At 45.5% G+C, this 144,179-nt stretch overlaps 1 protein-coding gene across 1 annotated transcript; it reads right to left on the bottom strand.

The window, feature by feature from the left end:
• Positions 1-74,003: 74,003 nt before the first annotated feature.
• Positions 74,004-77,785, bottom strand: LOC144497094 (uncharacterized). The gene is made up of 2 exons (XM_078217867.1): positions 77,753-77,785; positions 74,004-76,624 (listed from the first exon to the last, which is right to left on the bottom strand). Exon 2 carries the CDS (start codon positions 76,174-76,176, stop codon positions 75,331-75,333), a length of 846 nt encoding a protein of 281 aa, XP_078073993.1. The 5' UTR covers positions 76,177-76,624; positions 77,753-77,785; the 3' UTR covers positions 74,004-75,330.
• Between the last annotated feature and the right edge of the window lie 66,394 nt (positions 77,786-144,179).

Below are 144,179 nucleotides of genomic sequence, written 5' to 3'. Positions count from 1 at the left end.
ACACACACACAAATCTCATTCGACACACACACACAAATCTCACTCGACACACACACACACAGAGTCATCTCACTCCACACACACACACACACACACACACACAAATCTCCCTCGACACACACACAAATCTCACTCGACACACACACACACAAATCTCACTCGACACACACACACACACACAGACATCTCACTCCACACACACACACACACACACACACATCTCACTCCACACACACGCACACACACACACACAAATCTCCCTCGACACACACAAATCTCACTCGACACACACACACATACACACAGACATCTCACTCGACACATACACACACACACAAATCTCACCCCACACACACAAATCTCACTCCACACACAACTCTCCCTTGACACACACAAATCTCACTGCACACACACAAATCTCACTCCACACACACAAATCTCACTCCACACACACACACAAATCTCACTCGAGACACACACAAATCTCACTCGACACACACACACACACAGATCTCACTCGACACACACACAGACAGATCTCACTCGACACACACACACACACAAATCTCACTCGACACACACACAAATCTCACTCGACACACACACACACACACACAAATCTCACTCGACACACACACACACACAAATCTCACTCGACACGCACACAAATCTCACTCAACACACACACACAAATCTCACTCGACACACACAGACACACAAATCTCAATCGACACACACACACACAGATCTCGCTCCACACACACACAAATCTCACTCGACACACACACACACAAATCTCACTCGACACACACACAAATCTCACTCGACACAGACACACACAGATCTCACTCGACACACACACACACACACACAAATCTCACTCGACACAGACACACACAGATCTCACTCGACACACACACACACAAATCTCACTCGACACAGACACACACAGATCTCACTCGACACACACACACAAATCTCACTCAACACACACACACACACAAATCTCACTCGACACACACACACACACAAATCTCACTCGACACACACACACACACACACACACACACACACACAAATCTCACTCAACACACACACACACACACAAATCTCACTCGACACACACACACACACACAAATCTCACTCGACACACACACACACACACAAATCTCACTCGACACACACACACACACAAATCTCACTCGACACACACACACACACAAATCTCACTCGACACGCACACAAATCTCACTCAACACACGCACACAATCTCACTGGACACACACACACAAATCTCACTCAACACACACACACACACAAATCTCACTCAACACACACACAAATCTCACTCAACACACACACACACAAATCTCACTCGACACACACAAATCTCCCTCAACACACACAAATCTCACTCGACACACACAAATCTCACTCGACACACACAAATCTCACTCGACACACACACACAAATCTCACTCGACACACACAGACATCTCACTCGACACACACAGACATCTCACTCGACACACACACACGTCTCCCTCGATACACACACACACAAATCTCACTCGACACACACAAATCTCACTCGACACACACAAATCTCACTCGACACACGCACACAAATCCCACTCGACACACTCACACACACAGACATCTCACTCCACACACAGACACACACACAAATCTCCCACAACACACACACACAAATCTCACTCGACGCACACACACAAACCTCACTCGACACACAAATCTCACTCGACACACACACACAGACATCTCACTCCACACACACACACACACAAATCTCCCTCGACACACACACACAAATGTCCCTCGACACACACAAATCTCCCTCGACACACACAAATCTCACTCCACACACACACACACACACAAATCTCACTCAACACACACACACAAATCTCACTCGACACACACGCCAATCTCACTCCACACACACACACACACAAATCTCACTCGACACACACGCAAATCTCACTCCACACACACACACACACAAATCTCACTCAACACACACACACAAATCTCACTCGACACACACGCAAATCTCACTCCACACACACACAAATCTCACTCCACACACACACACACACAAATCTCACTCGACACACACACACAAATCTCACTCGACACACACACAAATCGCACTCGACACACACACAAATCTCACTCCACACACACACACACACACAAATCTCAATCGACACACACACACAAATCTCACTCCACACACACACAAATCTCACTCGACAAACACACACACAAATCTCACTCGACACACACACACACACACAAATCTCACTCGACACACACACACACACACAAATCTCACTCGACGCACACACACACAAATCTCACTCGACACAGACAGATCTCACTCGACACACACGCACACACAAATCTCACTCGACACACACACACACACACATAAATCTCACTCGACACACACACGCACACAAATCTCACTCGACACACACACACACAAATCTCACTCGACACGCACACAAATCTCACTCAACACACACACACACAAATCTCACTCAACACAGGCACACAATCTCACTAGACACACACACACAAATCTCACTCGACACACACACACAAATCTCACTCAACACACACACACAAATCTCACTCGACACACACAAATCTCCCTCAACACACACAAATCTCACTCGACACACACAAATCTCACTCGACACACACACACACAAATCTCCCTCGACACACACACAAATCTCATTCGACACACACACACAAATCTCACTCGACACACACACACACAGAGTCATCTCACTCCACACACACACACACACACACACACACAAATCTCCCTCGACACACACACAAATCTCACTCGACACACACACACACAAATCTCACTCGACACACACACACACACAGACATCTCACTCCACACACACACACACACACACACATCTCACTCCACACACACGCACACACACACACACAAATCTCCCTCGACACACACAAATCTCACTCGACACACACACACATACACACAGACATCTCACTCGACACATACACACACACACAAATCTCACCCCACACACACAAATCTCACTCCACACACAACTCTCCCTTGACACACACAAATCTCACTGCACACACACAAATCTCACTCCACACACACAAATCTCACTCCACACACACACACAAATCTCACTCGAGACACACACAAATCTCACTCGACACACACACACACACAGATCTCACTCGACACACACACAGACAGATCTCACTCGACACACACACAAATCTCACTCGACACACACACACACACACACAAATCTCACTCGACACACACACACACACAAATCTCACTCGACACGCACACAAATCTCACTCAACACACACACACAAATCTCACTCAACACAGGCACACAATCTCACTAGACACACACACACAAATCTAACTCGGCACACACACACACACAAATCTCACTCAACATACACACAAATCTCACTCAACACACACAAATCTCCCTCAATACACACAAATCTCACTCGACACACACAAATCTCCCTCAACACACACAAATCTCACTCGACACACACAAATCTCACTCGACACACACACACACACACACAGACATCTCACTCGACACACACACACACACACAAATCTCCCTCGACACACACAAATCTCACTCGACACACACACACAAATCTCACTCGACACACACACAGACATCTCACTCCACACACACACACACACACACACAAATGTCCCTCGACACACACAAATCTCCCTCGACACACACAAATCTCACTCGACACACACACACACAAATCTCACTCCACACACACACACATACACACAGACACACAGACATCTCACTCGACACACACACACACACAAATCTCCCTCGACTCACACAAATCTCACTCCACACACACACACACACAGACATCTCACTCGACACACACACACACACACACTAATCTCAGTCCACACACACACACAAATCTCACTCCACACACACAACTCTCCCTTGACACACACAAATCTCACTCCACACACACAAATCTCACTCCACACACACAAATCTCACTCCACACACACACAAATCTCACTCGACACACACACAAATCTCACTCGACACACACACACACACAAATCTCAGTCCACACACACACACACACACGCAAATCTCACACAACCCACACAAATCTCACTCAACACACACAGAAAAATCTCACTCGGAGAAAACTCTCACTCGACACACACACACACATCTCACAACACACAGAAATCTCCCTCGACACACACACGCACACACAAATCTCACTCGACACACACAAATCTCACTCAAAACGCACAGAAAAATCTCACTCAGAGAAAACTCTCACTCGACACACACACACACACATCTCACAACATGCACAAATCTCACAACACCCTACAAAAATCTCACTCAACACAGACACAAAAATATCATTCAATGCACGCACACACACACACACAAGTCTCACTCAAAATACACACACACAAATCTCACTCAACACACTCACACATACACACACAAATCTCATTCAAGCCACACAAAAACCTAAATCAACACACAGACAAAAGCCTAACTCAACACGCACACAGACTCAACATTCAACACAGCCAACTCTCTCATCACCGACACGAAAATATCACTCAACACAAACAATCTCACTCAACACACGCACACACACAAGTCTCACTCAATACACACAGAAAACTCTCACTCGACACACACACACACACACACACAAGTCTCACTCGACACACACACACACGTCTCACTCCACACACACACACACACACACACACACACACACACAAATCTCACTCAATACACACGCAAATCTCACTCCACACCCACACACAAATATCTCACTCAGGGCACACAGAGAATCAACACTCAACGCACACACACACAGAAAAACACACACACAAATACACACACACACACACAACTATCACTCAACACACACAAATTCAACTCTCACTCAAAAAATAACAGACAAAAATCTCACTCAACACACGCACACAAGTCTCACTCATTAAACACACACAAATCACACTCAATACACACACAAAAAAATCTCACTCAACACATACACATCACACATAAATCAAACTCAACACACAGAGAAAGGTATGGATGTTAGGGAACTTGGGGAAATAAATTGTTATGTCTTGAGGAGTGTACATATTAGAGAGGAGGTGGTGCTGGAAGTCTTAAAGCACATCAAGGTAGATAAAACCCTGGGACCTGATGTAATGTATCCCAGCATGTTGTGGGAGGCAATTGCGGGTTCTCGAGCAGAGATATTTCAATCATTGACAGCCACAGATGAAGTGCCTGAAGATCGGAGGGTAGCAAATGTTGTGCCTTTGTTTAATAAGGGCCGGAGGGAGAAGCCTGGGAACTACAGATTGGTGAGCCTAACGTCTGTAGTGGGTAAGTTGTTCGAAGGGATTCTGAGAGACAGGATCTGCAGACATTGAGAGAGAAAAGGACTGATTAGGGACAGTCATGGCTTTGAGAGTGGAAAATCATGTCTCATGAATTTGATTGAGTTTATTGAAGGGATAACCAAGAAGGTAGATGAGGGTAGTGCAGTTCATGTTGTCTGCATGGACTTTAGCAAGGCCTTTGACAAGGTACCGCATGGTAGGTTGTTGCATAAGGTTAAATATCATGTGATCCAGGGTGAGCTAGCCAATTGGATACAAAATTGACTGGATGACAGAAGCCAGAGGGCGGTTGTACAGGGTTGTTTTTCAAACTGGAGGCCTGTGACCAGCAGTCTGCCTCAGGGATCAGTGCTGGATCCAGTTATTTGTCATTTATATTAATGATTTGGATGAGAATTTAGGAGGCATGGTTAGTAATATTTTAGGAGGTATGGGGATCAAAACAGTAGGTCAGTAAGTACTGAGGCTGGGGTCGAGCTGGGGGCCAGTGCAAGGCTAGCTAAGAAGAAGAGCATTCTGGAACAGGATGACCTGAGTGGGCCTGGAGGTCCGGAGTGCATCTGCTTCAATGCGAGGAGCGTAACGGGTAAGACAGACGAACTTAGGGCCTTAATGCTTACGCGGAATTTGGATGTGGTTGCGGTGACGGAGACTTGGTTAAAAGGGCAGGACTGGCAGTTGAATATTCTGGGGTATAAGTGTTTTAGGCGAGACAGAGGAGGGGCTAAAAAAGGTGGGGGAGTAGCGGTATTAGTTAGGGAGCATATTACAGCGGTGCAGAGGGTGGACAATTTAGAGGGGTCATGTAATGAGTCGCTGTGGGTGGAGCTCAGAAACAGGAAAGGTGCAAGCACTATGCTGGGGGTATACTACAGGCCACCCAACAGCCCACGGGAAGTGGAGGAACGGATATGTCAGGAGATTCTGGATATGTGCAGAGAAAATTGTTGTTTAAAAAAGGTTCCAAAAGAAATCCGGGAAATTATCGGCCAGTAAGTTTGACGTCGGTGGTGGGCAAGTTATTGGAAGGTGTGATAAGGGATAGGATCTACAAATATTTGGATAGACAGGGACTTATTAGGGAGAGTCAACATGGCTTTGTGCGTGGTAGGTCATGTTTGACCAATCTATTCGGGTTTTTCGAGGAGGTTACCAGGAAAGTGGATGAAGGGAAGGCGATGGATGTTGTCTACCTGGATTTCAGCAAGGCCTTTGACAAGGTCCCTCATGGGAGGTTAGTTAGGAAGGTTCAGTCGCTGGGTATACATGGGGAGGTAGTAAATTGGATAAGACACTGGCTCAATGGAAGAAGCCAGAGAGTGGTTGTGGAGGATTGCTTCTCTGAGTGGAGGCCTGTGACTAGTGGTGTGCCGCAGGGATCGGTGTTGGGTCCATTGTTGTTTGTCATCTATATCAATGATCTGGATGATAATGTGGTAAATTGGATCAGCAAGTTTGCTGATGATACAAAGATTGGAGGTGTAGTGGACAGTGAAGAAGGTTTTCAAAGCTTGCAGAGGGATTTGGACCAACTAGAAAAATGGGCTGAAAAATGGCAAATGGAATTTAACGCAGACAAGTGCGAGATATTGCACTTTGGAAGGACAAACCAAAGAAGAACGTACTCGGTAAATGGTAGGACTCTGAAGAGTGCAGTTGAACAGAGGGATCTGGGAATACAGGTACAGAGTTCCCTAAAAGTGACGTCACAGGTGGATAGGGTCGTAAAGAGTGCCTTTGGTACATTGGCCTTTATAAATCGGAGTATCGAGTATAAAAGTTGGAGTGTTATGGTAAGGTTATATAAGGCATTGGTGAGGCCGAATTTGGAATATTGTGTACAGTTTTGGTCACCTAGTTACAGGAAGGATGTAAATAAGATTGAAAGAGTGCAGAGAAGGTTCACAAGGATGTTGCCGGGACTTGAGAAGCTGAGTTACAGAGAGAGATTGAATAGGTTGGGACTTTATTCCCTGGAGCGTAGAAGATTGAGGGGAGATTTGATAGAGGTGTATAAGATTTTGATGGGTATAGATAGAGTGAATGCAAGCAGGCTTTTTCCACTGAGGCTAGGGGAGAAAAAAACCAGAGGGCACGGGTTAAGGGTGAAAGGAGAAAAGTTTAAAGGGAATATTAGGGGGGCTTCTTCATGCAGAGAGTGGTGGGAGTGTGGAATGAGCTGCCGGATAAAGTGGTAAATGCTTTTAACATTTAAGAAAAACTTGGACGGGTTCATGGATGAGAGGGGTGTGGAGGGACATGGTCCAAGTGCAGGTCAGTGGGACTAGGCATAAAATGGTTCGGCACAGACAAGAAGGGCCAAAAGGCCTGTTTCTGAGCTGTAATTTTCTATGGTTCTAAAATAGGGTTGTTGTAGTGGGAGACTTCAATTTCCCTGGTATAGACTGGAAAGTGCTTAGGGCTGGGGTCTGGACGGGGAGGAATTTGTACAATGTGTACTGGAAGGTTCTTTGGAAAGAACTTGGTCATAGTCTGTGATTGATCGAGCTTCACACTCCAGGATAAAGAGGAAGGATTATGGCCAAAAGGCCAACTACAATGAGTACAGCAACAACTACAATAACAATGGGAAAATTAGCTGCAAGAGCAATTATGACAATGAGAGTTAAGCATGCTGGGAACTTTGGTCAAGTTATAACTAAACGCAGATGCAGGTTAAGTTTGGGGATAAAGAGATGTGTTTCAGCCTTTGTTTTCAGCAACAACTTGAGACTAACCATTGCAATTGTGCCCTGAAGGAACATCTTCAGAGATGAACCACGAGGAAGAATCTACATCAGGCACAGAGTTAACATGAAAGAGTTCAAGTGTTGCAATTGTGGTCAGTTTGAATTTTGGTACCTAAAATGTGTTGAATGATTTAAAGGTTTGTTCAAGGGATTTTGCGTCAGCACCTGTCCTTTGATTTGTTCTACTAAACCAAGTAGTTGGAAAGAGATTTAAGTTAAAAGCCGGAAAACAAGTGGGGGATCTGGGAGCCTAGATTCCAATCCCACCATAGATGGTGACATTTCAGTCCAATTAAAATCTAATGATGACCATGAACTATTGTTGATTGTTGTAAAAAGACCAACCAGTGAACAAGCCATCCTAGACTGGGTGTTGTGTTATGAGAAAGGTGTAATTGGTAATCTAGTTGTGTGAGGCCCCTTGGGGGATAAGCGACCATAACATGGTAAAGTAAACCTGAAACTGTGGCCAAACCATGGCTTACAAGGGAAATTAGAGATAGTATTAGATCCAAGGGAGAGGCATACAAATTGGCCAGAATGGATTGGGAGCAGTTTAGAATTCAGCAAAGGAGAACAAAGGGATTGACTTAGAAATGACTTACTAAATTCATACTTCGGTTCTGTCTTCACAAATAATGCACCAGAAATGTTGGGGAACATAAGGTTTGGAGAGAGGGGGGAACTGAAGGAAATCAGTATTAATAGGAAATGGTGTTGGGGAAACTGATGGGATTGAAGGCCATTATATTTCAAGAGCCACATAACCAACATCCCAGAATAATTAAGGAAGTGACCCTAAAAATAATGGAGGCATTGGTGGTTATCTTTATAGCATCTATAGAGTCCTATGGATTAGAGGGTAGCTGATGTGACCCCATTATTTAAAAAGGGAGGTAGAGAGAAAAGAGGGAATTATAGAGCAATCAGCCTGACATCAGCAGTGGGGGAAAAGCTAGAATCTTGTGGAAATTATACAGAGCATTGGTGAGAGCACACCTGGAATACAGCGTACAGTTTTGTTCTCTTTATCAGAAGAAGGATGTTCTTGCGATGGAGGGAATGCAGCAAAGGTTTGCCAGGCTGATTTCTGGGATGGCGGGATTTACATATGAGGAGGGATTGAGTCAGTTAGGATTATATTCGCTTAAATTTAGAATGCTGGGGGGACATCTCAGAATGATAGAATACCTACAGTGCAGGAGGCCATTCAGCCCATCAAGCTTGCACCAACAAAAATAAACCCACCCATGCCCTATCCCCATAAGCCCACGTATTTACTCTGCTCGTCGCCATCATACAAAGAGCAATTTTGCATGGCTAATCAACCTAACCCACACATCTTTAGAGTGTATGAGGAACCCCATGCAGACACAGAGAGAATGTACAAACTCCACACAGACAATCACCAGAGGCCGGAATTGAGCCTGGGTCCCTGGCGCTGTTAGGCAGCAGTGCTAACCCCTGTGTCACCATGCCGCCCATCTCATAGAAACCTATAAAATTCCACCAGGACTACTCAGGAAGAATGTTCCCAAAGTTGGGGAGCCCAGAATCAGGGGTCAAGTCACAATCTGAGGATACAGGGTAGATCATTTACGACTGAGATTAGGAAAAATGTCTTCACCTGGAGAGTGGTGAGCCTGATTAATTCTCTACCACAGAAAGCAGTTGAGGTGAAAACTACATGTTTTAAAGAAGGAATTAGACAAAGTCTTGGGGCTAAAGAGATCAAAGGATATGGGGGGGGGGGGGGGGGGCGCGGTGGGAAGGTTACTAATTTGGATGATCAGCCATGATAACAAATGGTGGAGCAGGTACGAATGGCCGAATGACCTCCTCCTGCTTCTATTTTCTATGTTTCAATGACATCTGGTTCAGACAGAAGGAAATCTTACCTGGTCAGGCCTACCTACTACTCCAGATTTGCAGCAATGTGGTTGACTCTGAAATGACCTTGCAAGTTGTATCGAACCACAAAAAAAGACCAAAAGGAATGAAACTGGATTGACATCGACCCACGGGCCAGAAACGACACAGCAAACACAGACCTGTCCACCCTAATACATTCACCTTACTAACAGTTGTGGGCTGATGCCAAAATTTGGAGAGCTGTTTCACAGTCTATGCAAACAACAACCTGACACCAGCCTGGGGAATGAGTACACACAAAATCCCAGACATCACCACCAATACAGTATGTCCTACCCATCAGCAGGACTGACCCAGCAGAGGTGGTGGCACAGTTGAGAGAGTTGCCTTGGGAGACCTTAACTCAGACCAGTTAAACATGGGCAACCTCCTGATCATTACAGCTGCCATCCTCTCTGCTGATGAATCAATATGCCACCATGTTGAGCACCACTTGCAGGAAGCACAGATGATGCAGCAAGTACTCTGGGTGGGAGCTTTAATGTCCATCACCAAGAGTGGCCTGGCCCACCACCACAGACGGAACTGGCCAAGCTTTAAAGGGCACAGACTGTCTGTGGCAGGAAAGGGAAAACAACAAGAGGGATAAACATACTTGACTTCATCCTCAGCAACCTGCCTGTCGCAGACCTCTCCTTGAAAGCAGTGGTAGGAGTGACCATTGTACAGTCTTGATGCAGATGAAATCCAGTCTTCTCATTGAGTGTTGTGTGGCACCATATTGCATAGATTTGGAACAGACCTAGCAACTCAAGACTGGGCATCCATGAGCGACGGTGGAACATCAGCAGCAGCAGAATTTCTCAACCACAATCTCTTTACCATTACCAACAAGCCAGGGGACCAATCCTGGTTCAACAAAGAGTCCAGGAGGGCATTCCACGAGTGGTACCAGGTATACCTCAAAAATGAGATGTCAACCTGTCGAAGCTGCAACACAGGACTACAAGCATGCCAACCAGTATAAGCAGCAAGTCATAGGCTGAGCTAAGCCATTCTGCAACCAAGGGACCAGATCTAGGTGCTGCAGTCCTGTCACATCCAATTATGAACAGTATTGAACAACTCACTGGAGGAGGAGGCTTCACAAATATCCCATTCTCAATGATGGAGAAGCCCAGTGCATCAGTGCAAAAGATAGGGCTGAAATATTTGCAGCACTCTTCAACCAGAAGTGCTGAGTGGTGATCCATCTCAGCCTCCTCCAGACACCCACAACGAGGGAAGGGCCGTGGATGTCGTCTATGTGGACTTTAGTAAAGCATTTGACAAAATCCCTCATGGTAGGTTGGTGCAAAAGGTTGGATCTCATGGGGTAACGGGGGAGGTGGCTAGATGGTTGGAGAACTGGCTTGGTCACAGAAGACAGAGGGTGGTAGTGGAAGGGTCTTTTTATCGGCTGGATGCCTGTGATGAGTGGTGTTCCGCAGAGCTCTGTATTGGGACCTCTGCTGTTTGTGATTTATATAAACGATCTGGAAGAAGGTGTAACTGGGGTGATCAGTAAGTTGCGGACAACACGAAAATGGCTGGACTTGCAGATAGTGAGGAACATTGTCAGATGCTACAGAAGGATATAGATAGGCTAGAAATTTGGGCAAAGAAATGGCAGATGGAGTTCAATCCAGATAAATGCGAAGTGATGCATTTTGGTAGAACCATAAAGGGTGTAGATACGCAGAGGGACCTGGGTGTGCAAGTCCACAGATCCTTGAAGGTGACGTCACAGGTGGAGAAGGTAGTGGAGAAGGCATATGGCATGCTTGCCTTTATAGGACGGGGCATAGAGTATAAAAGTTGGGGTCTGATGTTGCAGTTGTATAGAATGTTGGTTCGGCCGCATTTGGAATACTGCGCCCAGTTCTGGTCGCCACACTACCGGAAGGACGTGGAGGCTTTGGAGAGAGTGCAGAGGAGGTTGACCAGGATGTTGCCTGCTATGGAAAGGCTTAGTTATGAGGAGAGATTGGGTAAACTGGGGTTGTTCTCACTGGAAAGACGTAGGATGAGGGGTGACCTAATAGAGGTGTATAAGATTATGAAAGGCATAGATAGGGTGAACGGTGGGAAGCTTTTTCCCAGGTCGGTGGTGACGTTCACGAGGGGTCATAGGTTCAAGGTGAGGGGGGGAGGTTTAACACGGATATCAGAAGGACGTTTTTTACACAGAGGGTGGTGGGGGCCTGGAATGCGCTGCCGGGTAAGGTGGTGGAGGCGGACACACCGGGAACGTTTAAGACTTATCTCGATAGCCACATGAACGGAGTGGGAATGGAGGGATACAAAAGAATGGTCTCGTTTGGACCAGGGAGTGGCGCGGGCTTGGAGGGCCGAAGGGCCTGTTCCTGTGCTGTATTGTTCTTTGTTCTATCACAGATGTCAGTCTTCAGCACTCCAAGTGATATCAAGAAATGGCTGAAACCACTGGATACTGCTAAGGCTATGGACGCTGACAATATTCCTGCAATAGTACTGAATATTTGTGCTCCAGAATTTGCCGCACCACTAGCCAAGCTGTTTCAGTATAGCTCCAACACTGGCATCTACCCGGCATTGTGGAAAATTGCCCAGGCATGTCCTGTTCAAAAATAAGAGCAGGCCAAATCGAATCCAACCAATTACCACCCTGCCAGTCTACTCTCGATCATCAGTAAAGTGATGGAAGGCATCATCAACAGTGCTATCAAGTAGCACTTACTCAGCAATAACCAGCTCACTGATGCTCAGTTTGGGTTTCACTAGGGTCACTCAGCTCCTAACCTCATTGGTTACAACATGGACAAAAGAGCTGAGCTCGAGAGGTGAGGTAACAGTGACTGCCCTTGACATCAAGGATACAGTTGGCCAAGTGTGGCATCAAGGAGCCTTTGCAAAACTGGAGTCAATGTTAATCAAAATCAAAACTCTGTGTTGATTGGAGTCATGCTGAGCACAGAGGTTGACGTTGTTGGAAGTCAGTCATTTCAGCTTCAGAACATCACTGCAGGAGTTCCTCAGCCAACTATATTCAACTGCTTCAGAAATGACCTTTCTTCCATCACATGTTCGCTGGCTATTGCACAATGTTCAGCACCATCTGTGACTCCTCAGATACTGTAGCAATCCATATGCAAATGCAGCAAGACCTGGACAATGTCCAGACTTCCACTAGCAAATGGCAAATAACATTCGCACCACAGAGGTGACAAACAATGATAGTCTCCAACGAGAGAAATAAATCATTGCCCCTTGACATACAACTGCATTACTATCACGGAATACCCCACTCTCAACATCAAGTGGGAGATGTTGCCAGGGAGGGGGTGCGGGTGTGGGGTGGAGATCCCAACTGGACTAGACATATAAGTATTGTGGCTAAAGGAGCAGCTCAGAGGCCAGAAATCCTCTGGTGAGTAGCTCACCTCCTGACTGTGCAAGCCATTTCCATCATCTGCAAGACACAAGTCAGGAATACCTGGATGAGTGGTGCTGCAATAACACTTAAGAAGCTTGACGCCATCCACGAAAAAGCAGACCACTTAATTATCATCCATCCCACAGGCACTCATTCAGTCCGTCCAGCACTAACAGGGTGGCACAGTAGCACAATGGTTCGCACCGCTGCCTCACAGCATCAGGGACCTGGATTCAGTCCTGGCTTGGGTCACTGTCTGTGTGGAGTTTGCACATTCTCCCCGTGTCTGTGTGGGTTTCCTCCGGGTGCTCCGGTTTCCTCCCACAGTCCAAAGATGTGCAGGTTAGGTGGATTGGCCATGCTAAATTGCCCCTTAATCAGGGGGACCAACTCGGGTAAATGCATAGGGTTATCGGGATAGGGCCTGGGTGGGATTATAGTTGGTGCAGACTTGATGGGCCGAATGGCCTCTTCATGCACTGTAGGGATTCTATGATCAATGAACAATGGCAACTGTGTGTACCATGCACAAGATGCTACGCATAAACCCACCAAGGCTTCTTAGACCGCACCCTCCTAATCCACAACCAATATCAAATAGAAGGACAAGGGCTGCATATACATAGGAACAGTGACACTCTGTCATTCACCTCCAAGCCACTCACCATCCTGACTTGGAAACATATTGCTGCCATTGCTTCACTGTTGCTGGATTGAATTCCTGGAGCTCCCTCCTTAGCTACACTGGGCTTGCACCACATGGACTGCAGCATTTAAATAAGGCAGCTCAGCACTGTTACCTTCTCAAGGGCAATTAGATGGGCAATAAATGCTAGACTATACAGTGAAGCCCACATCCCACAAGTGAATAAAAAAATGTTCCTTACTTCTATCCGCTATAATGAAGACTGATGTAATAGAGTTGTGCAATTCATCCATCATATGCTCCATTATTAATTCTGTGGGGTCACTTACCATTGGACCAACACTCACTTTGTCAAATCATTCCTGATTGAAGTATCTCTCAATATCTGTCTTTACATTTCTGGCTAACTTTTTCTTGAATTCTAATTTTCCTGTCCTTATTTTCCTGGCCTTGGGTGACTGTCCATGTGGAATTTGCACATTCTGCCCGTGTCTGCATGGGTTTCCTCCAGGTGCTCCAGTTTCCTCCCACATTCTGAAAGACGTGCTGGTTAGGATGATTGGCCATGCTAAATTGCCCCTTAGTGTCAGGAGGATTAGCGGTGCAAATACGTGGGGTTATGGGGATAGGGCCTGGGTGGGATTGTTGTTGGTGCAGGCTCGATGTGCTGAATGGCCTCCTTCTGCACTGTTGGGATTCTATAATACTATCTTTAACTGTCTTGTCTAACCACAGATGGTGTGCCTGGGAAGTGTTAATTGTTGTTGGAACTTATGTATTCTGTCTATTGTGAAATATTAAACCCATTTGAGTTTCAAATATTAGAGTCAGATGCAATCTTCCCTCCCTCAAACTGCATGTTAAATTCCATCACATTATGATGGCTGCTACCTTGGGGTGCCTCCACTATGGTAATCCCATTTCATTTTAGCCTGATCTCTCATAGGTGGACAAGTATGTTGTTCTATTAAACTATCCCAAAAATGTTCTATGAATTCCTCACTGAGTCCACCTTTGCCCTTCCGATTTTTAGAGTCTATACATATATTAAAATCCCTAATGATAATCACCATATCTTTCTGACAATCTCCCATTAGCCTTTATACCTTGTCCTACCATGTGGTTATTGTTAAGAGCCCTGTCAATCCTACAAGTGACTTCCTTCCTTTATCATTTCTCTTCTCTACCTAAACCATTTCGACATCCGGGTTTCTTAAACTTATTCCATTCCTCTCGATTGTGTTCATGCCATCATTAACTAATAGAGCCAGCCCTTCACCTTTTCCCCACTTCCCGTCCTTCATAAATGTCATGTAGCCTTCAATATTCAGGTCCCAATCTTTGTCACCCTTTAGCATGTCTCTGTAATTGCTATCAGGTCACATTTATTTCTACTTGGTTATCTTTGAACAAAAAAATGAAATAACCCAAAGATAGATACGATTTCACTCCATCAGACATTCACTCCAACACCAACTAGAAAAGATTATGGGGTAAAAGACAGTGCACTGTTACAACTCGTGTAAAATCGGAAATCTTCATAAGTCACTTGCCTGAGGTAATCTGATGATCGAAGTCCTGATGAGAGAACTTCTTTAGTGAAAGATCGGTGGAGGGATTTTGATAGCCGGGGTAGGAGATGTTTGAAAGGATCCTCTTGAAGGGATGAAGTTGGTCTCTCTGGTCATTACTTCAATTGATGAACAGTCAGTTCATGTGTGGGTTGATGTTCATGTGGAGATCTGTCTGCACCTTGGTTTGTCACCAGAATGGACGGTTTCTTCTTGTCGTGTCCTGAGGCTTCAGAGACTGTGGTCAGAACAGCAGTTTAATGGTTTTCTTGGTGTAGTCGGCAGGATGCATGGCTCCTTCTTGTCATGTCCTGACCTCTTTTCTGGCTGTAGTCAGAATGACAGTTTAATTGTTTTGACTGAAGTCAATAACTAACCTCAAGTCAACAGTGGTTGTGCTCAGATTTCTCTAGAATCTGCTGTTTCATTCAGGTTGCTGTCACCGACAGTCACAATCCTTTTTCTTTGTGAGGCAATGAGTCAGTTCCCTGACTGGGTTCTGGAATCCACACAGCAGTGTCACCTGATGGCGGGAGAACATTTTGTGAACACAGTGACGTTCTTTCTAATTCAATATTTCAACAGTTTCTCTGTCCAATGTCCATATTGAATACGATCCATATTTTAAATGATGTGTGCTATGCCTTACATGGCAGTATCCTCTGTACCTGGCATCACGCCAGCACTGAAACCCAACCTCCCAGAGTGACCCCAAACTGATGGGCCGTAACCAGGGGTGAAAACCTGTCTCCAGGTGACATCACAAAGCAGCCAATCACACAGCTGCCAGCAATTATGCCACAAAACAGCTGCAATGGCCAGTTTGAATGGACAGGGAGTTTGTGTCCGTTCCCAGCTCCAGGCACTGGACTATGTCTGTCCTCACCACAATAACTTTAATTCAACTACAGAACAACAGCTTTACAGAGACCCCGACTATGTGGTGTTTCACACCCGCCAGAAAGGAATACAATGACATCATCAGAGAGAAAGATGCAGTCACATGGGAACTGTGCGCGACATTAAATAAAATAGAAACATAGAAGATAGGAGCAGGAGGAGGCAATTTGGCCCTTCGAGCCTGCTCCACCATCCATTATGATCATGACTGATTGTCCAACTCAATAGCCAAATCCTGCTTTCTCTCCATAACCTTTGATCCCGTTCGCCCAAGTGCTATTCCCAGCCACCTCTTGAATACATTCAATGTCTTGGCATCAAGGACTTCCTGTGGTAATGAATTCCACAGGCTCACCACTCTGGGTGAAGTATGCGTCCATCCTAAATGGTCTACCCCGAATCCTCAGACTGTGACCCTTGGTTCTAGACTCCCCCCACCATCGGGAATATCCTCCCTGCATTGACTCTTTCTAGTCCTGTTAGAATTTTATAAGTCTCTATGAAGTCCCCCCTCATTCATCTGAACTCCAGTGAAGACAATCCTAACCTAGTCAATCTCTCCTCACACATCAGTCCCGCCATCCCCAGAATCAGCCTGGTAAACCTTCGCTGCACTCCCTTGAGAGCAAGAACATCCTTCCTCAGAAAAGGAGACCAAAACTGCACACAATATTCCAGGTGTAGCCTCACCAAGGTCCTGTATAATTGCAACAACACATCACTGCTCCTGTATTTCAAACCTCTCACATAGAAGGCCAACATACCACTTGCCTTCTTTACTGCCTGCTGCATCTGCATGCTTACCTTCAGTGACTGATGCACAAGGACACCCAGGTCCCACTGCACATTCCTCTCTCCCAATTTACAGCCATTCAGGTAGTAATCTGCCTTCTTGATTTTGCTTCCAAAGTGAATAACCTCACATTTATCCAAATTATACTGCATTTGCCATTGATTTGCCCACTCACCCAACCCGTCCAAATCATGCTGAAGGACCTCTGCATCCTTGTCACAGTTTACCCTCCCATGGTGTCATCTGCAAAAACTTTGAGATGTTACATTTTATTCCCTCATCCAAATCATTTATATTGTGAATACCTGGGTCCCAGCACCAATCCCTGTGGCACCCCACTAGTTACTCCCTGCCAATTTGAAAATGACCTATTAATTCCTACTCTTTGTTTCCTCTCTGGCAACCAGTTTTCTATTCATCTTAATACACTTCCCCCAATCCCATGCGCTTTAATCTTGCATGCTAATCTCTGATGTGGGACTTTGTCAAATGCTTTCTGAAACTCCAAATATACATATCAACTGGCTCCCCCTTGTCAACGCTACGAGTTACATCTTCAAAGAATTCCAACAGATTTGTCAAGCATGATTTCCCCTTCATAAATCCATGCTGACTCTGTCTGATCCTGCCACTGCTTTCTAAATGCTCTGCTCGAAAGTCCTTGATTATGGATTTGAGAATTTGCCCCATATAAACTAATATTTTAGGTTAAGGGATTAACACAAGTTGGTTGCTTGTTCATTAAACATAATTGGGCCATAAACTAATTATTAAGCATAGTGTTTTACGACAAGGTACCAGATACAAGCTCAGAACAGACAATTTATCTGGAACATTTGTTCCTCTCTTGTGCACACAAAGCTGTAAATTCCCATCCCATAAACTATCCCTTCTCCCTGTGCTGAAATACAAAGGAAGAAGTCTCTCAACACCAGGTTAAAGTCCAACAGGTTTATTTGGTAGCAAAAGCCACAAGCTTTCGGAGCGCTGCTCCTTTGTCAGGTAAGTGGGAGTTCTGTTCACAAACAGAGCACATAAAGTCACAAACTCAATTTACAAAATAATGGTTGGAATGCGAGACTTTACAGGTAATCGAGTCTTAAAGGGACAGACAATGTGAGTGGAGAGAGGGTTAAGCACAGGTTAAAGAGATGAGCATTGTCTCCAGCTGGGACAGTTAGTGAGATTTTGCAAGCCCAGGCAAGTTGTGGGGGTTACAGATAGTGTGACCTGAACCCAAGATCCCGGTTGAGGCCGTCCTCGTGTGCGGAACTTGGCTATCAGTCTCTGCTCACCGACTCTGCATTGTCACGTGTCCTGAAGGCCACCTTGGAGAACGCTTACCTGAAGATCAGAGGCCGAATGCCCGTGACCGCTGAAGTGTTCCCCAACAGGAAGAGAACACTCTTGCCTGATGATTGTCGAGTGGTGTTCATTCATCCATTGTCGTAGCGTCTGCATGGTTTCCCCAATGTACCATGCCTCGGGACATCCTTTCCTGCAGCGTATCAGGTAGACAACGTTGGCCGAGTTGCAAGAGGATGTACCATGTACCTGGTGGATGGTGTTCTCAGGTGAGATGATGGCATCCGTGTCGATGATTCAGCACGTCTTGCAGAGGTTGCTGTGGCAGGGTTGTGTGGTGTCGTGGTCACTGTTCTCCTGAAGGCTGGGTAGATTGCTGTAAGAAGTCTCACAACACCAGGTTAAAGTCCAACAGGTTAATTTGGTAGCAAATTGTATTTGCATGGTATTTGCTACCAAATAAACCTGTTGGACTTTAACCTGGTGTTGTGAGACTTCTTACTGTGTTCACCCCAGTCCAACGCCGGCATCTCCACATCTAGATTGCTGTGGACAATGGTCTGTTTGAGGTTGTGCGGTTGTTTGAAGGCAAGAAGTGGGGGTGTGGGGATGGCATTGGCGAGATGTTCTTCTTCATCAATGACATGTTGAAGACTCCGGAGAAGATGTCGTAGCTTCTCCGCTCCGGGGAAGTACTGGACGATGAAGGGTACTCTGTCCGCCGTGTCCCGTGTTTGTCTTCTGAGGAGGTCAGTGCGGTTTTTCGCTGTGGCGCGTCGGAACTGTCGATCGATGAGTTGAGCGCCATATCCTGTTCTTATGAGGGCATCTTTCAGCGTCTGGAGGTGTCTGTTGCGATCCTCCTCATCCATGCAGATCCTGTGTATACGGAGGGCTTGTCCATCGGGGATAGCTTCTTTAACGCGTTTGGGTGGAAGCTGGAGAAGTGGAGCATCGTGAGGTTGTCTGTGGGCTTGCGGTACAGTGAAGTGCTGAGGTGACCGTCCTTGATGGAGTTGCGTGTGTCCAAGAATGCAATCAATTCCGGAGAGTAGTCCAGGGTGAGTCTGATGGTGGGATGGAACTTGTTGAAGTCATCATATAGTTGTTTCAGTGATTGTTCACCATGAGTCCAAAGGAAGAAAATGTCATTGATGTATCTAGTGTATAGCATTGGTTGAAGGTCGTGTGCGGTGAAGAGGTTTTGTTCGAACCTTCGTTGAGTACTGAGGCAGTTGCAGCAATGCCCTCAACATAGCTGGAGAGGTTCTCAACTCAATATGCCAACATCTTCATGCACAGGTTTGAACAAGACCTCTTCACCGCATGCACAGGTTTGAACAAGACCTCTTCTTCAGTGTTCACCAAGGAGAGGGGCCATGTTTTTGAGGGAGAGAAGGTGTTACAGGCTAATAGGCGGGAGGAAATAGATGTTCGGAGGGAGGATGTATTGGCAGTTTTGAATAAACTGAAATCATAGAAATCATAGAAATCATAGAAATCATAGAAACCCTACAGTGCAGAAGGAGGCCATTCGGCCCATCGAGTCTGCACCGACCACAATCCCACCCAGGCCCTACCCCCACATATTTACCCGCTAATCCCTCTAACTACGCATCTCAGGGACAATTTTTAACCTGGCCAATCAACCTAACCCGCACATCTTTGGACTGTGGGAGGAAACCGGAGCACCCAGAGGAAACCCACGCAGACACAAGGAGAATGTGCAAACTCCACACAGACAGTGACCCGAGCCGGGAATCGAACCCGGGACCCTGGAGCTGTGAAGCAGCAGTGCTAACCACTGTGCTACCGTGCCGCCCTAAAGGTCGATAAGTCCCCTGGGCCTGATGAAATATATCCTAGGATTCTTTGGGAGGCAAGGGATGAGATTGCAGAGTCTTTGGCTTTGATCTTTGGATCCTCACTGTCCATGGGGATGGTGCCAGAGGACTGGAGAGTGGCGAATGTTGTTCCTCTGTTTAAGAAAGGGAATAGAAATGACCCTGGTAATTATAGACTGGTTAGTCTTACTTCGGTGGTTGGTAAATTGATGGTAAAGGTCCTTAGGGATGGGATTTACGACCATTTAGAAAGATGCGGATTAATCCGGGATAGTCAGCACGGATTCGTGAAGGGCCTCACAAATTTGATTGAATTTTTTGAGGAGGTAACTAAGTGTGTTGATGAAGGTAGGGCAGTTGATGTCATATACATGGATTTTAGTAAGGCGTTTGATAAGGTCCCCCATGGTCGGCTTATGATGAAAGTAAGGAGGTGTGGGATAGAGGGAAAGTTGGCCGATTGGATAGGTAACTGGCTATCTGATCGATGTCCCGAGGCATGGTACATTGGGGAAACTATGCAGACGCTGCTACAATGGATGAATGAACACCGCTCGACAATCACCAGGCAAGACTGTTCTCTTCCTGTTGGGGAGCACTTCAGCAGTCACGGGCATTCGGCCTCTGATATTCGGGTAAGCGTTCTCCAAGGCGGCCTTCACGACACACGACGGCGCAGAGTCACTGAGCAGAAACTGATAGCCAAGTTCCGCACACACGAGGACGGCCTCAACCGGGATATTGGGTTCATGTCACACTATTTGTAACCCCCACAGCTTACCTGGGCCTGCAGAGTTTCACTGGCTGTATTGTCTGGAGACAATACACATCTTTTTAGCCTGTCTTGATGCTCTCTCCACTCAGATTGTTTGTATTTTGAAGAATTGATTAGCTGTAAGTATTCGCATTCCAACCATTATTCATGTAAATTGAGTCTGTGTCTTTATATGCCCTGTTTGTGAACAGAATTCCCACTCACCTGAAGAAGGGGCTTGGAGCTCCGAAAGCTTGTGTGGCTTTTGCTACCAAATAAACCTGTTGGACTTTAACCTGGTGTTGTTAAACTTCTTACTGTATCTGATCGAAGACAGAGGGTGGTGGTGGATGGAAAATGTTCGGACTGGAGGCAGATTGCTAGCGGAGTGCCACAGGGATCAGTGCTTGGTCCTCTGCTCTTTGTGATTTTTATTAATGACTTGGAGGAGGGGGCTCAAGGGTGGATCAGTAAATTTGCTGATGACACCAAGATTGGTGGAGTAGTGGATGAGGTGGAGGGTTGTTGTAGGCTGCAAAGAGACATAGATAGGATGCAAAGCTGGGCTGAAAAATGGCAAATGGAGTGTAACCCTGATAAATGTGAGGTGATTCATTTTGGTAGGACTAATTTAAATGTGGATTACAAGGTCAAAGGTAGGTTCTGAAGACTGTGGAGGAACAGAGAGATCTTGGGGTCCATATCCACAGACCTCTAAAGGTTGCCACTCAAGTGGGTAGAGCTGTGAAGAAGGCCTATAGTGTGTTAGCTTTTATTAACAGGGGGTTGGAGTTTAAGAGCCGTGGGTTATGCTGCAACTGTACAGGACCTTGGTGAGACCACATTTGGAATATTGTGTGCAGTTCTGGTCACCACACTATAAGAAGGATGTGGAAGTGCTGGAAAGAGTGCAGAGGAGATTTATCAGGATGCTGCCTGGTTTGGAGGGTAGGTCTTATGAGGAAAGGTTGAGGGAGCTAGGGCTGTTCTTTCTGGAGCAGTGGAGGCTAAGCGGAGACTTAATAGAGGTTTATAAAATGATGAAGGGGATAGATAGAGTGAACGTTCAAAGACTATTTCCTCGGGTGGATGGAGCTATTACAAGGGGGCATAACTATAGGGTTCATGGTGGGAGATATAGGAAGGATATCAGAGGTAGGTTCTTTACGCAGAGAGTGGTTGGGGTGTGGAATGAACTGCCTGCAGTGATAGTGGAGTCAGACACTTTAGGAACATTTAAGCGGTTATTGGATAGGCACATGGAGCACACCAGGATGATAGGGAGTGGGATAGCTTGATCTTGGTTTCAGATAAAGCTCGGCACAACATCGGGGGCCGAAGGGCCTGTTCTGTGCTGTACTGTATTATGTTCTAGCTGTCCCAGCTGGAGACAATACACATCTCTTTAACCTGTGCTTAACCCTCTCTCCACTCACATTGTCTGTACCTTTAAGACTTGACTGCCTGGAAAGACTTGCATTCCAACCATTATTTTGTAAATTGAGTTTGTGTCTTTATATGCTCTGTGTGGTGAACCATAGATGGTTACCACTATGGGTATTTGTACATAGGTTACTCTTGTTACTGTTGGGGTTAGGGTTGTGGTGTTCCACCTGTTAGCATTGTTCTGTGGTACACTCCATTTGGCTCCGCATTCTTATAGGAGTATAAAGGTCACTGCTACTTCCTAGTGGCCCTTAGTCTGGGATAGTATTGTTAAGCAGTATGCTCTATTCTTGTTGCGAATAAAAGCCTTTATTCCCGGGTACGATCTAGCCTCCCGAGTGAATTAATCGCGCATCACCCTGTTTGTGAACAGAACTCCCACTTACCTGATGAAGGAGCAGCGCTCTGAAAGCTCGTGGCTTTTGCTACCAAATAAACCTGTTGGACTTTAACCTGGTGTTGTGAGACTTCTTACTGTGTTTACCCCAGTCCAACGCCAGAATCTCCACACCCTGAAATACAAACCCATTGCAGCATCTCAAAGATGTTTCCTTCAGCCAACTTTTCCCCCCTCACCTAAAGGGTGTTGAATTCTACACTCAGTGTGATGAGTAAAAGGAGAGTAACTCACTAGTTACTGTCCTTTTCCTCCCTAAAAATTCCTGGGATCAGCTTACACTGACCAGTTTTGCTCCAATATGAGGATGTGTCCAATCTACCTGTGTGACTATAGGATCAGGAAAGGGTCCTCCAGGCTATTCCAGCACTTAGATCGTGGCTGATCACTGTTCGAGCTCCTTGCAGCGACCAATTATTGGCTTTCACATCGCTCCTTAATTCGGAAAATATTTCAAGATAGTTGACAAGAGCGTCAACCAGTCAGAAATTGACACCAAGCAGTTTTCCCACTTTCATCATGGAATCGCATCAACATGTGAGAAATTTAACAACGCAGTTTATGAGGAAGGAGTAGCAGTTAATTAGCCAGATATTGAACGCGTCGAATGGTCGGTTTCGAAGTCATTTCAAAATTAAATAACGGAGGACGTTCCTACCCAGACTGCATTGCGCGTGTGAGTACGGCCTGGCTCAATCAGAAATGCGGCATTGCGCAAGCGCTTGTTGACTCCCATCGACCGGTCACGAGCGGGCTCTCAGCACGGAGCATGCGCTCAGCACGGAGCATGCGCACTGGGTGCGGCTCCAGGAAACTGGGCGGGGCCTGCACAGCCTCAGAAACAGCGAGCCCAAAAGAGGAAGTGGTGGAAAATCTCAGCAAGTCTGGCAGCATCTGTAAGGAGAGAAAAGAGCTGACGTTTCGCATCCAGATGACCCTTTGTCAAAGCTAAAAGCTATAGAAAGTGGGAGATATACTGCAGGGTGAGGGAATGAAAGATGAGTCATAGCCACTAAAACAATGGGAAAGGCTGCTCATGGCAGTCCAAAGCGAGAATAAAAGGTGTGAATGGGCAAACGGCAGAGAATCTGAAAGGTTCCATTTCTCAGAAACATCGAGTGTGGAAGCTGAATCAGAGCCGCCTGGGGAGCATGTACACTCTCAGCGCCTGGGGACAATGATAGAGCAGTTTATGGAGTGCGGGGGATTATGAGAACCAGCATCTTTTTGTCGGTAAGTGTTTTGTTGCAGGCTGTCGAAAGGTCAAATACCTTCAATGTTAACTTTATTTTTACCTCGCCACATATGCTGCCTAACTTATTGAATATTCCAGTATTTCCTCTTTTTAGTTCAGATTCCAGCATCAACCGTTTTTCACAGGAGTTGCTGACAGAACCTTATCTAGAAACATAGTTCCATGATGTGTGAATTGCACTGGGGTGGTGGTTGGATGTGGAAGTTCATCCTTGTCCTTCAGCCCATCACACCTTTGATGTAATAATGGTGTGATATGTTTACCCAACATTCTTCCAAGTTGTGGGAAGGATCTTGCATTTGGTGTAACCTTTTGTTGAATCTTATGTGTGGGTTTATAACTCATAATTAACCCTTTTTGCAACAACCAAGCTAACTAATTTGTGTATTGATGTGCTACTCAAACACGAGGCCTGATGCTCGGTAAATGAAAGGCTTTTATTTACTGTAATGAAGCAGCCAGTAATTATATACACTATCCCAGACTGAAGGGGTCCCGGCCAGAGCAGGGACTTTTATACCTCTCCCAGGAGGCGGAGCCCGACTGGGATGTGCCACAACACTACAGTACAAAGGTGTAACAACCCCAACAGCAACAATAGCACAACCCAACAGTAACATATGTACATCCTTGTAGTACTGGCCAGACCCTGGCTCAGTACTATCCAGTGGGAACCAACGATGGTTCACCACATGTATGTATGTATATATGTGTGTGTGTGTGTGTGTGTGTGTGTATATATATATGTATATGTGTGTATATATATATATATATGTGTGTGTATATGCGTGTATGCGTGTATGTGTGTATGCGTGTGTGCGTGTGTGCGTGTGTGCGTGCGTGCGCGTATGCATACGCGTGCACTTGCACGCGCACTTGCACGCGCACACATGCACGCGCATGCACGCACTTGCACGCACGCGCATGCACGCACTTGCACGCACATGTACATACTCTATCAATGGGTTCAAAATTTCTAGTTCACAGGAAGTGTAACATGTCCCATGGTGACAAACATGCAATTATGTATCAATTTTGTGAGCTCGGGCATCGGAAAGCACTTTCCAGCCAGTGAAGTTTTTAACTTGTAGTCTCTGTTGAAAGAGATGTTGCAGCCAAATTGCACACAGAAAGTTTCCACAAACAGCATAACAACAATGACCAGGTAATGTGTTTTTGTGATGTCAATTGCGACATCCATATTCACCAGAGGATCAGGAATAATTCCCATTCTGTTCTATGATGTAGTGTCATGGGATCTTCCACATTTCTCTGACAGGGCAGACAGGTTTAACTCATCTGAAAGATGGTACCTCTGACAATGCAGCACTCCTTCTGTACTTCATTGTTGTGTTGGCCTCAGTGCTCAGGTCTCTGGAGTGAGTCTTGAACCCACAACTTTCTGATGCAGAGATGAGAGTGCTAACTAAGCCATGGCTGAGAAGACTCCCCATATGTTGAAATGCCAACTTATTATATTTATGCTGCAATAGATTCAATTTCTAAGAGGATCTGTGTGCAGAATGGTTTCCATCACCCAAGGAACAACTATACTACTGTCGGAAGTCATCGAGTCCCTTCGCAGCATTGTTCAGCACAGAGAAGGTTGTGCACTGAAATCATCATCTGGAAATTGGTCAGGTCAGAGGAGCTTTGATATATCATCAGACCTGAAACTGGTCAGTGGTGTGTGTTAGCGCGAGTGAACAGATACCACACCACTCGCACCCAGAGCCAAGATCGATAACAGCACAGTTTATTATAGTTTTTTTACGTCGACGGAGGTACAATCAGGACACAGACAAGACAGTCCCGCAAAGTACTCTGCCTGCCTGCCAAAACGGAGTATAGTTATAGTAACGATCTGTTTTGATATGTAAATGGTTTGTGAGTGGTTTCCTGATATAATCATCCTGTTTCAATAGGTTTGTGGGTGTGGAGTTTGATGTGTAAATGGTTTTCTTTTATAGTTATCCCGTTAATGGGTTTTCTGGTCTCGAGTTTTAATATGTAAAGTTTGGTTTAAGAGTGTGATAATTGCTTTATGTCTCTGAATTCCTTTGGACAATGGGTGTTTGATGGGATGTCAGGAAGTTTTCCAGGTCTCAAGATATTTTCTGAATAGCATATTGATGCGAGTTCCTGAGTCTTTGTCAACCTGGTTTCTGTGTTTAAAAGATGCCTGCTTGCCTTACTCACACCTTTCTGGCTGAATGCTGTCCTGTTTTGCTTCATTTATCGAGTTATAGTTTAAGAAATATTCTAATCCTAATACCCACAAAATTTATGCCCGCCTACAGTCCCCCCTGTCGGTCAAAAGTGAATTTTTGTTGTTTATTTCCTTTTCACTTTTCTAACCGATCTTTCTCCCCTTTATTATATTTTGTGTCCGGTGCTTCCTGCCTCCGTACGCTGCAGTCGTACAGTTTAGGGGAGTCCCGGAGTTTGTCAAATCATGTGTAGGCGGGAGTAATCATCCCGCTTGGCTACCTGCCCCATCATACCAATTGTTCTAACTAAGTTCTTATGTGCTTTCATTCTCTTCCGCTGGCGGTAGGTATAACATGTAGCCAATCCCCAGGAAAGGGCTAAGATGAGTTGGATGACCACCAGTGTGTGCGATGTAATTCGGACCCAGGGGTGGATGTTTACATTTAGACCCCAGTCCCACACCTTCTGTACCCATGTTTGACTTCGTAACGCCGTCTCGGTATCTTGTTCCAAGGTTTTGATGTGTGACTGTAACCGGTGGTATAATCGGACGGAGTGTCCTACTTTAAGTCGGAGCTTCCTTAGGACTTCGGTCAGGTGTGGGATGGGGGCTTGCTCGGGTTCTTGGTAGTCTCTTAGGTTGTCTTTTAGGGGGTCTGTGGCATTAAAGGCTATGGTCTGCCTATTTCGAATATTGGTGATGTGAGCTTGACCTATAGTGACTGGCTTGCGAGGGGTAAAACAGAAGTTAGGGTCGGGGATTGGGCATGTTAATCCGTTATATGTGAATGATGTACGTGTGGTGGCTACACAGTATCTACCCCGCCCCCCGTATCCTGCCCGGGCGAAATGTGGGTCTACGGGTATAATCTCTAAGGTGCAGTCCTGTGTTCGGTTAAACCCACATTCTGCTGCCTCTCCTTGTCTCAGTGGGTGAGGACAGATGGTGACCTCTCCCCTCTGCTTGCACCCTGCGAGAGAAACACTGGACATTATGCCATGTTTGGAGATGGCCATGTTTTCGGTTATGTGGTAGCGGAGGGAAGCATTGCCCCTAACACCAATATTTTCAATTCGGAAGATGGGGAATGGTCCAGCGTCCTGTGTGACCGTTGGAATTAGCAGAACCATTCCTATCCCGGTGCCCTCACTAACCTCGCAGTCGGGGATTACTGGATATACTCGTGTCATCCCCTTCAGGGTCCGGTCATCCAGCACCCCCTTCTGATCTGCGAGTTGCGCTAGTTGGGCGCTGTCGATCCAATCGGGCACTTCCCCCCCCTGTGTACCTGGTCCAAATTGTGTCGTATTTGTGCCACCATCCACTGACCATATGCATGGCATAACTGTCCCTGTTGTACCCGGGCAGTGTCTTCCCTTTCCCTGTCTATGAGGCGATTGATAGTTCGGGCATGTGCTTCTAACACTGCAATCCCATCTAGTTGGATATGGGCGCCCGCTTCCCCTAAGAATGCTTGTTCCGCCTGCTGGTCTAATGACCGCTGTAATATGTTTTTCATTACCCCTTTCAGCTGTTCAATTTTACTGTTGAGGCCCTGGATGTCAATGGAGTTAATCATTGTGTCTCCTGTATTCAGCCCTGTGAGCATATCATTGATAATACCCCGTTTGCTTCGGTATGTGTTGGTGTTTATGTTTCCCCTGTAGTGTGTGGCCCCCATTGCGTCAATGGCCCATTTTATGGTCTCTCTCTCTAACATCTGATACAAGTTCTGTACCTGTTCTGAGCAATGCCTGGGTACCTGGATTCCTGAAATGTCGATCAGGACAGGTACCACCTCATGTTTTACGTTGTCGTACACAATTTCCCCCTCGTTCCACAACACCAGTCCTCCCTCCGGTCCCCTGCTTTGCAAGGGACAGGGTAAGATTTCGGGCCTTGTGGTCGTGGGGGCCCGCGTTGGAAGCGGTGCAAAACATACATACAATGAGACTGCGGGAGCCTCAACAAGTCCGTAATAGCCGCAAATGTCCATGTTTGAATTCAAAATGTCCTGTGGTCGGGCCTCTTGTGGGTTGTCGGGGAGGGCGCAGAGAGTCCCAAAAACGCACTGGTCTCTGTTCTGGAGGTCCCACTGTTGAATGCATGTTCGGAGTCCTTCTAAAGTGCAAGTGAAGCAGATCTCGTTGATACCCGGGTAAACTTGTAGCCATGCGTTAAGATAAGTTCTACTGTTCATAGGGTCCGGTCCAGCTGGCACACATAGTGCCTCGGATGTGTTGAAGGCTATCCCGTGGAATCGCGGGTAGATGGGGTGTTCTTCGGGTGCCACACTCGCAGGAAGGTCGCCGCGAGGATCATCCTCCAAGTGGTCCACATGGTTCTGGAGAGGGGTTGGGGGAGGATATATAAAACCTGGTGGCCGCCAGTCGTTAGGTTCATATTAGGTGATGAACTTGTCTTACTTATCTTATTCTTATTTCTATCTACATATATACATTCATGCCTCGGTTGGCATATAGTTCCTTTAGTGTTGGAAAATAAAGGTTGTTATTTCGATTTCCGCTGTAAGGACAAAGATGGTTAAGGGCCAATACGTGGAGTGGACGGAGCATCCTCTGTCCTTTCAGTCAGTCTGCTCTGTCCTCTTTCCCCGTGGTGATAGGATTTTAATTGCGACCAATGTTTCCATCGGCCTTTTCCTTTCACATCGACACACGCACATGTATCGCTGGTAAGGATAACCTTGTGGGGTCCCATCCATTTCGGTGCAAACCCGGGTCGGTCTGGGGCAATCCGAATCAAAACCCTATCCCCTACTCGAGGGAGGGTGGGGGTATGACTGACATTTTCCTTTTTAGCCTGGTCTCTAATGGCTTGCTGGTCCCTGGCTGTGTGGTGCAGGTCTCGGAGTTGTGAATCTAAGTGTTGCACATATCGTTTGAGCTTGTCCCGGAGGGGTGTCATTTCTTCCCCTCCCACGGCGATGTTTTCGGGGAGTCGCATTGCTCTCCCGGTCATTAGTTCGAACGGGGTGAGCCCTATGGTTCGACCTGGGGTGGCCCGTAGGCGCATCAGGATACAGGGAAGGACATCTACCCACCCCTGACCTGTTTCTGCGATAGTTTTTGCTATCGTGTTCTTGAGGGTGCGATTCATTCTCTCTACCATTCCAGCACTCTGGGGGTGGTATGGTATATGGAACCGCTGTCGGATCCCTAAGGTTTTACATGCGTGTTTCATTACCTTGCCTGTGAAGTGTGTCCCCTGGTCGGAGTCCAGTTGTAACGGGACTCCCCATCTGGGTATTATCTCATATGCTAAGATGTGGGCTACAGTGGTTGCCCCGCAATCCCGGGTTGGGAAGGCTTCTACCCATCGGGTGAACTGGTCAATGAGGACCAGGCAGTACTTCTTCCCACGACTGGTGGGTAGAGGGCCGATGAAGTCAATTTGGAGGTTTTCCCAAGGTCCCTTTGGCCTGGGTTGGTTTGCTAGTTTAACCTTCAGGGGCCGGCCAGGGTTATGCTGTGCGCATATGATGCATCTTTGGCAGTGCTTAGCTACATCCCGCCCCATCCCTGGCCACCACCAATCTCCTGATAAACGAGCTAGGGTCCCATCCCGTCCGGAGTGGTTTGGTTCGTGGTGGAGTCGAAGTAGTTCCGCCTGTATGAATGAGGGGGCGACTACTTGATGTCCTTTCCTCCATATACCATCTTCGTCTAAGGACGCCCCGGTCTGTTTCCATCGCGCCACCTCGTCTGGGTCAGCGCTACCCTGTAGTTTATGAACATCCATCTCTTCCATGGGGGAAGAGGTGATGGCAGCTATCTGTGGGAGGGCTTCCCCTGCTGCAGCTTTAGCAGCGGCATCTGCTAGTTGGTTCCCCTTCTGCTCTACAGTCCTTGTCTTTTGATGGGCTTTTATTTTAATTACGGCTGCTTCTGAGGGTAGTCTGGATGCTGTGGCCAGGTCTCGAATTATATTTTCATGTTTTATGTGTCCCCCCGCTGCGGTAATGAATCCGCGCCTATTCCATGCTATCATATAGTCGTGAACCACCCCGAACGCATATTGACTGTCCGTGTATATGTTTACCCTTTTGTCCCTTCCTGCGCTAAGGGCCTTTGTTAATGCTATAAGCTCGGCCACTTGAGCAGAGGTCTCCCCCCCCATGTGCCCTTTGCTATTAGTGTTCCTTCCTGATCTACCACTGCCCATCCTGTGCGGTACTGTCCCTCCACCTGCCTTCGGGACCCGTCTACGTATAGTATTATATCGGGGTTCTCCAGTGGCTGATCACTAATCCCATCCTCTGTATCCATGTCTGGGTTAATCGGACAGTGATGTGGACTGCCGTCTGGAAGGAACCCCTCTGCTGGGTTTCTTCCGGTATCTCGTACGATTTTAATAGATTGGTCCTGAGGAAGGAGCACTGCCTCCCAAGTTGCCCTTCGAGCATCTGAAACAGTTCGGAGTCGACCTGTGTTTAATAATTCTACTATTGTATGTTTTGTGTGCAGGATGATCTGTCCTAACATAGTAATGGGTTCGCACACCCTGACTGCCCATGCGGCACAGTCCAGGGCTGCCACACATTTGTGTAGTCCTTTGGCTATCGGGGACTGCCGCACCGAATAATATGCTACAGGTCTCATGGTGCCCCCACTTTCTTGAGTCACAACGGAGCTATAGAATCCGTCCTCCGCATTATAAAAAAGATGGAACGGTTTCGCTATGTTGGGCAGGCATAAGGCTGGGGCCGCTAATAATTCTGATTTCAGGTGGGAGTATGCTGTTTCTTGTTCGGGTCCCCATTCAATGATTTCTGCCCCCGGCCTCCCCCCTTTTACCAATCGCTGGATAGGTTCTGCTATGGATGCAAACTGATCGATGAAATTCCGACAGTAATTAAAGAGTCCCATTACCCTACGCACCCCCCTAACTGTGTTCGGACGGGTCATGTTGGCAATTGCTGTTTTTCGGTCCGTGGGAAGGGTTTTCTTTCCCTGACTTATGTAATGCCCCAGATATCGGACCTCTGGTTTTGCGAGTTGTGCTTTGGTTGGGTTAACCTTAAATCCTGCTGTTTGTAAGCCCCGCAGGATTACTGACAGGGCTCCCAAATGCCCCGTCGGGTTAGTGGAGGCGATCAAGATGTCATCCACATATTGGAGAAAAGCGCTCTCATAGGGGGATAAGTTACAATTTTCGAGGGCTTTGCTCATAACCCGGTGGAATATGTTGGGGCTATTGTGGAATCCCTGGGGGAGACGGGTCCAGGTGTACTGTCTACCTCCACAGGTGAAGGCAAACTTCTCCTGGGAGTCTGGGTGGAGTGGAATTGACCAGAATCCGTTTGCTATGTCTAGCACGGAGAAGATACAATATTCAGGTCGCAGTCCGTTAAATATAGTGGCCGGGCTCGCAACGATAGGGTGTTCCTTTGGGGTGACCTTATTCAGGGCGGTATAGTCGATGGTTAGTCGGTAGTTCCCGTCTGGCTTACGGACGGGCCACATCGGGGAATTTGTGTGGGACACGGTGGGTCTCAGGATGCCCCGTTTAACCAAAGCCTGGACGATTGTTTCGGTTGCCTGTAACGCCTCGGGTTTTATGGGATATTGTTTATGAGGGGCATGGGCTGGTCCTTGTATTTGTAAAGGAAGGATTGTGACGAGACCGCAGTCTTGCTTGCCTGTAGCCCAGACCCGGGGTAGTGCTTGACATAAGAGTCCCACTAGTCCCTCCTTCTTCCAGTCTCGGGCCGTCGGAGCCGGAGCCCCCATGCCTATGGCTGCTACGTTCTTATTAGGGACCCAGTATCCTTGGATCCCGCTCTTGTGTTCTTTCCTTGCCGTCCACAGCAGGCGCTTATTGAAAGCGTCCACCACTGCTCCTAACTCTCCCAGGAGGTCTATTCCCAAAATTGTCCCTTCTTCATTTGGGCCCACCCAGAAGTGTACGGGGAGTATGATCCCCTCTACCTCAAGTAACACTGCTTCGCTCTGATATGCTATAGTCCTATCCCCCTATTCCTACTACTACTATGGAACGGTGGGTGGTGGGTAGTGCCATGTTGGTGAGGGATATCGAAGCCCCCGTATCTATTAATATTTTGCATCGCCGGCCCCCTAACGATGCATTCACCCAGATACGGGGGTCCGTTCCCGGGGCGGGGGCCGATGCCACTCATGCAGATTTTTGTGCCGCCAAGGTTTGTATAATGTCCAGCAGCTGCTGGTGGCTGAGGTGCGCTGGGTCCGAAACCACCTCGTTCTCCCTTATATCTGGGGCGCTTGCCGGGGTTTTCTCCAGTCTCTTCGGGGGCGCTCCCTTTCTCCTTGGGATCCTTCTGTCTTTGCAGGTAGATTCGGTGTGTCCGATTCTGCCGCACTTATTACATGTATTAGGAGGGTGCGGGATTATAGCTCGGCATTCCCTTTTGAAATGGCCTAATTCCCCGCACCTGTAGCAATTTCCTCCTTCAGTTCCTACCGCTGATATCCCTGCTCTGGCGCCCTGTGTTTTCCTTTGCTGGTTGTCTACAGTGACAGCCCAGTTTTCTAATTCATCGAAGGTGTTAAAGTTTACCAATCCTGTCTTTAGGATAGCTTGGTGTGCTGGGCTCAGCCCATCCCTATATAACTGGAGGAATGCCGGGTTCTGTCTATCTGCATCTGGCATTCCTCCGTGGGCTACAAAGGCATCGAATTTTCGTCGCCCGTATTCCTGAGCCCCTTCCTCCTTTTTCTGCGTTACTCCTACTATTACACTCCAACTCACGGGGACCTCCCCCATGGTCAGGATGATATCGTTTTTAAAGCCTGTCAGAGCCTGTTCCTGCTCCCGGCGGCTCCCGTCTAGGTCTGCACACCAAGTCCCATTCTGGTGTTCTGCCCGGAGCCGAGCCCAGTGATTCTCGGGCATCTTGGCTCTTACTAACCCTGCTATATCTCGGTTGTGTAAGTTGTGGCACAGTTGCATCTCTTTCATCTTTTGCCAAAAAATTGCGTTACTGTGCCTGGGCTGCAGGGTTGGGAGCTTTTCTAGTAATTTCATAGTGTCCCCTGGCGAGAGTGACACATAAGTCATTTTAATTTGGGCCTGCCTTCCTCGCCCGTCTCTCCCTTGTCCCCCTGGGATACATTCGATCTTAAGAGGTGCTGCTTTGGCGTTTGGGGGATCGGTGGTTACCGGGGGACTCCCCCCTGTTGGGCACCGAGGACTTGTCTCGTCTATTAAGCACTCCCAATCGGGACATTCCTCGTATGGGGCTTCACGGGAGAAGTCGGTCAGTGCCGGCAACACGGGGTTAATAGCCATCACAGCAGCATGCTTTTTCTGTTCAGCCTTTTCTTGTTTATCCTGAACGTATTTATGGACTCGCCCTGCTAGGGTGAGGTGTGCCTTCAGTATGAGGATCCAAGCCTTATCATCCTTGTTCCTCTTTTCCGTTGCCCACCATTCCCGTTGGCTCTCAAGGGGGTCTTGGGGTTTCCACCCTGTTTTAATCATGCTTTTAATTAGGTTCTTGTTTTTATCTGCTAGATAGCGGGTGAGGGACCCTTCCGGCCCCCATTCAAAAATGGTCTCAATGCTATCCATGTCGAATCTCTTAGCTAAGATCAGTGGTGTACTAATCCTGGTTTGGTGCTTCCCACAGATACTTGTGTAGGTATCCCTGGGGTTCCTGGTTTGGTGTTTCCACTGTCAGTACCTTTAAACCTTCAGCAGTAACACGCAGAGCCCGTCCTGCATGTAACGGGGAGATCACCGCTCACAGAGACAGGGGGGGGGGGCTCTGACCACGACTACAGGGGCCGGGGGCCACTCTTTCCTGACCAAATCCTACCGCTAAATCAATCCACAGAGGCTCGCCGTTTCCCTATCTCCCCGGGAATCACCCTGACCTGGGTGCGGACAAGCGTGGGATTGACCGCAGGTAGGAGTTCCCCCAGCGTGTAGCCGTTCTTTCGCGCTACCAGAGGTCTCCTGCTTGTAGTGCCCGAAGCACTCACAGAGGCTCCAGACTTAGTAGCGCCCGGACATGTAGCAGACTCCTCGCGGATCTGTTTCCAGTGGCCCAGACTTTCGCGCCTGCAGAGGTCCTACCCGACTTGCAGCGCCCGGACTTAAACCGAACTTCGTGAGTCCGCGTTCATTGGCCCTAACCCTGGACGTCCTCCCGGCCTCCCGGCCACTTAACCCTTGTCTTCCTTAGGTACCTTTTGGGTCAGCTAATGTCTGGTCGGGTCCGCTGTCAGGGATACACGGAATGCAACAGTACACAATCAATTACAATTCGCGACCCCGCTCACCCGCCCAAAGAAGAACCTACCCCGCTGTGCAGCTCTCGATCGGGCTCTGTTCACAAGTTCAGATCGCGGCAACCGTGGAACACCGCTGGCACTGGGAATTCCCGCGGACTTTAAATGAGTAAAGATACTCACCCAGTGTTTGAGAGGCGATGTTCCAGCGGCGGTCACTATCCCGGACGAGCCCCCAATTGTTAGCGCGAGTGAACAGATACCACACCACTCGCACCCAGAGCCAAGATCGATAACAGCACAGTTTATTATAGTTTTTTTACGTCGACGGAGGTACAATCAGGACACAGACAAGACAGTCCCGCAAAGTACTCTGCCTGCCTGCCAAAACGGAGTATAGTTATAGTAACGATCTGTTTTGATATGTAAATGGTTTGTGAGTGGTTTCCTGATATAATCATCCTGTTTCAATAGGTTTGTGGAGTTTGATGTGTAAATGGTTTTCTTTTATAGTTATCCCGTTAATGGGTTTTCTGGTCTCGAGTTTTAATATGTAAAGTTTGGTTTAAGAGTGTGATAATTGCTTTATGTCTCTGAATTCCTTTGGACAATGGGTGTTTGATGGGATGTCAGGAAGTTTTCCAGGTCTCAAGATATTTTCTGAATAGCATATTGATGCGAGTTCCTGAGTCTTTGTCAACCTGGTTTCTGTGTTTAAAAGATGCCTGCTTGCCTTACTCACACCTTTCTGGCTGAATGCTGTCCTGTTTTGCTTCATTTATCGAGTTATAGTTTAAGAAATATTCTAATCCTAATACCCACAAAATTTATGCCCGCCTACAGTGTGGATCCATCAGAACCAACCTTTCTGAAGGTTTGGCTGTTGCCGATCGTTCAGGGTGAGGCTGGGAAGACTGAGTGAGAGCTTCCATCATTCATCGAGCTGTTTGAACCACTGATTCATTTCTACAGATGAAAGGCTTTTCATGTGTGAGGTGTCTGAGGAAGGCTCCACAGGTTCAGAAGATCTTCTAAGGTGCATTTATTACAACTGCTGTTTGCACAAGGGCAGCCATATGGAAGGGAAATGATTCAGGTGTGATGTTTGTGATAAAGATTTTGTGATTTCTACAAAGGTCCTGAGGCACCAGATGATTCACACGGGGGAGAAACCATTTGGTTGTGATGTTTGTGAGAGTCCTTCTCACAATTTGGGACCTTCTGTCAACTAGCAAGTTCACACCGGTAAGAAACCCTACACTTGAGGTGTGTGACAAATCATTCTTGGTATCATCGACTCTCCATCAACACGAATACACATGGGAGAAACCCTTCATGTGCAAAATGTGTGTCTAATCGTTCTCGTGGTCATCGACTCTCTGTACACACCAACGTTTTCACACAGGAGAGAAACCCTTCATGTTTGAGATGTGTGACAAATCATTCACATGGTCATCAAGTTTCAGCGAACACCAACTTCTTCAGGCAAAGGAGCAAGAGAAGCTATTCAGGTGTGATGTTTGTAAGATGATTTTCAGCCAAAATTTCCATCTTCTAATGCACCAAAAGATTCTAAAGCGGAGAAACTCTTCACGTGCGAGGTGTGAGACAAATCATTCTCTTTGTCATTGACCCTGCGTAAACACCAATACATTCACACAGGTAGAAAGAGAACCCTTTCAGGTGTGATGTTTGTGAAATTACTTTCAACCAAAGTTACAACCTTCTATCACACCAGAGGATTCCACAGGGGGAAAAACCCTTCACATGCAAGATATGCAACCAAATCATTCTCATTGTCATCAAGCGTCATTAAACACCAACGCATTCACATGGGAGAAACCATTCATGTGCGAGGTGTGTGACAAATCATTCACTCAATCATCAAACCTATGTCAGAACTGATGTGTTCACACAGGAGAAACCCTTCAAATGTGATTTTTGTACGAAAGCTTTCAGCCAATCCACCCCACTTCTATCACACCAGAGGATTCACACAGGAGAGAAACTCAAGTGTGAGGTGTGTGACAAATCATTCTCCGAGTCATCGAACCTCCGTAAACACCGACACATTCACACAGGAGATAAACCATTTGCATGCAAGATGTGTGACAAATCATTCTCCAGGTCAACTCTGGTGGTCAAGAAGGCAGAAACAGATTCTATAACAACGTTCAACCGGCATCTGGATAGATATATGAATAGGCAGGGAATAGAGGGATATGGACCACATGGAGGCAAGAAAATATTGGATTAGAGAGGCATCTATTTCGGCGCAGACTTGTTGGGCTGAAGGGCTGCTGCTGTGAAGAAATCCTTCCCACGCAAGGTAGGTGACACCGTTATTCTTGGACTCATTGGCTTCTTGCGTACGCCATCATATTCACATATATGGAACGCAACAAGTCATTTTCAAACTATCAGCCCTCTGTGCACACTGGTGAGAAACCATTCACATGCGAGGTGTGAGACAAATCATTCAGACCTCCACAGACACCAGCGCATTCGCACTGCGACTCACCTGCTTCACCTACACTGAGTTGTCTGTGTTGTTTACCCTCCAGTGCTCACACAGGGGAGCTGTCCTTCCAAAGCACTCTCTGTCTCAGCAGTGTCTGTCTCCAACCTCTCCCACCATCAGTCCAGTTGTTTCAAGAAGGTCAATTTAACCTTTGACCAGATCGACAAACATCACCAAAAGAAGACATCAATATGTATAAATGCTGCTGCTTATGCACAGGTTTTCCTGTGATGGGCAAGAGGGCAATATCTGAATATTAAACATATATATTATATTTAAATTTTTGAAACTTTATCAGTTTTTTGAGTTGAATATACGGAAAGACCACAAAATTGTTTGTCACAAATTTTGAGGATTTGTAAAATGCAGTTGTCTTGGAGATGGCTCTGACTTTGTCATAAGATTGATCTCTAATCAGAAGTCCCCCCTGGGTGCAGGCTGAAAGCTTTCTCCAGCACTCGGAAAATGTGTCACAAGACAGCACAGCAAAGTCTGGACCATGATTTATTTTTCATTTTCATTTCCTCCTTTTTAGATAAAGCTGGCCCATAACACACAGGAGTGCTTGTTGACTGGAGGGCAGGTTTCGTACATCCAGGAGTTGACGGATCATGAGGAGTTCATGAGGAAGCTGTTTGGTTATTGTGGGGCTGGAGAGGTCAATGTGGATCAGATGGGGGATGAGCGAAGGTGATATCAGTAGCTGAGCGTTTAAACCATCAGGAGAAGAGTTAATTTACGTGACAAAAGATGATAATTGTGATTTTCTTCTGACAGTTACACAGGTGTCCGTGGTGTGATGATATTGTGCCTTTAAAAAATGTATTTGAGCCATGTTCTTGTGCAGGGTCTGTTGTAGTTGTTTTATGCACTCGGAACTGTCCTGTCTACCGGCATCCTGTATTGTTGCTGCAACAGCATAATTGCTTCTCATGGCTAGAAGTGATGCTGTTCTGCTGTTTTCCCCTGGGATTTGGCAGAGTGGAAGCTAGATTTACACAGAATATTCAAGCTTAGATGCTGCTTTTGGAGTTGAGAGAGAAGTGTTTTCCCCTCTTTGAAGTTGAAGACTGGAATCTGCCAGACAAGTCTCTTTTTTGGAGCTTCTGCTGCACGAGAGTGGATCTTTTTCTGAGTTGCTGCGTTGGAAGCTGCAGCGGGACAGGTATCCGTTTCTGTCTCTGGGGTCTGGAGACTGGGAGCTGCTGGAGGCTGCATTTGCTTCTGAGGTCTTGCTGTTTGAGGGTTTTATCTGAAGATTTCTGTTTGGATCTCTGTCCAGAATTGTTGAGGAGCTGAGGATCTAGCATCACATGGGTATCTTTGGTTTCTGTGCTAACTGGTTCTACAGAAGGGATTCATGTCTATGGGGTATTGCTTTAAATTGGAACAACAGAGATTAATCCTGTTAACATAGAACGTTACAGCACAGTACAGGCCCTTCAGCCCTCGATGTTGCGCCAACCAGTGGAACCAATCTAAAGCCCCTCTAATGTACACTATTCCAATATCATCCATATGTTTATCCAATAACGATTTGAATGCTCTTAATGTTGACGAGTCCACTACTGCTGCAGGCAGGGCATTCCACGCCCTTACTACTCTGAGTAAAAAACCTACCTCTAACATCTGTCCTATATCTCTCACCCCTCAATTTAAAGCTATGTCCCCTCATGCTAGCAAACACCATCCGAGGAAAAAGGCTCTCACTATCCATCCTATCTAATCCTCTGATCATCTTGTATGCCTCTATTAAGTCACCTCTTAACCTTCTTCTCTCTAACGAAAACAACCTCAAGCCCCTCAGCCTTTCCTCATACGATTTTCCCACCATACCAGGCAACATCCTGGTAAATCTCCTCTGCACCCTTTCCAGCACTTCCACATCTTTCCTATAATGTGGCGACCAGAACTGTACGCAATACTCCAAATGCGGCCGCACCAAAGTTTTGTGCAGTTGCAGCATGACCTCCTGGCTCCGAAACTCAATCCCTCTACCAATAAAAGCTAACACACTGTACGCCTTCTTAACAACCCTATCAACCTGGGTGCCAACTTTCAGGGATCCATGCACATGGACACCCAGATCCCTCTGTTCATCCACACTACCAAGTATCTTACCATTAGCCCAGTACTCTGTATTCCTGTTGCTCTTTCCAAAGTGAATCACCTCACACTTTTCCGCATTAAACTCCATTTGCCACCTCTCAGCCCAGCTCTGCAGCTTATCTATGTCCCTCTGTAACCTGCCACTTCCCTCCACACTGTCTACAACTCCACCGACTTTAGTGTCAACTGCAAATTTACTCATCCATCTTCCACGCCCTCATCCAGGTCATTAATAAAAATGACAAACAGCAGTGGCCCCAAAACAGATCCTTGCAGTACACCACTAGTAACTGAACTCCAGGATGAATATTTCCCATCAACCACCACCCTCCGTCTTCTTACAGCGAGCTAATTCCTGATCCAAACCACTAAATCACCCTCAATCCCATGTCTGTATTTTCTGCAATAGCGTACCATGGGGAACCTTATCAAACGCTTTGCTGAAATCCATATACACCACATCAACCGCTTTACCCTCATCCACCTCTTTGGTCACTTTCTCAAAGAACTCAATAAGGTTTGTGAGGCACGACCTACCCTTCACAAAACCGTGCTGAGTATCCCTAATCAAATTATTCCTTTCTCGGATTTATAATCACCTATCTCTTATAATCCTTTCCAATACTTTGCCCACAACAGAAGTAAGGCTCACCGGTCTATAATTACCAGGGTTGTCCCTACTCCCCTCCTTGAATAAGGGGACAACGTTTGCTATCCTCCAGTCTTCTGGCACTGTTCCTGTAGACGATGACGACACAAAGATCAAATCCAAAGGCACTGCAATCTCCTCTCTAGCCTCCCAGAGAATCCTCGGATAAATCCCATCCGGCCCAGGGGACTTATCTATTCTTACCCTTTCCAGAATTGCTAACACCTCCTTATCAACATCAATCCCATCCAGTCCAACAGCCTGCATCTCAGTACTCCCCTCGACAACACTGTCCCTCTCCAGTGTGAATACCGATGAAAAATATTCATTTAGTGCCTCTCCTATCTCTTCAGACTCCATGCACAGCTTCCCACTACTGTCCTTGACTGGCCCTAATCTTACCCTAGTCATTCTTTTACTCCTGACATACCCATAGAAAGCTTTAGGGTTTTCCTTGATCCTACCTACCAAAGACTTCTCATGTCCCCTCCTGGCTCTTCTTAACTCTTTCTTTAGGTCCTTCCTGGCTAACTTGTAACTCTCAAGCTCCCTAACTGAGCCTTCACGTCTCATCTTAACATAAGTCTCCTTCTTCCTCTTCACAAGAGATTCAACCTCCTTCGTAAACCACGGTTCCCTCACACGTCTGCTTCCTCCCTGCCTGACAGGTACATATTTATCAAGGACGCGTAGTAGCTGTTCCTTGAACAAGTTCCACATTACAATTGTGCCCATCCCCTGCAGTTTCCTTCCCCAACCTATGCCAGCTAAATCTCGCCTAATCGCATCATAATTTCCTTTCCCCCAGCTATAACTCTTGCCCTTTGGTATATACCTATCCTTTTCCATTGTTAAGGTAAACGTAATCGAATTGTGGTCACTGTCACCAAAGTGCTCACCAACCTCCAAATCTAACACCTGGCCTGGTTCATTACCCAGTACCAAATCCAATGTGGCCTCGCCTCTTGTTGGTCTATCTACATACTGTGTCAGGAAGCCTTCCTGCACACACTGGACAAAAACTGACCCCTCTAAAGTACTCAAACTATAGCTTTTCCAGTCAATATTTGTAAAGTTAAAGTCCCCCAGTACAACTACCCTGTTACTTTCGCTCCTATCCAGAATCATCTTTGCAATCTTTTCCTCTACATCTCTGGAACTTTTCGGAGGTCTATAAAAAAAACTCCCAACAGGGTGACCTCTCCTTTCCTGTTTCTAACCTCAGCCCAAACTACCTCAGTAGACGAGTCCTCATCAAATGTCCTTTCTGCCACCGTAATACTGTCCTTGACTAACAATGCCACACCTCCCCCTCTTTTACCACCTTCCCTGCACTTACTGAAACATCTAAACCCCGGAACCTGCAACAACCATTCCTGTCCCTGCTCTATCCATGGATAAGGATTAAGAATCCTGTTAAGGAGTATATTTTGCCATGTCTAAGTATTTTAATTGGTAAATTAATTGCTAATTCTTTTTGTTATATTCTGTATTCCTAAATAGTTTGTTTTGGTAAAAGCTTCCTAGTGGATCACTTGAATCATACCTGGAGTGAAACACCTTATGCTCATCCTAATGCCAAAGTCCAATGCAAACGTTGAGGTTTTGGCCAATTACATAATATGGGCACATCAGATGGTGATGGTGCAGAGCTGGCATTGGAGATTCCTGAAAGGGCTGATGAGGAAGAGATGAAGGTAAATACCTCACAGCAATGTGGCAGTGGCAGCTGCAGCGGAGGAGGGAGAAGAGTGTCAGGAGGGTAAGATGTCAGATTTGGAGGGTAGTGTTGGTGGGTTAAAATTAAATGGGTTGTGAAGGAGGAGGCCTGTGATGCTCTGGCTGCTGTGGTGGATGGAGGGAGCTCAGAACCTTCCAGAGATGAGGAAGCTGCTGCTTTAGAAGCAGAAACTCTGCCATCTTCATGAGCACACAGACAAAATCAGACTCGTGCTGCTGTTGAAGAAAATGAAGATGATCTGCAATTTCTTCATGTAGATTAAGACCAGAGGGTGATGAGGCCAGTTCAAGTTTGCTGAAGCAAGTTCGGACTGAATTTAAGACAGAGGTTTGCCAGAATCTACGAAGAAATGTGATTCTTCAGCAGAATGAGTTTCTTTGTCAGCTTCTTTTTTTAAAAAATATACTTTTCCAATTCAATCAAATCAAATCCAATTCAGAGTCTCAACAAGTTGAGACATTTCAGATCCAGGCTGACAAGACAGGGCGAGCGACCAAACCACCCTGTCCTGGGCCCGATCTACATGAGCCAAGCTGATTGGAGAAGGGGGAGGTTCCTCCTCCAAGACTTGAGCTCATTTGCATCTTAGCCAAAAGGCCGAGATGCCGCTTTTAAAAATTGTTTCATATGAAACATATGAAGCTTCAGTGTAACCTAATGACCTCGACCAAGTGCTGCCGACCATGGGCTGCCGACCATACTACACTTGATCTTAGCCAAAAGGCCTTCTACAAAGAAGCAAATGAAATTAGACAGGTTCTGTCTCCGATTGTAGTGCTGCTGGTCATGCCTCTGACACAGGAGAGGTCACATCATGGTGATAGGGAGTGGCAGAAGGAATTAGGGTCCCTCCCTCCAACACTACCTCCTGGACCTCATCCTGTTTTATCATGAGGGACATTTTTCTCTCTTTTTGGTTTGGATCTTTTGCCACAACAGGGAGGTGTCTGAAACCCAGCGTATGCAAATTAAACCCAATCGGAGCAGGTCTGAACTCTGGTCATTTGTTTAGATAGATGGAGTACTCTTGTGGAGTGGAAATGGTCGCCATACACTTTGGGAGATCAGCTGCGTTTCGGAAACATAAGATATTGTTAAAGATATTTTAAAAATTAGGAATGATTGTGCGTGGTGCACAAACCCATTGGAACTGAAAGCGCATCAAAATTGTCAAAAATGTCAGGAGGAGCTATGAAAGGAAGCTGTCATACTGAACAGGCTTTTAAAATTGCTGCCTTTAACTCCTGGGAAAATTGTCTAAACTGTCAGGGGGGAAAAAACTGTCTGGAGTGTAAGCTCTGATGAAGAGTCATCCAGACATGAAATTATCGCTCTGTTCTCTCTCCACAGATGCTGTCAGACCTGCTGAGATTTTCCAGCATTTTCTGTTTTTGTTTCAGATTCCAGTATCGGAGGTAATTTGCTTTTATCTTACTTGCACTGGAAAATTGTTGCCTTTTACTCGGTCTATTGACATATGCCTCGGGGATTGACTGTATAAGGGTGCACAACATATTTCACAGCATCCATTGGCATTGTAGGGTGCCGACAGTTTCAGTTTGTTTGATAGCCACAGTGGTGTAGTTGGATTGTCACTGGATGATTAATTGAGAGACCCAGGGTAATGCTCTGGGATACAGGTTCAAATCACATCACGGCAGATGGTGTGAATTGAATTTGATAAAAAATCTGGAATTAAAAGTCTGATGGTGACCACGAAACCATTGTTGTTTGTTGCAAAAACCCATCTGATTCACTGTCCCTGAGGGAAGAAAATCTGCAATCCTTATCTGGTCTGGCCTACATATGACTCAAGTTTCACAGGGATAATGTAATTGAAAAAATTTAAAGGTCGTTTTTTTTAATGAATGAATGTTGTTTCTTTAAAGTCTACTTGGAACTTCATTTATTTAATCTCAGCATAGGTCCTGAGATCTGTCCATTGTGTATCCTGGGTGAACTGGTATGGGTGGTGTAAGAGCAATGGGTAGGGGGCATGAGGTGGTTTGAATGGCATTAAGTTGGCATAGAGACTTTAAAGGAGCATGTGAAGTGGGAGGGGGCAGAGGTTGGCATGGAGGGTAAAGGGGCCATGAGTGGAGGACATAGGATGTAGAGGGTGTGAAGGGCCATGGGGAGTGGCTGGGGCATCGTTTGACATGGATCAGATGTGGGGAGTTTATGAGGTGACAGCTGTTTTTTAAACTTTGACACTGTGCTGGTTCTCTGAGACGGACCTTGCACCCAACCCATCTCCTCACCCAGCATCCTTCACACTCATTTCAGGATCACGTCCTGACTCCCAAGTGTTGGACTCCCTGGAATGAATATCCCAACTTCCAGACTCTTTCTCCTGGGTTGGGTTTTCTCCAATCAAACAGCTCAGCACAAAGCACCGAGTAAACAGGTCTCTCAGCTGGATCTTCTCACACAGCACAAGGGGCATTTCCACACCTGATTCCCCACAGGATAGTCAGACTGATACCTGAACATTGGTGTGGATATTATGGGATGCAATTTATACAAATATTCATCCACCACTCACTGAATATTCATTCCTGAACGACTGTGGATATGACAGGATGCCACCTCTAAATAAAACTGCTCCTTCCCTGGTAAATGTTTGACAGATTTCTAGTGTGGGGAGTAGTATTCTTTATTCTTGGAGGCTTTCAAACTGACAATCAGTGTGGGACCGGGTGTGTTGAACAGCAGATCAGAAGAGGAAGATCCACAGCGTCCAAGGCGGTGATGACTACAGTAGTTGGATCATAGAATCCCTACAGTGCAGAAGGAGGCCATTTGCCCCATCAACCCTGCACCAACAACAATCCCACCCAGGCCCCATCCCCATAACCCTGTGTATTTACCCTGCTAATCCCCCAACACCAAGACAATTTAGCTTTGCCAATCTACCTAACCTGCACATCTTTAGACTGTGGGAGGAAACCCACAAACACAGGGAGAACATGCAAACTCCACATCGACAATCCCCCAAGGCCAGAATTGAACCCAGGTCCCTGGTGCTGTGAGGCAGCAGTGCTGACAACTGTGCCACCCCTCCTAGACCTTCCTCTTAGCTTCTAGTATGGATTCTGTGAGGCATAGAGTTTAGAACTTAGCATGAACCGCATGTGTTAAAATCAATTGACACTATTTTCAGTTACCTCAAATGAAGTGATTAATTGATTATACTTCATGATTAAGACATGTATGGTTACAGATTAATGTGAAAAATGGGATTTTTGGAAAAAAAATCAATGTTTTTCTTCCAATAAGTATGGTTTATATTCTACATTCCAGAGAGCAGTATCGACATGCTACACAACATTAAACAGAATGACTTCTCAACAGAGTACACAGCGAGGAAAGGAGTGAGGTAAAGCAGTCAAAAGAAAATGGAATTCCTAATTTTATATCAGAACATCCCAATCATACTGAACATTATACCATAACTGAATATATCATGTATAAATTGTAGATAAATCTATATTTAATATTTGTAACCAAAACATTTTAGATGCCTAATATCCATTAAGTTATAGTTGGATGTGCTGATCCTCCAGAAATGTCAGCATCTGAAAGAAAATAACATTTCCCTAACTAAAACATAGCCACATACAGTAGTTTGTACAGGTTATACCCATTGCCCAGCAAGTAAAAACCTATTATGCATGACAGAAACACAGATACATTGTTAAGCACAATTGGGACACAAGCTACACAACGTGGATGATACTCCAATACATAATGCCATGGAGCAGTCGGATGTGTGCTGGAATTCACCATGTTACATTATCCAAACCAAGAGGTCAAGCCTGAAACTTGAATCCATGTTCCACCCACCCTGAACTGCGCTCTCATTCCTTCAAAACAATTTTGCACAGGCCCACCATCATTGGTCAAAATGCGTGTACAGGGAAACAATGAAAAAAAGGCAAAAATTAAAAGGTAAAATGAAATTCAAAAGTTAAAGAGCAAAATACTTGCGATCCAACTTACTAATAAAGTTGGACTGTGGGATCAGTACATGTGCAAGAGAGGGGGACACAGGAGAAAGTAGTTCAGGAGTGAGGAACAGAGAAGACTGTAAAAGATCAGGCAGTGACTTGGGGAGATCATCTCTGTCTGCAGTGTAAACTGTTGCAGATTAATTCTGTGACAGAGTTTTTTTAAGGATAAGTTTATTTATTAGTGTCACAAGTAGGCTTACATTAGCCTTGCAATAAGTTACTGTGAAATTCTCCTAGTGGCTACACTCTGGCACCTGTTCGGGTACACTGAGGGACAATTTAGCATGGCCAATGCACCTAAACAGCATGTGTTTTGGACTGTGGGAGGAAACTTGTGCAGACACGGGGAGAACATGCAGACTCAGCACAGTGACCCAAGCCTGGCATCGAACCTGGCATTGTGAGACAACAATGCTAACCATTGTGCCACCGTGACTTTAACTGAGAGATTGACTCTGTCGTTCTGGGATGTGTTGGGGAGTTATCCCTCATATCCTCACTAGTCCTCTCTGCTGCTGCCTTGCCCCTCACCTGCTGCAACCTCGCCTATCCCCGTGCTCTCCCTTTAAACTATTGCCTGACCAGGATTTGGGAGGTGACAACACGTTTGAAGACTTTGGAGAGGAAAGGGAGGTTGAAGATGTGGTTGTAGTTTGCAAGGATGGAGAGGTCAAGGTTTTTCTTTGAGGAGAGGGATGACACCAGCAGATTTAAAAGGGAGAGGGACAACATGTGAAGAACGAGAACTGTGAACAATACCGGCTAACATGGGGGGCGGGGAGGGTCTCATTGCCAAAAAAAGCTCAGAGAGGACATGAGGGAGATAGGAGAGAAAGATGTGAGTTCAGGGCTTTGACAAGGGTGAGGGGGCATTAATGGTGGTTTGACCAGGCGGGCTAGTAGAAGGGAGGAAGGGCAGAGGCAGCTGATGGGATTGTTTCAATCTTATTTCCCTGAGCAGGGAGGTCAAAAACCAGGGAGCAGAGATTTAAAATCATTGATGAAAGGATTAGAGGGGAGTTGAGTGATTTTTTTCGGTAAGAAGTTTAACAACACCAGGTTAAAGTCCATCAGGTTTATTTGGTAGCAAAAGCCACACAAGCTTTCGGAGCTCCAAGCCCCTTCTTCAGGTGAGTGGGAATTCTGTTCACAAACAGCTCTGTTTGTGAACAGAATTCCCACTCACCTGAAGAAGGGGCTTGGAGCTCCGAAAGCTTGTGTGGCTTTTGCTACCAAATAAACCTGTTGGACGTTAACCTGGTGTTGTTAAACTTCTTACTGTGTTTACCCCAGTCCAATGCCGGCATCTCCACATCATGATTTTTTTCAGCCAGAGGATGGTGAGAGTCTGGAACTCACTGTCATAGAAATCATAGAAACCCTACAGTACAGAAAGAGGCCATTCGGCCCATCGAGTCTGCACCGACCACAATCCCACCCAGACCCTACCCCCATATCCCTACATATTTTACCCACTAATCCCTCTAATCTACACATCCCAGGACACTAAGGGCAATTTTAGCATAGCCAATCAACCTAACTCGCACATCTTTGGACTGTGGGAGGAAACCGGAGCACCCGGAGGAAACCCACGCAGACACGAGGAGAATGTGCAAACTCCACACAGACAGTGACCCAAGCCGGGAATCGAACCCAGGTCCCTGGAGCTGTGAAGCAGCAGTGCTAACCACTGTGCTATCGTGCCGCCCACTGTCTGAAAGGATGATAGAGGCAGAAACCCTCATCAAATTTACAAAACACTGGGATATGAACTTGAAGGAATAACTTCTCCATATTTAAAATGGGGATGAAGTAACTTCTCTATGTTAACATTGTTTCATCAAACACTCACAGAGAAGGTACATCACGGGTTCGGTACAGAATTAAGCTCCATCTACACCTTCCCTGGAGTGTGGGATTAACCTGGGTCTCACACACTCTTGGATCAGGATCAAGACTCACTTGCCTCAGACGCTCCTGTAGTACTGACCTTCATGTTATTGGATGCACTTTTTGGGAGCAGGACCTGGGCAAAGAGGGAGAGTCCTCCAGGTACAGCACATGTAGTGGTGGGAGAGTGCACTGCAGACCAGTATCACACAACACCAGGTAAAAGCCCAACAGGTTTATTTGGTAGCACGAGCTTTCGGATCATTGCCCCATCAGGTGAGTGAAGAGTTTGGTTCACAAACAGGGCGTATACAGACACAAACTCAATTACAAGATAATGGTTGGAATGCGAATCTTAACAGGTAATCAAGTCTTTACAGGCGCAGGCAATGTGAGTGGAGAGAGGGTTAAGCACAGGTTAAAGAAGTGTGAATTGTTTCCAGCCAGGACAGTTAGTGAGATTTTGCAAGCCCAGGCAAGTCGTGGGGGTTACAGATAGTGTGACCTGAACCCAAGATCCCAGTTGAGGCCGTCCTCGTGTGCGGAACTTGGCTATTAGTTTCTGCTCAGCGATTCTGTGTCGTGAAGGCTGCCTTGGAGAACGCTTACCCAAAGATCAGTGGCTGACTGCTCAAATGTTCCCCGACAGAAAGGGAACACTCCTGCCTGGTGACTGTCGAGCGGTATCCATTCATCCGTTGTCATAGCGTCTGCATGGTCTCCCCAATGTACCATGCCTCGGGACATCCTTTCCTGCAGCGTATCAGGTAGACAATGTTGGCCGAGTCACAAGACTATGTACCGTGTACCTGGTGGATGGTGTTCTCACATGAGATTATGGCATCCATGTCGATGATCCGGCACATCTTGCAGAGGTTGCTGTGGCAGGGTTGTGTGGTGTCGTGGCCACTGTTCTCCTGAAGGCTGGGTAGTTTGCTGCGTACAATGGTCTGTTTGAGGTTGTGTGGTTGTTTGAAGGCAAGAAGTGGGGGTATGGGGATGGCCTTGGCGAGATGTTCGTCTTCATCAATGACATGTTGAAGGCTCCGAAGAAGATGTCGTAGCTTCTCCACTCCGGGGAAGTACTGGACGACGAAGGGTACTCTGTCCGCCATGTCCCATGTTTGTCTTCCGAGACTACGTTGTGAGACTACTTACTGTGCCTACCCCAGTCCAATATCGGCAAATCCACATCATGGCTACCACTGACACCGCAAACTACCAGCGCAAAGTGGAGAGGATATCCAAGCAGATCACGCATGTCGACACAAACATCAAGTTTCTACAAAGATGCAAGAAAGCAGACAAGATACTGAAAGGACTACAGATCACAAACCCACTCAGGTCAACCTATAACACAAATTACGCTGCGAGACTTTGCCATTGCACCTCTCTCACACTCCTCAACCACCTCCGACACCAGCTCTGCAGCAGATTCTGCAACCTGGAAACCAAGATAGAGTCCATATTCTCAACTTGCGCTCTGGATGCAGACCAGCTGCGAAATACTGCCAAGCAGACAAGACAACAGAACTACACCATCTACATGCACACCAAGAACAGGAAACTTGAGAAACTCAGCATCACCACCAGCAGCAACCAAGCCTCCCCCGGTACCACAGTAGAAAACAGTACCACTGCAGGGAAGTCCATTGCCAACTTGTCGGACTACACACCAGACGAAATCGAGGGCTCAATTTCTGCCCCACCACCAGAATGGACCCCATCAGTCTCGCCGCAGACACAGAGGAATTCATTTGGCGAATGAGGCTCCGGGAGTTTTTCCACAAACCCCAAGAGGCCGACAGCGAACACGATGAGACAGCCAATGAATCAGAACAGCCGACAGAGAGATCCACAGTGCAGCAACCAAAGAGGAAAGAGTCGAATTGGACTCCTCCGGAAGGTCGCACCCCTCGACTTGTATGCCCAAGTCGTTAAGAGGTGTGTCAATGCCAGATTCATCAGCCGCACTCACAAGACAGCCCCCAATGTCACCCAAGCACAACACAACGCCATCCGCGCTCTCAAGACCAACCGCAACATTCTCATCAAACCAGCAGACAAAGCATACTGAACAGAATGGATTACTGCAAAGAAGTTTACCGACAGCTGAACAACAAGGAACACTACAGACAGTTACCCGCAGATCCCGTCAACTCAACAGACACCGGTCACGGGCATTCGGCCTCTGATATTCGGGTAAGCGTTCTCCAAGGCGGCCTTCACGACACACGACGGCGCAGAGTCGCTGAGCAGAAACTGATAGCCAAGTTCCGCACACATGAGGACGGCCTCAACCGGGATATTGGGTTCACACTATCTGTAATCCCCACAGCTTGCCTGGACCTGCAGAGTTTCACTAGCTGTCCTGTCTGGAGACAATACACATCTCTTTAACCTGTCTTAATGCTCTCTCCACTCACATTGTTTGTACCTTTTTAAGACTTGATTCGCTGTAAGTATTCGCATTCCAACCATTATTCTGTAAATTGAGTTTGTGTCTTGAGATGCCCTGTTGGTGAACAGAATTCCTACTCACCTGAAGAAGGAGCTTAGGGCTGAGAAAGCTTGTGGCTTTTCCTACCAAATAAACCTGTTGGACTTTAACCTGGTGTTGTTAAACTTCTTACTGTGTTTACCCCAGTCCAACGCCGGCATCTCCACATCGTGCCTATAGCCCCCAGGGGTTGAGGAATATCCTGGATATTGCCCCCTCACCCTAGCTGTGTAGGTGACACTAGTAGGGAACACTACCAGCGGGAACTGGCAGTGGATTATCCTTCTCCGTGGGGGTGGGGGGAAACAGGACGGTCCCCATTCGCATGTGTGGGTTTGGGGTTGTTCCCATTATCCGCCAGTGATACTAATGTCAACGAGAGTGGGCCATGTCCGTGGCAGGGGTCCTTGAATTTAACTTTGAGATTGGGTGCCCTTTAAGAGGTTCCTGGTGTTAGTGGGAGAGAGTCTCAAAGAAATCACTCAATGCTCAGGGTTGGTCCTCACATCAAACGGTTTATTTCGCCGGCGGGGAGATGGCTTCTGGTAAAGCCCAGTGCCTCTCTCCGACGAGAAAAAGGAAAACATCCATTCTTATACATTTTTCAGACATCCACACAGCCCATCACGGCTGGACCTTATTCAATAATATTGATTACAAATAACATACATTAGTCACATAACCAATGAAAAAGGCATTACGTAAGGTGGGCTTGTGCATGATCAGCTCGTGGTCTCATGGACACGACCCATTAGTATTATCTTCCTTTCTCCCATCTGGAGTCCTTGAGTTTACAATACTCCTCATCCAGTAGGTCTCCTTATCATTTTCTATGAATGCCCTCCCTCATCTTATGCGTCTGGTTTCCATCCGAGACCTTGGACCATCGGCTGGTACCAGCCACAAGTATCTGTGGTAACTGTTTCTGCTGTTGAACACAAGCTTGTGATTAAACCAGCTAATTGTGTTCAGGAATGTGGCTAACCCAGCTATCCATTTTGTGTCATTTTAACATCCTGAACTTCTGTTAACATGGTGGAGCTGATATGCATGCCTTTTGTGATCGTATAGCAATAAATTCATACACATTCACAAAATATCTATTCCTACAAATATAGATTGTTATACAGCACTTAAGAATATAAATTATTGTACAGGTACCTAGACCAATGATACTATTTCCCTGTAAACCTATTCTTTAAATCTCCCTTCAACAATGAGTGGGCCATGTCCGTGGCAGGGGTCCTTGGATTTAACTTTGAGATTGGGTGCTCTTTAACAGATTCCTGGTGTTGCTGGTGTTTTTCGCCCTGGCCCTTCCAGCTGGCTGTGTGATCCTCGCCAGCACTCTGAAATCACACAGACTGCCACCAGGCAAGAAAAGGCAGCTGTGAAGCCGGCTAGTTTCATACAGCTTATCTCACCTGATCCAACACTTTTTGGATGCGCCAATATCTTTGATTTGACCCCATCTCTCTTATGCAATAGAGTAATTTTACATATTTTCCATATTGTTTTAAAATAATCACAGTTTTGACAGCTCCATGTTCTCCACCTTCCCTGACCAACTTCCCTGTTTAACTCCAACGCCTTCCCATTCAGCGTGTGCTCATTATATGTTTTTACACCCAATTGCTCATTATGAAAGTGACACATTGAACTGAATCTCCCACCCTCTTGAACCAATAACCAATTATTTAGAGCATCAAAACATTCAGTTCATTTGCTCCATGTTAGTGTTTATAATCCACACAATTCTCCTCCCAACCTGACTTCATTTCACTCAGTCATCAGGCAGATTTTTCTGTTGTTTGCACAGAATGCCACTGAGGTGAGAAAACTGCCATGCAGTTCTCTGGCTGCACAGTCCACTTTTCTCACCATGTTGTACAGAAAACATCTGCAGGTGTGTCCCACACCATCAGATGATCCAGAGTGGGGCTGGAAAAAGCTGTGAATCCTGAGTTCGGGTGCCATTTTTAAAGGGTGCCCCAATCTGCGGTTAAAAAATAAAACACTCTCCCTCCCCTCCACAAACACGGAGATGCCAACTGTGGTGGACAGTTCCACATGCTCAGCACTCTTTGGCTAAAGACGTTTCTCAAGACTTACCTCATTGGATGTTTTTGTGACAACTTTACACTTAAGGTTACCTCATTCTGACTTCCCTGACAAATGGGACTATGTTTTTAGCCACTAGCTAATGAACCATTTCAATAACTTTAGAGGCTACTACCCCTCCACCCTTTAATCTCCTCCTTCCTCAAGAAACGAGCCTCCATCCCAGCTTGTTCAGTCTTTCCTGATCATAATAACCTCTGATGTCAACTGAGCTTACCTCATCGATTATCTCATTATTTTCATCCTTTGTCATTTACAACCCTGCATCACAACAGACTCGTGAATGAAGTAATTCATTGCCGATTCTTTGGGAAATCCTGAGATGGTGGATGTTCCTGTACTAATTAAAATGATTGCCTTTTCAATTCTACGTTGTCTTAACTCTTTGTTCTTTGCTTCCTGATTTGAGTGTCTAAATTGGGGAATTGTGGATCGCAGTGACATCACACTATCAGTATGAAGCTATTGTTAGAGTCCTGTGTTGTCAAGCTACCGATCATGTTTGTCAATGTCATCCTAATTACCCATATGCACACTTTCCCAGTTTAACTGGATGCTGACAGAATGTTTACCACTGATTTGGTTTTCCACCTGGCAACTGTTCATACGGAAAACAGATATTGTCAGTGAGGATTGTACTCTCCCACTGTCAGCAATGATAGTGACAACCTGGATCATTTATTATTGAGGATATGAGAGGCTAAATGGACCAAGATAGTCCTGGTTTACCAGGATGTTGCCTGGTATGGAGGGGAGATCCTATGAGGAGAGGCTGAGGGATTTGGGATTGTTTTCGCTGGAAAGGCGGCGGCTAAGAGGGGATCTTATTGAAACATATAAGATGATTAGAGGTTTAGATAGGGTGGATAGTGATAGCCTTTTTCCTCTGATGGAGAAATCCAGCACGAGGGGGCATGGCTTTAAATTGAGGGGGGGTAGTTATAGAACCGATGTCAGGGGTAGGTTCTTTACCCAGAGGGTGGTGAGGGATTGGAATGCCCTGCCAGCATCAGTAGTAAATGCGCCTAGTTTGGGGGCGTTTAAGAGATCCGTAGATAGGTTCATGGACGAAAAGAAATTGGTTTAGGTTGGAGGGTCACAGTTTTTTTTTTTTTTAACTGGTCGGTGCAACATCGTGGGCCGAAGGGCCTGTTCTGCGCTGTAATGTTCTATGTTCTATGTTCTATGTTCTATTCCCATTTCCACAGCAGTTAACAAAGTGCAGAATGCAGTGATCAATGAAAATGACCCAGGTGGAAATCTGCTCCAATGTAACAACACCACAAAATCCTCAGTTATCATTGTGTCTGCTCAACCAGCCCTAGAAGGTGAGAAGATGGAAGTTGGAGATGAAGAGGAGCTAGACTATCCAACCTGTTGATGGACAGAAAAGATCAGCTGCTTTGGAGGAAAGTGGCCCTTGAACAGATCATTCAGAGTAGCCAATGAGGCCCTGAAACATCTCTTCGAGAAGAGGGAATGTGTGATATACGGCAGGATGCTCGAGTGGTCAAAGATGTCACCTCAACCATTGGAGGAGTCTCTTGCTCCAGTTACAAGTCCTTCTGCAGTTGAAGGCCCATTTGAAATGGAGGAAATTAGTCTGGGTACAGTGCTGACGACACAGGAACATCTACTGGTGAAGTAGACAGTCAACTTCACCAAAATCCAGACAGAATGGAGGAACAATATTCACTGATTAGTGACATTAAGGCACCCACAATGGACAGTGATGTCCCAACTAGAGCCCATGAGTATATCCCCCACGAAAAAGGGATGAACATCGTGGATCTCGAAACCTCCTCAGACACAGTGAGCATGGATTCCATCAGACTTTCATGGATACCGTCTGTACCTGAGCAGCCATAGGAACGAGTACACATTCGCAGTCACGCCCTCAGCTACGAGACCATTTTTAAGGAATACCATTCAGTGAATACACTCTTGGTTGGATGTCAGATCAGCTCAGTAGATGAAAAGGGGACTAGAGAATAGACAAGGCCCTTCATTCATTGTGCACTTCTTTGAATGCTCTGCTGTGCAATTCAAAACCTGGAAGGCAGGGATTCAATCCAGATTACGCAGGCAGCTGGGTAAAGCATCAGCAGATTAAACAAACAGACCACTGGCCCAAACTGGAAAGGCCCAACCGAGCGAAGTTAACATGAAATCTCACTTTTAATGTTTCTTCTTTACTGGAATAACTTTACTGTATTTGTATAATTATTGTAAATGTTTCACTATAAAACACTGGAATACTTTGCACTACTAGAGAAGTGTAATAGAAAACACTCAGTTTTACACATGTTTACCATAACTTGCTTGCTTTTGTTTTTTATGCTCTTATTTACAAAGCACACAATCGCATATGATTTACTTATGGCACTCCCAACAGCAACTATTCATGCGTATATATGCCCAGGTCTCTCAGGTCCTGGATGCCTTTAGAATTATATTGTTTATTCTATACTGTCTCTCCCTATTCTCCCTACTCAAATGAATCACTTAACACTTCTCTGCATTAAATTCGTCTTGTCTAAGTAGCTATGAATCTTTGATGTTCAACACTACCTCCTCACAGTTCACAATGCTTTCAAGTTTTGTGCAGTTGGCAAATTTTGGAAGTGAGAAATGTTCAGCAGAGTCTATGGGTGGGATTTTTCTCCCCTCTTTGGCGTGATGCAATCCATCAGAGTTGGCATGGTTTTTTTGTGGGATAAATCATGTTTGACTAATTTGCTTGAGTTCTTCAAAGATGTAACAAGCAAATTGGATAATGGGGATCCAGAAGATGTGGTATATCTGGACTTCCAAAAGGCATTTGATAAGGTGCTACACAAAAGGTTAATACACTAGGTTAGTTCACATAGGATGACAGGTAGTTTATTAGCTTGGATAGAAGTTTGGCTAACTAACAGAAAGCAGACAGTCGGGATAAATGGTACTTTTACTGATTGTCAAGATGTAACCAGTGGTGTGCCACAGGATTTGGTACTCAGATCTCAGCTATTTACAATCTGTATTAATGACTTGTATGTTTGGATAGTAGGTACTATCGCCAAATTTGCAGGTGACACTAAAATAAGTGGGATAGTAAGTTGCGATAATGAAATAAATTTAGAAATGGATACGGACAGGTAAATTGAAAAGGGTAAAAGTTTAATGTGGGTAAGTGTGATGTTATCCATTTTGATAGGAAAAATACAAACAATTTTTTTTAAAAAATCATTCGTGGGACATGGGCATTGCTGGCTGGCCAGCATTTATTGCCCATCCCTAGTTGCCCTTGAGAAGATGGTGGTGAGCCTCCTTTTTGAATTGCTGCAGTCCATGTGCTGTGGATAGACCCACAAGGGAGAGAATTCCTGGATTTTGACCCAGCGACTGCGAAGAAACGGCGATATATTTCCAAGTCAGGATGGTGAGTGGCTTGGAGTGGAACTTGCAGGTGGTGGTGTTTCCATGTATCTGCTGCTCTTGTTCTTCTAGGTGGAAGTGGTTGTAGGTTTGGAAGGTGCTGTCTCAGGATCTTTGGTGAATTGCTGCAGTGCATCTTGTAGATCGTACACACTGCTGCTTCTGAGCACTAGTGGTGGAGAGATGCTTGTAGATGTGGTGCCAATCAAGTGAACTGCTTTGTCCTGGATGGTATCAAACTTCGAGTGTGTTGGAGCTGGATCCATCCACCAAGTGGGGAGTATTCCATCACACTCCTGACTTGTGTCTTTTAGAGATGGTGGACAGGCTTTGGGGAGTCAGGAGGCGAATTACTCCCTGCAGTATTCCGAGCTTCTGACCTGCTCTTATAGCCACTGTTTATGTGGTGAGTCCAGTTGAGTTTCTGGTCAATGGTAACCCCAAGGATGTTGACAGAGGGGGATTCAGTGATGGTTATTGAATGTCAGGGGCCGGTGGTTAGAGTGTCTCTTATTGGAGATGGTCATTGCCTGCTATTTGTGTGGCATGAATGTGACTTGCCACTTGTCTGCCCAAGCCTGAATATTGTCCAAATCTTGTTGCATTTGAACATGGACTGCTTCAGTATCTGAGGTGTTCAGCAAATGGTGCTGAACATTGTGCAATCATCGGCGAACATCCCCACTTCTGACCTTATGATGGAGGGAAGGTCATTGATGAAACATCTGAAGATGTTTGGGTCTAGGACACTACTCTGCTCCTGCAGAGATGTCCTGGAGCTGAGATGACTGACCCTCCACAACCATCTTCCAGTTATGTACCAGATATGACTCCAACCAGAGGAGAGTTTGCCCCCGATACCCATTGATTTCAGTTTTGCTCTGGCTCCTTGATGCTATACTCAGTTGAATGTGGCCTTGGTATCAAGGGTTGTCACTCTCACCTCACCTCTAGAATTCAGCTCTTTCGACCATGATTGAACCAAGGTTATAATGAGGTCAGGAGCTGAATGATCCTGGTGAAACCCAAACTGGGCGTTACTGAGCAGGTTATTTCTGGGCAGGTGCTGCTTGATAGCACTGTCTATGACCCCTTCCATCACTTTACTGATAATCAAGTGCAGACTGATTGGGCGGTAATTGGCCCAGTTGAATTTGTCCGGCTTTTTGTGTACAGGACATACCTGGGCAATTTTTCACATTGTTGGGTAGATGCCAGTGTTGTAATTGTACTGGAAGAGCATGGGTAAGGAAGCAGCAAGTTCTGGAGCACAAGTCTTCAGTAATGTTGCTGTAATGTTATCAGGGCCCATTGCCTTTGCAGTATCCAGTGCCTCCAGCCGTTTCTTGATATCATGTGGAGTGAATCAAATTGGCTGGAGACTGACATCTGAGATGCTGGGGACCACTGGAGGAGGCCGAGATGGATCATCCACTCGGCACTTCTGGCTGAAGATTACTGCGAATGTTTCAGCCTTACCTTATGCACTGATGTGCTGGCTCCTCCATCATTGAAGACGGGGATATTTGTGGAGCCTCTTCCTCCAGTGAGTTGTTTAATTGTCCACCACCACTCACGACTGGATGTAGCAGGACTGCAGAGCTTAGATCTAATCCATTGGTTCTGGGATCGCTTAGCTCTGTCTATCACTTGCTATTTACGCCATTTGGCATTCAAGTAGTCCTGTTTGGTAGCTTCACCAGGCTGACACTTCATTTTTAGGTCTGCCTGGTGCTGCTCCTGGCATGCTCTCCTGCACTCTCCATTGAACTAGGGTTGGTCCCCTGGCTTGATGGTAATGGTTGACTGGGGGATATGCCAAGCCATAAGGTTGCAGATTGTGTTGGAGTACAGTTTTGCTGCTGTTGATGGCCCACAGCGCCTCAGGGATGCCCAGTCTTGAGTTGCTAGATCTGTTCGAAGTCTGTCCCATTTAGCATGGTGATAGTGCCAAACAATACGATGGAGGTTATTCTCGATGCGATGGCGGGACTTTGTCTCCACAAGGATTGTACGGTGGTTACTCTTACTGATACTGTCATGGACAGATGCATCTGCAATCGGCAGATTGGTAAGCATGAGGTCAAGTATGTTTTTTTCCCCTTGCTGGTTACTTCACCATCTGCCACAGACCCTGTCTAGCAGTTATATCCTTTCGGACCCGACGAGCTCAATCAGTAGTGCTGCTGCCGAGCTACTTTTGGTGGTGGACATTGAAATTCCCCACCCTGAGTACATTTTGTGCTTTTGCCACCCTCAGTTCTTCCTTCAAATGCTGTTCAACATGGAGGAGTACTGATTCATCAGCGGAAGGAGGACGGTACATGGTAACCAGTAAGAGGTTTTCTTGCCCATGTTTAACCTGAAGTCATGAGCCTTCATGGGGTCCTCAGTCAATGTTAAGGACTCCCAGGGCAACTCCCTCCTGACTATATACCACTGTGCTGCCACCTCTGCTGGGTCTGCCCTGCCGGTGGGGCAGGACATATCCAGGGATGGTAATGGTGGCGTCTGGGGCGTTACCTGTAAGGTATGATTCCGTGAGAATAACTATGTCAGGCTGTTGCTTGACTAGTCTGAGAGTCAGGTCAATGCCAGGTGGTCCATCCAGTTTCATTTCTTTGTTGAGACTTTGTCGTGATTGATACAACCGAGTGGCTTGCTAGGCCATTTCAGAGGGCAGTTGAGAGTCAACCACATTGCTGTGGCTCTGGAGCCACATATAGGCCAGACCAGGTAAGGACGGCAGATTTCCTTCTCGAAAGGACATTCGTGAAGCAGATTGGTTTTTCCAATAATGGACAATGGTCTCATGGTCATCAGTCAACTCTTAATTCCAGATATTTTTTATTGAATTTAAATTTCACTCGTTGCCGTGGCAGGATTCAAAGCCGGGTCCCCAGAACATTAGCTGAGTTTCTGGATTAATAGTCCAGCAATAATACCAGTAGGTCATCGCCTCCCCCTAAATTATCTAAATGGAGAGAAACTTTGGAGTGTTTCGATGCAGAGGGCTGTGGGTGTTCTCATGAATGAATTACAGGAAACTAGCATGCAAATACAGCAGGTAATAAGGAAGACAAATGGAATCTGGGCATTTATTGCTAAAACAATAGAATAAAAAAGTAGTGAAGTGTTGCTGCTACTGTAGAAAGCATTAGTGAGACCACACTTAAAATATTATGTACAGTTTGATCCCCTTACTTGAGATGGGATGTAGTTCCATTGGAGGCATTTTAGAGGAGGTTCACTAGATTGATCCCAGAGATGAAGGATTTGTCATAGAAGAGAGATTGGACAGTTTAAGCCTATACTCCCTGGAGTTTAGAAGAATGAGAGGAGATCTATTTGAATCTACAAGATGACAAAAGGGAATTGACAAAGCAGACATGGAGAAGATGTTTCTTCTTGTATGGCAATCTAGAACAAGAGGTCATAGTTTTAGGATAAGGGGTGGCAGATTTAAGACAGAGATCAGGAGAAATTACTTCTCTCAAAGGTTGTGAGTCTGTGGAATTCGCTACCACAGAGCATGGTGGATGTTGGGCCATAGAGTAAATAAAAGGCAGAGGTGGACAGATTTCCATTAGGAAGGGTTTGAGGCCGAGATTAGATCAGCCATGAACGTATTAAATGACAGAACAGGCTGCTAGGGCTAAATTGCCTACTCATGCTCCATGTAAGGAGGGGTGGCAGGTCAAAAGACTGGACAGAATATAAAAATGCAAAGAATGGCTATGAGTTCAATAAGGAGGAAGAAATTAGAGAACAAGAGAATACTCACCAGAAATCTAAAAACTGATGGTAAGATTTTCTACAGATACTTAAAAATGAAAAGTGTGAACAAAGCGAGCTTTGGTCCTAAAGAAAGTGAGTCTGAGGAATTTGGCATTGTTGTTCATTGAAAGGACGCAAGTAACATCCCAGAACTAACTGTAAATCAGGAAATGGGAGGGAAGAGCGCAGGAAAATTCCAATCCCCAGGGAAGTGGTACTGAGCAATTTGACGGATCTGTAGATATAAAGTACATAGGTCCTGATGGACTTCATCCTCAGGTCATAAAAGATGTGGCAATGAGATAGTTGATGTATTGACTGTGATTTTCCAAAATTCACCAGATTTGGGGATGGTCCCATTAGACTGGAAAATAGCAAATGTAACCCTTTTATTCAAAATGTGGGGACAGAAAGCAGGAAACGATAGGCCCGAGAGCTTAACATCTGTCAGAGGGAAATTGTCTGAAACTAATAATTAAAGAAATTATAACAGAGCACTTACATCTGTTTTAATTTACTCATTTACGGAATATGGGTCTTGTAGATTAGGCCAGCATTTATTGCCCATCCCCAGGGGAAGGTGATAATGAGCTGCTGCCTTCAACCACTATAGTGCATGTGGTGGAAGTATACCCACAGTACAGCTAGGAAGGGAGTTCCAGGAATTTGACCCAGTGTCAGTGAAGGAACAATGATATATTCCCAAGTCAGCACAGTGAGTGACTTGAAAGGGGACTTCCAGGTGGTGGTGTTCCAATGTATCTGCTGACCTCGTCTTTTTAGATGGTAACAATTGTGGGTTTGGTTGGTGCTACCACAGGAATCTTGGTGAGTTCCTGCAGTGCATCTTATAGGTGGTACACAATGCTTCTACTGTCCATCGATGGTGGAAGGAGTGAATATTTGTGGAATGGGTGCCAATCAAGCATGCAGCTCTGTCCTGGATGGTATCAACCTTCCTGAGTTGGAGCTGTAGTCATCCAGGCAGGTAGAGAGTATCAGATCACACTCTTGACTTGTGCTTTGCAGATGGTGGACAGTCTTTGGGGAGTCAGGAAGTGAGTTGCTCCCTGCATGAATCCTAGCCTCTGACCTGTCTCGTAGTCACAGTATTTATATGGCTAGTCCAGCTGAGTTTTTGGTCAATGGTAATCACCCAGGATGTTGACAGTGGAGCATTTTGCAATGGTACTTCCATTGAATGTCAAGGGGCAATGTTTAGATTGGCTCTTGTTGGAGATGGACGTTTTCTGGCACTTGTGTAGCGCAAATGTGACAAACCCTTCAGCCCTCCAAGCCTGTGCCGATCATGATGCTCTAAATTAAAGAAAAAAAACTTCTGCCCCTACTCGGTCTGTATCCCTCTATTCCCTCCCTACTCATGTACCCATCCAGATGCCTCTTAAATGTTGCCAACGTGCCTGCTTCCACCACCTCCTCACATTCCAGACACTCACCACTCTCTGCATGATAAACCTCCCCCGCACACCTCTGTTAAACTTTTCCCCTCTCACCTTGAACCTGTGTCCCCTTGGGATTGACACTTCCACCCTTGGAAATAGCTTTTTACTATCCAGTATACAAAGAACAATACAGCACAGGAACAGGCCCTTCGGCCCTCCAAACCTGCGCCGCACATGTGCCCAACTAGACCATTCTTTTGTATCCCTCTATTCCCAGTCTGTTCATGTGGCTATCTAGATAAGTCTTAAACGATCCCAGTGTGTCCGCCTCAATCACCTTGCTTGGCAGTGCATTCCAGGCCCCCACCACCCTCTGTGTAAAATACGTCCCCCTGACATCTGAACCTTGCCCCCCTCAACTTGAACCCGTGACCCCTTGTGTTCGTCACCTCCGACCTGGGGAAAAGCTTCCCACTGTTCACCCTATCTATGCCCTTCATAATTTTATACACCTCTATTAGGTCGCCCCTCATCCTCCGTCTCTCCAGGGAGAACAACCCCAGTTTACCCAATCTCTCCTTATAGCCAAGACCTTCCATACCAGGCAACATCCTGGTAAACCTTTTCTGTACACTCTCCAAAGCCTTCATGTCCTTCTGGTAGTGTGGCGACCAGAACTGGACGCAGTATTCCAAATGTGGCCTAACCAACGTTCTATACAGCTGCAACATCATATGCCAACTTTTATATTCTATGCCCCGTCCAATAAAGGCAAGCATGCCATATGCCTTCTTCACCACCCTCTCCACCTGTGCTGCCACCTTTAAGGATCTGTGGACTTGTACAACCAGGTCCCTCTGTGTGTCTATACTTCTGATGGTTCTGCCATTTATTGTATAGCTCCCCCTTACATTAGATCTACCGAAATGCATCACTTCGCATTTATCTGGATTAAATTCCATCTGCCATTTCTCCACCCAATGTTCCAGCCTATCTATATCCTGCTGTATTCTCTGACAATGTTCATCACTATCCGCAACTCCAGCAATCTTCGTGTCATCCGCAAACTTACTGATCACACCAGTTACATCTTCCTCCAAATCATTTATAGATATCACAAACAGCAGAGGTCCCAGTACAGAGCCCTGCGGAACACCACGAGTCACAGACCTCCAACCGGAAAAGTTCTTCCAGTTTGCATTGGCAATCACTGGAGCATTGCAACAGGCTGAGGATGGACATCTGGGTATGAGAGCAAGATGCTGCGTTGAAATTGCAAGTACCTGGAAGTTAGGGTCATGCTTGCGGACACAGTAAAAGTATTCCACAACGAGGTCACCCAGTCTGTGTTTAGTCTCCCCAATATGGAGGAGATTGCATTGTTAGCAGCAAATATAGTAGACTAAATTGGAAGAGGTACAAATGAAATGTTGCTTCAACTGAAAGGAGTGTTTGGGCCCTTGGACAGTGAGGAGGGGAGGGGGTGGGAACCTCAACTGAGGAAAAAGTCAGATATGTCAAAAGAGCCATTTTCGAAGGTGGCATCATCAGCACAGATGCAGCGGAGACATAAACACTGGGAGAATGAGATGGAGTCCTTACAGAGCAGGAAGTGAAGATCCTAGTGTCATTGTTTGATTTTTAAAATAAAATGTCCTTGTTGAGCTGCCTTGTTACATTTAATGATTGATGAATCTGTAGTTCTGCCCTTGCACAACTTGTAAATATGACCTGTGATCCTCCCTAACCACTCCAATTGAAATAATTTGCCAACATGAAGTCATGAAGACAAACCTTTGTTAATTTCAAAGTGCCATCCAATCAGCCCACAGTCTCCTGTTGCAATATATTTTATGGTAATTACTGGTGTAAATCTGTTTTACAGGGAGAGAATTTGCAGATGGAAGCTCAGACCAGACATCACGTCCATCAGAACCAACCTTTCCAAAGATTCGGCTGTGGGTGATCAGTCAGAGTGAGGCTGGGAAGAAGTGTGAGTGTGTTCCCAAGTGTGGCAAGAGCTTCAATCTTTCATCGAGAATCATGAAGTACTGACTGAGCCCTACAGGTGAGAGACTGATCGAGTGTGAGGTATGTGAGCAGGACTCCACAGGCTGAAGCAGTGCTTGTTGTACTTCCCATAGCACACAAGCAGCTTCATGAAAAAGAAACCATTACAGTGTTGAGGTGTGAAGTCCAACCTTCACAAAGTCATGAGGGCTTGTGCAACATCGACACATTCACATAGGGGAGTAACTATCTACATGCGAGGAGTGCAACAAGTCTTTCACTTGCTCATCAAACTTCTGTGTGTGCAAACAAATTCAGAAAGGTGAGAATCTATTCACATGCAAATTGGGGTGGCACGGTAGCACAGTGGTTAGCACTTCTGCTTCACAGCTCCAGGGACCTGGGTTCGAATCCTGGCTTGGGTCACTGTCTATGTGGAGTTTGCACATTCTCCCTGTGTCTGCGTGGGTTTCCTCCGGGTGCTCCGGTTTCCTCCCACAGTCCAAAGATGTGCGGGCTTGGTTGATTGGCCATTCTAAATTGCCCTTAGTGTCCCGGGATGCATAGGTTAGAGGGATTAGTGGGTAAATATGTAGGGATATGGGGATAGGGCCCGGGTGGGATTGTGGTGGGTGCAGACTCGATGGGTCGAATGGCTCTTTCTGCACTGTAGGATTCTATGATTCTAAATAGTGCAGCAAATCATTCAAATAGTCTTGTGCCCTCCATGTGCACCTGTGCATGTACACAGGGGTAAAACCTTTCAGATGTGAGGGTGCAAGAAATCATTCAGTCAGGGATCACACTTCTGTGATCATAAATACGGTCGCACAGGGGGGCAATGGTTCACATGGGAGGTGAGTGACAAATCATTCTCACTGTTCAAGAACTTGCATGCACATCAGTTCATTCAAACAGGAAAAATTGGTGATGTGTGAGGTGTATAACAACACCTGCACAAACTTTAGAAGCCTCCTGCGACATCAGAAAATCTACACAAGCGGACAGCAATTCAACTGTGAGTTTTGCAATAAAGCTTTTGCAGTATCTTCAACCTTGATTTGATTTGTCACATGTATTATCATACAGTGAAAAGTATTTTCTTGCACACTCTACAAAGCATACCATACATAGAGAAAGAAAGGAGAGGGCGCAGAATGTAGTGTTACAGTCATAACGAGGGTGTAGAGTACAATATAAAGGGAAAGACTCTTAGTACGGTAGAGGATCAGAAGGACCTTCGGGTCCGGGTCCATAGGACTCTAAAATCGGCCCCGCAAGTGGAGGAGGTGGTTAAGAAGGCGTATGGTGTGCTGGCCTTTATCAATCGAGGGATTGAGTTTAGGAGTCCGGGGATAATGATGCAGCTATATAAGACCCTCGTCAGACCCCACTTGGAGTACTGTGCTCAGTTCTGGTCGCCTCATTACAGGAAGGATGTGGAAATGATTGAAAGGGTGCAGAGGCGATTTACAAGGAAGTTGCCTGGATTGAGTGGCATGCCTTATGAGGATAGGCTGAGGGAGCTCGGTCTTTTCTCCTTGGAGAGACGTAGGATGAGAGGAGACCTAATAGAGGTATATGAGATAGGGATAGTGAGGAGGTCATTGACAGGAGCTATCGGCAGGTGGTCACACCGGGACCACGGGAGGAGGGTAACTGGGTAACAGTGAGGAAGGAGAAAGCTCAGTTGATGGTGAGCACCCCGGTGGATGTGCCCCTTAATAATAAGTACTCCTGTCTGAGTACTACTGGGGTGGACAGCCCACCTGGGGGAAGCAGCGGTGGCAGTGTCTCTGGAGCTGAGCCTGGCCCAGTAGTGCAAAGGGGTAAGGAAAGGAGGGTAGTGCTAATTGGGGACTCTACGGTGAGAGGGTCAGATAGGCGTTTTTGCGGACACAGACGGGACTCTCGGATGGTGGTTTGCCTCCCTGGTGCAGGGGTCCGGGATGTCTCTGGTCGAGTCCCAGAAATCCTGAAGGGGGAGGGAGAGGAGCCCAAGGTCGTGATGCATATAGGTACTGCTGACATAGGTAGGAAGAGGGAAGGGGTCATGAAAAGAGAATATAGGGAGTTGGGTAGACAGCTGAGAAAGAGGAATGCAAAGGTAGTAATCTCGGGATTGCTGCCTGTGCCGCGGGAGAGTGAGAACAGGAATCGGTGGAGAATTAATGCGTGGCTGAGGGACTGGAGCAAGGGACAAGGATTTGGGTACTTGGATCATTGGGACCTCTTTAGGGGCAGGTGTGACCTGTTTAAAAAAGACGGGTGGCACTTGAATCCCAGGGGGACCAATATCCTGGCGGGAAGGTTGGCTAAGGCTACTGGTGAGACTTTAAACTAGAAAGGTTGGGGGGAGGGAATCGAAATGAGGGGACTGAGAGCGAGGAGGTTAGCTCGCAAATAGATAAGGAATGTAGACAGGGTAAGAGGGAGGTTAGACGAGTGAGGGAGAAGGGAAGTGCTCAGGCTGAAGGTCTGAGATGTGTCTATTTTAATGCCAGGAGTGTAGTGAATAAAGTGGATGAGCTTGGAGCGTGGATTGCTGCTTCGAATTGTGATGTGGTGGCCATTACGGAGACTTGGATGTCTCAGGGACAGGACTGGGTGCTTCAGGTGCCGGGTTTTAGATGTTTCAGGAAGGACAGGGAGGGAGGCAAGAGAGGGGGGGGGGAGTGGCACTGTTGATCAGGGATAGTGTCACGGCTGTAGAGAAGGTGGACGCCGTGGAGGGACTGACTACGGAATCTCTGTGGGTGGAGGTTAGGAACAGGAAGGGGTCGGTAACTTTGCTGGGTGTTTTCTATAGGCCGCCCAATAGTAACAGAGATGTTGAGGAGCAGATGGGGAAACAGATCCTGGAGAGATGTAGGAATAACAGAGTTGTCGTGATGGGAGATTTTAATTTCCCAAACATAGATTGGAATATCCCTAGGGCTAGGGGTTTGGATGGAGAGGAGTTTGTTAGGTGTGTCCAGGAGAGTTTCCTGACACAGTATGTGGATAAGCCTACTAGAGGAGAGGCTGTTCTTGATCTGGTGCTGGCTAATGAACCTGGACAGGTGGAGGATCTCTCGGTGGGTGAGCATCTTGGGGATAGCGATCATAATTCTATCTCCTTCACGATAGCATTGGAAAGAGATAGGGTCAGGCAGGCTAGGAAAGTGTTTCTCTGGAGTAAAGGGAAATACAGTGTCATCAGGGAGGAAATTAGACGGGTAAATTGGAAGGAGGCATTCTTGGGGAAAAGTACCGAAGGAAAGTGGAGGATTTTCAAGGAATGTTTGTCTGGAGCTCTGCATGACAACGTTCCGATGAGACAGGGGGGTGTTGGTAGGGTACGGGAACCGTGGTGCACGAAGGTTGTGATGAACCTGGTGAATAAGAAAAGAGAGGCGTACAGAAGGTTCAGAGAGCTAGGAGGTGTTAAGGATTTAGAGGAGTATACGCGATGTAGGAAGGAGCTTAAGAAGGAAATTAGGAGAGCGAGAAGGGGTCATGAGAAGACCTTGGCGGGTAAGATTAAGGAGAATCCCAAGGCTTTCTACAAATATGTCAAGAGTAAAAGGATGAGATGTGAAGGCATAGGACCCTTAAAAGGTGAAGGGGGAAAAGTTTGTGCGGAACCGTTAGAAATGGCGGAGGTGCTTAATGAATACTTTACCTCGGTATTCACGGTGGAAAGGGATCTGGGTGGTTGTACTGCTGGATTGCGGAGGACAGAAAGGATCGAGCATGTGGACATAAAGAAAGAGGATGTGTTGGAACTATTGAATGGCATCAAGGTTGGTAAGTCGCCGGGACCGGATGGGATGTACCCCAGGTTACTGTGGGAGGCGAGGGAGGAGATTGCGGAGCCTTTGGCGATGATCTTTGCATCGTCGATGGAGACGGGAGAGGTTCCGGAGGATTGGAGGATTGCGGATGTGGTCCCTATATTCAAGAAAGGGAACAGGGACAGCCCGGGAAATTACCGACCGGTGAGTCTAACCTCAGTGGTTGGTAAGTTGATGGAGAGGATCCTGAGAGACAGGATTTATGATCATCTAGAGAAGTTTAGTATGATCAAAAGTAGTCAGCACGGCTTTGTCAGGGGCAGGTCGTGCCTTACGAGCCTGGTTGAGTTCTTTGAAAATGTGACCAAGCACATTGACGAAGGAAGAGCGGTGGATGTGGTCTATATGGACTTCAGCAAAGCGTTCGATAAGGTCCCCCATGCAAGACTTCTTGAGAAAGTGAGAGGGCATGGGATCCAAGGGGCTGTTGCCTTGTGGATCCAGAACTGGCTTGCCTGCAGAAGGCAGAGAGTGGCTGTGGAGGGGTCTTTCTCTGCATGGAGGTCAGTGACCAGTGGAGTGCCCCAGGGATCTGTTCTGGGACCCTTGCTGTTTGTCATTTTCATAAATGACCTGGATGAGGAAGTGGAGGGATGGGTTGGTAAGTTTGCTGACGACACCAAGGTAGGTGGTGTTGTGGATAGTTTGGAGGGATGTCAGAAGTTGCAGCGAGACATAGATAGAATGCAAGACTGGGCGGAGAAGTGGCAGATGGACTTCAACCCGGATAAGTGTGTAGTGATCCATTTTGGCAGATCCAATGGGATGGAGCAGCAGTATAAAATGAAGGGTACCATTCTTAGCAGTGTAGAGGATCAGAAGGACCTTGGGGTCCGGGTCCATAGGACTCTTAAATCGGCCTCGCAGGTGGAGGATGCGGTCAAGAAGGCGTATGGCGTACTAGCCTTCATTAATCGAGGGATTGAGTTTAGGAGTCGGGAGATAATGCTGCAGCTTTATAGGACCCTGGTTAGACCCCACTTGGAGTACTGCGCGCAGTTCTGGTCACCTCATTACAGGAAAGATGTTGAAGCCATTGAAAGGGTGCAGAGGAGATTTACAAGGATGTTGCCTGGATTGGGGGGCATGCCTTATGAGGATAGGTTGAGGGAACTTGGTCTCTTCTCCCTGGAGAGACGAAGGATGAGAGGTGACCTGATAGAGGTTTACAAGATGTTGAGGGGTCTGGATAGGGTGGACTCTGAGAGGCTATTTCCAAGGGCTGAAATGGTTGCTACGAGAGGACACAGGTTTAAGGTGCTGGGGGGTAGGTACAGGGGGGATGTCAGGGGTAAGTTTTTCACTCAGAGGGTGGTGGGTGAGTGGAATCGGCTGACGTCGGTGGTGGTGGAGGCAAACTCGTTGGGGTCTTTTAAGAGACTTCTGGATGAGTACATGGGATTTAATGGGATTGAGGGCTATAGATAGGCCTAGAGGTGGGGATGTGATCGGCGCAACTTGTGGGCCGAAGGGCCTGTTTGTGCTGTGGCTTTCTATGTTCTATGTTCTATGAGATGTTGAGAGGCATAGATTGGGTGGACTCTCAGAGGCTTTTTCCCAGGGTGGAAATGGCTGCTACAAGAGGACACAGGTTTAAGGTGCTGGGGGGTAGTTACAGGGGAAACGTTAGGAGGAAGTTTTTCACAGAGGGTGGTGGGCGAGTGGAATCGGCTGCCGTCAGTGGTGGTGGAGGTAAACTCAATAGGGTCTTTTAAGAGACTCCTAGATGAGTACATGGGACTTAATAGGATGGAGGGTTATAGGTAGACCTAAAAGGTAGGGATATGTTCGGCACAACTTGTGGGGCTGAAGGGCCTGTTTTGTGCTGTAGTTTTTCTATGTTTCTATGTTTTTCTATGTTTCCAGAGAAAGATCAACTTAATAGAAGGTCGGTCCATTTGGTCACCTAGTTACAGGAAGGATGTAAATAAGGTTGAAAGAGTGCAAAGAAGGTTCACAAGGATGTTGCCGGGACTTGAGAAGCTGAGTTACAGAGAGAGATTGAATAGGTTGGGACTTTATTCCCTGGAGCGTAGATTGAGGGGAGATTTGATAGAGGTGTATAAGATTTTGATGGGTATAGATAGAGTGAATGCAAGCAGGCTTTTTCCGCTGAGGCTAGGGGAGAAAAAAACCAGAGGGCATGGGTTAAGGGTGAAAGGAGAAAAGTTTAAAGGGAATATTAGGGGGGGCTTCTTCACGCAGAGAGTGGTGGGAGTGTGGAATGAGCTGCCGGATAAAGTGGTAAAGAAAAACTTGGACGGGTTCATGGATGAGAGGGGTGTGGAGGGATATGGTTCAAGTGCAGGTCAGTGGGACTAGGCAAAAAATGGTTCGGCACAGACAAGAAGGGCCAAAAGGCCTGTTTCTGAGCTGTAATTTTCTATGGTTCTATGGTTCTAAAAGTCTGATGGCAGCAGGGAATAAGCTGTTCTTGAGTTAGTTAGTGTGTGTTCTCAGACTTTTGTTCTCTTCCTCAACAGAAGGTGGAAGAGAGTATGTCCGGGGTGTGTGGTGTCCTTGATTATGCTGGCTGCTTTTCCAAGCCAGCAGGAAGTGTAGACAGAGTCAATTGTTTATGTGATGGACACCATCTTCCTGATACACCAGAGAATTTACACAGTGGAGAAATCCTTCAAGTGTGAATTTTGTGAGATGGCTTTCTCCCAACTTTCTGATCTCCTCAGGCACCAGAGGATTCACATGGGGAACAACCCTTCAATTGCAATGTTTTGCTGACGCTCAGAAGTTGTTTTGCAGGAGAAGGTTTGTTTTGAATTGTCTGTTGAGCTTCAGAATTGGAGGTCAGTCAATAAAGACAGATGAGAAATGTCTTCATTGCAAAGGTTGTGAATCTTTGGAATTCTCTTCCCCAGGGAGAGGATGTTCTTTCACTGAGTTGTGACAATACTGTGCGATTAATATATTTTATGTTTAGGGAGACTGCTTTAAGATTCAGTGTTTTTCTGCAAGGCAGTCGGTTTATCAGAAGGAATGCAACAGATGCTGATGAAGTCAATAATTGAAACAGTTTTCCTTAAGGATGGTGCATTGTGATCTGATTGACCTAATGATCAATGCAGATAATTTCTTCACTCTTTTCACAACATGTTTGCGTTTCAATAAATGGTGGGTGGGGTTTGTACAGGGGTTGCAGAACTTGAGCAATTAATTATTCATGTGGCCCTGATGGTAAGTCTAAACTCTGATGTCCTGGTCAATATGGATCCTGCAATCAACATCACAAAAACAGGTTATCTGGTCATTATCACATTGCTGTTTGTGGAAGCTTACTGTGCACTAATTGGCTGCCATGTTTCCTACGTTACAACAGTGACCACACTTCAAAAGTATTTCACTGGCTGTAAAGTGTCTATGGACACTCTGATTTCATAAAAGATCATTGATAAATGGAAGTCTTTTTTAGGGAAACATTATGCTTCCTGTACACTGGAAATTATAAACTCATTGATGAAGAAAGTATACCAGCCAGCAGTGACAACCAATATATTGTGTACAGGACTCTTACTGTCGCTCCTGAGTGTTTCAGTGAATAGGAACACACCATGGTGACAAAACAGGTGGTTTGAGGTAAGGCGAGAAGAACATGAATTTATTATGAGTTATAAATCTGTACAGAATGCAGATGAACTTAGAGCTTGGATTAATACTAGGAACTATGATGTTGTTGCTATTACAGTGACTTGGTTAAGGGAAGGACAGGATTGGCAGCTTAACATTCCAGGGTACAGATGTTGTGCCGGTCCTGATACAAGTTTTGCTTCAGTGAAATAAAATACTGCAGATACCTGAGATCTGAAATAGAAAGAGAAAGTGCTGGAAAAGCTCCACATCTCAGGCGGGATAAAAGGGGATGTAAAAGGGGTGGGGGAGTTGCACTACTGGTTAAGGAGAATATCACAGCTGTACTCTGGGAGGACATCTCGGAGGGCTCATACAGCGAGGCAATATGGGTAGAGCTCAGGAATAGGAAAGGTGCAGTCACAATGTTGGGGGTTTACCATAGGCCACCCAACTGCCAGCGGGAGATTGAGGAACACATATGTAGGCAGATTTTAGCAAGGTGTAAAAGTAACAGGGTTGTTGTGGTGGGAGATTTTAATTTCCCCGATATTGACTGGGACTCACTTAGTGCTAGGGGCGTGGATGGGGCAGAGTTTGTAAGGAGCATCCCAGGAGGGCTTCCTGAAACAGTATGTAGATAGTCCAACTAGGGAAGGGACCATACTGGACCTGGTATTGGGGAATGAGCCTGACCAGGTGGTCAATGTTTCAGTAGGGGAGCAGTTCGGGAACAGTGACCACAATTCAGTAAGCTTTAAGGTACTGATGGATAAAGATACGTGTAGTCCTCAAGTTAAGGTGCTACACTGGGGGAAGGCTAATTACAACAATATTAGGCAGGAACTGAAGAATGTAGATTGGGGGCAGATGTTTGAGGGCAAATCAACATCTGGCATGTGGGAGGCTTTCAAGTGTAAGTTGATAGGGATTCAGGACCGACACATTCCTGTAAGGATGAAGAATAAGTATGGCAAGTTTTGGGAACCTTGGATAACAAGAGATATTGTGAGTCTAGTCAAAGAGAAAAAGGAAGCATTTGTCAAAGCTAGAACATAGAACATTACAGCGCAGTACAAGCCCTTTGGCCCTCGATGTTGCGCCGACCTGTGAAACCAATCAAAAGCCCATCTAACCTACACTATTCCAATATCATCCATATGATAGGAGGCTGGGAACACACGAATCAAGTGTGGAATACAAGGAAAGTAGAAAGAAACTTAAGCAAGGAGTAAGAAGGACTAAAAGGGGTCACAAAAAAGCATTGGCCAGCAGGATTAAGGAAAATCCCAAGGCTTTTTATACATATATAAAGAGCAAGAGGGTAGCCAGGGAGAGGGTTGGCCCACTCAAGGACAAGGGAGGGAATCTTTGTGTGGAGCCAGAGGAAATGGGTGAGGTATTAAATGAGTACTTTGCATCAGTATTCACCAAAGAGAAAGACTTGGTGGATGATGAGTCTGGGAAAGGATGTGTAGATAGTTTGAGTCATGTTGAGATCAAAAAGTAGGAGGTATTGGGGTTCTTGAGAAACATTAAGGTAGACAAGTCTCCAGGGCCTGATGGGATATACCCCAGAATACTGAGAGAGGCAAGGGAGGAAATTGCTGGGGCCTTGAGAGAAACCTTTGTATCCTCACTGGCTACAGGGGAGGTTCCAGAGGATTGGAGAATAGCCAATGTTGTTCCTTTGTTTAAGAAGGGTAGCAAGAATAATCCAGGTAATTACAGGCCAGTGAGCCTTACATCAGTGGTAGGGAAATTATTGGAGAGGATTCTTCGAGACAGGATTTATTCCCACTTGGAAATAAGTGGACGTATTAGTGAGAGGCAACATGGTTTTGTGAAGGAGAGTTCGTGTCTCATGAACTTGATCGAGTTTTTCGAGGAAGTGACGAAGATGATTGATGAGGGTAGGGCAGTGGATGTTGTCTACATGGACTTCAGTAAGGCCTTCAACAAGGTCCCTCATGGCAGACTGGTGCAGAAGGTGAAGTCGCATAGGATCAGAGGTGAGCTGGCAAGGTGGATACAAAACTGGCTCGGTCAAAAAAGACAGGGTAGCAGTGGAAGGGTGCGTTTCTGAATGGAGGGCTGTGACAAGTGGTGTTCCTCAGGGATCAGTGCTGGGACCTTTGCTGTTGATTTGGAGGAAAATATAACTGGTTTGATTAGTAAGTTTGCAGACGACACAAAGGTTGGTGGATTTGCGGATAGCGATGAGGACCATCAGAGGATACAGCAGGATGTAGATCAGTTGGAGACTTGGGCGGAGAGATGGCAGATGGAGTTTAATCCGGACAAATGTGAGGTTATGCATTTTGGAAGGTCTAATACAGATAGGGAATATACAGTAAATGGCAGAACCCTTAGGAGTATTGATAGGCAAAGGGATCTGGGTGTACAGGTACACAGGTCACTGAAAGTGGCAATGCAGGTGGAGAAGGTAGTCAAGAAGGCATATGGCATGCTTGCCTTCATCGATCGGGGTATTAAGTTTAAAAATTGGCAAGTCATGTTGCAGCTTTATAGAACCTTAGTTAGGCCGCACTTGGAATATAGTGTTCAATTCTGGTCGCCACACTACCAGAAGGATGTGGAGGCTTTGGAGAGGGTACAGTAAAGATTTACCAGGATGTTGCCTGGTATGGAGGGCATTAGCTATGAGGAGAGGTTGGAGAAACTTGGTTTGTTCTCACTGGAGTGACGGAGATTGAGGAGAGACCTGATAGAAGTCTACAAGATTGAGAGGCATGGACAGAGTGGATAGTCAGAAGCTTTTCCCAGGGTGGAAGAGTCAATTACTACGGGGTATAGGTTTAAGGTGCGAGGGGCAAGGTTTAAAAGAGATGTACGAGGCAGATTTTTTACACAGAGTGGTGGGTGCCTGGAACTCGTTGCCGGGGAAGGTAGTGGAAGCGAATACGGTAGTGACCGTTAAGGGGTGTCTTGACAAGCACATGAATGAGATGGGAATAGAGAGATATGGTCCCCGGAAGGGTCGGGGGTTTTAGTTAAGTCGGGCAGCATGGTCGGTGCAGGCTTGGAGGGCCAAAGGGCCTGTTCCTGTGCCGTAATTTTCTTTGCTGTTTCAGCAATCTTCTACAAAGAACAGACAAACGTTACATCAACCAAAATTACAAAATATTTGAAAATGACTCAAGATTTTTCCAAGAACATGAAATGAATGTTGGATGAGTGCAAGGTGAACATATTATGTTATTACATGTAGGTATGATGGGCTGAGGGAACTCGGGTCTGTAGAGACTCACCCCCACTCCCTCACCATACGCAGGATACTAGTCCTCCCAGACAGGAGTACAAATATTACCCATGATATTAGTCAAATACCTGTCACCTGAAGAGAATCTGCTGATTACTTACATCACCAACTAATGTAAAACAGAGTCCAATTCTACCCCAGATCAACTCCTGAGAACAGACTCAGTTCACTAACACACAGAGACACACACTCTCACATCAGGGGAAACTCTCTCAGAATACTACAGACATGTTTATTTTAAATCCCTGTGTTTTAGTCTGGCTCCCAATCCTGATGGTCAGAAATGACACCGAACTTTAATGACACAGGATGGAGCTCATTTCCATCATAGAAACACATGCAGAATTGAAGAGTTCAGGAGAGGTTTTCCAAATCCGTTGTAGAGTGGGTAACAACACTGTAGTCATCTACAAACTGTAGATCATGTGTATCTGTGGTGGTCAGTTTAGTTTTGGCAAGGAGATGACCGAGGTAAATGAGTTTCTCATCGAGGTGGTATTTAATACAGTCACCAGAGGGTAGTTGATCTTTGATGAGCTGAATAGTCGCTGTCAGAGACATTGTAATAGAACGGAGGCTTTCACACAACCTTGCTTAACACCAGTCTGGATTTTGAAGGCTTGTGTTTCAGATCTCTCACTCAGGACAGTTACCGTCATATCATCATGAAGCAATTGCAGGATTGTGACAAAGTTTCTTGGACATCCAAATCATTGGAGCACAATCCACAGAGGCTCACAATTTACTGAGTTGGGTGCTTTGTTGCATTTAATGAATGTAGAGTTTTTCTTGGCTGTGTCTGGAAACAAAGACCATGTTGGAGGTTCCTCTGGAAAGTCTAAAGCCAAGTCAAAGTTCTAAGTGATGCTTGTATCACTTGATCCACGTGGGGGACTGATGCCTTCTGGACAGATCCTGGTCAAATATTAAATTGTCCCTTTGAAACAACTGGACTGATGGTGGGAGAGGTTGGAGACAGATACTGCTGAGACAGGCAGTGTTTTGGAAGGATAGCTCCCCTGTGTGAGCGCAACATAGACAACTCAGTGTAAGGGAAGCAGGTGAACAGGATCCAAGTCTGTGTGGATATGTCAGTGTTTGGTAAAAGAGGAGAAGGTCAAACAATCCTGGCACATGTCATACTGGAAGGATTTGTCTCCCAAATGGGTTCACTGATGTTCCAGGAGGTCCAACAATTGCGTAAAGACATTAATACAGAATTCAGACCAATAGGATTCTCCCCTGTGTGAGTGTGTTGATGGACCAGGAGGTAAACTAACTGAAAACTTTGCCACACATCTCACACCTGAATGGTTTCTGACCAGTGTGGATCTGTTAGGGCTTCAGGAGATCAGATCAGTGGGTTAAAGCTTCATCACAAACATTGCATCTGAAAGTGTGTGATTCCTCTGGAATTGTAGGAAAGTCAAAGACCGCATGGAATCTTATGACAAAACTCAAATCTGAAAGTTAGTCACCAGTGTGGATTCTGTGACAGGGCAGAACATACAATGACCTCAGGAATGATTTCTTACACACACTCATAGGTGAGTGCGTTGGTGTCTTTGGAGTTTTGACAACTGTGAGAATGATTTGTCACACTGCTGGCACATGAATGGTTTCTCTCCTGTGTGGTTGTGTTGGTGTTGGAGGAGGTTTGATGACTTTGAGAATGATTTTTCACATACCTCACATTTGAAGGGTTTCTCACCTGTGTGAATCCTCTGGTGTATCAGGAGATCAGAGCTGCGGGTGAAAGCTTTCTCACACACCTCGCACCTGAATGGTTTCTCTCCTGCGTGAATCCGCTGGTGTGTTTTCAGCTTTCCTGATTGTGAGAATGATTTTTCACACAGCTCACATGTGAATGGTTTCTCCCCTGTGTGAATGCGCTGGTGTACGCGGAGAATCGAAGAGTACGAGAATGATTTGTTGCACACTTCACATGTGTAAGGCTTCTCCCCGGTGTGAATGTATTGGTGTTCGAGGAGGGTCGTTGACCGTGAGAATGATTTTTTGCAAATTCCGCACGTGAATGGCTTCTCCCCTGTATGCGTTCGTTGATGGTCGAGCAGTGTTGATGACCGCAAGAATGATTTGTTGCACACATCACAAGTGAATGGTTTCTCCCCTGTATGGGTGCGTTTGTGGTCGAGTAATGTCCACGACTGCGAGAATGATTTGTTACACACCTCACAAGTAAATGGCTTTTCCCCTGTATGACTGCGATGGTGCACATGGAGAGCTGATGACCACGAGAAGGATTTGTGGCAGGCCTCGCATGTGAATGGTTTCTCCCCAGTGTGAACACGTTGGTGATTCACCAGCATTGACTTGTGTGTGAAAGCTTGGTCGCACATCTCACACTTGAATGGTTTCTCTGCCATGGGGCTGCTCTTCTGTTACTGGTGGGACAACAAATGCAACGAGTGTGTTGGGAGATCATATGAGTGTGTGGAGATCTCCTCACATTGGAACAGTCTCTCACCTTTTAGGAATGAGTCTGTGGTTCATAATATTCGATGAATGATTGAAGCTCTTGCCACACTTCAGCCTCACCCTGACCGATCACTTACAGCCGAACTTTCGGAAAGATTGGTTCTAATGGAAGGTTCCACACCACTGACCAGTTTCAGATCTGATGATATGTCAAAGCTCCCCTGACCTGACTGATTTCCACATGATGGTTTTACTGCCCAACCTTCTGTGTTGAGCAATGCTGTGAAGGAACTGGATGTCTTCCCACAGTTGTACAGTTGTTCCTTGGGTGATGGTCAGGATCTATCTGCGGTGTCTATCTCTCTGTATTCTATGGTGTAGAACAGTGCAATCCTTCTGTAAAACAGGAAAATGAAATATGATTTCCTCCAATTCTCTCTACTCCTTTACTGAGGGGCTGATTCCTCACTTAGAGACTGTTCCACAGTGAGTGCCAGTCATTCCCCATTCCTTGTGTGGGGGATCAGATGAAAGTCCTTTCTTTTACCTCACTTGACTGTCACACACCCTGTGTTTCCAGCAGGGACACTGAATAGTGACCAGAAGCAGACAATGTGGTGAATTTCTTTCCTCCACCCAGATCCAGACAGATGGCCGAAGTGTAAAACAGGCTATTGATTCACTATAAAGTTATGTCACAATTTGGGATCATCCCAGATACCTCCCGTACCATCCTTGGGTCCTCAATATTGACTCGATGGAGCCACGTGACTTCCGGTAAAACAAGTTCAAGGAAAACTACCAATCCCCACTCAACTGATGAATGAATACTTCACCATGTAATTTATCACTGGTGAAGTAAACTAAGGACAGATCCCAAAACTGGGTATCCATGAGGTGCAGTGAGCCATCAATGAGCAGGATTGTATTCACCACAATCTCACAGCCTGACACAGCCCTCATTGCAAGATTATCCTCAAGCCAGTAGATAGACATGTCAGGAGCAGCATTGGATATACTTTAGATTCCAGCTATGGACCCAGTGAAGATTATTATTGACTGTGCATCCACCGCCCCATCATTTGTTACAGCTCCATATTCTGGAGCAAAAAAGTGCGGGTTTTTCTGTTCCAAATCTATGTTTTCACATGTTGTTGACTGAATGAGGCGAGACAGACCCAATTTTTAACAAGACCATCAGACAGTGCATTCCAAATCCTAACCACACTTTTGTGAAAAAACATTTTTCATCAAGTTGCCTCTGATTATTTTGCCAATTATCTTTTTTCCTGTAACCTCTCATCAACGACCCTTTGCGAATGAAAACAGTTTATCTTTCTTTACTCAGCCTAAACCCTTCATGATTTCAAACATCTGTAACATATCTTCTCTTAGCCGTCACTGCTCTGAGGGAAAAATAAGGGGCATTTCCACACCTGATTCCCCACAGGATAGTCAGACTGCCTGAACATTAGTGTGGATATTATGCAATGTAATTATTATAAATTCTGCTCCTTCACTCACCATCTCCTCACTTGGTTTTCAGTCCCTACAGGAAGTGAAGCAGCTGTGAAAGAGGAAGAGGAGGGAATGGGCAGAGTGGGTGGGCTCTCTGATTGACGTCTCTCACAGCCAATCCTAATATTTCTGGAGTAACAGGAGTTTCCTGAAGCTTGGGAAACTGACCGGTGAAACGGAGGAGACTTTGAGCAGCAGATCAGGTGGAGATTTAAACTTGTTTTTGTCCCATCTGAATAAAACCTCACTTATTGCAGCTGCTGTCTCAGTTCCCCTGGTAAATGTTTGACAGAGATTTCTAGTGTGGGAATAGCATTCTTCATCCTCAGAGGCTTTCAAACTGAATCTTTCCTCCCCTCTCAGCTCCTCCATCATTATAAAGATGGTCGCAATGAAGAGAAAGCTCATGATTTTAAGCGCTATCATAAATGAAAAAGCAAATCAGAATACAATATTATTGAGGTGATAATGTCAACATGACTAAATGAAATTATGACGATATTAAACTACTTTTAAACTCTTGCTCCTGTTTATGTGACACAACTGAAATAAACTAGTATCTGTGGGCTCTGTATTTTACTGAAATAATTGCTGGTAACTGACTGTTGGTGCCTGAAGGCCCAAAAATGAATAATTTGAAGAGCTGCCTCAAACTGGCGCAATCGGCAGAAACTCACCACTCTCATTATTCCCATCTGGGGCCGTGGTCATTTCTGTGACCAAATTGGAAAATCTCAGCAGGTTTTGCAGCATCTGTAAGGAGAGAAAAGAGCTGACGTCAAATCCAGATGACCCTTCGTCAAAGCTAAAAGGCATAGCAAGTGGGAGATATTTATACTGCAGGGTGAGGGAATGAAAGATGAGTCGTAGCCACAGAAACAAGGGGAAAGGCTGCTAATGCAGTCCATAGAGAGAATAGAAGGTGTGAATGGCCAAATGGCAGAGAAGCTGAAATCAGAGGGTAAGCTGTGACAGATGAAGATGGGAGGGGAGGGGTGGGGTGGGGGGGGGGGGGGGGGGGGCTGTGGAGGGAGATGGGTGGGAGAGGCAAAATTGAGAAAAAGGTGAAGCAAAGGGGGAGAAAAGATAAGAATAGGGGGAAAGAGTGATGGAGGAAAGAAAAATAAAGACAATAAAAAATAAAAGGTAGAGAACAGTTAAAAATGAAACGAAATGAAGAGAAAGAGGTGTGGTAGAACGAATCATTTGAAGTTGTTGAATTCGATGTTGAGACCGGAAGGCTGTAGCCTCCCTAGCCGGAAGATGAGATGCTGTTCCTCCAGTTTGCGTTGAGCTTTACTGGAACATACATAGATTTTAGTAAGGCGTTTGATAAGGTCCCCCATGGTCGGCTTATGATGAAAGTAAGGAGGTGTGGGATAGAGGGAAAGTTGGCCGATTGGATAGGTAACTGGCTGTCTGATCGAAGACAGAGGGTGGTGGTGGATGGAAAATTTTCGGACTGGAGGCAGGTTGCTAGCGGAGTGCCGCAGGGATCGGTGCTTGGTCCTCTGCTCTTTGTGATTTTTATTAATGACTTAGAGGAGGGGGCTGAAGGGTGGATCAGTAAATTTGCTGATGACACCAAGATTGGTGGAGTAGTGGATGAGGTGGAGGGGTGTTGTAGGCTGCAAAGAGACATAGATAGGATGCAAAGCTGGGCTGAAAAATGGCAAATGGAGTTTAACCCTGATAAATGTGAGGTGATTCATTTTGGTAGGACTAATTTAAATGTGGATTACAGGGTCAAAGGTAGGGTTCTGAAGACTGTGGAGGGACAGAGAGATCTTGGGGTCCATATCCACAGATCTCTAAAGGTTGCCACTCAAGTGGATAGAGCTGTGAAGAAGGCATATAGTGTGTTAGCTTTTATTAACAGGGGGTTGGAGTTTAAGAGCCGTGGGGTTATGCTGCAACTGTACAGGACCTTGGTGAGACCGCATTTGGAATATTGCGTGCAGTTCTGGTCACCTCACTATAAGAAGGATGTGGAAGCGCTGGAAAGAGTGCAGAGGAGATTTACCAGGATGCTGCCTGGTTTGGAGTGTCGGTCTTATGAGGAAAGGTTGAGGGAGCTGGGGCTGTTCTCTCTGGAGCGGAGGAGATTGAGGGGAGACTTAATAGAGGTTTATAAAATGATGAAGGGGATAGATCGAGTGAACGTTCAAAGACTATTTCCTCGGGTGGATGGAGCTATTACAAGGGAGCATAACTATAGGGTTCATGGTGGGAGATATAGGAAGGATATCAGAGGTAGGTTCTTCACGCAGAGAGTGGTTGGGGTGTGGAATGGACTGCCTGCAGTGATAGTGGAGTCAGACACTTTAGGAACATTTAAGCGGTTATTGGATAGGCACATGGAGCACACCAGGATGGTAGGGAGTGGGATAGCTTGATCTTGGTTTCAGATGAAGGTCGGCACAACATCGTGGGCCGAAGGGCCTGTTCTGTGCTGTACTGTTCTATGTTCTATGTTCTATTGCAGCAGGCCAAGGGCAGGCATGGGAGCAGGATCGTGTGTTAAAATGGCAAGCAACAGGAAGGTCAGGGTCCTGACTGTGCACAGACTGAAGGTGCTCAGCAAAGCAATCATCCAGTCTACATTTGGTCTCTCCGATATAGAGGAGACCACATTGGGAGCTGCAAATGCAATAGATCAAATTGAAGGAGGTGCAAGTGAAACGCTGTTTAACTTGAAATGAGTGGTTTTGGACCTTGGATATTCAGCATGGAAGAGGTAAAGGGACAGGTATTACACCTACTACGATTGCATGGGAAGGTGCCATGGGTGATGGGAGAGGTGTTGGGTATAGTGGAGGAGTGGACTGGGTTTTCCTGGAGGGAACTGTCTCTGTGGAATGCTGACAGAGGGGGTGAAGGGAAGATGTGTTTGGTGGTGGCATCACACTGGACTTGGCGAAAATGGCGGAGGATTATACTTTTCATGCAGAAGCTGGTGGGTTGAAATGTGAGGACAAGGGGGACTCTATCTTTGTTCTGGGAGGGAAGAGAGGGGGTGAGGGTCATGGCGTGGGCGATGACCCAAATGCTGTTTGGTATCAGCTTCCTGGGTGATGATTATAAACGAGTGATAAAGATCATCTGTTTATGTTTCATACAACTTACATTCTAAATTCCTGCAATTTCAGCCAGTTTATCAGATAAAAAAAAAACACAAACTAGTTTAAACTCCTGCCCTGAATCTGTGCATTTGTGGTTGTTGCACATTTGTCAAGGAGTTTTATTAATACAAATGTTTTTTTAAAATTGTGTATGACCAATTGAAGCAGTTTTATTTAAGGGTGGTACATTGTGATCTGATGGACTTGATGATCAGTGCAGTGTGTAAACGTCTACAGGATAATTTCTTCGCTCATTTTAGAACATGTTTGTGTTTCAATAAATGGTGGGTGGGGTTTCTACAGGGAACTCACAGTCTGAGGAATTATTTGTGTGACCCTGACAATACTTTAATCCATGTTCACAGAATAATCCATCTGGAGTTGCCAAGAAGGCAAATGGGATGTTCAAGAAGGCAAATGGGATGTTGGCCTATATCGCGAGGGGGATAGAATATAAAAGCAGGGATGTCTTGATGCACCTGTACAGGGCATTGGTGAGGCCGCAGCTGGAATACTGTGTGCAGTATTGGTCCCCTTATATGAGGAAGGATATATTGGCATTGGAGGGAGTGCAGAGAAGGTTCACCAGGTTGATACCGGAGATGAGGGGTTTGGATTATGAGGAGAGGCTGAGGAGATTGGGTTTGTACTCGTTGGAGTTTAGAAGGATGAGGGGGGATCTTATGGAGACTTATAAGATAATGCGGGGGCTGGATAGGGTGGAGGCGGAGCGATTCTTTCCAATTAGTAAGGAAGTTAAAACTAGAGGACACAGCCTCAAAATAAAGGGGGGTCGGTTTAAGACAGAGTTGAGGAGGAACTTCTTCTCCCAGAGGGTGGTGAATCTCTGGAATTCTCTGCCCACTGAGGTGGTGGAGGCTACCTCGCTGAATATGTTTAAAGCGCGGATGGATGGATTCCTGATTGGTAAGGGAATTAAGGGTTATGGGGATCAGGCGGGTAAGTGGTACTGATCCACGTCAGATCAGCCATGATCTTATTGAATGGCGGGGCAGGCTCGAGGGGCTAGATGGCCTACTCCTGCTCCTATTTCTTATGTTCTTATGTTCTTATGAGTTGGATTTGAACTCACAATTTTGTTCTCTCAGTCAGAGGGTTGTAGGTTGAGGTCTCAGTCCAGGACTTGAGCACAAAATATCCTGGCTGACTCTCCTGTGCAGTACTGAGGAGTGGAGGAGATTACAGAGAAGGGGAGGGGGGAGGCCATGGAGGGATTTGAAAACAAGTTTAAAAACCTCACTATGACTAACACTGAGCTTCTTCCTGGGAAGAGTGGGTTATTTCTCGAGTTTTATTCCTGACAGACTGTTAGACTGTGCCTAAACAACAGAAGCAGAATGGTTAATCAGCAGTGCTGATTGAAGACAATCCCTTAAAATGTCCATTCCAGCTGACACCAGGGACTTTACCACTTTTCACAGCTTCAGGAACCCAGACACAAAGACAACACTGATACCTGCAGCTCGAACAAGTTACCACTTTAAATCAAATCAATCTTTCAGGCTGCCAGTTTACAGGGGGAAAAGCATTCTGCACACAGCCTTTGGACTTAACCCCTTAGAAACTGAATCAAATACAACAGAAATGTTAAAAGTTACTGTCAGCTGCGGCTTAGTTAGCACTCGTGTCTGAGTCAGGAAGTTGTGAGTTCAAGTCTCATTTCAGAGAGCTGAGCTGTGTGGCTGATTCTCCTGTGCAGCTAATGTTACACCAAGGCCCCCTCTGCCCTTGCAGGTGCATGTCAAAGATCCAATGTAACAGCAGGGAAGTTATTCCTGATGTCCTGGTCAATATGGATCCCACAATCAGTGTCACTAAAACAGATTATCTGGTCATTATTACATTGCTGTTTTTGGGAGCTTTCTGTGCACAAATTTACTGTCATGTTTCCTAAATTAAAACAGTGACCACACTTCAAAAGTACTTAATTGCCTGTAAAGTGCTTCCAGATGCTGAGATTGTGAAACTGATGAAATGCAAGTCTTTCTTTCTTAGGGAAATGTTATGGTTCCTGTGAATTGTAAGTTATAAACCACTGATGGAGAAAGTATACCAGCCCACAGTGACATTGACCAATATACTGTGTACAGGACTCTGACTGTCTGCTGCTGAGTGTTTCAGTGAACAGGAACACACCATGCTGACAAATCAGATAGACTGGGTTTAGGTTAAGAATTGAATTTATTGTGAGTTATAAATCTATACAGACATCAATAAACCAAAATAACTAAATATTTTTGAAAATGATTTAAAAGATCCCAGAACATTAAATGGATCTTGGAAGAGTGTAAATGAACATATCACACCGTTATTACATTGAGGTATGATGAGCTGAGGGAACTCAGGTCTGTAGAGACACAACCTCACTCCCTCACCATACTCAGGATAGTAGTCCTCCCAGACTGGAGAGTGCAAACATTTCCCATGATATTAGTCAAACACCTGTGACCTGAAGAGGATCTGTCTACAATTCACATCACCAATTAAAGGAAGGTCAAATTCATACTCCTGAGAGTTGACTCACTTTATTAACACACTCACTCACATCAGACGAAACTCTCAGAATACTACGGACAGAAGTTTCTTTAAAATCCCTGTGCTTTAGTCTGGCTCCCAGTTCTGATGGTCAGAAATGCCAGTGAACTTTAATAACACAGGATGGAGCTCATTTCCATCATACAAACACATGGAGAATTGAACAGAAAGAGAAAGATTTACAAATCTGGTGCAGAGTGGGTATTGATACTGGAGTCATCAACAGATTGGATTTTCTATGGTGGTCAATTTAGTTTTGGCAAGCAGGTGACCAAAGTTAGTTTTCCATCCAGATGGTTCAAGGTAGACACTGCTGAGACAGACAGTGCACTGGGGAGTAAACAGGCAAGTCTCAGTGTAATGTGAGCAGGTGGTTAGTGTTTGGCGAGAGAGCAGTATGTGAAACAATCCTGACATCATACTTGAAGAGTTTGTTTCCTGTGCGTGATATGTCAGTGCCAGATTGTCCAAATCCCAAAACGAAACTTCTACATTATGAAGAAGTATCTGAATTCTAGATAAGTAATCCTGAGACCAGTTGTGATTAGTTTAAATATTAATTTTAAACATTTAATAAAATAAAGAAACAAGGCAAGTAACAAGTAAAGGCACAAGAGTGCCATAGCACAGTTAGCAGTATTTTGCAAACATTCCCTAAAAGATGTTGGCTCAAATACACTCAAGAGGTAAACCCCCTTTTACTGGGAACAGTCCTCATACATTTTTAATCTCTAAGTAAAATACCAGTAACATTACCACAGAGCACCCTTCTGCTCTCAGGGAAATCTCACCCAAACACTCCTCTAAGAAGGAAGCAACACACTGGTGTTCAGAAGTCTGGCTCCAGAACACGGGACACGGTGGACAGAGTACCCTTCGTCGTCCAGTACTTCCCCGGAGCGGAGAAGCTACGGCATCTCCTCCGGAGCCTTCAACATGTCATTGATGAAGACGAACATCTCGCCAAGGCCATCCCCACATCCCCACTTCTTGCCTTCAAACAACCACGCAACCTCAAACAGACCATTGTCCGCAGCAAACTACCCAGCCTTCAGGAGAACAGTGACCACGACACCGCACAACCCTGCCACAGCAACCTCTGCAAGACGTGCCGGATCATCGACACGGATGCCATCATCTCACGTGAGAACACCATCTACCAGGTACACGGTACCTACTCTTGCAACTCGGCCAACATTGTCGACCTGATACGCTGCAGGAAAGGATGTCCCGAGGCATGGTACATTGGGGAAACCATGCAGACGCTACGACAACGGATGAATGAACACCGCTCAACAATCACCAGGCAAGGCTGTTCTCTTCCTGTGGGGAAGCACTTCAGCAGTCACGGGCATTCAGCCTTGGATCTTCAGGTAAGCGTTCTCCAAGGCGGCCTTCACGACACACGACAGCGCAGAGTCGCTGAGCAGAAACTGATAGCCAAGTTCCGCACACATGAGGACGGCCTAAACTGGGATGTTGGATTTATGTCACATTATCAGTAACCCCCACAGCTTGCCTCCTGGGCTTGCAGAATCTCACTAGCTGTTCTGTCTGGAGACAATACACATCTCTTTAACCTGTGTTTAATGCTCCCTCCACCCACATTGTCTGTACCTTTAAAACCTGGCTGGCTGTAGGGATTCGCATTCTAATTAGTATTCTGTAACTTGATTTTGTGTCTCTGTGCACTGAGAGCACATTTCCACTCCATCTGACGAAGGAGCAGCGCTCTGAAAGCTTATGGTATTTGCTACTAAATAAACCTGTTGGACTTTAACCTGGTGTTGTGAGACTTCTTACTGCTGATGTAACAATCCAGAGATCAAGAGTTCAAATCCAACCACAGAAAGTTACATACATAGAATTACAGTGCAGAAAAAGGCCATTTGGCCCAATTGGTCCATGCCATGCTGGTGTTTATGGTTCACACAAGCCTCCTCTCACCCCTCTTCATCTCATCCCATCAGCATATCCTTCTGTTCCTTTCTCCCTCATGTTGTTATCTAGTTTTCCCTTAAAGAAATTTATGTTATTCAGCTCAACCAGTCCATGTTGTGAAACTGAATTTAATACATTTTGGAATTTGTAGAATTGAATCAAAATAAAAACATGAAAACTTTTGGGTTGACCTAAAAACCCAAATATTGTCCTTCAGGGAAGGGAACCTGTTACAACTGCCTGATCTGCTCTATACGTAATTCCAGTTCCACACAACATGGTTGACTCTGAACTGCCCTCTGAAATGGCCCAGCAAACAATGATAATCACTACAAAGTCCAATAATAAGAGGAAAATCAGACAGATCTGGACAATCCTGGTGTTGTGTCAGAATAAGATTAGTACAAGAAACAAGAGTGGGCCACCAGGCCCTTCAAGCCTGCCCCACCATTCGATATGATCATGGCTGGCCTATGCCAGCTTCAATTCCTTTTCTGTGCCATTTCCCCATAGCCCTCTGTTCCTTGATCTACCAAATATTTATCCACCTCTACTTTAAATAGCTGATGAACCAGCCTCCACTACTCTTTGATTTGATTTATTATTGTCACATGTGTTAGTATACAGTGAAAAGTATTGTTTCTTGTGCGCTATTCAGACAATTCTCTGGGGCAGAGAATTTCAGAGACTTGTACCCTTTGCGAGAATAAATTTCTACACACCTCAGTTTTAAATGACCAGCTTGGAGCAATGTCCCTTTGTTGGATACTCTCCACTATTGAAAAAGTCTCACCAACTACATTGTCAAGCCCCCTCAGGATCTTATGTGTTTGAGTAAGGTTACCCCTCACTCTTCTAAACTGCAACAAGTACAGACACAGACTATATAGTCTCTCTTGACAGGACAACCCTCTCATCCCGAGGAACTAGCCTGGAGAATTTCCTTCGGACTGCCCCCAATGCTGCTGTATCCTTTTTAAGGTCAGGGGACCAAAACCATACACAGTATTGCAGGTGAGGCCTCACTAACACCCTGTACAATTGCAACAAAAGCTCCCTATTCTTAAACTCCAACCCCATTGCAATAAAGGCCAAAATGTTGTTTGCGTTCTTAACTACTTGGACGTGCTTGCTAGCTTTTTGTCATTCATGCACTAGAACACCCAAGTTCCTCTGTACTTCACTGACTTGCAGTCTCTCTCCATTTAGATAATAATCTGCCTTTTGATTCCTCCTATCAAAGTGCATGACCTCACACTTCCCCACATTAATTTCCATTTGCCAGGTTTTCATCCGGTCACCCAATCCATTTAGATCTCATTGCAGAATCACAATATCTTCTTCACAACCTGCTACCTATCTTTGTACCATCGGCAAATTTGGAAACCTTTATTCTGCTCCATCCTCCAGGTCATTACACTCTGTTCCTCCCTCCAGGTTATTAATGTTAATGATAAACAATTGCAGGCCAAGTACTGATTCCAGCTGTATTCCACTAGTTACATCTTTCCACTCTGCAAAGGATCCATTGATTCCAACTCTCTGTTTTCAATCCATGCTAACATACATCCTCCAATTCAAAGTACTTTTAATATATGCACCAACCTCTTATGCAGCACCTTTCGAAATACGTTTTGGAAATCTAAATACACTATATCTACAGTTCCCCTCTATTTATTCTCTCTGTTACCTCCTCAAAGAATTCACTCAAAGGCCTCACTTGTGGAGAGATTGAGGAGGGAAGGTGCCTGGAAAGAAGGCAATCTGAAAACTTTTACGGTTACCCGCCCCGAAGTTTAAACCCGCTGGCAAAGGAACATAAAACTCTGCTGTGGGAATTCAAATATCCTTCAAAAGTTATCAGTCTCTACAAGGATCAGAATGGTCCCTCAACTAATATCACTGAAGTCAGATTATATGGTCATTATGGGATCTTGCTGTGCACATATTGATTGCCACATTTGCTACATTACAACATTGACCAACTTCAAAAGTATTTCAATCCACATTTTTTACCTTGCTCAGATGGGCATCTGACCTGGAAGCACATATAATCACTCAAGAAGTTGTCGTGCATGTCTCATTGTTATCACGCACTCACGTGATATTTTACAGTTGGCAGGTGGACTGATTGGCCATGTAGCCTTTATGTTTTAGCTTCAACCTTGATCCAGGGTGGGCTGAAGTGTCATAGGAGCAGAGGAATTAGGAGCAGAAGAAGGCAATTCAGCCCTTCAAGCCTGCTATGCCATTCAATTAGATGATGGCTGATGAGACCATAAGACATAGGAGCAGAATTAGGCCACTCGGCCCATCGAGTCTGCCCTGCCATTCAATCATGGCTGGTATTTTTCTCATCCTCATTCTTCTGCCTTTTCCCCATAATCCCTGATCCCCTTATTAATCAAGAATCTATCTATCTCTGTCTTAAAGACACTCAATGTCCTGGCCTCCACAGTCTTCTGTGGCAAAGAGTTCCACAGATTCACCACTCTCTGGCTGAAGAAATTCTTCCTCATCTCTGTTTTAAAGGATCATCCCTTTAGCCTGAGGTTGTGACCTCTGGCTCTAGTTTTTCCCATGAGTGGAAACATCTTCTCCACATCCACTCTATCCAGGCCTTGCAGCATCCTGTAAGTTTCAATAAGATCACCCTTCATTCTTCTAAACTCCAACATGTACAAACCCAGAGTCCTCAGCCGTTCCTCATACGACAAGCTCTTCATTCCAGGGATCACTCTTCCGAACCTCCTCTGGACCCTTTCCAAGGCCAGCACATCCTTCCTTAGATACAGGGCCCAAAACTGTTCACAATACTCCAAATGAGGTCTGACCAGAGCCTTAGACAGCCTCAGAAGTACATCCCTGTTCTTGTATTCTAGCCCTCTCGACATGAATGCTTACATTACATTTGCCTTCCTAACTGCTGACTGAACCTGCATGTTAACCTTAAGAGAATCTTGAAAAATGACTCCCAAGTCCCTTTGTGTTTCTGATTTCCTAAGCATTTTCCCATTTAGAAAATAGTCTATGTCTCCATTCCTCCTTCCAAAGTGCATAACCTCACACTTTTCCACATTGTATTCTATCTGCCACTTCTTTGCCCACTCTCCTAACCTGTCCAAGTCCTTCTACAGCCCCCCTGCTTCCTCAATACTACCTGTTCCTCTACATGTCTTTGTATCATCTGCAAACTTAGCAACGGTGCCTTAAATTCCTTCTTCCAAATCATTAATGTATTGTGTGAAAAATTATGGTCCCAGCACTGACCCCTGAGGCACACCACTAGCCAGCAGCTGAAAAAAACCCCTTTGTCCCTACTCTCTGCCTTCTGCCAGTCAGCCAATCCTCTATCCATGCCAGGACCTTACCTTTAACACCATGGGCACTTAACTTATTTAACAGTCTCCTATGTGACACCTTGTCAAAGGCCTTCTGGAAATCTAAATAAATCACGTCCACTGGTTCTCCTTTGTCTAACGTCCTTGTTACTTCCTCAAAGAACTCTAACAGATTTGTCAGACAAGACCTCCCCTTGACAAAGCCGCGCTGACTCAGTCCTACTTTATCCTGCACTTCCAAGTACTCTGTGATCTCATCTTTAATAATGGACTCTAAAATCTTGCCAATGACTGAAGTCAGGCTAACCGGCCTATAATTTCCCATTTGCTGCCTCCCTCCCTTCTTAACAGCGGTGTTACATTTGCTAATTTCCAGTCCTCTGGTACCCTCCCTGCCATGATGTGGAGATGCCGGCGTTGGACTGGGGTGAACACAGTAAGAGTTTTAACAACACCAGGTTAAAGTCCAACAGGTTTATTTGGTAGAAAATACCTAATGGTATTTGCTACCAAATAAACCTGTTGGACTTTAACCTGGTGTTGTTAAAACTCTTACTGTACCCTCCCTGCCTCCAGTGATTGTTGAAAGATTACCACCAATGCCTCCACAATTTCCTCAGCTATCTCTTCCTGGTCTCAAATACACCTCCTGACCTGTTCCCCATATCCCTTTACCCATTTCTATCAGAAATATATCCATCTCCTTCTTGAAACCATTAATGATTCAGATTTCAGTGCATTATGGGACAGCAAGTTCCAAACATTCACCAAGCTCTGCAAGAAGTAGTTCCTCCTCATCTCAGTTTTAAATCTACCAACTCTCAATTTATACCTGTGACTTCTTGTTCTAGATTGCCCTATAAGAAGAAACATTTGGTCTTCATTTACTTTATCAGCCCCTTTTAGTACTTTATATACCTTGATCAGATCCCCCCTCATCCTTCTAAGTTCCAGCAAGTATAAGCCCAAATTGTTTAATCTCTCCTCTTACATCAACCCTTTCATCCCCAGAATCAATCCCCTGAACTGTCTCCAATGCCACCACACTAAGGCTAGTGAAGTCTAGTCTTCACTAAGTCTTAATCACACTAAGGCTGAGGAAATTTGGCATGTCAGCTACAACTCTCACCAACCTTTACAGATGCACCATAGAAAGCATTCTTTCTGGTTGTATCACAGCTTGGTATGGCTCCTGCTCTGCCCAAGAAACTATAAAAGGTTGTGAACGTAGTCCAATCCATCACGCAAACCAGCCTTCCATCCATTGACTCTGTCTATACTTCCCGCTGCCTCAGCAAAGCAGCCAGCATAATTAAGGACCCCACGCACCCGACACTCTCTCTTCCACCTTCTTCCATTGGGAAAAAGATACAAAAGTCTTAGGTCATGTACCAACCGACTCAAGAACAGCTTCTTCCCTGCTGCCATCAGACCTTTGAATGAACCTACCTTGCATTAAGTTGATCTTTCTCTACAACCTAGCTATTACAGTAACACTACATTCTGCACTCTCTCGTGTCCTTCTCTATGAATGGTATGCTTTGTCTGTATAGCGCGCAAGAAACAATAATTTTCACTGTATGCTAATACATGTGACAATAATGAATCAAATCAAATACAATACTCCAGATGTTGTCTCACCAATACCCTATACAACATTTTCTACTTTTATACTCCAGTCCTTTTGCAATAAATGCAACATTCCATTTGCCTTTCTATTACATGCTGCACCTGTATACCCGACTTTCTGTGATTCATGATGCATTTGAATCTGTTTTCCATAGACCCATAGAACCATAGAAAATTACAGCTCAGAAACAGGCCTTTTGGCCCTTCTTGTCTGTGCCGAACCATTTTTTGCCTAGTCCCACTGACCTGCACTTGGTCCATATCCCTCCACACCCCTCTCGTCCATGAACCCGTCCAAGTTTTTCTTAAATGTTAAAAGTGACCCCGCATTTACCACTTTATCCGGCAGCTCATTCCACGCTCCCACCACTCTCTGCGTGAAGAAGCCCCCCCTAATATTCCCTTTAAACTTTTCTCCTTTCACCCTTAACCCATGCCCTCTGGTTTTTTTCTCCCCTAGCCTCAGTGGAAAAAGCCTGCTTGCATTCACTCTATCTATACCCATCAAAACCTTATACACCTCTATCAAATCTCCCCTCATTCTTCTACGCTCCAGGGAATAAAGTCCCAACCTATTCAATCTCTCTCTGTAACTCAGCTTCTCAAGTCCCAGCAACATCCTTGTGAACCTTCTCTGCAATCTCTTTCAACCTTATTTACATCCTTCCTGTAACTAGGTGACCAAAACTGTACACAATACTCTAAATTTGGCCTCACCAATGCTTTATATAACCTTACCATAACACTCCAACTTTTATACTCGATAGTCTGATTTATAAAAGCCAATGTACCAAAGGTACTCTTTACGACCCTATCTAGCTGTGACGTCACTTTTCGGGAATTCTGTACCTGTATTCCCAGATCCCTCTGTTCAACTGCACTCTTCAGAGTCCTACCATTTACCCTGTACGTTCTACTTTGGTTTGTCCTTCCAATGTGCAATATCTCACACTTGTCTGCGTTAAATTCCATTTGCCATTTTTCAGCCCATTTTTCTCATTGGTCCAAATCCCTCTGCAAGCTTTGAAAACCTTCCTCACTGTCCACTACACCTCCAATCTTTGTATCATCAGCAAATTTGCTGATCCAATTTACCACATGATCATCTAGGTCATTGATATAGATGACAAACAACAATGGACTCAACACTGATCCCTGTGGCACACCACTAGGCACAGGCCTCCACTCAGAGAAGCAATCCTCCACAACCACTCTCTGGCTTCTTCCATTGATGTGGAGATGCCGGCGTTGGACTGTGGTGAACACAGGAAGAGTTTTAACAACAGCAGGTTAAAGTCCAACAGGTTTATTTGGTAGCAAATGCCATTAGCTTTCGGAGCACTGCTCCTTCGTCAGATGGAGTGGAAATCTGCTCTCAAACAGGGCACAGAGACACAAAATCAAGTTACGGAATATTGATTAGAATGCGAATCTCTACAGCCAACCAGATCTTAAAGATACAGATGATGTGAGTGGAGGGAGCAATAAGCACAGGTTAAAGAGATGTGTATTGTCTCCAGACAGGACAGCCACTGAGATTCTGCAAGTCCAGGAGGCAAGCTGTGGGGATTACAGATAGTGTGACATAAATCCAACATCCCAGTTTAGGTCGTCCTCATGTGTGCGGAACTTGGCTATCAGTTTCTGCTCAGCGACTCTGCGCTGTCGTGTGTTGTGAAAGGGGAGAGGGAAGGGGGGGAGGAGGGGAGGAGGGGAGGGAGAGAGAGAGGGGGGAGGGGAGGGGGGAGGGCAGGGGGAAGAGGGGGGAGGGGGAGGGGGAGAGGACGGGGAGAGGGGGGAGGGTGGAGGGGACGGGGAGAGGGGGGAGGGGACGGGGAGAGGGGGAGGGCAGGGGGAGAGGGGGAGGGGATGGGGAGAGAGGGGAGGGGGGAGAGGGGTGGAGGGAGAGGGGGGAGGGGAGAGGGGGAGGAGGGGCGGAGAGAGAGGGAGGGGAGGGGGAGGGGAGGGGGAGAGGAGTGGAGGGAGAGGTGGGAGGGGAGTGCGGGGGGAAGGGGGCGGGGAGAGGGGGGGCGGGGAGAGGGGGGAGGGGGAGGGGAGAGGAGGGAGAGGGGGCGGGGAGAGGGGGGGTGGGGGGGTGGGGAGAGGGGGGAGGGGAGGGGGAGAGGGGAGGGGGAAGGGAAGGGGGAGAGGGGAGGAGGGGAGGGAAGGGGGGAGGGGGGAAGGGAGGGGGGAGAGGGAGGAGGGGAGGGGAGGGGGAGAGGGGGAAGGGTGGGGGGAGAGGGGGAGGGGAGGAGGGGGGAGGGGGAGGAGGGGAGGAGGGCAGGGGGGAAGAGGGGGGAAGAGGGGGGAGGGGAGGGGTGGAGAGGGGGGAAGGGGGGAAGAGGGGGAGGGGAGGGGGAAGAGGGGAGGGGAGGGGGGAGAGGGGAGAAGGGAGGGGGGAGAGGGGAGAAGGGAGCGGGGAGAGGGGGGAGGGAACGAGGAGAGGGGGGAGGGGACGGGGAGAGGGGGGAGGGGACGGGGAGAGGGGATGGGGAGAGGGGGAGGGAACGGGGAGAGGCGGGAGGGGTGGAGGGGGGGAGGGCAGGGGGAAGAGGGGGGTGGAGAGAGGGGGAGGGGGAGAGGGGTGGAGGGAGAGGGGAGAGGGGGAGAGGGGTGGAGGGAGAGGGGAGAGGGGGAGAGGGGTGGAGTGAGAGGGGGAAGGGGAGAGGGGAGGTGGAGGGAGAGGGGGGAGAGGGAGAGGGGGGAGGGGGGAGGGGGTGGAGAGAGGGGGAGGGGGTGGAGAGAGGGGGAGGGGAGAGGGGAGGGGGAGAGGGGAGGGGGAAGGGAGGGCAAGAGGGGAGGAGTGGAGGGGAGGGGCAAGAGGGGGGAGAGGGGGAGGAGGGGAAGGGAGGGGGGAGAGGGGGGAGAGGGGGAAGGGGAGGGGGGACAGTGGGGGAGAGGAGGAGGGGAGGGGAGGGGGGAGAGGGGGGGAGGGGAGGGGGGAGAGGGGGGAGAGGGGAGGGGGGAGGGGGATGAGGGGAGGGGAGGGGGAGAGGGGGAAGGGAGAGGGGAGGAGGGGAGGGGAAGGGGTGGGAGAGAGGTGGGAGAGGGGGGCAGGGGGGAGGGGGCAGAGGGGGAGGGGAGCGGGGCAGAGGGGGGAGGGGAGGGGTAGTGGGAGGGGAGGGGCAGGGGGGAGGGGTGGGGGAGAGGGGAGGGAAGGGGGAGAGGGGGGTGGAGGGGAGGGGGAGAGGGGAGGGGAGGGGGGAGAAGGGAAGGGGAAGGGGAAGGGAGGGGGAGGAGGGGCGGGGGGTGGAGGGGAGGGGGGTGGAGGGGAGGAGGGGCAGGGGGAGGAGGGGCGGGGGGTGGAGGAGGGGAGGGGGAGAGGGGAGGGGGAAGGGAGGGGGAGAAGGGGGAGAGTGGAGGGGGAAGGGAGGGGGAGAGGGGAGGGGGAGAGGGGAGGGGGAAGGGAGGGGGGGAGAGGGGAGGGGGAAGGGAGGGGGGGAGAGGGGAGGGGGAAGGGAGGGGGGAGAGGGGAGGGGGAGGAGGGGGAGGGAAGGGGGAGAGTGGGGAGAGGGGGAAGGGGAGGGGGGAGGGGCGGGGAGGGGGGAGGGGAGAGGGAGGGGAGGGGGAACGGGGGGGGAGAGGGAGGGGAGGGGGGAAAGGGGGGGAGAGGGGAAGGGGAGGGGGGAAGGGGGAGGGGAGTGTGGAGGGGAGGGGGGAAGGGGGGAGGGGGGGTCGAGATTACAGAGATAGGGAGGGGAGAGACTATGGAGGGATTTAAAAACAAGCTCAGAAACCTCACTAAAAGAGGGACACTGAGCTTTACGGGAAGAGAGGGGCATTCCTCGAGTTTTATTCCTGACAGTTTTTTAGAACTATATCTAAACATAGGAACTTTCATGAGTGAATAAAAGCAGAATGGTTAATCAACAGTACTGATTGGAGACAATCCCTTAACATGTCCATTCCAGCTGACACCACGGACTTTACTACCTTTCATAGCTTCAGGAACCCAGACACAAAGACAACACTGACACCTGCAGCTCGAAACTAGTTACCACATTCAATCAAATCGAACTTTCAGGCTGCCAGTTTACAAGGGAAAAATTCTGTGCACAGCCTTGGGACTCAACCCTTAGAAAATGAATCAAATACAACAGTATCTCAGGGGCGGCACGGTAGCACAGTGGTTAGCACTGCTGCTTCACAGCTCCAGGGACCTGGGTTTGATTCCTGGCTTGGGTCACTGTCTGTGTGGAGTTTGCACATTCTCCTCGTGTCTGTGTGGGTTTCCTCCGGGTGCTCCGGTTTCCTCCCATAGTCCAACGATGTGCGGGTTAGGTTGATTGGCCAGGTTAAAAATAATTGCCCCTTAGAGTCCTGAGATGTGTAGGTTAGAGGGATTAGCGGGTAAATATGTGGGGTTAGGGCCTGGGTGGGATTGTGGTCGGTGCAGACTCGATGGGCAGAATGGCCTCCTTCTGCACTGTAGGGTTTCTATGATTTTGATAACAACAGAAATATTATACGTTATTGTCAGCTGCAGCTTAGTTATCTCATCTCTGAGTTAGAATGTTGGGTTCAATTTCACTCCAGAGACTCGAGCATTCAGGCTGACATTCCAGTGCAGTACAGAGGGAGTTTGCTGCACTGTCAGAGGTACTATCTTTCAGGTCAGTTAAACCAAATCCCTGTCTCCCCTTTCAGCTGAATGTAAAAGATCCCCTGACCCTAACTGTATATGAGTAGGGGTGATATTGCTGATGTCCTGGTCAATATAGATCCTGCAATCAATGTCACAAACAGACTATTTGGTCATTATCACATTGCTGTTTGTGGGACCTTGCTGTGCACTAATTGTCTGCCACATTTCATAAATTACAAGAGTGACTACAGGTAGAAAGCATTTCATTGACTATAAAATGCTTTCAGAAACCAAGTTTGTGAAAGTAGATATATAAATGAAATGCAAGTCTTTCTTCCTTTGGGAAATGTTTTGCTTCCTGTAAAGTAGAAACTCATTGATGGAAAAAGTATACCAGCCCACAGTAATGTTGACCAATACATTGTGTACAGGAGTCTCACTGTCGGCTCCGGAGTGTTTCAGTGAATAGGAACACGCCATGCTGACAATTCATGTTGTTTGATTTAAGCTTAAAAATTGAATTTGTTGTGAGTTTTATTCTCTATTTATTAGTGTCACAAGTAGACTTACATTAACTGCAATGAAGTTACTGTGATCTTCAAGTCACCAAACTCCAGCCCCTGTTTGAGTACACTGAGGGAGAATTTAGCTTGGCCAACACACCGAACCAGCATGTCTTTCGGATTGTGGGAGGAAACCAAATCACGCGGAGGAAATGCACGCAGACACGGGGAGAACGTGCAGACTCCACACAGACAGTGACTCAAGGTGGGAATTGAACCCAGGTCTCTGATACTGAGAGGCAGCATTGCTAACCACTGTGCAAACATGCTAAATCTATAGAGAAGATTGATAAAACAGCAGATGTACAATAACATAATATTCAGCTTACACCAAACTTTCAGTCAAGTAAAGTAACAAAACATTTGATAATAACTCAAGATCTTTCCCTAAACATGAAATAAATCTCTGAAAAGTGTAAAGTGAAAAAAAAATCACATTATTACATCGGGGAATTATGTTGGGGACAGGTTGACCTCTGGGACTGATGGGCTTTCAGTTCCTTGCTCAGTTGGTGAAATCAAATCTGCTTCATCAGCCATCTGCTGTGAAGGAGCAGCTTCCTGGTTGCACGTTTGCATTTCTGATGATAGATCTGGTTGTTTACCTTCACCATGTACGATTAAGGTGACAACTTCTCTACACATGTCCCAAGTTGCAAAGTGAACTGCCTTCTGTTGCATGTTTGCATTCTGACCAGCTCTCCAACTCTCAGCTCTGGCAACGATATGGCAGTTTTATCAAACTGAAATTTGTCTTTCTGTCATTTCAATTTGATCTCATCATTCACTCCTGTTACTACATCTGACCTCAGAAGTTTTTAGCTGTTTGAAGAGTCTGGGTGCAGCATGACATTAGTCACTGGACTGGACAATTTTTCATGCCTTCAGTCGGTGTTACTCTACACCACAACGTTGCATTGTATACCTCTGTGCTGGACATGGTCAAATTTTTGATGATCGTTTTGACAAGTTTCACTGCAGCTTTCACCTTTACATTCGACTGGTTTAGTGTGGAAATGATGTGCAGGGCTGAATTTCCCAATTATTCTTCAAGTGTCTGATTTTTTCACTTGTGAATTGAGGGCCATTGTCACTCATCATTATATCAGGAATGCCATGATGAACAAAATATCCTTTCAGGCATTCTATGATCTCACTGGTAGTCATTGGCATGAGTTGGGTTAACTCCCAGTAGCCTCAATAGTAGTTGAATGTGTCAAAATAGTCAGGTCGAGTGAGAGTGAAGAGGTCTCCTCCAAGATTCATCCATGGTCTGTCTGGTATGTCATGAGTCATGAGCAGCTCTTTATGTTGCTTAGCTTGATGTTCATTAGCAGTACTGCACTAGTTGATGTGGTCCTTAATCTCATTGTTCATGTTTGACCGGTAGAGCACTTCTCTTTCTTCCTCAGCCTAGACTCAGTTCCTTGATGGTTGGGATGCATGTCTTTCAGAATCCCTTTGTACAAGTTGCCATCTTGGGCGATCACATCATCTCTGATTGTCCAATACTCTCTTACAGCAAAGGGTGTGTCCTTGTGGTTTCAGGCCATCCTTTTATCACAACCTCCTGTAACATTTGAAAACTAGTATCTCATCGTGTAGTTTGCTTGATCTGAGCGAGACGTTTGTCTGTCTGTTCATTGCCTGCTGGGTTGATGATTCCAGAGCATGTTGTGTTGCTTCTTGCTGAATCTGGAAGATTTCACACTTTGTGCCAGCGTTATGAACTTTCTTTAAAGTGAGTTGGAGAGCAGATGACCCAGTTTGAAGCAATATTGGCATTTGGTAAGAGAGGAGCAGTGAATGAAACAGTCCTGGTAGATGTCACACTGAAAAGGTTTGTCTCCCATGTGGGTTCACTGATGTTCCAAGAAGTATGACAACATTTATTAAAGAACTCACACCGAGAGGGTTTCTTCCCTGTGTGAGTGTGTTGATGGATCAGGAGTTACACTGACTGTGTGAAAGCCTTGTCACACACCTCACACCTGAATGGTTTCTCTCTGTGAATCTGCTGGGCATCAGGATGTCAGAAGTGCGAGTGAAAGCTTTTACAGCCATCGGATCTGAAGAACTTCAACGGTTGCTCCCCTTGTTTGGATCCTCTGATGGACAAGGAGGTCACATGATCTCAAGAACGATTTCTTGACACATCGCATGTGGATGTTTTTTCTCCATTCTGAATGCATTTATGTACTCGGAGGCTCATTGACACTGAGATAAGTTATCACACAGCTTGTAGAGTTAGGACCAGATTAGAAACTCAACTATTTTCAATTTTGGCATTGGTGTGAGCATAAGGTGTTTCGCTCCAGGGGTGATTGATACTGGGAAGTTTTCATTGAGGCAAACATTATTTAACAATACAGTCTTAAATTTAACAAAAATAATTAGAATAACTTTTACCAATTGAAATATTTGACGTGACAAGGTATAATTCTCTAAATGCGATCTTTATTAGTTCCAATTTAAGCAATATGCTTCCTAGACTTATACTCCTCTTGAAAATCAGTTAGCAAAAACACACAGGCTTACATGAGTTTCCAGTCCTGAGCCTTTTAACACCACTGGGCAGAAATACAGAGACACTCTCCGAAAACAGCCTCCAGAGAAAGAGCTGTCCTCAAACAAAAGAATTCCGGAGAAGGAGCTATCTTCAAACAGCAGAACTCCAGAGATATTTATTTTCTAGCAGGTCCCAGACTTCAATTTCCAGAGAGAGTGAGGGAGAGAGAAAAAGCTGCTGCCCCTTTTCAAATTAAAACAGTAACTGCCTGCTTGTCTCCCGATAAGCCTAGCTCCTCCCATTAACACATGACACACATATGTCAATTAACCTAAATAAACCGTATCCTGAAACCACAGGGGACAACACAAAAATAACAAAACTGTATTTACTCAGATTAAAACAAAGAATAATTTGGAGCAATTATTCTTCTGCATGTGGACTGCTGGTTGGTTGTAAACAATCGGCACAGTAATCAGAGCTGAAGTAGAAAACAGTAACCTCACAAAAATCATGACACAAATGCACTTCTTAAAGGCACCAGTATTGTCAAAGCACTTAAATAGTTGTTTTTCTCATGAATTTTCTGTTAAGGTGAAGTCTCACTGAGTCAGAGAATGATTTTTTGCACAGGTTACATATGAAAATATTATCTCCTGTGTGCTTGCATTGGTGGGTATGGAGGCTCCCAGACCGCGAGAATGATTTGTCACACACCTCACATGAATGGTTTCTCCCCTTTGTGAATGTGTGGTGTATGCGGAGATCCGATGATAATGAGAATGGTTTATCACACACTTCACCAATGAATGGTTTCTCTCCTGTGTGAACACTGTGGAGGGTTGAATCTGAAAATCACTTAATTCACACTTTGCACCTGAATAGTTTCTTGCCAGTGTGAATGCATTTGTGTACAAGGAGGCTCGATGACTGTGGGAATGATTTATTGCACACTTCACTGGTTTTTCCCAGCACGAATGAGCCAGTGATTCACCAGTTCTGATAATTTTATAAATCCCTTGTTACAAATCTTTCATTTAATTTTTTTCTCTTCAGTGTGGAAGTGTTCGTCATTCATGACTGTTGATGCTCGGTCACACCTCAGACTTGAATAGTTTCTCTTCCATGTAGCTGTCCTTCAGCTAACATTTGTATAACCGAAGCACCTTGTGCATTGGGAGATCTTATGAACCGATGGAGCTCAGCTCATGTACACCTCACACTTGAACAGCCTCTCACATGCAGGAATGTGCCAGTGATTCATGAGGTTCAATGAATGATTGAAGCTCTCACCACACTTGGAGCCCCCTCGCACTTCTTCCCAAGCTCACCCTGAATGATTGCCACTGTTGAACCTTCACAAAGTTTGGTTCTGATGGAAGGTTCCACACCACTGACCACCACTGATGATACAGCAAAGCTCACCTGACCCAACCGATTTCCAGATGATAATTTCAGTGCCTAAACTTGTGTGTGTCAGGCAATGCTGTGAAGCGACTGGATGTCTCCCACAGTTGTGCAGTTGTTCCTTGGGTGATGGTCAGGATCTATCTGCGGTGTCTATCCTCTCTGTATTCTTGACTGGAAGATGGTTTACTCCTTCTGTAAAACAGGAAAAGTAAACATGATTTCCTCGAGCTCCTTCTCATCCTTTGCTGAAGATGCTGACTCCTTAGTTAGAGACTGTTCCACAATGAGTGCCAATCTGATATTCACCCATGCAGGGGAACAGATGGAGGTTTGAAAATTACAACAGTTTGTCTTCATGACTTAATGTGGATAAATTATTTCAATTGGAGAGGTTAGGGAGAATCAAAGGTCATATTTACAAGTTGTGTAAGGGCAGAAATACAGATAAATCAATCATTAAAAGTAACTAGGCAGTTCAACAAGGAGAGTTTATTAAAAAATCAAATGATAACACTGGGGTCCATTTTTGGAAGAATAGAATTGAAAAGCGGAGAAGTGATGTTGAACTTGTCTGGAACCTTGTTTAGGCCACGCTTGGAGAGCTGTGCACCTTTCAGATCAACATATGGAAAAAGGACAGAAAGGAATTGGAGAAGGTGAAAAAAAACATTGATAAGAATGATATCAAGAATTGAGAGCTTTTAACTTTCAGGAAATACACCAGGTGCTGATTCCACCACTGCAATTCACCACTGCCTTGGATGCTGTGGGTCTTCCTCCTCTGATCTGCTGTCAAACACACCCGAGGCTACACATCCCACACTGATGTTGTCAGTTTGAAAGCTTCTGAGGATGAAGAATGCTATTCCCACATGTCAAACATTTACCAGGGGAACTGAGACAGCAGCAGCAATAAGTGAGATTTTATTCAGATGGGACAATGAAAAGTTTAAATCCCCACCTGATCTGCTGCTCAAAGTCGCCTCAGTTTCTCCAGTCAGTTTCCCAAATTTAAGGAAACTCGAGTTACTCCAGAAATATTTGGATGAATTTGAATTTTAGACAATGTTTCATGTTGTGTGTAAAATGGTTGTCTACATACGATGACATCTGAGGTCATATTAATATGAACAAAGAACAATACAGCACAGGAACAGGCCCTTCGGCCCTCCAAGCCCGTGCCGCTCCCTGGTCCAAACTAGACCATTCTTTTGTATCCCTCCGTTCCCACTCCGTTCATATGGCTATCTAGATAAGTCTTAAACGTTCCCAGTGTGTCCGCCTCCACCACCTTGCCTGGCAGCGCATTCCAGGCCCCCACCGCCTTCTGTGTAAAACATGTCCTTCTGATATCTGTGTTAAACCTCCCCCCCTTCAACTTGAACCTATGACCCCTCATGAACGTCACCACCGACCTGGGGAAAAGCTTCCCAATCTCTCCTCATAACTAAGCCCCTCCATACCAGGCAACATCCTGGTAAACCTCCTCTGCACTCTCTCCAAAGCCTCCACGTCCTTCTGGTAGTGTGGCGACCAGAACTGGACGCAGTTTTCCAAATGCGGCCGAACCAACGTTCTATACATCTGCAACATCAGACCCCAACTTTTATACTCTATGCCCCGTCCTATAAAGGCAAGCATGCCATATGCCTTCTTCACCACCTTCTCCAAGGATCTGTGGATCTGTGGATCTGTTTCCACAGTGTACAGAGATTTTGTTTAAACATTACTCCACATAAATAGCCCATGGAGGAAATTATCACACTTGAACAGAAGACATTCTGTTCTGTTTAGTCTGTTCCAATTTTGTCTGTTGCTGCATATCCATTCCACATGTACGGCGGAAATTTCTCAGAAAATCTTTTCATGTAAATCGGGCGAGAAAAAGGGAAATTTTCTCCCCTGTTTTTCCAGTGAGGTTGGTGATGTGATTAACGCACTCTGCAATACATAGGCCTCTGAATCTTGACAGTAAGTGTGGGGTGGGGGGGTGGGTGTGAGAGTGGGGGTGGTGTTTGGGGGGTTGGCTGCCAAGCGTCAGCTCACCGGAATCTGGCTGCTGAGGACTCCTGATCTCCCAGTATACTGTGTACAGTGTGTACTGGGAGATCTCTCACTCCCCTATGTACATTAAACCCCCCCCACCCCCCCATGGACCCAGATGCAAGGCTGATTCTGCTGGCAGAATGGGGTCAGCAATATCGTGAGAGGTGAGAAATCGGGTGCAAACCTGTTTTATCGCCTTTTGCTCATGTTTCCTGTCCCCGCTATGATACTTGACCAGCGCAGTCAGGTGGAAAAATCATGCACATAATTTTTAAACTGTCTTCACTTCCAAACGATACTTATGCAAATGAAGTAACGCCCTTTGTAAACACTTTGGAGCAGATAGAAGTGGTTTGAGAAAGATGCTTTGAAGTGGCTTGTGGTCAGACTCCACCATCACTTTCCCTTTCCCAAGCAAGTACTGGTTGAAATGCTCACAAGCAAAGACAATATCCAAGCATTCTTTCTCAAACTGTGCATAGCATTAGTCAGTTTGTGTTAATGCTCTGGATACAAACACAACTGGTTGTCTTGGCTGCATGAGGATTGCTCCAAGTCCTGTTTCACTGGCATCTCACTGCAGGGTGACTTCATCATCGACATCATAGTAGCTCAGGAGTGGCGTTGTCATCACTAGTTGTTTGATGCGAGTGAAAGCTGCTTCTTGTTCTGTACCACTGAACATCCTTTGCAGTGATTTTGGGGAGAGATTCACATTCTGATGACAGATTGGGCAGGAATTAGGCTGGGTAGTTCTTGTGTGGATTCACTGATGTTCCAGGAGGTCTGACAACTGTGTTAAGTATTTCTGACAGAACTCACACTGATGTCTCGCATTGAAAATGTCAAGAAAGCTTTATCCCAGAATTCACACTTGGGATGGTTACTCCCTCTGTGAATCCTCTGATAGAGCAGGATTTTAGATAACTGTAAGAATGATTTATTACACTGCTCACACTGAAACGTTTTCTCCCCTATATGGACTATCTGATGCACTAGGAACTTTGAAAACTTTGTGAAGGCTTTGTCAGATACCTTGCACTTGAATTGTACTTCCATGTGAATGCATGTGTGTGGAGAATCTGAGACTGCAAGAATTATTTGTTGCACATCTCACATTTGAACAGTTTCTGCCCTGTGTGACTTGTTAGTGCAGAGGGTTGACAACAGTGAGAATAACCTGTCACACACATCACACATGAACAGTTTCTCCCATGTGGTTACATTGGTGTATGCAGAGGCTCGATGAATGTGAGAATTGAAATAATTTCTCACACACCTCCTATGTGCACGGCCTTTCCCCTGTGTGAATGCGTTGATGGACACGGAGGTTTGATGGCCACAAGAGCGATTTATTTCAGAGCTCACACGTGAACAATCTTTCTGCTGTGTTAGTGCACAGCATGGAGCATCGATGACCATGAGAATGATTTCTCGCATACCTCGTACATAGATAGTTGCTTCCCTGTGTGAATGTTCAGGTGAACATGGAGATCAAATGACTGCAAGAATTATTTGTCACATACCTCAATCTGAATGGTTTCTTCCCTGGTCAATAATAAATCCAGGGAGGAATTCAGGAGAAACTTATTTCCCAAGAGAACGATTAGTATATGGAGCTTGTGCACACAGGGAATGGTTGAGGCAAATAGTTTCAATCTATTTGATGGGAAGCCAGGTAAGTACATAAGGGAGAAAACAATCTGCTGATGTTATTACTGATTTCTTACGAACTAACCATATGTGAATGATTAGGGTTATGATCACGTTGTTCAGGAATAGGGGCAGCATGCTAGCACAGTGGTTAGCACTGCTGCCTCACCATGGACCCAGTCAATTCCAGCCTTATGGAGTTTGCACGTTCTCCCCATGTCTATTTGGGTTTTCTCTGGATGCTCTAGTTGCCTCCCACAGTCCAAAGATGGGCAGGTTAGGTGGATTTGCCGTGCTGAATTGTCCCTTAGTGTCAATGATGTGTAGATTATACAGATTAGCCATGGTGATGTGCCAGTTTATGAGGATAGTGTGTGGGAGAGGACCTGGGTCAGACACTGTTAGAGAGTCAGCGCAGAATGGGCCGAATATCCTCCTTCTGCATTGTAAGGATTATAATGATTCTATATGCAGAAGAGCACTACTTCAGAGAAGGGTCTCTGAGGCAGACTTTGCCGAACTAATGAACCATAACACATTTTACAATGAAAAATCAGTAAATAATATCTTTTTATAAATTCCAACATTGCCTGTTTTAAATTCACATTAAACCACAAAGCAGGATGTCTGTTACTCCAATAATTATATGTTTTCCTAATTTCTTGTCGTTACCAGATTTGGCATTGTACTGCCAGCTTGAGGCAGCACAGAGGTCATTAGGCATACTAGCTATCTGTTCACCTATCAACATGTTCTTTTCTCCTGATTGTGGAATCTTACTTAAACTCTAGTCCCTTGTGATGAGCCACTCAACCTTTGTTGAGATCCCTTAATAGCCCATACTAATTGCGCTAAGAAATTGTTGTAATTAACCATATCCTTTTTTTTTCTAACAGTGAGATAAAATAGATAGGGATAAAGCGCATGTGGAGCATCTACACCAGTAGAAAGCTGATGGGCTGAATGGTCTGTTTGAGTGCTTTAAAATCAAAACAAGAAATGCTGGATATAATAGAAGGTCAGACAGCATCTGTGGAGAGAATGTTTCAGCCCGAGATGACCCTCCATCAGAAGCTAGTTTTCATTTTGGGTTTTTTTATCACTCCGGTAGCCATCCCCTCCGCCCCTTCACAAAGCTCCTCCCCAAGTCCCATGTACCTTATTTTATTTAATCAGTATTGGTAAGACTTGAGTTAATGTCCAAGCCACAGTACTTAGCCAAGAACAAAACAAATCTCCAAACGCAAATGAAACCCTGAGCCCAAAGTCACTCCCTCAGGTCATAGAGTTACTCTCTGGGCACAGAGTCACTCCCCAGGTCACAGTGTTACTCTCTGAACACAGGCTCACTCACCCAGGTCACGGTGTTACTCTCTGAACACAGGCTCACTCACCCAGGTCACAGTGTTACTCTGAGCATGGATTCACTCCCCCAGGTCACAGTGTTACTCTCTTAGCACAGAGTCACTCCTCTGGGTCACAGCTAACTCTCTGAGCAGAGTCACTCCTCTGGGTCATAGTGTTACACCATTAGCACAGAGTCATTCCCAGAGCAAAGAGGCAGTTAAAAAGATAGAAACATAGAAAATAGGTGCAGGAGTAGGCCATTCGGCCCCTTGAGCCGACACAACCATTCAATATGATCATGGCTGATCATGCATTTTCTCGCTTTCTCTCCATTCCCCTTGATCCCTTTAGCCACAAAGGCCACGTCCAGCTCCCTCTTGAATATATCTAACAAATTGGCCCCAACAGCTTTCTGTGGTAGAGAATTCTATAGGTTCACAAGTCTCTGAGTGAAGAAGTTCTTCCTCATCTCAGTCCTGAATGTCTTACCCCTTATTCATAGAATGTGACCCCTCGTTCTGGAATTCCCCAACATCGGGAACATTCTTCCTGAGTCTCGAACTTATTAAGAAGTTTAACAACACCAGTGTGGCTTTTGCTACCAAATAAACCTGTTGGACTTTAACCTGGTGTTGTTAAACTTCTTACTGTGTTTACCCCAGTCCAACGCCGGCATCTCCACATCATGATCTCGAACTTATGACCTGGGAGAGTGACTCTGTGCTCAGAGAGTAACACTGTGCCCTCGGGAGTGACTCTATGCTCAGAGAGTAACTCTATAACCTGAGGGAGTGACTCTGGGCTCAGGGTTTCATTTGCATTTGGACATTTGTTTTGTTCTTGGGTAAGTACTGTGGCTTTGACATTAACTCAAGTGTTACCAAGACTGATGAAGTAAAATAAGGTAAATGCAGATTGTGGGACTCGGGGAGAAGCTTTGTGGAGGGACAGAGGGGATGGCTACTGGAGTGATAAAAAAAACTAACCAAAATGATGGAGGAACTGAGACAGCAGCTACAATTGGTGAGGTTTTTTTCAGATGGGTCAATGACAACTTTAAATTCCCACCACATTTTAAAAATGGTGACTGACAAGAGGATTGCGACAGAGTGTGAACAACAGCAGAATTTCTACAGAGTGTATATGAGTATGTGGCAACATGTGATAACATTGTAAAATGAGGATCTCATCGGGACAGCATATCAAAGTACTCTCTCTTTCAGTGTTTATTTTCAAATAAGGGACAAAACAATTGAATTTCATCATTGTTTAAGCTCTGTTTGTACCATGCTTGTCAATTCTTTTTGCAAAATCATGTCCTCACACAAAGGATCGTCATTTCTTGATGTCAGATTGCATGGAGTTATCCATGATGTAGATTCATATCACGGTGGATGTTTATATTCACTTTAAAGTTTATTTATTAGTGTCACAAGTAGGCTCACATTAATGCTGCAATGAAGTTACTGTGAAATTCCGCCAGCCACCACAGTCTGACGCCTGTTCAGGTACACTGAGGGAGAATTTAGTACGGCCAATGCACCCAACCAGTACATCTTTCCGACTGTGGAAGGAAACCAGAGCACACAGATGAAACCCACGCAGGCACAGGGAGAACGTGCAAACTCCACACAGGCAGTGACCCAAGCCAGGAATCAAACCTGGGTCCCTGGTGCTGTGAGGCAGCAGCACTAACCTCTGTGCCACCTTGCCGCCCCAACATGCCACATGATGATAAACCAGGATTCTACAGTTGGTCTAAAGAGTTTCAAGACCATGTCATTGTTTGGAGTTGTCCAGATTAATAATCTGGTTTGTGTGGTGGGAGAAACTGGTGGAGCAGACTCCCTGTTGTCAGCATCGATGTTCACTGTAACTGCTTCAAACTGTAGGACAGGATTGGTGTGTGCATTTAACTAAAACCACAGCAAACAAAAGATGCAAAGTAAACAAAAAATAAGTAGCCATCTCAAGAGTGACTCAAATAATTCCATTTAAAATATGACTTTCCATCCATTGTGGATGACCTGAAATCTAAATCCTCTCTCCTAAGATATGGCAGCTGTTAGAGTAGTGGCCACTTCGGTGTCTAAATTAGTACATTGCCAATAATATTTATAACAATATAATAATTTTATAAGACTTCCAATATTTGAAATGCCATATGTCCAATAAACAGTATGTTAGTGAATGCATAAAGCCATATTAAGTGTACTTGAATCTGCCAAGCTATCTGCAAACAAGTAGTTTATCATAATAACTAATACTGTGGTCAATGGTACTGACCATCTTACAAACAAGGCTAACCAAAATGTCTTGGCATCAGATGGTAGCAGTCACAAAATCATTTTCCAGAATTAAAATGAAAACATTTCAATTCCCATTAGATTGAAAGATATAAGATTAATTGCTTCATGAGCTTTTATCAAATCGGCTGAATTCACCTTTTTTTGAAGCATTAGTATGATGTGAATTATGACTTCCACAAAAATAATCAGTGGCATAAGATATTTTCTGAAGGTAAAAATGGACCCAAACAACCCCGGAGCAGAATGCAGTGTCCATGAGAACACTGAAACGATTCCTTGCAGAATCCTTGGCATAAGATGTCTCATCTAGCTTTGTTTAAAATTCTGTTTGATTGTTCTATAAGAGATTTAAACTTTTGATTTGTCTTCATCAAGATTATTTCCCACAAAATGCTAATTAAGGTAGTCATCTTTGTGAATCTCAAATTTATAGAACGACCACAGTACGGAAGGAGGCCATTCGGCCATCGGGTCTGCACTAACTCTCATACAGAGCATCTTACCCAGGTCCACCCTATCCCCGTAAACCCACTAATCCATCTCATTTGCACATCTTTGGATACCAAGAGGCAATTTAGCATAGGCAATCCACCTGACCTGCACATCTTAAAGTTTATTTATTAGTGACACAGCTTACACTAACACTTCAATGAAGTTACTGTATATTAGGAAGACAAAGAGGAACTCCACCTTTAAACTGTGGAATAATGTGGAAAGGAATAGGATTGTCCAGACAGTTAAATAACAACAAGTATAATCAGTATAAGGGCTGATTAAAGTATACACCAGGTGAAGACACGGTAATGCCAATGAAATATTGGATGACGTATTTTCAGTTTTGACTCGGTAGATTTATAAGTTGAATAAAACATTCGAAGAATGGATGAAAGGATAGTGAGAGATTTAAAATAGAAAATGGAAATATAATTAAAATGCATCAAACTGACCCTCGCTACTTTATTTATGCAGCACAGATTCCTCATAATAATACTGAAACTAAAAGAGTTAAATTATGAGGATCCATTGTGCAGACTCGCCTTTTATCTTCTTTACTATGGCTGTTAAAGGGCAATGTTTTGAAGATGGTAAAAACATTATATAGAATTGATGGAGAGAAACTGTTTCTTCTGGTGAGCAAGTCCAGAAGAGTGATGCCTCTCATCACTGCATCTGTTATCCCCTCTTTCAGATTTGTCTTTCACAGCTCAGTATCTCTCACTTTTTCTCCACCTCTCTCTCCGTTCTCTTTTTCTCCTCAACTATTTTCTATATGTTATATCTTCTGCATTTGCTGTTGCTTGCCTTCCCTATGTCGCACTCTTCGCGCCCCCCGCCCCCCCCCCCCCCATCATGCCATGAGTCATTTCCACTTTCTACATTCTATCTTCACGTGTTATTCTTGCTTTCACTCTCTCCCTGTATCATTTTTTCTTTCCCACTCACTATAATCCTCTCTGTCTATGTACACTCATCTTCCTTCTGTCAATGCCCTCTGGTCACTTAGTTACTTCAATGCGATGTATGGAGGCAATTTAACACATAAGTGTGTGAGATGATGGGGAGGAAGCAGAAAGGAAGATGCCTTTTTTCCAATGAAAGAAACATAGAAACTAGAAGCAGGAGTAGGTCATTTGACCCTTTGAGTCTGCTCTGCCAGTCATTATAGAATCATAGAATCCTACAGTGCAGGAGGAGGCTATTCAGCCCATCAAGTCTGCACCGACCACAATCCCACCCAGCCCCTAACCCCATAACCCCATGCATTTACCCTAGCTAATCCCCCTGACACTAAGGGGCGACTTAGCATGGCCAATCCACCTAACCTGCACATCTTTGGATTGTGGGAGGAAAATGGCAGAGCAGACTCGAAGGGTCGAATGGCCAGAGGAAACCCACGCAGACACGGGGAGAATGTGCAAACTCCCCAAAGACAGTCACCCAATCCAGGGATCGAACCTGAGTCCCTGGTGCTGTGAGGCAGCAGTGCTAACCATTGTGCCACTGTGCCACCCTGTGGTTGATCATCAAATTTAATTTTCTCATCTCACCCTCCCGCCCCACCATATCCATTGATTCCTTTAGCTCCAAGAGCTATATCTAATTTCTCCTTGAAATCAGACAACATGTGGCCTCAACTTCTTTCTGTGGCAGTAATACCAAAGATACACCACTCTCTGGGTGAAGAGATTTCTCCTCACCTCAGTCCTAAAAGGTTACCCCTTATCCTCAAACTATGACCCCCTAGTTCTGGACTTGCTCACCATTGGGGACATTCTTTCTGAATCTACCCTGTCTAATCCTGTTAGAATTTTATATGTTTCTATGAGATCCCCTCTCACTCTTCTAAACTTCAATGAATATAATCCTAATGATTTAGTCTCTCATATGACAGACCAGCCATCCCAGGAATCAGCCTCGTAAAGCTTTGCTGTACTCCCTCTAGATTAAAATGTTTTCTTTGATTTATAATTTGGAGTCAGTTTTGTTATATGGTATTGACTACACCTGAAGAGTTCCTTCTGGATGAACATCCCGAACGTCCCTCCATTTCAGAAGGTATTTGAGAGTCAACCACATTGCTGTGAATCTGGAGTCACATGTAGGCCAAATAAAGTGGCAGATTTCCTAAAGGACGTTTTTATGATAATCAACAATGGTGTCTGGTTATCATTAGACTTTTACTTCCAGCTTTTTTTGTATTGAATTGAAATGTCACCACCTGGCATTCGAATCTGGGTCCCAGCTCTTGCTCTAGGTCTCTGAATTAGTAGTCCAGTGACAATACCACCATGCCCTTGCCTCCCCTGTGATGTCCCACTCCAATTCATACAGCCCAGCACTATGCGAGTGCTGCACATTTTTTTTGGGGTTGGGGGGGGGGGGTCATGTTGTGGCTGAAACATTAAATGGAGACTCCGTTGGCCTGTTCCTTGGAAAGGGAATATTTGGGATATTCTGCAAGGAGCTGGGAATTGGCCCAGTCCTCTATTTGTCAAATCTCATTGGCTGTTTGTGGGAGCTTCACGGTAAGCAGAGTGTAGTATAAGGATTTGGCACATAATACGTTAACATTTGACTGAGTACAGCACCACTCGAACAGAGAGTTCAGTAGTGTTGGATTGAACCGGGGCGGCACAGTAGCACAGTGGTTAGCACTGCTGCTTCACAGCTCCAGGGACCTGGGTTCGATTCCCAGCTTGGGTCACTGTCTGTGTGGAGTTTGCACATTCTCCTCGTGTCTGCGTGGGTTTCCTCCGGGTGCTCCGGTTTCCTCCCACAGTCCAAAGATGTGTGGGTTTGGTTGATTGGCTGTGCTAAAATTGCCCCTTAGTGTCCTGAGATGCGTAGGTTAGAGGGAATAGTGGGTAAATATGTAGGGATATAAGGGTACGGCCTGGTTGGGCTTGTGATCGGTGCAGACTCGATGGGCCAAATGGCCTCTTTCTGCACTGTAGGGTTTCTATGATTTCAATGATTTCTACGAACCGTGTGTAGAAGCAAGAATGGAGACAGCTCCAAGCCTAGCCAATTTACTGCATATGTGTACATAGTTCTTGTAGTTATAGATTTACAGTTAACTTATTTAAGGCTAAAAATAATTCATTAGCTGCTCCTAATGTACCTAAATGCTCCTAAACTGTATCCAATCCTCCACAGTATTTCTCCCTGATCTGCTCCAGCTCCCAATTATCTCCTTAGGTAAAAGTTGAGGTTGATGTTTGGTCTGGAGTCAGACGCAGTAACAGTGATCGAATCAGCTTCACTCTGGCTCAGTTTACAGATAGTTCAGTGAATGCATTCTTCATTCTTAATTTCAGTGTCTGAGTGCATGTGCAAAGTTGTTAGAGAAAATTGTAAACCCCACTGTAAAGGTACCAACAAGATGACATCCACTCGTTATTGCCGAGATCAAAGGAAAATACATTTTGGAAGCATATATGGAAGATTCAGTGAGGAACTGCCAACAGCCTGAGCTCTCCATATTCTCAATAAATAAAACATAACTTCCTGGGAAACATGCTCTCTTTGATTGCTTCACTCCTCTGATTCCTGACCCTGTATTACTGCTGTATGAATAATGGGTTGAAATAATAATAAATAATTACAGAAATAAAACATATTGCATTGATCACTGCTTCATATCGCTGTCTTGTTTCTCTTTAGGATCAGGGTGTCTGTAAACAAGGTGATCGGGGTGGAATGAGGCTGGGAACAGATGTGGGAATTCCAGTGGCAGTCACTGCTTAATATCCGTGACTTGTTTCTCTTCAGGATCAGTGGGAAGAATCTCCCGGTCCCGCCATGGGCAGGAAGCTTGACGACCTGAGATGGAGGTGAACTTAAAGTGGCGTGAAGCCAAAAATCAGTTTCTTGATGTTGAAATTTTATTCCTGCGAATTTGAAGGGAGGTGGAGCTTCCTGGTGAACAATCTCGGGATGCCTTTTGCATTCACATCTCATGCATCCTCATTATAAGTTCAGCTCACTGGAATTAAGCTCCCTCTCCAAATTAACTTTCTGCTGGGGAGAAATGAGAATGTTCACTTTTGCAATTGGCAATAAGGGGCATGCTCCAGCTGAGATAAACATCTCCATGATCAACAGTCTGTTGCTGCTGTATTGCCGACTATGGGGGGCATCTATAAATGGCAGCCTGTTCTTGAGAGTGGGCAGTGGCAATGCAAGCTGTGTGGAATGGATAATGGAGGAGGATGGATCATTGGCTGGAAAAATATTCTATGATTCCTTGGACCTACAGAGTCCATTTGTCCATCGAGTCTGCACGCACTCTCAGACAGAGCATCTCACCCAGGCCCAATCCCCATAAACCCGCATATTTACCCCACTAATCCCACCTAAGACACACATCTTTGGACAATGGGAGGAAATCAGAGCACCAAGAGGAGACCCACGTAGGAGAATGTGGTAACTCCACTCAGATAGTTACCCAAAGATGGAATTGAACCTGGCTCACTGAAGCAGCAGTGCTAACCACTGTGCTAACCACTGTGCCATGCAGACTTTCCAGGGAGGGATATTGCAAGGTGTCTGGGGGGGGATAGTGCAGGGTTTGTGGGGAGGGAGGGTGCAGGATGTCCAGGGAGTGGGAGTGCAGGGTGTCTAGGGAGATTTAGTGCAGGGTGTCTGGGGAGGAAGGGTGCAAGGTGTCCGGGGAGGGGTGTGCATGGTCTCTGGGAAGGGAGGGGTGCAGGGTGTCTGGGGAGAGGTGTGCAGGGCTTCTGGAGATGGATGCGCTGGGTGTCTGGGGAGGGAGGGTGAAGGGTGTCCGGAGACGGAGGGTGCAGAGTGTCTGGATAGGGAGGGTGTCCGGGGAGGGAGGGTGCCTGGGGAGGGAGGGTGCAGCATGTCCAGGGAGGGAGAATGCAGAGCGTCCGGGGCTGGGTGTAGGGTGTCTGGGGAGCGAGGTTGCAGGGTGTCCGGAGAGGGTGCAGGGTGTCCGGAGAGGGAGGGTGCAGGGTGTGCGGAGAGGGAGGGTGCAGGGTGTCCAGAGAGGAAGGGTGCAGGGTGTCTGGGGAGGGTGTGTGCAGGGTGTGGGGGGAGAGAGGTTGCAAGGTATCCGGAGAGGGAGAGTGCAGGGTATCCAGAGAATGAGGATGCAGGGTGTCCAGAGAGGGAGGGTGCAGGGTGTCCAGAGAGGGAGGGTGCAGGGTGTCCAGGGAGGGAGGGTGCAGGGTGTCCAGAGAGGGAGGGTGCAGGGTGTCCAGGGAGGGAGGGTGCAGGGTGTCTGGGCAGGGAGGGTGCAGGGTGTCTGGGCAGGGAGGGTGCAGGTTGTCCAGGGAGGGAGGGTGCATTGTACAGGAAGTCACAGTTTATTGAATCACCATAAAATTATGGACATTTCAGACTCTCAGTCTCTCCAGCTGTCTCTTTCCCCATATCCATCTTAATTCTCCTTATTCCTCAATTGTCCATGTGGATCACATGGAGAGTGTGAAGCAACTGTCCAATGTTAATCTCACCGATTCACTGAAACACCCATGCTCGGGTTCAGCATCTATTTGGCTCCCTCTCCGCTTGGTCACATTGGCTGACAGAGACAGACTTTCACTTTTAGTGAGTGGTTTAAACCCTGAAACGTCCTTACTGAAAGGAGAGAACTGGAAACGGGGAAATGCATCTGCCATACTCACCCTTTCCTTAAGCACTGTGCCCTCAATGCAGGACAGTACTTTCAGTATAAATAACTGGGAGAATCAGACAAAAGAGTACAGTTGTTGTTGGAATCTGGAATAGAAAAGGATGCTTGTATTTAGGTAGTCAAAGCACTCAAAATGCGGGTAGAAGGGGAATGGGATGGGTCAGGAGACATTTGAATTAAATGGTAAGAGCAGTCCCATTTCTAGAGAGCTGTAATGATGTCTTAACATGGAAACATAGAAGATAGGAGCAGGAGGAGGCCATTTGGCCTTTCGAGCCTGCTCCGCCATTCATCACCATCATGGCTAATCGTCCAACTCAATAGCCTAATCCTGCTTTCTCCCCAAAACCTTTGGTCCCATTCACCCCAAGTGCTATATCTAGCCACCTCTGGAATACATTCAATGTTTTGACATCAACTACTTCCCGTGGTAATGAATTCCATACACTTACCACTCTTTGGGTGAAGAAATGTCTCCTCATCTCCGTCCTAAATGGTCTACCCCGAATTCTCAGACTGTGACACCTGGTTCTGGATTCCTAACCATCGGGAAAATCCTCCCTGCATCTACCTGTCTTGTCTTGTTCGAATTTTATAAGCCTCAATGAGATCCCCTTTCATTCGACTGAACTCCAACGAAAACAATCCGAACCTAATCAATCTCTCCTCATACATCAATTTTGTCATCCTGGAATCCGCCTGGTAAACTTTTGCTGCCCTCCCTTGAGAGCAAGAACATCTTTCCTCAGAAAAGGAGACCAAAACTACACAGAATATTCAATGTGTGGCCTCACCAAGGCCCTGTGCAATTGCAACAACATATCCCTGCTGTTGTACACGAAACCTCTCACAATGAAGGCCAACATACCATTTGCCTTTTTTACCGCCTGCTGCACCAGCATGCTTATCTTCAACGACTGGTGCACAAGGACACTCAGATCCCACTGTACACTGCCCTCTCCCAATTTACAGCCATTCAGATGGTAGTAATCTGCCTTCTTGTTTTTGCTTCCAAAGTGAATAACCTCACATTTATCCAAATTATACTGCATTTGCCATTAATTTGCTCACTCACCCAAAATGTCCAGATCATGCTGAAGGATTTCTGCATTCTCGTCACATATCACCCTTGCACCCAACTTGGTATTATCTGCAAACTTTGAGATGTTACATTTTGTTTCCTCATCCAAATCATTAATATATATTAATTAATTGTTAATATTATATATTAGACTCCGTTTGATCCGGCCACTGCTTTCTAAATGCTCCGCTATAAACTCCTTGATAATGGATTCAAGAATTGTCCCCACTATCGATGTTCGGCTTACTAGTCTATGATTCCCTCTTTTCTCTTTACCTCCCTTTTTGAATATTGGTGTGACATCGGTGATTCTCCAATCCGCAGGGATTGTTCCAGAGTCTATAGAATCCTGGAAGATGACCACCAATGCATCCACTATTTCTAGAGACACTTCCTTAAGTACTCTGGAATGTAGAACAAAGAACAAAGAACAATATAGCACAGGAACAGGCCCTTCGGCCCTCCAAGCCCACGCCGCTTTGGTCCAAACTAGACCATTCTTTTGTATCCCTCCATTCCCACTCCATTCCCACTAGATTATCAGGCCCTGGGAATTTATCCATCTTCAATTCCATCAATTTCCCCAGCACCATTTCTCTGCAAATATTGATCTCCCTCAGTTCTTCCCTCTCACTAAAGCTTGCATTCTCCAACACTTCTGGCATGTGATTTGTGTTCTCTTTTGTAAATTCTCGCACAATTTATTCTGAATTTGGGATTTCAAATTTATTCTGAATTTGGGATGTCGCCTTTGGGTTCATTGGAAGAAACTGTCGTGAACTCAGCTGCCATGGTGATGTGGCTTTTTGCATCAAATTGTTTCAGTGCTTCAAGCCACGCCACCTCGGGCCCCTTGGATTGGATTTGCTCCTGCCCAAGCTCTACTAATCCTCATTGAATGAAAGCTTCATTCCTGGGGAACAAGCTCTGTTTGATGCTGGGGAGCCTCCTCCTCCAGTTACTTGTTTAATTGTCCACCATTCACAGCTGGGTGCAGAAGGACAGCAGAGTGTAGATTGATCCGTTGGTTGTGGAATTGATTGTCTCTGTCTATTACTTGCTGCTTATGCTGTTTGACAAGCAAGTAATCCTGTCTTATATCTTCATCAGGTTGCTACCTCATTTTTAGAGATGCCTGATTGATGCAAGTTTTACCTCAGAGACCATATATTGCTAAACATTTTAGCTTAAATAAAAAACACTTGTCTTGCTAAAGGCGTCTCTCTATTGACCAATGATCGATGGGAGATCAGTTTTGTTCAGCCCTCAGAAGAGAAAGTCTTGAGCTTTCCAACAGCAATGGAAATTACTATAGCTGAGTCAAATCATTTATACATTTCTTGAAAATCACTTCTCCTGACTTTCCGGCATCAGAACCAATTATTATTAATACAAATCAATCATTATTAATAACTGTCATATAGTCTAGCCAATGGCATTCCATTCCCTGACATCATGGGAGTTTATTGGTCTGTAAGAATTAGATGCTCCCTCCTTTGTTACCTTGTGACCCTAGAAGCTATTATTATTGTTGCTTTTGCCAACTCTCATTTGATTCATGGCCAAATTAAGACAGTGGAATCCTCGTATCTGAGGAAAGCTGTTTTTATCTTGTATTGTTTGAATCATTCTATTCATAAAATAATTACATTGCATGAAGCAACATTAAGAACTATATTGTTTGATAAGTATATGTCAAGTGGGCGGCACGGTAGCACAGTGGTCAGCACTGCTGCTTCACAGCTCCCGGGTTCGATTCCCGGCTTGGGTCACTGTCTGTGTGGAGTTTGCACATTCTCCTCGTGTCTGCGTGGGTTTCCTCCGGGTGCTCCGGTTTCCTCCCACAGTCCAAAGATGTGCGGGTTAGGTTGATTGGCCATGCTAAAATTGCCCCTTAGTGTCCTGAGATGCGTAGGTTAGAGGGATTAGTGGGTAAAATATGTAGGGATATGGGGGTAGGGCCTGGGTGGGATTGTGGTCGGTGCAGACTCGATGGGCCGAATGGCCTCTTTCTGTACTGTAGGGTTTCTATGATTTCTATGAAATTCTGCCTATCCATTGTTATCAGGAATGCGGTTTGCTTTTATCAGGATTTATCCCACCATGCAATGCAACAGGTTGCCTTTGGCTTAAAGTTTACAAAAATATTGCCTCATGTATTCTAAAATACATGTTTGAGATAAAAATCTATTACTTATTTGTCTTGTCTTCAGACAGAAGATTTCCTATTAATCTGTAAATCTTAATCTGAGGTCATTACTTAACTGGTTAATAGTTCACGAATGTTTTATTTGAAGTTCATAGCCTACCATGGATTTCCCTGTAACACTGGTGTTGATCATGACATGCACACTTGTATTCTTCATCAAACAAGGTCCAATTCCCCGCGTTGGTGGTAATGGTAGAGTGGGGTTATGCCGGGTCATGAGGTTACAGATTGTTGAATACAATTCTGCTGCTGATGATGGTACACAGCACCTCGTCGATGCCCAGACTTAAGTTGCAAGATCTGCTGAAATCTATTCCATTTGGCATGGTGGAAGTGCCGCTCAACACAATAGAGGGAATCCTGAGTGTGAAGACTGGGCTTTGTCTTCACAAGGACCGTGCGGTGGTCAGTCCTACCGATAGTATCACGGATAGAGGCATTTGCAGCAGGCAGTTTGTGAGGATGAGGTTAAATATGTTTTTCCTTCTTGGTTCCCTCACCACCTGCTGCAGTCCCAGTCTTGCAGCTTTGTCCTTTAGGGCGGGGTCAGCTCAGTCTGCAGTGGTGTTACCAAGTCAAATTTGGCCATGGACATTGCAGTCCCCCACCCAGAACACATTCTATCCCCTTGTCACCCTCAGTGTTTCCTCCAAGTGGTGTTCATTGGAACAGAACTGGTTCATCAGCTGAAGGGGCGGGGGGGGGGGGGGGGGGGGGGGGGGCAGGGGGGAGGGATGTGGTATGGGGTAATCAGCAGGAGATTTCCTTGCCTATGTCATGAGACTCCATGGACACCAGAATCACTGTTGTGGACACCCTCTGGAACTGCCTCCAGACTGTGTACATTGTACCTCCACCTCTGCTGGCTCTGTCCTGCCGAAGGGACAGGACATACCCAGGAATGTTGATGGTGGTGTCTGGGATGTTGTCTGTAAGGTATGGTGCCTTAAGTTTGACTATGTCAAGATGTTGCTTGAATAGTCTGTGAGACATCTTTTTCAATTTTGGCACAATCCTCTCAGATGTTAGCCAGGAAGACTTTAGAGGGTCGACAGCATTTTATTTGCCGTTGTCGTTTAACTTGCCTATGTTTCTCACTAAGATTGCCTCTCATTTTTTTCTAAATTCTAATGAGTACTGATCCAGCCAACTCAGCCTCTCCTCATAAGAAAATCCTTCCATAGCCGGGATCAACATAGTGATTCTGCTCTGGTCTTCTCCAATGCCAATGTATTGTTATTTAATGAAGGGACCAAAACTGTTCACTGTATTCAATATGCGGTTTCACCAGTGCCTTGTACAGTTTTAGCAAGCCTTCCCTGTATTTATACTCAATTCCCTTTGAAATGAAGGCCAACGGTCGATTTGCTTCCCTATTACCTGCTGAACGAGCATGGTAGCTTTTCGTGATTTATGCACCAGACCTCAAATCAGCTTTCTGCATTTCAATAATATTTAGCTCCTCTACTACGAATGAGTGAGAAATAACTTGCCACGCTGACTCTCCTTGACTCTTGGAGAAGACCAGAGCAGAATCACTAGATTGATGCTGGCTATGGAAGGATTTTCTTATGAGGAGAGGCTGAGTTGGTTGGGCCTGTACTCATTAGAGTTTAGAAAAAAATGAGAGGCGACCTTAGTGAGATATATAGGCAAAACGTCACATTCTCCGACATTATGTTCCATTTGGCAAGTTATTTCTCACTCACTCATAGGAATAGAGGAGCTAAATATTCTCTATCTTCTATTTGTTAGCCAAACCTTCATCCATGCTAACATACTACCCTTAACACAGAGGTTCTTAGCTTATTAATCAGCCTTTATGCAGTATGCTTTCGAATGCTTTTTGGAAAAACCATGTACATTACATGGTTCCACTTTATCCATCCTGCTCATTACCACCACAAAGCATTCTAATGAATTTGTCAGGTATGATTTCCCCTACATGAAGCCACGCTGACTCTCCTTGACTCTAACATTATCGCAATGACAGATATTAAGCCGACTAGCATATAGTTACCTCACTTTTTGAATAACATCGTCAATTTTCTGGGACTTTTCCAGTTTTTGAGGATTAATGGAACATTACTTCCAGTGCATCCATTATCTCTTCATTTTCTCTTCTTCTTTTAATAGCCTAAGATGCAACCCATCAGGTCCAGGAGACTTTTCTGTGTTTGGTCTCGTAGTTTCCCTAGTACTTTCCCTGATTTGATTTGATTTATTATTGTCACGTGTATTAGCATACAGTGAAAAGTATTGTTTCTTGCACACTATACAGATGGAGCATACCGTTCATAGAGAGTGCAGAATGTAGTGTTATAGTCACAGCTAGGGTGTAGAGAAAGATCAACTTAATGCAAGATAGGTCCATTCAAAAGTCTGATGGCAGCAGGGAAGAAGCTGTTCTTGAGTCAGTTGGTACGTGAGCTCAGATTTTTGTATATTTTTCCCGAGGGAAGAAGGTGGAAGAGAGAATGTCTGGGGTGCGTGGGGTCCTTAATTATGCTGGATGCTTTGCCGAGGCAGTGGGAAGTGTAGACAGAGTCAATGGATAGTTATTGTACTCATTTTCTCCCCTCCCAACCGCACACATCTGCCCCTTGACTATTTCGTATTTCTGCAAGGTTATAGTCTCTTCTAGTCTGAAGACTGACGTGAACTATTTATTTCTATGTGGTAAATTGGATCAGCAAGTTTGCTGATGATATAAAGATTGGAGGTGTAGTGGACAGTGAGGAAGGTTTTCAAAGCTTGCAGAGGGATTTGGACCAACTAGAAAAATGGGCTGAAAAATGGCAAATGGAACTTAACGCAGACAAGTGTGAGATATTGCACATTGGAAGGACAAACCAACGTAGAACGTACAGGGCAAATGGTAGGACTCTGAAGAGTGCAGTAGAACAGAGGGATCTGGGAATACAGGTACAGAATTCCCTAAAAGTGACATCACAGGTGGATAGGGTCGTAAAGAATGCCTTTGGTACATTGGCCTTTATAAATCGGAGTATCGAATATAAAAGTTGGAGTGTTATGGTAAGGTAATATAAGGTATTGGTGAGGCCGAATTTAGAGTATTGTGTACAGTTTTGGTCACCTAGTTACAGGAAGGATGTAAATAAGGTTGAAAGAGTGCAGAGAAGGTTCACAAGGATGTTGCCGGGACTTGAGAAGCTGAGTTACAGAGAGAGATTGAATAGGTTGGGACTTTATTCCCTGGAGCGTAGAAGATTGAGGGGAGATTTGATAGAGGTGTATAAGATTTTGATGGGTATAGATAGAGTGAATGCAAGCAGGCTTTTTCCGCTGAGGCTAGGGGAGAAAAAAACCAGAGGGCATGGGTTAAGGGTGAAAGGAGAAAAGTTTAAAGGGAATATTAGGGGGGGCTTCTTCACGCAGAGAGTGGTGGGAGTGTGGAATGAGCTGCCGGATAAAGTGGTAAATGCAGGGTCACTTTTAACATTTAAGAAAAACTCAGACGGGTTCATGGATGAGAGGGGTGTGGAGGGATATGGTCCAAGTGCAGGTCAGTGGGACGAGGCAAAAAATGGTTCGGCACAGACAAGAAGGGCCAAAAGGCCTGTTTCTGAGCTGTAATTTTCAATGGTTCTATGGTTCATTCCTCTGTCATTTGCTGGTTTCCCCAGTCTCATTCTCTAAAGGGCATATATTCATTTTGGTATCTATATTCCTTTTGAGATGAAAATGTGTTATAATTTTTATTGGGAATGTGTACTTAATGCACTTGTAATCTTTTTTCCTCATGACACTCTGTTGTGTGAGTGCAGCTCAGCAGCCTTGAGAGATTCACAGCAGTTGCGCCTCCTCACAGGCAGTACTAAAGGACAAGATCTGGTTGGGCTGATGATATCCCCAACTATGTCCTCCTCTTGCTGGTTACTGTCTTCCTCATTAATGTGGCAAAGATTGCATCAAGTAAGTTGCCTCAACTGCCTTGCTGTTGTGTTGAGTTTAATTTCCCAGAGCGAATACATACAAGATGCACTGCTGACCTTCTTAGAGATCATGATCTGGCCAATCATGAGGCTGGAAGCTGCAAGTCTGAATGCTGAATCTGCTTTTCCTGTGACTAGTTGGACATTCCTTTCACTGCAATTGAAATAAGGAACAGGTGGAATGCGGCCATCACCCATTGCCTTCATTTGACTCTCCCACGAATCTGGTAGCAATTGGAAGTGAAACCGACACGTCTTCCTCGCCTTGTTTCCTTGGCGGTCTCATCCCTGGAAGCTGACCAAAACCACCCTGTGTAGGTTCCTGTCCCACCTGCTCTTCATTCTCCAAGGAACGCTCATCCTTCTCCATTTCTTTCTCTGGGATGGGATCTCCCCTTTGCAGCGCCAGGTTGTTAAGGGTGCAACAACACATAACAATGAGGAGACAGCCAGTGTGGGGTGTACTGCAATGCCCTGCCTGAATAGTAAAAAAATCAGAAACACATATTCAGAATGCCACTGATCTGCTCAGTTAGGGACTGTGCGGAGCTGCGAACAGCATTGTAGCTCTACTATGAAACACTCTGATGACAATGCATGGTCCATACCACACAGTGTGAAGGTAGAGCTCCGTCTTGTTATCCTCTCCTAATAATACTGGATCTTATGTTGGACACACTCCCAACCCGAGCTGTCACTGTTAATGGGCCCATGTCACGGGTGGACCACTAACTTCCCCATCTAGAGGCTGCGTGCATCATCTCCTACAGAGAAAACCCCCTCCCAAAAAACGCCCTCCATTGCATTTTCCCTAAACAGAGGCTGCAGATTCTACCCACAAACATGACCATCACATCTGCAGACCAGTACTGAGCCAGACACCCTGGAAGCACTCTATACCACAAGCTGTGCATTATTCCATATGTGCAATCAGCCATTGGCTCTCCTCGAGTGGGAGCACAATGTGCCTGCCATGCATAGCCCTGTCGCATGGCCTCTGTAGACCAGGTTTATCTCTTTTCGGTTACTCTTGACTGTGAGGTCCACGTAGCCTAAGAACTTCTCAGCCCTGACTGCAGACTTAAAGACGGCCACTCTTACTCCTGAAAATAATCCAAGAACAGTGTGTACTCTCTTAGTCTTGACTGTGAGCCCCAGAAGATTCTCTCTTCTCCTGAATATGATCCAAGGATAGTCTGTTCTCTCAGTCCTGACATTGGTCCAAGGAGTGTCTGGCCCCAGACAAAGGATGTTGACTTTTAATGAATTAATTATTGTCCTCATTACTGCAAACAATCTCCCTCCCCATTCCACCCCCCTTCATGAGTCTCAATGTGACCCACCCCAACTATGTTGTACAGACACATATACACACACACATCCAATTCACTTCCCAACTCGGAGCCTGTATTCGCATTCTGTTGCCATTCACACTGGTTATCTCTTGGTCATCCCTTTGTTTGCCAACATCTCAGCTTCCCTTAGGGCTGCACGGTAGCACAGTGGTTAGCACTGCTGCTTCACAGCTCCAGGGTCCCGGGTTCGATTCCCGGCTCGGGTCACTGTCTGTGTGGAGTTTGCACATTCTCCTCGTGTCTGCGTGGGTTTCCTCCGGGTGCTCCGGTTTCCTCCCACAGTCCAAAGATGTGCGGGTTAGGTTGATTGGCCAGGTTAAAAAAATTGCCCCTTAGAGTCCTGGGATGCATAGGTTAGAAATCATAGAAACCCTACAGTACAGAAAGAGGCCATTCGGCCCATCGAGTCTGCACCGACCACAATCCCACCCAGGCCCTAGCCCCATATCCCTACATATTTACCCACTAATCCCTCTAACCTACGCATCCCAGGACACTAAGGGCAATTTTTAGCATGGCCAATCAACCTAACCAGCACATCTTTGGACTGTGGGAGGAAACCGGAGCACCCGGAGGAAACCCACGCAGACACGAGGAGAATGTGCAAACTCCACACAGACAGTGACCCAAGCCGGGAATCGAACCCAGGTCCCTGGAGCTGTGAAGCAGCAGTGCTAACCACTGTGCTACCGTGCCACCCTAGAGGGATTAGCGGGTAAAATATGTGGGGGTAGGGCCTGGGTGGGATTGTGGTCAGTGCAGACTCGATGGGCCAAATGGCCTCCTTCTGCCCTGTAGGGTTTCTATGATTTCTTAAATAAGCAGAATTCAATGGAAGCTGGAATCCGAAACAAGAACAGAGAATGCTGGAAAAACTCAGCAGGTCTGACAGCATCTCTCAGGAAAGAAAACAGAGTTAACATTTTGAGTCCTTTTGGCTCTTTGTCAGAACTAAAGAGGGGGAAAATGTGTTAGATGTTAAAGCGTAGCTCTGAGAGATGATACAAAATGGGGCAATGTTAAGAACAAAAGATACGCGGCCTGATGTAAAAGGGGGCAGGGGTTTTGCACTGAGGGAAAACATGTTTTGGGTATTTTAAAAGAGATTTTAAGATCGAGGAGAAAGGTTACAATCTAAAGCTGCAAAATTTAACGATGATTCCCAATGGCTGCAACATTCCCAACCAGAAAATGAGATGCTGCTCCTCCAGCTTCAGCCAGGCTCCACTAGAACATTGCAGCAAGCTAAGGACAGACATGTGGGTATGAGAGCAAGGTGCTGAGTTAAAATTGTACACAATGAAAGGTTTGGGTCATAGAGTCATAGAATTGTACAGCGCAGAAAAGACCCTTTGGTCCATCGACAGCGAACCGAAAATAACTAAATATTGCGACATTCCCATTTTCCAGCATTTGTCCCATTTGGTTGTAAGGTTTCCAGTCTTCATTACCTTTTACAGGCTGTGCATTCTGGATTCTCACCACCTTCAGTTTTTTTCTCAAATCTCCTGCCCCCCATCCTAAAACTGTGCCCCCTCATGATTGACCCCTCAACCAAGGGGAACAACTGCTTCCTATTCACCCTGTCAATACCCCTTGTGATCTTATACATCTCTATCTTGTCCCCCCTCAGCTTCTTTGTTCTAAAGAAAACAACCCAAGCCTATCCAATCCCACCTTATAGCTCAGATACTCCATCACAGGCAACATTCTCGTGAGCCCCTGCAATTTCCTGCCTCTCCTCCAATGGCAGCCTGAGATGCAATTCATCTGGCCTGGTAATTTGTCCATTTTTAAGCCTGTCAAATACTCCAATACCTCATTGCTTCATATGTCAAACTGCTCAAGGTCCTCACAGTCCTTTTTCCTGAATTCTGCACCTATCTTCTCCTTTGAATGAATGCCAATGAAAAGTATTCATTTAACACCCAATGTCCTGCCCCCATGGACTGTAATGGGACCTAATCTTTCCCTGGTTAACCTCTTAATGTATTTATGTAATATTTTAGGATTCCCCCTAATCTTGTTTGCAAGTTCTTTTTCATGCTCACTTTTTGCTCTTCTAATTGCTTTCTTAAGTTCCCTCTTGCACTTTCTGTGTTCCTCTATGGCCGTAGTGAATTGTTCTTTTTGGACTTGTTAAAAACCTTTCCCTCCTTCTTTATCTAGACCTGAATTGTCCTGGACATCCAAGATTCCCTGAACTTATTGCTCCTATATTCCCCCCCATAAGGAATATGTTGGACCTGCACTCTCCCATTTCCATTTTCAATGCCCCCACTGCTCTGCTGTAAGATTTTCCTCAAGGAGCTGTTCCCAGTCAACTTTAATCAGACCCTGCCTTTTTTTATTAAAGTCTGCCTTTCCCAATCTAAAGCTGTCTTTTGCAGGCCATCTGTCTCCTTGTCCATAACAAACTTGAAAGGCACCATGTTGTGGTTGCCAATACTGAAATGCTCCCCCACTGCCACATTGAACACCTGTCCAGCTTCATTCCCCAGAACTGCTGCATCCAGTGTGTGGAGCTTGCATGTCCTCCCCGTGACTATGTGGGGTTCCTTCAGGTGCTCCAGTTTCCGCCCACAGTCCAAAAATATGAAAGGTATGTTGATTGGCCATGCTAGAGTGCCCCTTAATGTTTCAAGATGTATGGGGTAAATAATTGGGGTTAAGAGTCTATGTGGGATGCTCTATTCGAGGATCCTGGAGTTTCAATGGGCCGAATGGCCTCTAATACACACCCATTAATGCGGCTGCCCCCTTTATGTTCCTAAGTTCTTCCCACAAAGCCTGTTTTGAAGATCCTTCCAAAGTATCATCTCTTTTTATTGCAGTAATTGTCTCCTTAATTAATAGTACAATACCACCTCGCCTTCGACATCCTCTCCTGAATCACAAGATTCTATTCCCTGGAATGTAAAGTTGCTAGTCTTTCCCTTCCCTCAACCATGGCTTTGTGATGGCAACAATATTAGCATTAATATTAGCATTAAAGACCATCCAGCCTAGCCTTACTCTCATGACACTACATAGCTGAATGCACTTTGACTTGTTTCCTTTACTACAGCATGATGTATCTCTATCTTACTAATGTTCTGTGTCCCCCACCCCCTGCCAAACTAGTTTAAACTCCTACCAACAGCACTAGCAAAGCTACCCACAGGGATGGTGGCCCCAATGTGGTTCAGACAAAGACCATCCTGTTTGTATATGTCCCACCTTCCCCAGAAACAGTCCTAGTGATGCACGAATCTAAAACCTCCTGCACCAACTCTCGAGCCACGCATTCATCTGCTCTATTTCATATTTTTATATTCACTGGCATGTGGCAGCAGGAGTAGTCCATAGATTGCAACCTTCGTGATCCAGCTTTTCAATCTACTGTGTAGCTCCCTGTGAGGTGATATATTTGGACAGAAGGGATGGTGAGCTTGCACAGAGGGACATGGAAATACATGTGCATGGATCGTTGACGATGGCAGGACCTGTTGAGATTGTAATCATCAAAAGATATGGAATTTAAGGCTTCATATTTAGACATATTGAGTAAAAAAAACAGGCATGTTATGGTCAACATATATTCAACTGTAATTGGGTTACAAATGGAACATGGTGTGCAGACCTGGTCATCACATTTTAGGAAGGATATGAGGGTCCTTGAGAGGCCGCAGAAGAGATTTACTGGAGTCTTCTCGGGATAAGGGAATTTGAGTTGGTTGGAGAAGCTGTTCTCCTTGTGTCAAAGGGGATTGATTTATGTGTAGATGATTATGACTGGTTTTGATTGGGTAGACAAAGTGAAATTCATCCCAAAGGTTGGAACACCAGCCCTGCATGCTCTGCTGGGCCCATTCCTTGTGTTCAGCAAAGCACAGTGCAGGTTGTGCTTAGCTGGATGTTGCAAATAATGAAATGAGGTGGCAGCAGAAATGGAAAGGACCTTATCCAATGATATCACTGGAGAGCAGAGCCACTCCCCAGTGTGTACTTATAAAAGCAGCAAACTCTCCAAGTTTAGATACAGAACCTTCTGCATTCAGTATTCTGACCCTGACATCACAGAACTGAACCGAAGATAATGAAAGGACTGTTCTTGGTGTTTTTATCTCTGGTGCTGACTCAACCCAGTCCTACGAAAGCAAGGCCAAATATTGATGTCAGAGGTATTGTGACTCCAGGTAATTGTGAGATTAGAAAAAAGATTGAAGAATTCAAGATAAACCAGTTCCACGGGTAAATCCCTGATGTTTAGTCACTATCTGAGTGGGTCGATGGTATGGTGGGTGTTGGGAGCTGATCCAAATAGACCGAACAATTAAAACACAAATTACTGGGCAGGGTCGAATTGTTGGATCTTTGCCGGAACATTGATCCAGATGATAGATTCTGTAATTGGTCTCAGTATCCAGGTATTACAGAGGGGAGTTCATAATTGCTCCTCCTGATGACTGCTACCTACTGCAGAATGTGAGAGTGTGGAGTGTGTGTGAGGACAGGATCAGAATATCCTTCAGTCCCTTTCCCTCCACACACTCACTGTCCAGTCTCCCAGGTGAACAATGGGGAATTGGGAGCGATACTGGTGGTGTCTGTGCAGAGAGTGGGCATGGCAGCTTGTTTGGTGTAATGTTATATTCTAGGAAAAAGGGAACTAAATTTATGGTGTGGTGCAGAGTCAGCTCCAGAGACTCTGACAGACTCAACCTCTGGTTCATGCATTGTTCTCCCTCTGGCATGTACAGAATCATCAATAACTTTATTGTTTCTTTGCATTTCAGTGGGTCATGATGTTTGCAAGCTGCAAGGAGGAAAGTGTGAAACTGACTGTGCCCCTGGACTGCGATTGTATGGAGGCTGCACATTCTTTACCCGATGTTGTGCTCTGAAAAGTTGAAATACCCAGTGAGAATCCCTAGCAGCCTGAGCTCTCCACATTCCCAAATGGATGAAACCTTTATTCCTGGGCAACAGGCTATTTGATTGCTTCTCTCCCGTAACCTCTGACCCTGTATGACTGCTGTCTGAATAATGGGCTGTAATCAGAAATAAAACTTATTGCATTGATTACTGCTTCCTGGCCGTGTCTTGTTTCTCATCAGGATCAGGGTGTCTGTAAACAAAATGCCTGGGGTGGAATGAGGCTGGGAACAGATGTGGGAATTCCAGGAAATAGGAAGGGAAGGTCATTGCAGGGAAACAGTGTTCAGAATAGCCCATTCAGAAATGGACTGAGATCAGACAGGAGTTCCACAGTGTTTACTGAGGAGATGGGGTGGGTTTCAGAGGAGGGGTAAGACGTTCAGCAGGTGGACAAAGGTTCCAGGGAAGAGCAGTGATTTCAGTGGCTTATGAAGTGATTCAAGGGTCGAGGAAGTGGTGCAGGAGGCTCAGTGGGTGGGGAAATAATTCAGTTGGTTCCAGACTGTGGGAGTAGGTGTTCAGTAGGAGGAGAAGAGTTCATATATGTATAAGAAAGCTCCATTGGATGAGAAGGTGTTTCCGTGTTTTGGGAAGGGTTTTAGTGGATGGTGAAAGAGTTCAATGTGGGGAAGTGGGGCAGACAGATATTCCTTTTTTTTTTCTTTTTATACTTTTCCAATTCAATCAAATCAAATCCAATTCAGAGTCTCAACAAGTTGAGACATTTCCGATCCAGGCTGACAAGACAGGGCGAGCAACCAAACCACCCTGTCCTGGGCCTGATCTACATGAGCCAAGCTGATTGGAGAAGGGGGAGGTTCCTCCTCCAAGACTTGAGCTCATTTGCATCTTAGCCAAAAGGCCGAGATGCCGCTTTAAAAAATTGCTTCATATGAAACATATGAAGCCTCAGCGTAACCCAATGACCTCGACCAAGTGCGGCCGACAATGGGGTGCCGATCATACACTTGATCTTAGCCAAATTCCTTTCATAGGGAAAATGTTTTGTGTCACAATAGGGTTAACAGAGTACCATAGCGTGTAGAGGGTAGGAGAGCCAAGGTGGGGAAGTTGATCAGTTGGGTTGTGAAGAGTGTCAGTTGGTGGTGAAGTGGATCGGGGGCGAGGAAGTGTTTTAGTTGGTGCGGAAGTGAATCAGCAGATGGAGAAAGGAGGTCAGAGATTGGGGAGAGGGATCAGTGGGTGGGAAAATGGGCTGGGGGTTTGGTTGTCCGCCGTGGGGGAAGAGTATCAGAAGTTGGAGAAGGGGATCAGGGATGTAGAACTGCATCAGGGTGGGGAAGCAAATCAGTCAGTTGGCAGTGGGGTTTGGAGTAGGAGAATGGCGGTCAGGTATGAAGGAGGAGAGTGAATACTTGTCTCAAATCTGACCTTTTAGAACAAAATCTTTTCCATTTAAGGTTGATAATTAAATCCAAGCACGATCTCATTAGAAAACAATGTCAGTTGAACAAATAATAAATTTGATGCAGAAGGAGAGAGTTAATCTCATTGTCTCTCCGTCCCCCTTTCTTTCAGTCTCTTTGTCTCCATTGCTTCGGCGGTTGTTTTTAACTCTGTCTTTTCACACCCTTGTCACATTTTAATGCTTTCTCCCTCTCTTTCTCCATTTTATCAGTCTGCCATCTTCTCTACCACTCTTTCTTTGGTGCTGTATCTCACTCTGTTTGTCTCCTCCATTCTCTTTGTGTTTCTACGCTCTGCTGGATCACTGTTTTCAACCACACTGCCCTCCCCCCTTCTGATTTTTGTAAATAGGTCATTACATCTGACATTACACTGCCATATCCACACTTTGGAATTCTTCATGACTGTGATTCTCTATCCTGTGTTTTCTGGGTCATGTTTTTTCCTTTTGTCAGCCAATCTCCACAATTGAGTCAGTGTAGTAAATTTACTGAATCCATTTGAAACAGGTCAGTTCATCTCCAGCAACACTCCGAAGCTGAATACCATGTCAGAAAGGCATCTCGCTAGGTCAGGATCCTATCCACCACCTTAAACATTCACTCCAATCACCACTGTGGACAACCCATTTGCTGGACTGCAGCAACTCGCCACGGTTCCTTCATTCTGAACCTGTGAAACTTGCCACCTGGAAGGATAGGGGCAACGGACTCACTGGGACAACATTACTTGAAAGGTCCCTCCAAGGCACACATAATCCTGACATATCCCCATTCCTCCACTGCCACTGAGTCAAAAGCTTGGAACACTATTCTCAGTGGCACTTTGGGTGCCAATGAATCACATGGACTGGAGCAGGCACCTTAACATACATTTCTGAATGACAATTAGGGATGGGAAATCAAAACTCATGGAGTCAGTTTCAAATAGGATCATAGAATACATACAGTTTAGACGGAGGCCATTTGGTGTTTTGAGACTGCACTGACAACAATCCCAACCAGGACCTATCCCCGAAACCTCACGCTAGACCCCTGACACTAAGGGGCAATTTAGCATGGCCAATCAATCTAACTGGCACATCCTTGGAGTGTAGGAGGAAACCGAAGCACCTGGAGAAACTCATGCAAGCACAGGGAGAATGTGCAATCTCCACACCGACAGTGACTCGAAGCCGGAATTGAACCTGGGCCCTTGGCACTGTGAGGCAGCAGTGCTAACTGTGCCACCCTTAAATCCTGTGAAAACTTTTGAAAATAGAAGTTGAAACATTGTTCTTGATCAAATTGTTCTTGATCAATTTGTGCTTGAATAACACAGATGCCTCGGGAGAACAAGGTTTCCTATCAAACTAATAAGGTCATTCCATAGAGCACCTCACAGTGGAAGGGAAGCTTGGGGGGATAGATATGTAAATCAAATATGAAATGAGAAAAATGTATAGCATCGGATTCAAGGCAGATTTCAACTACTTCCCACATAAATTGGAACTAAGAGATGGGAAAGGGGGAGTGAAATTGAGTACCTAATATCTGTTCAGGACTCATTTTTAAGTCAGTATGTATGAAAGAGTCTGTAACAGATTTATAAATGCAAATTAGTATTAATTGGTAAGGAGGGCAGTTTGGAGGCAGTGCCCATCAGAATATAACGAGGCTGAATATCTTTAAAGACATTCGTTAATTTGACAAACGGTAGTTTTGAAAGAGTGGAAATGGAAACAGTGAAGGAACGATGGAAAAATGTTGACATACAAATTGGTACAACAGTGATGCTGAAATATTTTAAATATTTCAGGATAACACATTCTGCTGTTAAAAACAAGAACTAACCAGTCACCGATAAAACACCATAGAAGGAGAAAGCTAGAAGGACAAAACTGAAAGTAGAGCAAAAGATAAACACGAAGTACATGGTCAAAAAGAATAATATGACAGAAAGGATCAAGAAGAGGTGAGGAACAAAGTCATAAAATGATCAGGAAGACAAAGAGGAAAAATACAGTTTGCACAGAATATAAACACGTTAAAATATTCTGCACAGAGATTTAAAAAAAGGAAAATCAGAATAAGAACAGATGAAAGATTAATAAGATTAAAGGATGATCAAAGTAAACTCAGGTATTGACAGTGAGTGAGAAAGAGTGGATAATTAGTATTTCCCAGGTAAACCAAGATGACACTCACTCTCTGCCTCATTCTCCTTTTTCTACATTTGCTAAGCCATTCACCCCAAGGTTCTATTTTACTCTCTGTCTCTCATTTATATCCCTTTGCATGTTTCCTTTTTCTGTGCTACTTTGTCTCTGTCTTATTGTCCATGTCCACCTACTAATGAAAGTATTTTAACAACGATTTTGTTAAGTTCCCACATGGTAAACTGATCACAGAGGTAGGCTCGAAGAGTTGAATGGTCTACTTCTGCTATCTCATATGATCATACGTTGTCAGTTTGGTGGCAAGAGTTTTCAGAGATATCTATTCCTACAACAAACTCTTTTACATTTTTGGGATCGTGGCTATTTAACAACCGGAGTCTACTCCCTTCACCATCACACATCAGACATTGTGGATGAAAGCTAATTACTGTGGATGCTGGAATGGTTTCAGACATTGTGGGACCCTACTGTACTCAAATACACTTGGCCCGCTCCACCTCCATCACCACGCATGTTTTAACTGATTCAAACTTACATCGGAGGAAAAGGATCAACTTCCACACCCAACAGCCACACTGATGTAACCCAGCACTTAATGGTTCTGTCTCTGTACCCGGTTCTGTGAATAACTCCTGTGATAAATATAAAAGTAAGAAGTTTAACAACACCAGGTTAAAGTCCAACAGGTTTATTTGGTAGCAAAAGCCACACTTTTGGTAGCTTTTGCTACCAAATAAACCTGTTGGACTTTAACCTGGTGTTGTTAAACTTCTTACTGTGTTTACCCCAGTCCAACGCCGGCATCTCCACATCATAAATATAAAAGATCAGGCAGTATCTATGGAGAAAGAAACAACGTTAATATTGTAGGTTTCTGACCCCCCCTCAGCCTGCAATAAAACACTTACTGACAGTCCCTCACTAATGGCGGCCACAGTTCCCACCATCCACCGCGACCCAGAAACCGTTCTATCATTGTCCTCGAGCGCTGAGAATGCGCCTGAGGCTGCTCTGATTCAGCTTCTGAAAGCCGCACTTGCGTTCGCACGGCTCCCGCCCAGCTTCCTGCAGCCGCATCCAGTGCGCATGCTCCCCAGTGACAGGCGGCATCCCGAAGAACTCGGGATCTACTCACGCCTGCGCAGTGCAAGCCCTCTGATGACGATGGACCATATTCACACGCACCATGTTGTCTGGTAGGACCGGCCGCCATTATCCCTGTTGAGTTAACTTAGAAAACGGCATTTCGGCGCTAAGAATCTAACATCACTGAAGGAACAACTGTCCGATGCAGTGGAAGATCATTTATCTGGGTGAATGAATTAAAAATATCAAAGCGTCTCTTCCTCAAACCTGTTTCTGTCGCTTGTGATTAAAATGATATGACGCCCACATCTGCTGAAGGATGGGCGCTACTACACAAGAATGGGAAATCATCAGGGATTCAATAATGAGAGCAGAATCATGCAGCATCAATGACAAATAACAAGAGAAAAAACACTCCATTTTAAAAATCATAACGCCGCCCGTTCATCTCCCAAACATTGCAGCTCATGATTGAATGTTTCTCAAGACCGCAGTGGTGCACATCCTTCCGCGTTTGTTTGCCCCGTTTCTCCCTTCGCAGGGATGTTGCCAGATCTGCTGAGTATTGGCAACATTTTCTGTTTTGATGTCAGTCTCAGAAAGTTCCATTTCCTTCCACCAGTGTGACTGAGCTTGTGTGCCTGCACGTTGCAAAGTGAACGCAGAATTGGGATGCAGTTTTTAAAATTTGTAGCTGCAGTGGATCAGTGTGAAGTTTGGAAAGATATAAAAACAAATGATTGCGGATGCTGAAATCTGAAACATAAAACAGAACATGCTGGGAAATCTCAGCACGTCTATCAGTAACTGTGGGGATAGAACAGAGCCAACGTTTCGAATCTGGATGACCCTTCGACAGAGCAAAGAGAAGTGTAGATAGGATGAGATTCATTTGATTTGATTTATTTATGTCACATGTATTAGCATACAGGGAAAAGTATTATTTTTGTGCACTTATACAGACAAAGCATATCGTTCATAGAGAAGCAAACGAGAGAGTGCAGAATGTAGAGTTACAGTCATAGCTAGGGTGTAGAGAAAGATCAACTTAATGCAAGATAGGTCCTTTCAAAAGTCTGATGGCAGCAGGGAAGAAGCTGCTCTTGAGTCGGTTGGTACGCGACCTCAAACTTTTGTACCATTTTCCTGATGGAAGAAGGTGGAAGAGAGAATGTCTGGGGTGCATGGGGTTCTTAATTATGCTGGCTGCTTTGCCAAGACAGCGTGAAGTATAGACAGAGTCACTTGATGGGAGGCTGGTTTGAATGATGTATTGGGCTACATTCACAACATCTTGGAGTTTCTTGCGGTCATGAGCGGAGTAGGAGCCATACCAAGCTGTGATACAACCAGAAAGAATGCCTTCGACAGTGCATCTGTAAAAGTTGGTGAGAGTCGTAGCTGACATGCCAAATTTCCTTAGTCTTCTGAGAAAGTAGAGGCATTGGTGGGCTTTCTTAACTATAGTGTCGGCATGGGAGGGACCAGGAAAGGTTGTTGGTGATCTGAACAGCTAAAAACCTGAAGCTCTCGACCCTTTCTACTTCGTCCCCACTGATGTAGACAGGGTCATGTTCTCCTCTACGCTTCCTGAAGTCGATGACAATCTCCTTTGCTTTGTTGACATTCAGGGAGAGATTATTGTCAATGCACCAGTTCACCAGATTCTCTATCTCATTCCTGTACTCTGTCTTGTCATTGTTTGAGATCTGTCCATTACGGTGGTGTCGTCAGCAAACTTGAAAATCGAATTGGAGGGAAATTTGGCCACACCGTCATGGGTGTATAAGGAGTGCAGTAGCGGGCTGAGTATACAGCCTTGTGGGACACCGGTGTTAAGGATGATCATGGGGAGGTATGGTTGCCTGTCCTTACTGATTGTGGTCTGTGAGTTAGGGAGTTCAAGATCCAGTCACAGATGGAGGAGCCGAGGCCCAGGCAACAGAGTTTGGAGATGTGTTTCATGGGAATAATGGTGTTGAAGGTTAAGCTGTAGTCAATAGATAGGAGTCTGACATAGGTGTCTGTGTAATCCAGGTGTCGATGGTGTAATCCAGGTGTTCCAGGGTTGAGTGCAGGGCCAGGGAGATGGTGTCTGCTGTGGACCTGTTGTGGTGGTTGGCAAACTGTAGTGGAGGAGGCCAGGAGGCTGAGATTGATTCGTGCCTTGATTGTCCTTTCGAAGCACTTCAGAGTGATGGATATCAGAGCCACCGGACGATAGTCATTGAGGTACTGGGATGATGGTGGTGTTCTTAAAGCAGATAGGAACCTGCGATTGTTGTAAAGAGAGGTTGAAGATGTCTGCAGATACCCCCGCCTGCTGATGTATATAGTTGTGGGGGAGTGGGTGGAGCAGTAGGGGCTGGATAGGGAGCCAGCAATAGGTGGAGACTATGGAGATGTTGACAAAGATGTAAGAAACAAGAAGACAAAGACAATGCGGTGATCCTAAGCAGGGTGCTGGTAGCTGATTAGTGGAGATGAGGAAATCAGAATGTGTCAATGGCAGAACAAAGGTAAGCAGTGTGACAAACGACAACCAAGAACAGATGGCTCTAGATATAAGGGAGAAAAAATGGAAAGCGGGATAGAAACGGAGGTATGTAAAAATGAATCAATGGAAGAAATGCAGAATGATAAAAATAAAAGAGGTTGAAGGTGGAGGAGAGATTTCATGCGCTGAAGTTGTTGAACTCAATGTCAACTCTGGATAAGGCGAGTTGCTGTTCCTCCATTTTGAGTTGGGCTTCACTGGAACATTACGTCAGGCCATCAGAGCACGATGGTGTGTTAAAATGATAAGTGACAGGACGGTCTGGGTCCTGCTTGTGTATGAACAACAAAGGACAAAGAATAGTACAGCACAGGAACAGGCCCTGTAGCCCACCAAGTCTGTGCCACATGGATGCCTCTCTAATCTAATATTTTCTTGCCTCTCCATGGTCCATATCTTTCTATTCCCCACCTATTCATGCATCTATACAGATGCCTCTTTAACACTGTTATAGAATCTGCTTCCACTACTCCTCCAGCACTATTTCACTCTCTGTATGAAAAACTTGTCTGTTACATCTCTTTTAAACATTCCCCCTCTCACTTTCAACTATGGCCCCGAGTAATTGACCCTTCAACCCTGGGAAAAAGACTCTGACTATCCACTCTATCCAAGCCTGTCATAATTGTGTAAACCTCCATCAGGGTTCCCCCTCATCCTCCAACACTATGGACTGAAAGTGTTCTGCAAAGTGGTCACCCAGTCTGCCTTTGGTCCCTCCAATGTAGAGTAGACGGCATGGGAGCAGCAAATGCAAGAGCTAAAAAAAGGTTTAAAAATCACCATAGTCCCAGATGACCATTGGGTGACTGGTGGCAATTTAGCCTGAGGATTACCTCAGGCAAGGGGCAATCTTGAGAAATCAGGACCTATTATGAACAACCTCAGCCAGTAGGGGAATTGGAATGAGGGTTTTGGTGTCACTTTGTATCACTAACTAGCCACCCAACCAACTGAGCTATACCAACTCCCTATTAAAGGAAATGCACGTGAGGCACTACTTCACCTGAGAAGAAATGTGGTAAAGCCTACTGTGTGGTGATGGGGGAAATTAATTACTCCTTTCATAATTAACATATGAGAAACATTTAAGCATGTACTTAGCAAAGAATTGACCTCTTGGAATGGCAGCAGATTCTGAACAGGATGATGTTTTGACTTTTAAAACAATGTGTTTTTTCTTTATTATTTATTGATGCTGTGTGATGCTCCCTCCCTTTTATTTAATCCCTGATGATTTCCAAATCGCTTATGTAGTAGCACACACCCGCCAGCAGAAGGTGGCATTGTAGCACTTTCATAACAAACTCACCCAAAATAGTTTTCAGACTTTTTATGACACTTAGAATGTTTTTTGGGAAGATTGCGTCCAACATCATTTGAAGGAAGAAATCTCTTCTCATCTAAATGACTATCCCTAAATATGACAGGATGTCCCTGAGCTCCAGGCACAGCAGTAACAGATATTTCCAAGATTTCTGACGACACAAAACTAGGTGGAATTGAGAGTGGTGAGGAGAATGTAAAGAGGCTTCAAAACCATTTCCACAAGTTGAGTGAGTGGGCAAATGCATAGCAGATGAAAAATAACAAGGATAAAAGTTATACACTTTGGTAGGAAAAACAGAAAGGCAAGACATTTTTTTAAATGGAGATAGATTGGAAAATGTTGATGTACAAAAGGTTCCTTTCGCTTTGCTCACTGAAAGTAAGTGTGCAGGTTCAGCAAGCACTTAGAAAGACAAATGGTATGCTGGTCCTCATTACAAGAGGATTTGATTTTAGGAGCAAGGATATCTTACATGATAAGGTGACATCTGAAGTACTGTGTGTAGATATACTGAAATATGCTCAGCATAACAGCAGCAAACACTTGGCAATCATACAAATATTTAAGCAGATTTTGAAAACTGAGGAAATAAATTCAGCTACACAGTTAAACTGTTAAAATTAGAAAACCATGCAAGGAGCAGAAAATTTAAAGAGCAGAAGCTAAAAATCACAGATGGAGCCTGGCAAATCCAGACAGTGAAAGAGAGAGAAAGAGATATTTTTAACCAGAGAATGAACAAGGGACTGGGAATTATGCATTGAGGGGGAGGGTGGGTGGTGGAGAGAGAGGGGGAAAGGAAGAGAAAGAGAGAGAATGAGAGGCCACTTTTCATTTTGAGGGACATTCACTTTCTGGACTTTTCCACCAGAAGAACTTTTTTTAACATCTGGCTGATCTATTTCTTCAATCATCTTAAATGCTTTAAAATATGCTCCCTTGAACCCACTATAGTGAAGGGGATACAAGGCTGGTCTATGCATAAACCCTCATAATATATATCTTTTAACTTCAGGGTTAATCTGGTTACTCTGTGCTGCAATACATCCTAAAATAATTTGCCATTCTTTAAGTGCAGTGTTCAGATCTGAAGGCATTACTCTCAGTGGTATCTTCTTGTGTCTTTTACTTGCACAGCTTGCACAGATATACATATCTGTGCAAGCTGTATAGATTCATTATTTCAGCAGTTCATTTCGAATTATGATACAGTTTCACCAGACAGTCTTGCTTCATGTCGTTGTCCTTTACTTTCATTTGCAATACAAGTACAATATTTCTGCTTCTCAATCTCCATCCTGAGATCACACATGACTGCTGACTGATCTACATTTTTCTTCCCACAGATGATGTACTGCTGTTGACAGTCCTGAAGTTTATGCTCAAATAGTTTCGACAACTGAGGCATTGGTACCAAGTCAGTCAACTTTTCTTGCAACTATTTCCGCATCTGCTCACTTTCCTTATTCACATCATTGCCCAGGAACTTGTTCTCCTTTTCTGCCTTTACCAGTTTCATATTGCACTCATTTGCCTCCATTTTTGCGTTCATTAACTGAGATTTGTAACTACCCACCAGCCCTTCATAGTGTTTGATTGAGACTTTTGGCTGCTGCATCTCAGACTAAGCAAACATCAGCTTCTCTTTCTGAATTTGTGCCAACTTGAGTGGATTAAGTCTATGCGGATATTGCTCAACTGGAAAAGCATTTTCTACATCAATCCCATGCACAGTTACTTCAATAATTCCCTATTTTTCCCTATTATAAGTCTATGTAATTCAAATAACTCTTTCAGATCCTTTTGATTTTATTCTGGAAGGTAACACAGTCATTTATGCCAATTTCTGATTACTTCCTCACTATTCAAACTAATTTGAGGAATGTGAAATTGTTAGGGACCAGATCAGAAACTCCAAGGAGCATTATGAAGTTAGACTGGATCCCATTTTTTTATTTTGGCGTTAGGGTGAGCCTAAGGTGTTCCACTCCAGGTACGAATTGATTGACCCACGAGGAAGCTTTTGTTTAAACAAACTTTATTTAACAATACAATTAAAATATAACAAAAATAATTTTACCAATTGAAAATACTTAAACATGACAAGGTATAATTCTTAACAGCTTGCTATCTCTATAGTTCCAATGTAAGCTAATGTTCACCAGTGAGCTTGTGCAGGGCCAGTCAGCCGGAGTGAGATTTCAGCCAGAGTGAGGGTATTGGAAATTTGGAGCTGAGTGGGAATTCGATGCTGAGGGGAAAGAGGTGCTCATCTTTAGGACGAGCAGAAAAGCAGACCCATGAGAGAGACACGAGGGTGAGTGAGAGATAGAAGGAAATCGAACCGTGTCGCCTAAGCCAGCAGGTACGTGATTGGCTGGTGACTGGTAAGCAGTTTTTTTCTTTTCTTTTCTCTCTTGGCATTGTTGTTGTTGTTATACAAGGGCGGCACGGTAACACAGTGGTTAGCACTGCTGCTTCACAGCTCCAGGGACCTGGGTTCAATTCCCGGCTTGGGTCACTGTCTGTGTGGAGTTTGCACATTCTCCTCGTGTCTGCGTGGGTTTCCTCCGGGTGCTCCGGTTTCCTCCCACAGTCCAAAGATGTGTGGGTTAGGTTGATTGGCCATGCTAAAATTACCCTTAGTGTCCTGTGATGCGTAGGTTAGAGGGATTAGTGGGTAAAATATGTAGGGGTAAGGGGGTAGGGCCTGAGTGGGATTGTGGTCAATGCAGACTCGATGGGCCGAATGGCCTCTTTCTGTGCTGTAGGGTCTCTATGATTTCTATGATTCTAATAGTGTTTCCATGTAATTTCTGTAGTTTATAGTTTGTAAAGGTTACATTTAGTAATAGGGAGGAGCAGGAAAGAAGGGCCTTAGAGAATTGGGTATAATTGAAAACAAAATATCTTTCAAAAGTTTTATTTAAGGGGTTAAGACATGACAAGTGAAATCATAGAAACCCTACAGTGCAAAAGGAGGCCATTCGGCCCATCGAGTCTGCACCGACCACAATCCCACCCAGGCCCTACCCCCACATATTTACCCGCTAATCCCTCTAACCTACACATCCCAGGATTCTAAGGGCAAATTTTTAACCTGGCCAATCAACCTAACCCGCACATCTTTGGACTGTGGGAGGAAACCGGAGCACCCGGAGGAAACCCACGCAGACACGAGGAGAATGTGCAAACTCCACACAGACAGTGACCCGAGCCGGGAATCGAACCCGGGACCCTGGCGCTGTGAAGCAGCAGTGCTAACCACTGTGCTACCATGCCGCCCAGAGAGCTCCAAACCTCTTGCTCCTCTTGCTCCATGTGGCAGGCTGCAGTCAGTTCCAGTCTCCTGGGTCAGCATGTGTGCAGCAAGTGTCTCCAGCTACAGCTCCTGGAAGTTCGAGTTTCAGAGTTGGAGCAGTGGCTGGAGACTGTGGAGCATCCGCGAGTCAGAGAGTATCATGGATAGCAGGTATAGAGAGGTGGTCACACTGCAGGCTCAAACTCCACAAGCAAGAAGAGAATGGGTGACCGCCAGACTGAGCAAGAGAGATAGGCAGGTAGTGCAAGAATCTACTGGAGCCATTCCCCTGCAAAACAAGTATACTGTTTTGGATACTGTTGAGGGGAATGCAGCAGCAGCCAAACTCGTTGCACCATGGTTGGCTGTGCTGCAGAGGGGAGGGGTAAAAAGTGCGCCGGTGCAATAGTTACAGGGGAGCCAATTGTAAAGGGAATAGACAGGTGTTTTTGTGGCTGCAAACGAGACTCCAGGATGATATGTTGCCTCCCTGGTGCAACAGTCAAGGATGTCTCACAGCGGGTACAGGACATTCTGGAGGGGGAGGGTGAACAGCCAGTGGTCGTGGTATACATCAATACAAATGAGATAGGTAAAAAAAAAATGGATGAGGTCTTAAAAGCAGAATACAGGGAGCGAGGAAGAAAGTTAAGAAATCAGATCTCAATGGTAGTGATCCCAGGATTACTACCAGTGCCATGTGTGAGTCAGAGTAGAAATGACAGGATATATCGGATGGCTCAAAAGATGGTGTCAGGAGGAGGGTTTCAAATTCCTGGGGCATTGGGACCAGTTCTGGAGAGGTGGATCTGTACAAATTGGACGGGTTTCACCTGGGCAGGACTGGGACTGATGTCCTGTTTGCTAGAGTGGTTGGGGAGGGTTTAAACTAATATGCCAGGGGTATGGGAACCTATGTAAGGAATCAGAGAAGGGGAGAGCAAGGACAAAATCAAAACGTAGAAAAGGGAATAAGAAAAGTGATAGGCAGAGAAACCAAGGACATCTTAAAAAGACAAGCCTAATGGCTCTGTGCCTTAATGCACAGAGCAATTGCAATAAGGTGGATGAATTAATCACACAGATAGATGTAAATGGGATAGATGTAAATGGTACAGTAGATATAATTGGAATTATGGAGACATTGCTGCTGGGTGACTAGGGATGGGAACTGAATGTCCTTCAGTATTTAGGAAGGACAGGCATAAAGGAAAAATTGGTTGAGTGGCACTGCTAGTTAAAGAGGCAATTAACACAATAGTGAGGAAGGGTAATAGTTCTGACAATGTGGAGTCTGTAGGGGTAGAGTTGAGAAATACCAAGGGTGGCATGGTAGCACAGTGGTTTGCACTGCTGCTTCACAGCTCCAGGGACCTGGGTTCGATTCCCAGCTCGGGTCACTGTCTGTGTGGAGTTTGCACATTCTCCTCGTGTCTGTGTGAGTTTCCTCCGGGTGCTCCGGTTTCCTCCCACACTCCAAAGATGTGCGGGTTAGGTTGATTGGCCATGCTAAAAATTGCCCTTAGTGTCCTGAGATGCATAGGTTAGAGGGATTAGTGGGTAAATATGTGGGGATATGGGAGTAGGGCCTGGGTGGGATTGTGGTCAGTGCAGACTCAATGGGCCGAATGGCCTCTTTCTGTACTGAAGGGTTTCTATGATGAAAAAACATTAGTGCGTGTCACATATAGACCCCCAAACTGTAGTGGCAATGTTGGGAATGACATTAAACACGAAATTAGAGATACATGTGATCAGGGAATATCAGTGATCATGGGTGATTTTAATCTGCACATAGATTGGGCAAATCAAATTAGCCGCACTGCCATAGAGGAGGAATTCCTGGAGCGTATACAGGATGGTTTTCTTGACCAATATGTTGAGGATCCAACTAGAGAGCAGGCCATCTTAGAGTGTGTACTGTGTAATGAGAAGGGAATCATTGCCAATCTAGCTGCGCAAGACCCCTTGGGGATGAGCGACCATAACATGATAGAATTTTTTATCATGATGGAGAGTGAAGTAGTTGATTCGGAGTCTAGGGTGCTGAATCTTAATAAAGGAAACTATGAAAATATGAGGTGTGAGTTGGCCTTGATAATTTGGGGAGAGTTACTTAAAGGGAAGACAGTGGATAGGAAATGACAAACAATCAAGGAAAGCATGGGGAAACTGCAGCAACTGTTTATTCCTGTCTGGCACAAAGACAAAATGGGTAAGAGAGCCAACCCATGGCTTAAAAAGGAAATTTGAGATAGTATCCGATCCAAGGAAGAAGCATACAGATTGGCCAAGGAAAGTAATAGGTTGGAGGATTGGGAGCAGTTTAGAATTCAGCAAAGAGGATTAAGAAGGGGAAAATACAGTATGAAAGTAAGCTTACAGGGAACATAAAGACTGACACTAAGAGTTTCTATGAATACATGAAGAGAAAGATGTTGGTGAAGATAAATGTAGGTCCTGTACAGACAGAAACAGGGGAATAAATAGTAGGGGACAAAGAAATGGCTGAGCAACTGAATACATTCTTAGGTTCTATCTTCACAAAAGATGACACAAATCAGACACTAGAAATGTTGGAGGATGCAAGATTTAGTGAGAGGGAAGGACTGAGGGAGATCAATATTAGTAGAAAAATGGTGCTGGGATCGAAGGTGGATAAATCCCCAGGGCCTAATAATCTACATCCCAGAGTACTTAAGGAAGTGGCTCTAGAAATAGTGGATGCATTGGTGGTCATCTTCTAGGATTCTATAGACTCTGGAACAGTCCCTGCAGATTGGAGGGTAGCTAATGTCACTCCAATATTCAACAAGGGAGGTAGAGAGAGAGAAAACAGGGAACTATAGACCAGTAACCCTAACATGAGGAGTGGGGAAAATTCTCAAATCCATTATCAAGGACTTTATCGTGGAGTAGTTAGAAAGCAATGACAGGATCAGACAGAATCAGCATGGATTTATGAAGGGGAAATCATGAAGATGTAACTCGTGGAGTTGACAAGGGGGAGCCAGTCGATGTGTATATTTGGACTTTCAGAAAGCGTTTGACAAAGCCTTGCATAAGAGATTATCATGCAAGATTAAAGCACATGGGACTAGGGGAAGTCCATTGAGATGGATAGAAAATTGGTTGGCAGAGAGGAAACAAAGAGTAGGAATTAATGGGTCCTTATCAAATTGTCAGGCAGTAACTAGTGGGGTGCCACAGAGATCAGTGCTGGGATCCCAGCTATTCACAATATATATATTAATGATTTGGATGAGGGAACAAAATGCAACATCTCAAAGTTGGCAGTGATTGGTAACACTCACATAGCATTGAAGGTCACCCGAGGAGACTCATAGAGATCCCTGAACAGATAACAACTTCCCTCCTTCATGTAGTGTGTAGTGACCACCTGGGAATACACCATGTGAATGTCACTCACGCTGGATCATCCCACAATGCTTTCATTGTGGGATGATCCAGCATGAGTATATCCCCTCCATCCATATTTTGAAATATTTTCCCAAATTTTTGACTGGCAGGTTTTTAGTTCCTGCGATTATAATTTTGACATTATCTTCCAAAGGGAATTCCTCTAATTCTGTGCAATGTTCAGATGAAAACAAGATGAAAGAAAGGATCCAAGGCTGCTCCAGAGGCAGATTAGCTGCACCCAACATTGCCCATGCAAATCACATTCATAAGTAGGGGTGAGTCATAAGCATCTGCCATGGAATGTGAGAGAAGAGTTGCCAAAACAAACTTCTTTTCACTATGGTTGATTTCTCAGATTTAGTAATCTCCTTGAATCTTATTCCCAACCAAGTTCCACCACGGGGACAATTCTTCCAAGTTCACCATATGACTCTGAACATTTGATCACCTGGTTCATGGCTACAGGGGCATCAACAATCCAGTTACAGATCACAAATGTATTATACAGGTCACTAATTGCTCACGAGGATATTGTGGTTTAATTACCTTTCTCATAGATAATTAGGCAGCACAAAGAAGATGCTACATTATTTTCAGTTTGCAAGATTCTCCCTAGTCCATTCTCCCCCCCATCCTCCTCCCCCCCCCCCCCCCCCCCCCGCCACAACCAGAGATACATCTGAGCCCGCCCCCCCTCCTCCGGCGGACGCCAGTGGAAGGCCAGGAAGGTGCTGCAGCCTCTCGAAGGACTGCAGGTCGGAAGGATGGTGGAGGGAGACCAGTGATCGAGGTAGGTTGGGGGTGTGCTCTGCCAAGGTGGGCCTGATCCGGCGGGGGGGGGGGGGTCTGACGGGGTGGTTAGCGGGGGGGGGGTCTGCGAAGGATGGTGGAGGGGATGGGCTTCGGAGGTTCCCCTGCAAAATAGAAATGCGCTTCGGATTTCATCAGAGGCATAACTATAGGGTTCGTGGTGGGAGATATAGGAAGGATATCAGAGGTAGGTTCTTTACACAGAGAGTGGTTGTGGTGTGGAATGGACTGCCTGCAGTGATAGTGGAGTCAGACACTTTAGGAACATTTAAGCGGTTATTGGATAGGCACATGGAGCACACCAGGATGATAGGGAGTGGGATAGCTTGATCTTGGTTTCAGATAAAGCTCGGCACAACATCGTGGGCCGAAGGGCCTGTTCTGTGCTGTACTGTTCTATGTTCTATGTTTTTTGTAGCAGGTCGCTAAAAGCGCGGATCCGGAACGGACCAGACGACGGTAAAGTGGGATTTGGTGGTAGAGTGGGGCGCGCGGTTTATTAAGTCGATTTAAATGCATGCTACGCCCGAATCGGGTGTCGTTAAAACCACGATGTGCTCGGAATCGGGTGCAGATCGCAGTATAGGCCCGACGCCCAACTTTACTGCGATTTCATGAAGTTTTGGTAAAATCGGGCCCATTGCTTCTTTGATCATCATAAGAGTAGAAGTAAAGTTAATTTATTTGTTTATGGGATGTGGGCACCGCTGGCTGGGCCCAGCATTTATTGTGCATCCCTAATTGCCCTCCATTTTAGAGGGTATTTGAGAGTCAACCACATTGCTGTAGGTCTGGAGTCACATATAGGCCAGTCATGAGGATGGCAGATTTCCTTCTCTGAAGGGCATTAGTGAACCGTTAGTGAAGGGTTTTCGCAATAATCAACAATGGTTTCATAGTCATAATCATCATTAGATTTTTAATTGCAGATTTTTACTGAATTCAACTCGTTCCTCCTTTGATCAGCGTAAGAGTAGAAAAAGTTACTGGTAATTCTTTCTACTCATTCTACTTACAGTTACAGAATGGAGAGTCAGCTTGATTACATGGAGTGTTCATCCTGTGGTATGTGTGAAGTCGTAGACATGTCATATATCCTTAACAAACACATCTGCAAGAATAGTCACCAGCTGCACAAGTTTAAGCTCTGAATTTCAGAACTTGAGCGGCAGTTGGAGTCACTGTTGCACATCCGTGAGGGAGAGGACTATGTCAATAGCATGTTCAGGGGGGTAGTCACACTGCAGGTTAGAAATGAATAGCCAGAGAGGGAATTGGTGACCACCAAACAGCCTAAGACAACCAGGCAGGTAGCACAGGAGGGTACTGATTCTATCCCGCTTGCTAATTGCCTTTCCATTTTGGAAGCTGATGAGGTCGATGGCTCGTTAGAAGAAAGCAGCCAGAGCTAAGTCTATGGCACTATGAGTGGCTCAGCTGTACAATGGAGGAAGAATGGAAGGTCTATAGTGATTGGGGATTCCATCATCAGGGGCTCAGATTGGCATTTCTGCAGCAGTAAATATGACTCCAGGTTGGTGTGTTGCCTCCCTGGTGTCAGGGTGAACGATACCACAGAGCAGCTGCAGGACATCCTTTGGGGAGGGGTGATCATTCAGAAGATGTGGTCCATGATGGTACCAGCGAC

Source organism: Mustelus asterias, chromosome 8 (genome assembly GCF_964213995.1).
Source record: "Mustelus asterias chromosome 8, sMusAst1.hap1.1, whole genome shotgun sequence".
Taxonomy (NCBI): Eukaryota; Metazoa; Chordata; class Chondrichthyes; order Carcharhiniformes; family Triakidae; genus Mustelus; species Mustelus asterias.
Note: the sequence above shows the minus strand (reverse complement) of the source record. Positions and strands in the feature narration are given on the sequence as shown.

Coding starts and splice junctions, on each gene's coding strand:
- LOC144497094 (XM_078217867.1), bottom strand. CDS start 76,176: ATGGCAGAGAAACCATTCAAGTGTGAGATGTGCGACCAAGCTTTCACA.